We start from the raw sequence: 139,706 nt of genomic DNA on the forward strand, positions 1-139,706 counted from the left end.
AGCATCTCCTCTTAATCTGCTCAGAGGCAATGGGACTGTGCTGTGTGCCTTTCCTGAAGAGACAATCAGGAATCCCAAACTGGTTTGGGGTGGAAGAGACCTTAAAGCCCATCCAGTCCCACCCCTGCCATGGGCAGAGACACTTCCCACTACCCCAAGTTGTTCCAAGCCCTGTCCAACCTGGTCTGGGACACTTCTAGGGATGGGGAATCCACAAGACACGGGTAACCCATGGTGCTCTGATGGTCACTGCTCTCTCTAATTGCTGTTTCCTCACTGGGAAGGGTGACAGTGGAGGCTCTGCCAGCCCTACAGGAGATGCTCTGTACAGGATATTTCTGGAGGGATCAGGAAGCATCCCTGTGCCTCAAAGGGATCCCTCTCCTGAATTAACCCTGGATGTCTTCCTAACCAACCCGATGGCAGTAGGGGAAGAAGTCAGGCTGTTTCTGCAGGTTTAGAGTGTTTAAGATGGGTGAAAATCTGAACTGAAATAAAACAAGAGCTTCTCTCTCTCCCACCTTTCCCCTGCTGCTCTCCTCCTGCTGCTCTGCTCCTGGTTTATGGAGCAGCTCTTATACAAATCATGCTGTGGTCAGAGCTGCCTCAGTTTCAGCCACAGTTTAGCAGTGGCACAGGGACAAGATGAGCTGTTTCCAGCAAGCTTGGCCCTGCCCAAGGATGGGCACAGGAACAAGTGGTTGTGCACGGAGACTGTTCTGTGCTCTGCATCCCTGGTGAGCCACGAGGGGCTGTGCCTGCTGCTGCTCACGTGGGGTTTGTCACACAGCCTCTGCCTGCCCTAGAAATGTTCTGTGCTTCCAGCCACAGCATCCTGAGTTCACAGAGCCATGCCTCAGAGCCCAGGAATTGCTGCAGGCTGCTCCTTTTGCATGTTCAGACATTCCATGGGCAAGGGGCAGAGAGGGAGGTTTAGAAAAGAGATCACTGTGGTCACTGTGCTGCAGAGAGAGAGAAAGGACAGCAACACACACGGAGCTCTTTGGGGAAAAAAGGCCAATTTATTGTACAGACAGCCCGGATTTAAAGTGTGTTAGTGCAGCCAGGACAGGACAGGAGCTCATTGGACAATTGGGAAAAACATCCCTGGGACAGCACCTCAGGATGTGTCCCACGGGAAAGACACCAGGGGTTAATCTTTATTATAAATTCCACTGTCTCTCACCATGTTCTCACCCTGGGAGACTCCTCCCTAACTGAAGCTGCAGTCAGCTTGTCAGCCTGGGAATGGAGCTGAGAGTCAGGAGAAATCCAGGCCTGACAAGAATTTCCAAGCTGTAATTCCCCAGCTCTCTAAATGTGTGTGTCCACAATCAGCCAAAGAAGATTGTTACCCAAAATGATGGGTGCAAAATGCCAAACTCATCAAGTCCTGTGGAGAGGCAGAGACACAGTTCTTGTAAGACTCTGGGTGTTGATAATACTCTGATATTCTGGCAAAGCAGCAGTGCTGAGCTGAGTGCTGGATCATGTGCTGGCTGTGAGGACGCTGTGGAAGGGTTGGGTGTTTTTGTGCAGTGGGCAGTGAGCAGGAACAGCCATGAGCTCGGGTCAGTGCTGGTTTAACACCCCGTGCACTGTCCTCTCCCGGCTGGGAAAGGCAATTTTCCAGGAATGTGGAGTTCTGAGTGCATCTGCCTGGAAAAGAGAAGACAAAGGAGCTGCAGGGTGGCAAAGGCAGCAGCAAAGACCAGGCTGGGGATGTTGCTGCTGCTCAGGCTCCAACACCATGCTCACACTCTCAGGGTGCTTATCCTCTGGGATGTGAGCAGAGAAGGGGTGAGAAATACCCTGGCAGGAGGAGAAACCTTTCTTGGGTCTCAAATTGGAAAAAGATTTGCTAATGTGCCAGTCTGCCTTTTTGTTGGGTTCCTAACTGGAGTTTTCCAGGGACAAGCTCATCTCTGCCTGCTGTAGAGATGGTGTCAGGGACAGCAGCACCCCAGCTGGGCCTGGGGAAGAGGGGCTGCAGCATTCCCACTGGAAAGTGCTGTGGTTTGTGTGTCTGCCCTATATGCTGTGCTAATCCCAGAAATCTGCCCTCAGGATTGCCCCAAAATAGCCCAAACCTTCCTTGTTGCAATCCTCTTACCATCTGGGAAGCCAGATAATTTTTCCCAGCCTGATTTAGTTTCTTTAGTTCCACAGGCAGCCTCAGCCTTGTGGGTTTTCTGTGTGCATATGTTACCCTTTTGCCTGAAATAACTGTCTAAGCACGTGTTTGGATTTGAATATCCAGCCAAAGGCAGACCCTAGTGCTGGCAGACTGAAATTTGTGATGGAGAACGGTGTTAAATTTTAAAAGAAAGTCATTAACTCCCAGGCCAACCAGCTGAATGGGCAGTTTTCTGGAGACTCCAACAAAACTGCAGGTTAAGGTCAGTCCCAGGCTGGAATGTGAGGAGGGAAGTTAGAAGGAGTTGATATTTTGCTGCTGGGAGCCAGGAGAGAACGGGGCTATTGCAGCACCACCATCTCCTCCCAGCTTACAATTTAATTTGTACCTTCCCAGACTGGATCTCTGCTCCCTTGGCACATTTATAAACTGGTTTGGGTTCTTCCCACTCTTTGCAGTAGTACCACGATCAAAAGCTCGTGGCAGTGAAATCCCAGCTTGGACATTGCTGGAGAGGATCCTGACCCTGCATGGGAGCCATGGAGCAGCTGGGAGAGCCAGGGCTCACACGTGAGTGCTTGGGGGATTCCTCATTGCCTGGGCAGCACTGCTCATCCCCCTGGGGATGGGTGGATGATGGATGGATGATGGATGGATGATGGTTCTGGGCTGGTCATGGGAGCCAGATCCTGGTGGCTGGAGGAGGTGAGGGTCTGTATCTCCCCCGTGCCTGTTGTGAGGGGCTGGAGATGCCCAGATCCACGTGGGATCATGTTTGATCTCTGTGCTGCAGGATGGAGAGGATTTGAATCTCCTGGGTTTGTGTGTTAGGAGTGATTTCTGCAGCCAGTGAGCCTCAAACCCTCTTCGAGATGGGTGGGGGGAATTTCATGGCCTGGGAGTCCTACAGAGACTCTTTACTGTAATTTATTTATTATCCTTTTGAAAGCCCTGTCTCCTGGGACTCTCACCCAAAGCTGTGCCTGCTTTAGCTGGAGACACAGAGCATTTATTACTGTCCTGTTTGCCTCTTAAAAGCCTTTTGCAAGGAAGGCATGGAGAGAGGAGATTTTGTGAGAGCCTGGGGAGCTCCTGGGAGACAGGGGGGAGTGTAAACACCTCTGTGTGCTGCTGAGAGGAGCCACACAAATCATGGTGCTGTGCTGTGACAGGGACCAGGACACAGCAAGGCCGGGTAGGTACAAACTCTGCTCCCATTCCAGAGGTTCAGGACACCTGGGATTGTGGAGGGAATTCTTTGCTGTCTGTTCAAGAGGCTGCTTGGTGTTGTCTGTCCTGTGGGCTGAGCTGTGCAGTGAAAAAGGCAATCCCAGATTGGTTTGGTTTTTCCCAGGGGCAAATAAATTTGCTGGGAAAAAGCTTTAATTTTGATGGGTGGCAGATGGAGATCACTGGGAGTGTCAGCAAATGGATTCAGCTGAACAAATAAAGAACAGTTTTTGATTATCCTGAAAGCAGGAACATTTAGAAGTGCCTTAGAAATGACCCTGGGTCCCTGAGCAGGGCCACCCCAGCTGTGTGCTGTTCCTGCTTGTCCAGGACAGAGCTTTGGCATCATTTACCTGTGTCTGTGGGGCTCTGGTATCAGCAGAGCTTCTGGGGCACATGGCCAGGGACAGAGGGGACCATGGCAGGGCAATTCTTCAACCCTCCTGTCCAGGAGGTGACAGCAGCACTGGCTGTGACCCCAGGCAGTCCAGGGCCTCTCCACCTGCATTATAAACACTTCCATGAGAGAGGGGGTTTGAGCCATTGTGAGATTTCTCTGCAGACCCCAGGGCTGGGATGATGAGGGGTCTCCAGAGCCTCCCTGTGGGCAGGATGGGAGAGCTCTTGGAATATTCTGTATCATAAATACACTTCAGTTCCTCTCCCAGTGCTGCCTGTGGAGGATGGGATGAAAATGAGGGTGGGATTAAAGGGTTCATCCCCACCCCAGCTCTATATCCTGGGCTCTCTTGCCTTTCAGCACGATGAGGTAGATGATATGACATCTCCAGTGTCACTGTGTCGCATTTTGGAGGAGCTCTGATGTTGGAGAGCTGTGCTGGAGCTCAGGGCTTTGCTTTGGGAAGAGCCAGAGCTGCTCCCGTGGCTGTGGCCCTGTCTGCAGGGACAGCTTGGAGCAGGCATGGGGATGAGGTTTGGAATGCCAGGATGCAAATATCGACTTGAGCAGCTGGGACAGGCCACTGTGGGATGCTGTGGCATTGGCCACTGTGTGCCTGGCCAGGTTGGCTCCTGGCTGGAGAGCCTGTCTGGGGTGCAGGGATTGCTCCTGCCTGCTGGCAAAGGACCCCTTCCCTCTCTGTGTTCCCCTCCTTGTGCTTCTGGGTTTTGGTGACTGCATTAATCCCTTCCTCAAGGACCTGCAGAGCAGCTGTGCCAGATGTGGGAAGCCAGGTTCTTGTCCTGGGCAGAGCTGCTGGAGCAGCCTTTCCCCTCCTGTGCCCACCACATTCCAGCAGACCTCGCCCTGGGCTTGCTGCTTCAAGTCCCTGGTGGAGAGGCAGGAGCCAACAGCTGTGGCTTCCTTGTGGGTTAACAGCTCCTGAAGGATTCCAGAGGCTGCAGGGCAACCCTGGGAGTTTGGGGGCCACCAGGCAGGCAGGAGAATTTAGGTGGTGACCCAGACTTGCAGGAATCAGTGTCACCAGGCTGCACCTTCTCTCCTCCCACACCTCTGGCACTGCCAGCTGGGGAATGGGGATCCAGCTTCCCCCTGGATCAAACCCAGCAGTGGTGGGAGAAAGGCAGAGGTGTTGGAGCTGCTGAGGAGCTCCTGCTGCTGTCTCACAGATGTTTCTGCTTGCTGCCATGTCCTGCCCTGCTTGTGTATCCCCTGCATTTTGATGAGGGCAGCAAAGGCCACTGCTGTGCTGGACAAACATGCAGCAATCACAGAATAAATCACATCTTTGTTCAGGGCTTCCTTCTCACCCACCCTGAACTCTGGATCCCAGTGGCTGGAGGTGATGGGGAGCTGGAGGAATGCTGAGCACCCACCTCTGCCCACGGATGTGCCTGGTGCCTCTTTCCTTGGGCTGTGGCTGCAGGGGCTCCAGCAGCACAGCATCCATGGGGATGGATCTGGGTGCTTCCCAGAGCTGGGAAGGGGCTCTCACAGCCTGAGTGCACTCAGCTCTGGGCCTTTTCTGCCCCACTGGTCACTGAGCTGCACATTGCCCTGCTCCCATCCTGGCTTGTGCCTTACTGCTGTGCTGTGGGAAGGAGGGAAAAGGAGGCCCCTGGCCCCTTTCCACCAGGAAAGCAGGAGCTTTGCATGGGAGCTGGCAGCAGAAACCCTGCCCTGAACATCCCCTGAGGCACCAGACCCTGGGCAGGGCTGGCTGGCTCTGGCTGGGTGCCTCCCCAGCCCCTGCAGGGTGCCAAGGTCAGGCTGACACTGCAGGCACAGGCAGCCCCAGCAGAGCTGGGCTCTTTGTCCAGAGGCTGCTGGGGTGGTTTTTGTCTCTACCAGTGCCCAAAGGGGCAGATTTATGGCAGTGGTACAATAGGTGTCTGTGGCAGTGATGGACTGGGCTGTGCAGAGCATTCCTCCTTCCTTCCCTCCCTTCTTTGCTCTCCTGTTGCTTTTCCTTCAGTTTCAGGCAGTTTTGCTGATGGAAGTTCAGCTAAATCAAACCAGTGCCCCTGCCAAACTCTGGGGGGAAAGGCAGCTTTTCTAGTGAGCAAACAGCCTTTCCAAGCTGCTGCCTCTGTCTAGGGGCTGTGAAGATGGCCCTGGAGATATTTTGGGGTACCTGGAGGCTCTGGGCAGCGTATGGTAGGTGCTGGCCATCTGTCCATCCTGGTACACACTGGCTTGGGCTGAGGGGCACAGCCTGGCACCAAAATCCCAGGTCAGGCGCTTTTGTTTTTACAGCTGCTGTGAGTGTGGGTCCATCAGGGGTGAGGGACAGAGCTCTGCCCCGCTGCCCTTCCAGGGAGCTCATCTGGGCCTCCAGGCTGGCTCTGTGTTAGGGGAGTGTAAAACACCTCTGCTGCACTAATCCTGCCCTGCTCATCTCTGTGGAAGAGCTGGGCAGATGTTTCTGATCCTACAGAGTTACTGGGCTGTGCTGGCTCCTCTGCTCTCTGCTGTGGCTGGGAGATCTCTCCACCAAGGCTCCCTGTTCTGGGTCTGTGCACTTTTGTCTGTCTCAGAATCAGGTCCTGTGGCAGGTTTGGATGACTGTGAGTGAGGAGGGCCAGGCTGGAGCTGCTGTGGCTTTGTCAGGGTGCTGGACATGAGGAAAGCATCCAATTCCCACTTTTGTGGAATGAGATGGAGCTTCCTCTGAGCCCAAACACATCAGCAGGGGTGGGCTGGAGCTGGCCTGAGCCAGCAGGAGTGTCCAGCTCTGGGACCACCCACAGAAGGATGAGGAGCTGTTAAATGAGTCCAGAGGCCACGGAGCTGCTCCAAGGGCTGGAGCCCCTCTGCTCTGGAGCCAGGCTGGGAGAGCTGGGGGTGCTCACCTGGAGAGGAGAAGGATCCAGGGAGAGCTCAGAGCCCCTGCCAGGGCCTGAAGGGGCTCCAGGAGAGCTGGAGAGGGACTGGGGACAAGGGATGGAGGGACAGGACACAGAGAATGGCTCCCACTGCCAGAGGGCAGGGCTGGATGGGATACTGGGCAGGAATTGTTCCCTGGCAGGGTGGGCAGGCCCTGGCACAGGGTGCCCAGAGCAGCTGTGGCTGCCCCTGGATCCCTGGCAGTGCCCAAGGCCAGGTTGGACATTGGGGCTTGGAGCAGCCTGGGACAGTTGAAGCAGGCATGGAACTGAATGGCCTTTAAGGTCTCTTCCCACCCAGACCATTCTGTGATTCTAAGCCTGTCCTGAACACCCAGTTCAGGGCAGCATCCCCTGGACAGCTGCTTACAGATTAATGAAGCCCTGGCAGGACTGGTCATCTGTTTTAAATAAAATAAAGCTGTGCTGAGCAGGGCCTGTGGTGTGAGGGATGGGAAGGGCCATGGCCAAGGCTGCAGCTGGGGCTCCTGCCGGGGCTCACTCCCTCAAACCTGGCTCTGTCTCCTGCTGTGACACCGAATGGAGTGAATTGCCATCATTTGTCTCCTCTGTGCTCACAGGGAAGGCTTCGGTGTAAGAGCCAAAAGGAGGGATGTGGGGCTCTAGGTGGCTTTTAAAAATGCTGTTTATTGTATTTAAATGATACAGCAATTCACGGGTCATGGGTGGCAAGAGCCAAGCCCACAGCCTTTTCAGCATCAGCTGTAGGTGTTACAATGCATTAGATACTTTTCATTGCAAAGCATTTTAAAACATGACAACCAATCAATACTTTTACTATTACCTATGGCTTATTAGAACTACTAACATTACCATATTTATGTTACTATTTTTGAATCACAAAAAGTTAGCATGTTACAGTTTAATCTAGAAGTAATTTTTCAGTTTTCTTCTAGTGAAAAATTTTGAGACCTTTCTTTTTACTTGCAACATTAGGTTTCTTGTTTGCTTGTAAAAATCTTTTTTGCTTAATAAAAACATCTTTTGTTTGAGGTGGATTTATCTTTTGCTCTAAAGTTGTAAAAACCTCTTCCAACTCATTTTACCCTTTGGCTTCTCAGTTATGCACCAAGACTAGCTCAGCAATTCTTTTCTTTTATATCAAAACCTGCTATCATTTCTATTCCTTCTTCAAATTCTACATCCAAAGATCTTTCTGTTATACATACATATCTATGAGACCTTTCTGTCAAATCTTTATATTTTCCAGCACTGGGGCAAGGTGGAGACAAACCCCTTTGGAGGTAAAGCTGAGGGTACAGCAGAGCCTGTGATGTCCCTGCTGTCCCTGCTCTCATCTCCTCTTTCCCCTGGCAGGGACAGGGCAGAGTGCCCCGCTGCTGGAGCATCTGCCAGCCGGGAGCAGGGCTGGACAATCCCGGCTGCGGGGAGCCTCGGGGAGCAGGAGGAGGATCAGCCACGCCCGGGTGAAAGGGAAAGGTGAGTGAGGGGTGCGGGAGGGGCTGTGGGGCAGCCGGGGCTCAGCCTGGCCAGGGCTGAGTGCAGGGGCAGCAGAGGGTGTGTGTGCCCACGGGACATCTTTTTCTTTGTCACCCCGGAGAGTCCTGGGACAGCCCAGCCTTTGGGGAGGGCTTTCCCCCCAAGAAATCATCTCCATCATCCCTCCACACCCTCCGGAGCTGGTGCTCAGCCCTGGTGCCTCCCGGTGCCACCCAGAGTCGGGGGCTGCATTTCCAGCTCTTGGGGGATGGAATGGGCTGCTCTGGGGCCTTGCAGGGTGGCCCCATAAGCCTGGGGGGGCTGCGTGCCTCTGTCCTTGTCACATGAGAGCCAAGCAGGTCACTCGTGCCTTGCCATCGCCCCTTCCCGGCTCAGGCTGACAGGGCACTTCTGCCTGCAGTGATGTCCCCAGGGTGCTGTGAGCGCTGCAGCGACGCGACAGCTCCTGAAACAGCAGAGACCGGGCCAGCACACCCGCACGGTGTGCCAGGGATCGCTGGCAGCGCGGAGCGCTGTCCCTTCCCCAGCAGCTCATTCCTGGGGCACCACCGGCAGGGTGGCTGCGGCTCGGGGGTCCGCGGGGCGGGCAGGACACTTTCCCCATGCCGGCACTGTCCCCAGTCTGCACTGTCCCCATCCCAGCACTGTCCCCGCCCTGGCACTGTCCCTACCCTCGCACTGTCCCCATCCTTCACTGTCCCCACCTGGCACTGTCCCCATCCCAACACTGTCCCCACCCTGGCACTGTCCTCATCCCGGCTCTGTCCCCACCTGGCACTGTCCGCATCCCAGCACTGTCCCCATCCTGGCACTGTCCCTATCCCGGCACTGTCCCCATCCTGGCACTGTCCTCAACCTGGCACTGTCCCCATCGTGGCACTGTCCCTGCCCTGGCACTGTCCCCATCGTGGCACTGTCCCCATCCCGGCACTGTCCCCACCTGGCACTGTCCCCGCCCTGGCACGTGGTCACAGGTGCGGTCCCCGTTCCAACCCGCGGGGCCGATGGGAGCCGCTCCATTCAAACTGCGGCGGTTGTTCCGTGTCCCATGGAAACCCTGCTCCCTGCGGGCTCGGCTCCAATTACTGCAGCTCCTAATTAGCGGTGTGGTGCCATGGAGCCTGGCAATGTGCGCAGGGTCTCGTTCTGCTCCCGCCGGGCCGGTCCCCTCCTGGGAGCCTCCTTCTGCCTCAGCACGTTCGGTAAGCGCCGAGCCCCGGATCGGGGAGCCCCGGCTCGGTGTGCCCGGCTCGGTGTGCCCGGCTCGGTGTGCCCAGGCTCGGGGTGTCCCGGTTCGGTGTGCCCGGCTCGGTGTGCCCAGCTCGGTGTGCCCAGGCTCGGTGTGCCCCGGCTCGGTGTGCCCCGGCTCGGGGTGTCCCGGTTCGGTGTGCCCAGGCTCGGTGTGCCCAGGCTCGGTGTGTCCCGGCTCGGTGTGCCCGGCTCGGTGTGCCCAGGCTCGGTGTGCCCAGGCTCGGTGTGTCCCGGCTCGGGGTGCCCAGGCTCGGGGTGCCCAGGCTCGGGGAGCCGTGGGAAGCCTCTGGGGTGCTGCTCCTCGAAGGAATCAGGGCCGGGCAGCAGCTCCTGCCTTGCTGAGCCCCGGTGCAGCCGCTGCGCTGTGGGAAGCGCTCCCCAGGGGTCCCATGCCAAGCTCGTTCTGCCCCTGGATGGACACGAGCTGGGGTAGGGCTGCCTGGAGCTGTGCCCCCGTTAGGGCAGAGCCCCAGTTTCCTTTTTGCTCCTTTCTGTGGCTGATCAGGGGTGCAGCCTGGGTTTGAGCGGCCCCTGGCAGCGGTGGCTCTGCGGGTGGAGCTGGCCCGGCCATGGTTCAGCTACGAGCCCCGAGGGAATTTGGATGCCTTGTGTGCTGGCTGGGCAGCAGTGTCACACCCAGGGCAGCTGGGTGCCCTTTCTGGGTGCTGCTTTTTAAGCAGTTGTTTTGTTTTCTTTCAAAGCTTCTCCTGTTCTCGTGAGCAGAGCAGGGGTCGTGCATCCCTTCCTAGGGATGCTGCCCCTTCCCAGGGGTGCTGCTCCTTCCCCTTTTGCACTTCTGAGTGCCAAACGGCTGAGGACAGCCTGAAAGCTGAAATCCTTCTGGTTTTATCTGTAGGATATAGGCCAAATAATGTAGGTTCAGTGGTGGCTCCTGGCTCTGTAACCAAACAACATCTCTGCAGGCACAGCTCCCCTCATGGGCTGAGCATCACTGGTGAGATGGGGAGTTGTGTTCTGAGCTGCAGAGCCTGGCAGGACAGGGCCAGCACTACCTTCTCAATGAGGGTGACCAGGAGAGAGTCTTGCAAAGGGCTGGTGCCAGGGCACAGATTGTAGATGGTGATTTTGGGGTGCCTTGTGCCCATGGGGACCTCCTGCCCAGGCAGGATCTGACACTATGACCTCTGGCAGGAATCTCCTCTGGCATTTGCACAGATGGTTCTTGGCTGTCCCAGCCAGGGCAAACAGTTTTTCCTACAGAAAAGCAGAACAGCATTTAAGAAGAACCCCAAATTTTCCATTTGTCAGACACCATCAGTAAGGAACAGGTTTCCCTGCTAAGTCTGCTCCCATAGGAGGTTGCCCTGTCCCCTCCCTTAGCCTGGCACACTTCTCTCCTGGGTGGGAACCTGTTTGATTACCATCTTGTGCTTGTTCATGCCCATTTTCCCCTGCTCTCCTTGTGCCAGCTTTGTTTCTTGGCATGAATTGCCTCTCCTCCTGTGGGTCCAGAGGAATGGGGCTGGGAGCTCTCTGTGTTGCATCCCTGCAAGCCTGGCTGAGTCCTGCTCTGTGATGAGGTGTTCACCCAGGAGCTGCATGTGGGTTCTCCCTCTGCCCTTCTTCTGCACTTATTTGAATTTATATTAACCTTTATTTAATGGAGAGGACCTGGACAAGATGTGTCAGGACCTCTCTGCTGGAGCTTGTTTCCCTCAGATCTTGTTAGGGATCTATCAGGAGATGAATCCAGGGGAAAAGGTTTCTCTGACCCTATGCACTTGGACTGAGGTGGGAATGCAGCCCATGAACCTGCCTTGACAGGGACTGTGTTCCTGCCACCCAGGTCTGGCACCAGGTCACTGCTCTGCTCATCTGACAAAGTGCCCCAGCTCTGTGTGAGCACAGACCTTGGCACAGCAAATCCCTCCCACCAGCTCCAGCTGGATCATTCCTCCAGGAGCTTCCCTCTCTGATCCTGGCCCTACACAAGCCAGTGAGTGTCTCCCAGGCCTGAGCAGGGGTCAGACAGGGGCTGGGGGTTGTGATTTGTCCCTTCATGTGCTTGGGAGACACTCAGGAGCAAATGGCATTAAGAGGGAAGCATCCTCTGTTCCTCACAGAGAGGAGAGCACCTGAACTCCCAAACCCTGCTATGGCCAGTCTGTTTCTCCCCAAAAAGGCAGAGCTGCCCCTCTTCTCCCTGTTCCCCTGTCCTTGGTGCTGGGGCAGCCTGAGCCAGGGGCCCTGTCCCCACAGCAGTGACACACACAGAGCACGGGGTGTCCCCATCCCTCACTGCTCAAAGCCTTGGCCCTGAGCTCCCCAGGAGCAGCCCCAGCATCCCTAGGGCAGGACAGTCCCCAAACTGGCATCCCCCAAATTACCCGGCACTAAAACTTCCCTTCTCCTTCCCCTGTCCCTTCATTCCCTGACTGCTGCTCATGCCTGGCTGCACTGGGGCAGTTTCCTTCTGTGTGTGCTCTCAGTGGAACAGGCAGAGGATTCCCAGAGCCTCACAGATCTGCAGACAGCACAGGGGCTCCAGCCTTGTGCCCAAAGCCTGGAGGGGGAGGATGGCACTGGAGGACAGAGTTCTCTGTGTTTCAAACCAGTGTTAGAGCTGTCCTGCCTCATCCCACTCCTGTCTCTACTCTCTCACCTTGCACTTGTACAAATGCACACAGACACGGTTTCCACATGTCCCTGCACACGTGAGTTGCCCAGAGGTTGGACCTTTTCTTTTTTTAATGAGTGAAAAATGTGTTCTCTGAATTGTTTCAGGTTAAACAATTCCATCAGATATCCCCTCCCAAGCAAGCCCCAGCCCTTGGGTGTGTCTTTTGCAAAATGAAATGTTGAGTTTTAACTTGCAAGATGTCTGTGTGTCTGTACATTATGTTTACTTGCCTGTAAATGATGTTTACTCACTTGTTTGTTGTGTTTTGTAAACTGGGGAAGAAGTGAAAATGGGATCATTTGCTTTGAACTAAGGGAAACATTGTAGCAGTGATGGTTTCGGTCTTCGGATTCTCCAGGGCTGTTGAGAAATGTTTAGTTTTGGGTTGATCCAGACTGTGACATGATTAGAGATCCTTCATTGCTATTAAAATGTGCACATCCTATCGAGGCTGGCAGGCCCAGCTCCCAGGGAACCTTTAGGGAGGAAATCCAGAGGGGAGACAGCTCACCCTGCACCCCTCAACCATCACACTCAAACCCTGACAAACACCACGGGCTGGGTCTTTGTGTCAGTCTGAGCCTCGTGGGGGGATTTTTGGGCTGATGCAGAGTTTCCAGTGCATGGAAAAGCGAGGGAATGGGGTGAGCAGGCTGGCAGAGCAGTGGTGATGCCCTGGGTGCTGTGCCCTCACTGAGCAGGGCACACCTTGGCTCTCCCAGCACTGAGCTCCTGCACAGGGGCTGGGACCTGGGGGGTTCGGGGCTGGGACCTGGGGGGTTCAGGGCTGGGATCTGGGGGGTTCGGGGCTGGGATCTGGGGGGTTCGGGGCTGGCAGGCAGTGCTGATCTCCAGCCTGACCTCTCTGAGCTGGGATGTTCTCCCTCAGCTCCCTGCCTGGGCTGGGATGGCAGGATGTGCCTGGTGTGTGTGAGCCTTGCAGCTGTGGGGTGGGTGTCCCTTCAGCCTGTCCTTCAACCTGTCCCTCACCTGTCCTCTCCTGTCCTTCAGCCTATCCTTCAGCCTGTCCTTCCCCTGTTCTTCAGCCTGTCCTTCCCCTGTCCTTCCCCTGTCCTTCCCCTGTCCCTCACCTGTGCTCTCCTGTCCCCAGGCCAGCTGAAGCTGTCCATCGAGGTGCAGGGCCGGACGCTGGTGCTGCATGGTGAGTGTGACCCTGGCACATCCCAAACTGTCCCCAGAGCCACAGGGGCTGGAGGCGGGGGGACAGCACTTCCTGCTCCTCCTTGAAGCTGTTTGGAGCTTTGTGGCAGCTGTTGGGAACGACTTTGGAGCTGGGAACTACTCTGTGGTGCAGTGGCACAATTGGGAGCTCTTTGATTAAGAGACCAAACTGAAATTTCCAGACACCTTCATTTCAGGGTGAACGCTGTGTTTGCACCCATGTGTATAAATTGCTTTTCTTTTATTCCATATGCAGAGAAAAAAGGCAAATGCAATTTGGAAAGGAAAGCCTGAAATGCTTTGTCTCTGCCAAAGCCAATTTGCCACATTGGCCAGAATTTCCAAACTTTTCTGTTACCTCCAAATGCTGCAGGTTTTAACTCCAGCAATATTTCTTTAATGAGTGTTTTGATGGTGGGAGTGTCAGAATTATCTCTTTATTTGGGGAAACACCTGTCTGAGAGTCTGACACAGGCTTTACCCCAAATCCCTCCATCTGGAGCAGCCCCAGCGTGAGCTGGGTGTGAGTGACGGTCCCTGGCACATCCCTGGCACATCCCTGGCATATCCCTGGCATATCCCTGGCACATCCCTGGCACATCCCTGGCACATCCCTGGCACATCCCTGGCACATCCCTGGCACATGCCTGGCCCCAGGGCCAAGCAGGGTCCCTGCAGCAGGGCCGAGCAGCACTGGGGCAGTGTCAGGATGTCATTGATATTTCACTGATGTCAGGATGCCATTAATATTTCACTGGATGATCCGTTTGTCTTCAGAGAATGCAGAGCGGGGCTGGGGGAAGTCAGGCACAGGGAATGCAATTTGCCATGGGATGCTGAGCTGCCTGTGCCACCCACCTCACCCCCAGGCTGTATTTATAGCACGGGTGTGTTAAAGGGAAAGTACAACAAACCCTTGCCCCTGTCTGAGCGGGTTCTGCCCCACAAGGAGGGATCACCCTGTTTAGCAGAGCAGTGTGGGGTTGAAAGATGCCTTCCCTGCTGCTCTGGGATGTGACCACTTCATTTCCTTTCCAGTCATGGAAGCAAAAGGTCTGATGGGAACAGAGCACCATGTGTGCAACTCCTACGTGAAGGTGGGTTCTTCTAGGGCTTTGCTCAAGGAGCTTTGTGCTTTTTTGGGAGAATTTTGTGGTTGGCTCCTCCAAGCTTGCTCTGCACTGTTTGTATCTTCCCTTTCCTTCTCCATCCTGCCCTGGAAGAGCATCCCCAGCACGCAGGGAGCTGGCTGGGCTCTGACCCAGCACTGGGCAGCTCATGGGTTTTGTTGGCAGTGTCTGCATGAAGTAGAAAAGGGGAGGACAGGACCTTGCTGAGGGCTGTGCCAACCATTAATTGCAAGAATTAATGTCCCAGTGGGTGCCCAAAGCCTGGTGGGATGTTTGCTGGCACAGGGTGAGGTCCTGCTGGGATGTGCACAGTGCAGGGAGCAACTTCCCTGAGAGGGGCTGTGAGTCAGACCCCAGCCAGCTACACTTATGTACATAATTCCTTGATTCTTCTGCTCTTTTCCCTCCCGCCCCTGCCCCGAGCAGTTGTGTAATGCAATTACCGACAGGCAGAAGGGTGAAGTGATCCCAGCCAGCCGTGAGCACACGGGCTCTGCAGGATCTTTGTGCTCAGCCATCCCTACAGTGCCTGTGCCAGGCTCCTGCCGTGGCAGCTGGGGCTGGTGTGTGCTCTGGGAATGTTAAACACTGCTTGTTTTCCTCCCAAAGATGTCCATTGTGCCCGATGCGGACTGCAAGTGCAGGCAAAAGACGAAGACTGTGCCAGACAGCAAAAATCCTGTGTTCCACGAGCACTTTGTGTTGTGAGTATGGCAGGGCAGAGGCAGCTCTGGGCCAGCCCTCAGCACCGTGTCACACAGAGCAGTGGGGACCCTGTGCCTGCTGTCCCTCCCCACGCCAAGATTCTGTGGTTGGTTTTGCTTTGTGTTCTCTAATAAACACTCAGCACGCCTGAGCAGCTCTGCTGCTGAGATGAGGAGTGACAGACATTATTCTGCTGGTTTTTGTAGCTGAAGTGCCTTGAACTTTTGGGCAGAGCTCTGCAGAGCTGTCAGCACACACAGCATGGTAGCACTGCTGCTGCATACTCTGACTTTCTTGCTGGGCAGAAGTTGGACAAACACATTTCATTTCTTAGACCTGGCACCTGCAATAGTGTGAATGAGGAAGGTAAAAGGGTTTCCTACAGCTCCAGCATGTCTCTGCATGGGAAAGGAGCTGCCTGACTTAGAGTTTGAGTAGAGCTTGTCACTGCTGTGGAGGCTGTGCCAGCCCTCTGACCCATGCAGAGGTTGATTTGGCACAGGGTGGTGCATTCAGAGCATGAACTGTGGCTTGTTCCTTGCATTTACCCTATGATGCTGGCTGTGTGGAGTCCTGGTTTCCCCCTGAAACTGCATGAGTGGTGTCCCCACACCTGCCCAGGAGAGGTCACATTCCCTTGCAGGTGTCTGTCAGGAATGAGCAGGTTGCTCTTTGGGGAGTGCTCTGTGCAGAGACTGGAGGCTGTGAGGAGGTTGAGGAGTCTGTGGCTGTGAGGGCAGCCCTTGCTGAGCACTGCTGGGGAGGCTGATGGGCTGTGCCCTCTCCTTGTTACAGCCCAGTGCAAGAGGAGGATGAGCAGAAGCGTCTCCTGGTCACAGTCTGGAACAGAGAGAGGAATTCCAGGTAAGGGGCTGCCAGCTGTCATAGGATCCTTTTCAGATGGGGCTGTTGGGACCCTGCCTCCTGCTCTGGTGACCCCATGTGAGCTCCCCCATGGCCCTGGGCCCCGAGGGCTGGCCCTGACCTCAGGGCTGCTCTGCTCAAGGGCTTGGGCCAGGGATGTCCCAGCTGGGCTCACACTCGTGGGCAGCCAGTGCTGGTGAGCACCATGGGTAGGAAACCCTGCCCTTGGCACTCTGTTGCCATCGCTGCTGCTTGGTAGCCATCAGCTGGGCCAGCATTTAAACCCCTGCAGTGTTGGCCAAAGCTGGGTGGGGCTGCAGTGGGCTGGGATGCAGGGACACCAAGTGGTGTCCCCTGCCTCCTTGGCCAAGCTCCTGGCAGCACCAGGCGGGCTGGAGGTGAGCAGGGTGCTCCAGCCCAGCTCCTCCTTGCCCTGCTGCAGCTGAGCCCTGTGCTCACCCCGTGCCTGCTCAAACCACGGGGCAGGGGCACGTCCTGGGCACTGCCTGGCACCCAGCATGGGCAGGGATGGTCGGGGGCTCCCTGAAAAGGGGTGCAAGGGGGGATCTGGTGCTTCAACAGGCGTGTGCTGACAGTCCCTGGGCTCTGGCTGTCCTGCAGGCAGAGTGAACTCATCGGCTGCATGAGCTTTGGTGTGAAGTCCCTCCTGTCCCTGGACAAGGTACCAGTGTCCCAGTGCAGGGTGTGGGGCTGGGGTGTGGCCCTCTGGGGTCTCTGGGATTGGTGGGGGGATGAAAACAGGCTTTTCCCACCATGGGAGAAGGGACCTGGGGAGCTCCCTGCTCCCATTCCCAGTATGCATGGCCAGTGTGAGACTGGAGTCCGTGTGGTGGCTGGAGATGGAGGCTGTCAGAGAGGGCACAGGGGATGTCACTGCCTTGGGCACAGAGTGGCAGCCATTGGGGGTGCACAGGGATGTCCCCAGCACATGCTGGCTGCCCAGTTTGCAGGGGGGGGACACAGGACATGGGGCCAGCCTGGCATGGGTCACATCTGACACGTGTGATAGTGGGACACATTCAGGAGCCTGCCTGATCCCAGCCGTGTGCTATGGGCAGAGGGCACACACAGAGGTTTTCTGGCAGTTCCTGCAGGAATTCCGTGCCAGAATCGCTGTCCCTGTTGCCGTGGGTTTGGTCACAGTGCTGCTGCCCCAGCCTGGCTGCTGCTGTTAGTACAGCTGGCTCTGCCTTCCTCTGCACGGCATTCCATGGGAATGCTTCATCCCAGTGCCCACCGGGGAGGGATTCTGTCCCTGGGCACCAGAATGTCTCACCAAGCTGGAGGGGTTTCATGGAGGTGTTAATACATCCCCTGAGCTCACAGAATTACAGAATATCCTGAGCTGGAAAGGACTCACAGGAAGCATTAAGTCCAACTCCTGCACAGACAATCCCACCTGGTGCCTGAGAGCATTGTCCAGATGCTCCTTGATATTTTTAATTTCCACACCTGAGGTGTGGACATTTTCTTCATAGCAGCAGACTAAAAAGGAGCTGTTGGTGGCAGTGGCCTGAGAGGTGGGTGAGAGGTGGCTTAAGCATGGCCTCCTCTGAAATTTGGACAGGTGAGGTGCAGCTTTTTTAAAACAGTGTGGTGCTCGTGGGACCTCAGCAAGGCTGAGATGAGATTCTGTCCCCTGGCTGCTGCATGACACTGCTGGATATCCCTCTAAAAACCTGGAATCTTGTTGCTTCAGTGTTTCTCATCCCCCCCTTTCAGGGAGGATGGAATTTTAGCTGTTGCTGGGAGAAGTACTCTGTGTGTGTGTGAGCAGGTGTGGGCACCTCTGGGTGCTGTAACTGGGGCAGCTCCAGCCCTGGCTGGGTGAAATGGGGCTGAGCATCTCCCCCTGCATGCACGGCTGCTTCCCTCCCCACAGGACATCAGTGGCTGGTATTACCTCCTCGGGGAGGACCTGGGCAGGACCAAGCACCTGAAGGTGGCCATGAGGAGGCTGAAGCAGAGCACAGGTGTGTCCCACCACGGGAATATCCCGGGGGGTGTTGGCAAGGCTTGGGAGAGGAGTCACTGCTGTGTCTGAGCCTGTGTGTGGAGCAGCCCCAGCCCCACTGCAGCCTGTGCCCCACGGGCACTGCTCAGTCCTGTGGTGCTCAGTGGGCACTGGGATCCCAAAATCCTGTGGGGTGGAGATCCTGACCGGTTCAGCAGTCCCTGCTCTCCCCTTCAGCCTCACTTCTGGGGCTCTGTGGGGACCCCGACCCTGCAGCCACATCTGTCCCTCTTGCTTGGCTTGTCCTCATGCTGCCTTCTGCCTCTCAGACATTGCTGTGGCCACACTCTCTTTGCCCCTGGGGTCTGTGCTGGATGGTTGGGAGCTTTTTCTCCTGCCAAGGTGGCTGCAGAGTGTGGAGGAGCAGGGGCTGGCACGGGGCAGGTGGGGCAGCAGTGTCACCTTGTCTCAGGTGTGCAGCCACCCTCACTGCTGCCTGCAGGGGATGTGCCCATGACTTGTAAAGGCCTCATGTGCAGTGTGGGGTTGTCAGATGTGCTGTCACACTCATGGGGCCTTTTCCTTTCTAAAAATTCTTTTTGAAATAATTTCAGAAGTCAAGCCAGGAAGCCCAAGTGCAGCCCAGGAGAGGCAGGACGCTGGGACCCTGCAGCAGCTGAAGGTGGGTGTGACAGGGTGTGACAGGGTGTGACCTGTGGGGTCGGGTGCCTGCCTGAGGGGTCTGCAGATGAGCCAAGGGACAGTGTTTTAGTGAGGTGATGCTGAGGTGAGGAGCTGTCACCTCCCTGTCACACCATGGCTGTCTCAATTTGTTACCCCAGTCAGGCCCCAGTTGGTAGAGGGGGGTGATTTGGGTGCTAACCCCCATTTCCTCAGGGACCTCCTGTTTTTCCAGTGTATTCCCACTCCAGACAAAGCAGCAGCACTGGGATGGCAGGGCTGGGGCTGGCAGGCTCCTGTCCCACATCAGAGCATCAGCCCCTGCCCTGCTCTGTGGCTCCTTGGCCACGTCTGCTCCTCTCCTCCTTCCAGGACCGTGTGCTCTGGGAAGAGAAAGGCCCATGGTGGAGCCTGGGTGATTTATAGGAGAGGCAAGGATGGGAAATGGGAACACAAACACATGGTTTGCATCGGAAACGGGGCTCGGGTGGCCCCGTGATTTATCTGTGCCGAATTCCGCCCTCTGCTTCCCTCAGCTGCATTTGCAGTTATTTGTTTTACAGCGCAGGGCTGAGCAAGACAAACAAAGCCAGCGCCCCTCTCCTCCCTTCCTCTCCGGCAGTCGCCACTGACTTGAAAGGTGGTGGCTGGGAAGGAAGGCTGCTCCTCCTCCAGCCCCAGCCCCATCTCCAGCCCCATCTCCAGCCTGGCTGCTCAGGACAGTGCTCTGGTGGCTCTGCCGCCGAGGTTCCCCTGGGAATGCTGAGGCTCCTCAGCTCCCTCCCTGGCCTCCCTGGCCCTGCCACCCCAGCTACTGTGTAAGAGAACCTGGATTTTGGGTTCCCCCCAGCCTTCCCTCCTTTGTCATTATCCTGTAGGAGTGTGGAAGGTGTTTTCCTCTCACTTGGAACCCCCTCTCCAAGGAGTTGTGTCCAACTCTGGCAGTGGGGCAGCTGAGCCTTGCTGGCTGTGGTCAGAGTTCCTCTTGGCCTTTAATTCCCAAATTCCACCATGGATGCAGCTCAGTTGACCTCGATGCTCCCCCCTTGGTGACTTCAGAGCATAAAGCACCAGGACGTGCATATCCTCTGTGTCTGTGCTTTCAAAAACAAACTCTGCTTTTTGTTTCTAATTTTTTTTTTTTGCTTCTATAAACCCAAACCTCTGATTTTTTTTTTATGAGCGTGGAGTTGTGTCTTTCATGGGGCAAGGCTCTCACAGCCAGTGCCTGTGAAACGCCGCTCAAACATCCTCCAAGTGTTTGTGAGAACGTCGCAATAACAAAGCGCTCCGTGCGCCTGAAGAATGCCACGGGAACAAAAGCCACATCAACAGAGCTGGGACTAGGGAATACTAAAGAGTTGACAGGAATTTTAATATCAAACTCTCTCCCTTCCTCGTCAGAGAGGGTTTTCAGGAAGCCTCTGGCTTATCGTGGAGCGGCATACAGCGCTCGCAGGGGCCGGGGAGGTGAAAGGTGGCTTCCTGCCATTCTTCTCTGGAGCTGGGTTCCCATGGGCGGTCATGCCACTTTGACTGGGGCTCCTTCCAGCGCGGCTCGTGCGCCGCGAGGAGCCCGGGATCGCTGCGGGAGCTGCGGGGTTTTCATGGGGTGCCAGCCATGAACCGCTTCAATGGACTCTGCAAGGTGTGCTCGGAGCGGAGGTACAGGCAGGTGTGTATCTGCCCTGGCACGAGCCTGGGCCAGGCTGCAAACCTCGCGTGCATTTCTGGCTCTCTGGGAGTTCTCTTGCCGTGCCTGGGCTCCGTGGGTGCTGCTTGTGAGGCATCGACTCGGTATCGTTGCAATTTTTAAATTATAGTGAGGATGGAAGGAAAGCAGCTTCACATCGGTGCCTGTGGCTGCAGTGGAGAAATGGGCAGAGAGGGGTGCTTTTAAAATATATATAAATTATTAAGATATATAAATAGATGTAAATATAAAAAATATATTTACTGTACAACTTGCAGGTAGCATGCTGATGGTAACAGTGTTAAGCTGCAAGGCGTTGTCTTAATTTCCCTCTTATTAGAGAAGAAGCAGGCACAGCAGGCTGCTACTGTCTCTTTTAAAATGCTTTTAGTGTTTTTGGGAGCTGATAGTGCTTGTTTCCTGAGGAGTAGTTCGCTGTGCTGGTTCCAGTTCTCCCAGTGCACAATGCCAGGTGCTGCTTTTCCATGTGCAGGTCCCAGTCTTCTGCATTTCATAGAAATATTCACTCTGGATTGGGACTCCCAGCTCAGAGTCAGCTTCTCCCTGTGCTCCTAAGCTCATTGTTCAGGTTATTCCAAAGCTGCTGTGGGGGACAGCAAATATTGGGAATTACAAAAGCAGCAGAATTCCAAACCAAACTGCCCCCTTCTTGCCAGGGCTGTGGTGATCATCTCGTGCAGGAAAGTTGCTCTGCCTTGGCTGAATAACAACTGACTCTGCTTTGTCTCTTAGACCTCCTCAAGTCTTTATTTTAAAAATTTCCTCTGTGTTTTTTGGCAAACTTTGGGTACAGCAAGCCTCCCCATCCACCTCCCAGCTCATGGCAGATGCTCATAGCTCTCTAGTTCTGTGCATGGCAGCAAAAATGGGCAAAAAATGACAAAAAATGGGCAATCACTGCATGTGATGGCCATGGTGGTGGGAGCTGAGGAGTTTCAGCAGGGAGGAGCTGCAGTGGCACAAGGGCAGCCAGCTCAGGGAAAAGGAGACCTCGCACAAGGGAAAACCTTGGGCTGGGAAGTGCCTCTGGAGTCTCCGTGGTGGGAGAGATGCTGAGCTGGCTCCTGAGGTGTGCTTGGTGCTGGAGATGAAATGGATAGGATTTCCTAGGATATGGAATATCTTGGGCTGGAAGGGACCATGGACTCCAACTCTGAGGTTCATTCAAAGATGCAGAGCCACCTCTTTGAGGAACCAGCAAACTCCAGAGAGAAAACTAGTCAGTGTAGTGGGACTGGAACTGTGTTTTGATCCTGCCAGGGCAAGCCAGTTTCTCTTTTGAAGCCTGATTTTATGCTGAGCAATCACGCAGGGACAAGGTGCAGGGAAATGAAATCTCGCTGCCGTTGCCCTCCCATGGTAAAGGAGTGAGGAACCATATCACCTCCTTCTGCTGAATTCATCTTCCTTCTGCCTGTTTGTTCTCAAAATAATACAGGTCAGATGCTGGATTTTTAATTTTCTTCTCTCTGTCAGTAAAACAAGCATCTTGACTAATGTCTTGGGGGCTAATCAGGTATTTACAGGATCTGTCACACTGAGCTGCTGCTGGAAGCCAACATCAAAAAATAAGCATCATTTTATTAATAAGCTCAATGCCCCTCGAATCAGGAGGAGAAATGAGCCTAAATGAACCCAGCATCCGTCCTCTCCAAACTCAGCAGGGGAAAACACACTCAGCCCAGGGAAGGGGGTGATGCACACAGATGTCTGGAGGACAGCAGCGTGCTGAGCTCGCAGCTCCCTCCAGAGCAGGGGAGTGCTGCTATTTCTGTATTCTCCAACAGGAAATGAAATGTTTAAGTGATTTGCCTAGAGAAGTCAGTGTCAGGGCCAGACTGCCAGGTTTTTCTTTCCAATGGCTTCTCAGACCTTTCCTTACACTTGGAAGAATTGAGAGCAGAGTGTGTGTTATAAATAAACGTTCCTTTTGTGGCATTCCAGAGACCCTTGGCTGGAACTGGCACTGCCCTTTAGCACCCTTTATCCATGGGGGTCACAGTGACAGCCCTTCCCCATCTCTAAAACATTTCCAGAGGTGTGGGGCAGTGTGGGAGTGAGGGCCATGGTCACACACAGAGGCTGCTGTCCCAGCTGACAGGCTCCTGTGTGTCCCTGCAGATCACCATCCCTCGGGGCACTGATGGCTTTGGCTTCACAATCTGCTGCGACTCCCCAGTCCGTGTGCAGGCAGTGGACTCTGGTAAGAGAATGCATCCTTTTTATTCCTCTAGATTTGAAGGAATTATTGCTCCTTTTTTACTTCCCAGAGCTGGTTGTGATTCTGGAGCTCCCACACCTTGCAGGACTCTGGGTACCTCCAAGAAGCTTCATTAAATGAATTCTCTTTTGCCTCTAATGAGGTCAGAGGCCTCTGGGTTAGCACTGTATCACTATTTTGCAGTAATTGGCAGAGATTTTGTTCCTTTCTCTGTCCAGCCTGAGAACTGCCTGTCTGGTTGGGTCACCTTTGGAAATCATTTGGGGGGAAAACAGGTCAGAGGGGAGCAGGATTGTGGGAATCCTCAGTTCCCTGAGCAGATCCTCTTGCTGTGGACCTGTGGTGTCTCCAGTGTGTCCTGTTGCTCCCCACTGCACCCCAGGAAACACGGGAAGTTCATGCAGCAGCTCTGAGAGAGCCCTGATGGCTCCATCCTGGTGCTGTGTGTGAATGTGCTGCAAGGCAAAGCTCCAGACTGGCTGACCCCACTTCATTTTTTGGGTGTGGGTGTCTGATGGGGTTTGGGGGAGGGAGTGGTGCAAGCTGTGGAGCTCTCTGGGTATCTCCAAGCTCCAGGGCTTCTCCTCCCCCTCCCACTCCTCCTCCTGCCTGGCAGGTGACTGGAATTTGTCCCTCTCAGGTGGCCCAGCAGAGAAGGCAGGTCTGCAGCAACTGGACACGGTGCTGCAGCTGAACGAGCAGCCTGTGGAGCACTGGAAATGTGTGGAGCTGGCACACGAGATCCGGTGAGTGTTCCCCAAAAACCCCGGGGCTGGGAGAGGTGGTTTGAGGGAGCCCAGGGCAGGGCAGTGGGAACATTGAGTGACTGTGGGAAAGGGAAAGCTCTGAGGGATGCAGGACACTGGGAAAGGATTCCCTGGAGGAGAAGGAAGGATGGAGAGCCTGGGGAGCACAGAGAGGGGCAGATGCTTTGGAGGGAGGAAAGGCTGCAGGGCTCATCCCTGGGCACGGATGCTCCAGCCCTGATTTTCCCCACCCCATCCATCCCATCTGCTTTCCCATGCCAGGAACTGTCCCACGGAGATCATCCTCCTGGTGTGGAGGCTGGTGCCTCAGGTGAAGCCAGCACACGAGGGCATGGCCCGCAGGTCGTCCTGCAAATCCTCCTGGGAGCTGCAGTGCCCCCCGCAGAAGCGGGAGAAGAGCGGAGCGGAGCAGCGCCGCAGCTGCCACGTCCTGTACGACGGCACCGAGGGGCTGGGGCTGCACACCTGGGACAGGTACACCGAGCTGGGCAAGCGGGGCCAGAACACCCTGCCAGCCCTGTCCCGGGTGCCCTCTGCTGCAGACCAGAACTACATCATCCTGGCTCCTCTGAACCCTGGCAGCCAGGTAGGGCTCTGTGCTGCAGCCTCTCCTGGCCCCTGCTTCAGTCTTACCCAGCATCATCTCTAAATATTTGCCGGCTTTACAAGGCGCACCTCTGTCCCTTGGTGGAGCTTTCACTCTTTTCCTAAAACATTTCCCTGCTGCATCCCCTCGGGGCTCACTCCAGGGATATGGGGAGGACGTGGGGAGTGTTCCCACTGCACAAGACCACTCTGCAAGTCACTGCTCTCATTTTCTGCTGCAAAAATGGTGTTTTCCCCTCTGAAGTGCTTTGGCTTGGCTGGGTTTGGCACCTTAACTCTTGTAGCTGTCCCTGTACCTGAGGCCTGCTGCAGGTGACCGTGTCCCTCTGTCCCTTACAGCTGCTGAGGCCGGTGTATCAGGAGGACAGCACTGCTGTGGGTAAGTTGTGCCTGTGCTGGGAATGCTGCTCAGAGCACCCAGCTCTAAGCTGCTCGTCCTGGCACCTTCAAATCCTTGTCCTGAGCTCATGGTTTGAGGGCAGGAGCAGCCCAGGGATTTTTGGGAGGGATTATCTTCCCACTGTGACTCAAACCCAGAAGCAGAGTGTGCCATGGGGTGAGCCTCATGGGAGAAGGGCTGTGGAGCTCACAGAGGCTGCTGGGGACTTCCCACCAGGCCAGGGTGAGAAGATGAAGTGTGAGAGCTCTGAGCATCGTGGTTCCCCACATGTCCATGATGTGTGCTCCTCCTCATCCAGAGGCCTTGCTGGGAGAGCCGAGCCCCTGCTCTGAGGCTCCCTTTGGTGCCACAGGATGGAGGGTGCCTGTGCCTCACATCAGTGCCAGCAGAATTGCAGCTGCTCGAGCCAGCTTTGGGGAATATTCAAGCCCTGGGCTGCCTCAAAGTCTCTGGGCCAGCTCTTCTCAAAAAACCTTTGAAACTTAAACTCACAGTACAAACCACACCTGTGGCAGGTGTGTGTGGGATGCCTGGAGCTCCCTGGGGATGGTTGGACTTGTGGGAAGAGTGGGCTGAGGTGGTGGCAGGGCTGGGCACTGCAGGAATCCAGGTCCATGTGGAAATAGCCCTTGTCTGCTCGTGGATTTGGGAGCTCTGGGAGGCTGTACTTGCACCCTGGCCTGTGTGGATGCCCTCAGGATGAGCTGTGTATCCCGAGGAGAGCTGAGCTCTTGGAGGAGAATGAATCCCTCAGCATTCCCTGGCTGGTGAGGGCACAGCTGGAAAACTCGGTGCTGTCCCTGACGTGGGGCAGTGTCCAGAGAAAGCCAAGAGTGGGGCTGGCAGAGCCATGGGGGAGTGCTGGGGAGCAGGAGGGGGCAGCTGTGGGTGCCAGGCCCCCCTGCCTTGGGTGCTCCCAGCCCTGGAGCTCTGCAGCCAGGAGAATTTTCCACTCTCAACTGCAGGGGATGTTTTGTTCTGTGGATAATTGCAGCTCTTTCCTGCTGTTTGTGGAGCCTGTGAAAAGATGAGCTGCACCAGGGGACTTGTTCGTACAGTGGGGTGGGATTTGAAAGGCTTGGGCTTCTTCCCATAACAAATTTTGGATTTTTATGGATTTGTTTTTAATTATTTAATGCTAAGTTCAGAGGGAGGAAGGTATCAGTTAACCTGAGCAGGGATGAAGTGTGGCAGCACAGAGCTGCCCACCCAGTGACAGGAGCTGACATTTGGGTGTGTTTCTGTGCCAGGACCTGTGCAGGTGATTATTTCCTGTGATAAAATGAGGTGATTTAGGGATAAGAGCAAAAGCAAATCCTGAACAGCTCAGACAGATCTTATCTGTCCTGTGCTGAGCTGTGTCTTGTGCTTCGATGTTATCTGGCAGTGCAACCAGGGAAAAGGGAAAAGGGAAAATGTCAGGATTAATGCACTTAGAGGTGGAAACAACCTCTTGGGTCACGAGGGTCCCCCCAGCAGAGGCAGCTGCTCCTGCCAGCAGTAAACAGCCGAGCTGGTTTCCCAGCCCGGCACTGGCTGCCTCTGCTGCCTTTATCTGGGAGTAAATGTGCTATTTCCTAATACTTAATGCAATGTGTAATGCTGGGCAGGTTTGTGTATTTGCTTTGGACGAGACCTTATCTGCCCCTGGCCATGGTCGGGAGTGTTTTGGCTCGTTCCTGCCTGGGAAGGTTCTGGGCATCCACTACAGTGCGACAGTAAAAAGCTGCTCTGGGGGGAGCAGAGGCTCCAGGGTGGCTGCAGGGAGGGAAGGAGGGAGCTGGGGGTCCCCAGGGAGCTGCAGGAGGGATGCTGGGGGTCCCCAGGGAGCTGCAGGAGGGATGCTGGGGGTCCCCAAGGAGCTGCAGGAGGGATGCTGGGGGTCCCCAGGGAGCTGCAGGAGGGATGCTGGGGGTCCCCAGGGAGCTGCAGGAGGGATGCCCATTCCTGTTCCTGAGACATTCCTGTGAGGGACAAGGAGCTCCAGCTCCTCACCAGGATGTGTTCAGTCGCAGTGGAGAGCTCTGTCTGCAGCCCTGAGCTGGCTCAGTTCATCACCTACAGGAGGAGGGAGGAAGGAAATACATTGATTTTTCAGTGGGGTTTCTTTTGAAGATGTGAAATTTTGGTTAGAAAGCCGTTCAGTTCCTGTTGGATGTGTTGCCTGGAGTTTTGGGGCAGAGCACAGGTCGCTGGTGTCCAGCAGGACGTGGCCTGGGCTCTGCTCGAGCAGCTGAGGAGGGAATGTGCAGGAGAAAGCCTCCTGTAATCCCTCCTTTGAGTGAGGATAACTCTCCTCAGGGAAGAGGGACAGACTGAAAACCAGTCAGGCTGCTCGGACCTTTTCCAGCCCCAGAATGTAATGCTGAAAACCAGAGGATGATGTGATGCCAGCCTCATGAACAATGAGATCATCCTTTATAAATACACCCAGTGTCTGAATAATCATTGCTGGCAGCAGCAGGGATTGATCCCAGCCATGAATGGGTTTGTAACTTCTGCCTCTTTCTCTGACACCTCCAGTCTCAGTGTCTTCTGAGAACTGTGATTAACCCACTGCCCCATGTCATGACATTCCTGCACTTTGCTGACTTCCATGCCCAGAATCTGGAGCAGGCAGGACTTGTGTGGATAAAAATGTTGAAGTCCCTCTCCAGCTGGCAGGGGCTCTGAGCTCTCCCTGGATCCTTCTCCTCTCCAGGTGAGCACCCCCAGCTCTCCCAGCCTGGCTCCAGAGCAGAGGGGCTCCAGCCCTGGGAGCATCTTGGTGTCTCCCCGGACTCTCCAGCAGCTCCAGGTCCTTCCTTTGCTGGGACCCCAGAGTGGGACAGAGCTCTGCAGGTGGAGACTCAGGAGGGCAGATCAGAGGGCAGAGCACCTGGTGGGATGTGTTGGCCTGAAGCAGAGCTTGCTGTGGCCTCCTTGGGGTTCTGTTTGTACCTTCCCAGCCGTGTCTGTGCTGCTGTGGCACCCACTGAAGTCCTCGGGCCACCAAGCAAGGGGCTTTGGAGCAAAGACACCCAGGGTCATCTTGTTTCCCATTAGAAAAAATGGAATCAGTGCTGTTATTTCATGAATCCCTGGGACACCTGGATAGCTGAGTGATGCCTGTCCCTGCAGCACTTGGCTCCAGCAGTTTCCCAGGATTTCCATCCTGGAAAAGCAGGACTGGGCTGGAGTGGGCAGAGCTGGAGCTCCCTCCTCATTCTGTGTTTCCTTCTGCCTCCTCTGTCCATCCAGGGAATGGCTGTAAAGGGAAATCCCACACAGGCTCTGGCAGGAAATCCAGGCTGATGAAGACTGTGCAGACCATGAAGAGCTATGGGAACTACCAGAACTGCACCATAGTGAGGCCTCACATCCCCCATTCCTACGGCACCTACGTGACCCTGGCTCCCAAAGTGCTGGTGTTCCCCATCTTTGTGCAGGTCAGTGCAGCTGGAGGGGCCTGGCATGTGATCAGTGCCCAGGCTGGGGCCAGCCAAGGATCTCCTCCCCAGCAGGATCCTGTCACCCTCAGCTCTCCTCTGGAGCTGGCTGTACTTGCCACAGTGCTGGGGGCTGTCTCAAAGGGAGCTGTGTCCTGCCCAAGCAATTCTAGGTTGCATTTTTTTCTCCTTTTCAGCTTTCAAATCTGGCCCTTCATACTTGCTTGGGTCAGGAGGAGGTGTCCCAGCTTTTGGGCTTCAGAGCTACCTTTGGAATTCCAGAGCAGTGTGGTTCTTCTTGAGGGTTCTTTGTGCTATCAGTGTGTGCAAAAAACAAAGGGGCTTTAGTTTAGCTGGTGGTCACACTAAAATTTGGGCAACTTCTGCCAGGGCCTCACTATCCTTACAGGGAAGGATTTCTTCCCAATATCCCATCCAGCCCTGCCCTCTGGCAGTGGGAGCCATTCCCTGTGTCCTGTCCCTCCATCCCTTGTCCCCAGTCCCTCTCCAGCTCTCCTGGAGCCCCTTCAGGCCCTGCCAGGGGCTCTGAGCTCTCCCTGGATCCTTCTCCTCTCCAGGTGAGCACCCCCAGCTCTCCCAGCCTGGCTCCAGAGCAGAGGACAAAGATCCAGAGCAGGAATGGTTTGGCAGGGAATGTTCTGCCTCTGCAGTTCCACGAGCTGTTTTAAGAAAACAGCCCTGAATTTGGTGGTAGTAGTTCTAACTCTCTGTGTCCTTCATTTTGTCCCTTCATATGGCCAGAACCCCCAAAAATCTCATCTGCTCCATATATTTTAGTAGGTTGCTGATGAATCCCTTCCTTTCTGAGCCTGTGGGGAGCCCTTTGTCCTCCAGTGGCAGTGGCATTGTCACCTCAGCTCAGCCTGGTGACTTCCTCTGGAGTGGAACCATTTTCCACATCCCCTGCCACTCCAGCCCGAGCCATGGGCTGCCTGAGGCCAGTGTGGGCTGGGCTAGAGCTGGGGGCAGGTGCTTGATCCCCTCTCTCCTCCCTGATGGCACCTGGGCGACCCCAGCTTGTGTTCACCTGGGCTCTGCATGGTTGGCCTTTGGCAGGAACACCACTGGCACCTTCTGCCTCCTTACTCCCAAAACTCATCTTGGATTGTGCCTGGGAATCTGCCACTGCAGGAGCTGGTTTCTCTCTTTGCACTGTCTTATCTGCAGGGCCCTGTGCAGATCCCCTGCTGCTCCCAAGGGTGGTCCCAGGCTGGTGGTGCAGGGTTTGTTCTGCACTCAGGACACCTGAACCTGTCCCAGTCTCCAGCACAGCCTGGGCAGCTGGGTGTGGCACGGGAAGGGAAAGGAATTCTGAGAAGTTGCTTTAGGTGTGATGTGCACCATCAGGTTCAAATAGTGGTGCCTGAGGGACGTGGGAACCTGACGTGCCAGCACTGTGGTTGTGCTTCCTGCTGACAAACACCCATAACACCCCGTGCACAGAGCCCCTGTCAGAGGCAAGGGTTTGTCATTTCACAGCTGGGGCTGACGTAGGTGTGAGTGCAAGGCTTTGTTTTCTCCTCTGGCTGGACTGCAGACTTTGTGTCCTTCTGGGCACAGTGCAGGGTGGCTTCTCCCCAGTGAGTTACACCTCAAAGTGAAGACAAAGTGGGTTTGGTGGGTGGAAAGTGTATCTCACAAACCACACTGCTGCTGGAAGGTTTGACTGTTCCTTCTTTTTTTTTTTTTTTTTTCCATCCAAACATAGCCCCTGGATCTTTGTAACCCAGCCCGGACTCTGCTGCTGTCGGAGGAGCTGCTCCTTCTCGAGAGCAGGAACAGAACTACACAGGTAAACTCTTCCACATTGTCTGAGCTCTCCAAACCTGCTCTTCTGCTGTCTTACAGCAGAGGATTGAATCATAGAATCACCATGCTTTGGGTTGGGAAGGACCTTAAAGCCCATCCAGTGCCACCCCTGCCATGGCAGGGACACCTCCCACTGTCCCAGGCTGCTCCAAGCCCCAATGTCCAACCTGGCCTTGGGCACTGCCAGGGATCCAGGGGCAGCCACAGCTGCTCTGGGCACCCTGTGCCAGGGCCTGCCCACCCTGCCAGGGAACAATTCCTGCCCAATATCCCATCCAGCCCTGCCCTCTGGCAGTGGGAGCCATTCCCTGTGTCCTGTCCCTCCATCCCTTGTCCCCAGTCCCTCTCCAGCTCTCCTGGAGCCCCTTTAGGCCCTGGAGGTGACTTTGAGAAGGGACTGGAAGGGACACCTCATTACATTGAGAAGGGAGATGTTTCATTATGCAGTAATTATATTGATATGATACCTGGAAAGACTTCTGGTCAGTTTATTGTGGGATAAACTAAATATCAAAACTCTGCTGTGATAGAAATGAACTGTTGCTCCTGTTGCCTTTGGGCTCATGGAGAGGAAACTGTGGGTGGCAAATGCACATCAGTGACAGCCCAGCAGACCCAGGAGGAGGGGGTTGAGGGATATTTTGTGCCAGGTTAGAGAAGCACAGAATGACAGAATGGTTCAGGCTGAAAGGCACCACTGGAGGTCATGCAGTCCCATCCCCTTGTTCAGGGATCCTCTGAAATTACTCAGGATTGTGTCCACATGGCTTTGCAGAGTCTCTAGGGAAGGAGAATCCACAACCTAGAACTAGAACCAGACAGAGAACTTGCTACAGATGTTCTCAGAATTTCAGTTCTTGAAACAGCTCACATGTCCTGTCCAAATTCCTCTCGTTCTTCTTACTTCAACTTTTCTGCCATGTTATTGGAGAGCTGTTGGAAATCTGGGGACACAACAGGACTTTGGCACCCTGTGGATGAGACAACTTTGAAACTGGCAGAGTTTGGATGTGTTGATCACATTTGCTGCTGGCTTCACTTTGCATCCAAGTGCAAAGTCTGCAAAGCCTTGGAATTTGGGAGTGAGGCAGAGCCCACTCATGCACTGCTAGCCAGTGCCATTTCTTCTGGGGTAGTTTCAGAGGCTCTCACAGAACAATTTGGGGTTGAATTCAGTTGGTGTGAACAATGGTGTGAAAAAATCTTCACAGATTTGCAGAGGAAGTTCTACTTCATTTGTTTTAGTTTCTGGGTGGGCAATAGCAGAAGCCCAGAGCCACTTCCCATCACTGGCCAGTACAAACCAGTAAAGGGTTGTGCCAAGTGACTCCTCTCTCTTTCCTTGTCCCTGAGCAAACTTTCTCCCATCTCCTGAAGGAGTCAACCTCTCTCTCTGGAGGCTTGCCAGGGTCTGTCCTTTCCCTGACCTTACCTCTGGGGCAATCCTTATTGAGGCCTTAATCACATCCTGTCTAGACTTTGCTGCAATTCCCACTTTTCTGGTCTCCTGAAATCCCTCCAGCCAGTGGAGTGCCAGAGGAGCCAGTGGGGGACAGCACACGAGGTGTCACACGTGGGCTCTGGCCTTGTCCATCCATCTCCAATGGACCTGCAGGCCTCCCAAAGCCCTCAGGTGTCTGCTCAGTGGGGGCCACTCTCCTGCCCTTCTCAACCCTCCTTTCTGTCCCTCTGGCAGCTCAGGATGGACCTTCTGGAGTGCTGCAACCTCATGGATGGGCTTGGCTGGGTTTATGCTCTTCTCTGTAGAGCAGGAGGCTTTCTCCTCTTTCTCTCTTCAAAGCTGCATTTCTGGGCACCTTTTCATAGTGATTTTGTGGCCACGTTTTTCTTTACAAGGTGTGATGTTGGCTCCCTCCTGCCCAGGGCAGGGTTATCCCCTCTTGGGCAGCACACTGGCCCATTGCTCCTACCTTCCCTTTTGGCTTTCACTTTCTCCTGATTTCCCTCAGGAAACTCTTGAACATGGCCCTGTCTGCTGTGCCAGTGCTTTGCCAGTTGTGTCCTGTAGCTGCTCTGGTCCCTCAGCAGGAGAGGCTTTGCTGTTTGCCATGGTGCAGAGCAGTGTGGAGACATCAGGCTCAGCCTGTGTGAACATTTCCCACCCTGTAAAATCTGTTCACACCCCCCCTAAAAGGTCCGTGTGACCTTGGCCATGTGGCTCCATCACTCCAGCAATAACCCAGGGTGCCCACCTCTGTCTTCAGACAGTCCTTCTGTCCTGTCAGCTCTTGTATTTCTGATTTTGGGGTAGGAAATTACTTCTGGTAAATACCCAAAGCTCCTTTGACCCTCCAAGGAGCAACTCTGGTGAATTCTGTGACTTGCCTGGGTGAGCCCAGTTGTGTTTGTTGTTTGTTTGCTCCTGGCTTTTACGAGCCCTGTGGTTTTTCAGGGTAGATCTGTGGTTTTTCAGGGTAGATCTGTTTGCCAAGGGCTGTTACAGACAGGTCACAGCCCACCCGTGTGAGATGGCAGCCCAGGCCAGAGCTCCAAGTTACTCCTCCAGTCTCCCCTTATCCCTGCTGCCCTGGGGCCATCCCTGAGCCCCCTCCTCAGCTCTCAGGTGGGGGATGTGTCCCGTGCTGCTGGGCTGCCTCTGCCTCTGTCCCTGCCCTCTCCCTGTCCCCTCCTCTGTCCCTGTCCCTGCAGGTGGAAGGACACTTTTGTTTTTCCTCCAGCCTGGAGGAGCAGAGAGACCTCTACCAACTGCTCCCAGATCAGGTGTCCTCCTGGAAGCAGCATCTGACAGAGATGCTCTTACAGAACCCACACTGGATGTGCTTTTACCTTCTACATCCCAAATACAATCTGTCCCATCTTCCTGTAAAGGCTCAATGTCACCTGTAAATATTTGGTCATGTAATTCCATTTCCAAGATTCCCTATTGAAACTTGCTTGTTTTTGAAGTGATTTTCCTGCTGCTCCCAATCCTTTTTCTACCCTTTAAACTTCCACAGGTATTAGGTTTTTAGTTTCTTTCCTCCATTTCTGCTGATCTGTTAGTTGATCATGCTTTTATCTCCTTCACTTTGAGTTGCAACTCCCAAAATCCCTTCAGTATCTCTTCTTTGGGGTTGAGAGAAGTGAGATGGCACCAGACATATCCCAGAAAAGTTACCTTTTGGCACAAGGTGGGCATGGGATGAAGATTACAGTGCAATTTCTACCTGGTTATTCCTTGAATTACCAACAAGATAAGAAAGAATGAAGAGAGTGGCTGTGGGCACTAGGCCAGCAGAGTGCTGAGAGCAGAGGAAGGGATTTTCCAAATAGCACAGAGAGCAGCCCCTCCCTGGTTTCATTGTCAATTAAAGCTCCACCAGCAGCTTTGTACTTACTGAGAATCCCACAGAAATGAATTTGCACTGCAGGGAGAAATCTTGTGGCAAGGCCTTGGTTTTGGATTTGGAGCCAGATGCTCTTCCCTGATGTGAGACTCCCCAGCAAGTGATAACAAACTCTTACCCAGCTTGTTCTCCTCAGGACATGTCCACCAGGCACGGACACAAACTGTGCTGTCAGCTGGGACTTGGTCCCTGTGGGTGCAGAGTCACCTCTCTGTGCTGCCTCCCACCCCTCTGGGACTCTGGGTGTTGTTTCCTTTTGCAAAAGCATTGCTGAAAGGCCACAAACCCTTCCTTGCTGTGCCTCAGAGTTGCAAAACTTTCCCTTTGCTGTGGGAGGTTTTGGGGGGCACCCCAGGGCCCTCAGCCTGGGCAGGTTTGGCACCCACTGTGCCCCTGCCACATTGCAGCCGCTCCCTGGCATCTCTGGTGACCAGGGCAGGCTCAGGCTGGAGCTCAGGGCAAGGTTCTTCCCCCAGAGGGTGCTGGGCACTGCCCAGGCTCCCCAGGGAATGGGCACGGCCCCGAGGCTGCCAGAGCTCCAGGAGCGTTTGGACAGCGCTGCCAGGGATGGACAGGCTGGGATTGTTGGGGGGTCTGGGCAGGGACAGGGGCTGCCCTGGGGGATCCTGGTGGGTCCCTCCAGCTCAGGAGATTCTGTGATTCCATGATTCTGTGATCTTTGAGGCTTTCTGCGTGCCCCAGCTCCTGGAGGGCAGGACAGGCTCAGACCTCAGCTGTGGCACCAAGCTTCTCATCCCTGGGAGGCTTCTGGGTCCAGGATCTCCAGTCTAGTGGAGAAACTCTTTCTTATTTTAAAGGTCCCATTAATCTGAACTAACTGGGGACCTCAGGCAAGACTTTTCCCACTGGTCTGGAGCAGCTCCAGCCCCTGGGACACACTGCTTGAGCACAGCTCTGGGCACACACTCGGGCCAGTGTTTCCTTTCCACCCCTGCTGTGGTGTGAGGTGTCAGGTTTGTCCCCTGCAGCTGCTCTCTGTGGGTCCTGCTCTTGTAAAAACCAAACGTTCCTTTCTCACTGAGAACAGCAAGAAGCTCCTCCGTGAGAGTGATCAGAGCGATCAGATTTGCTTTCAGGCTGCAACTTCTGCCCTGTACTGGGATTAGTCAGCAACTTACTCCCTCCTCCTGCTCTGATTTGTAACTGGTGTAAGTGGGAAGTGACAGCAGGGAGCAGACAGGGTGTGTTTGTGTGGTGTGGAATTGTCGGGCAGGTTTGTCCCTCCTGGCACAGGACTCCACGAGTCTCAGGAAGCAGCTGCCAAGTGAGGGGAGCCTCATCTGAAGGTGCAGCAGCCATCAGCCCCTTGGGAAGGGCTTCTGGGCTCCCTGCTGCCTCTCCCCAGGGCAGGGGACATTTCCAGGGCTGTCCCAGTGCCAAGAAATGAACTCCCTAGAGCTTCTCCTGTGCTGCTCCTGTGCTTGCAGGTGACTCTCTTTGTCTACTCCGACCTGCTGCTCTTCACCAAGGAGGATGAGCCTGGGTGCTGCAACGTGCTGAGGAACCCTCTGTACCTGCAGAGTGTCAAGCTCCAGGAGGGTGAGTGTCTGCAGCAGCAATTGGAGGCATTTTGGGGGTTTTCTGGCTGCTACCTGCAAAAGTTTCTTCTGGCCAGCGGCAGGAGATCACCCCACTGTCCTGTTGCTTCCAGTGCCTCCAAACGGAGCTTCCAGCTCATCCTTCCCGGGGTGCAGGGCCAGCCTCACCCCTGCCCTCCCTGCATTAACCTGGCAGCTCCATCTCCTGGGGCACCTCAGGAGCACTCAGGCCCTTTCCAGCCTTTTTGGGTGCATGTCTCAGGATTTGGGCTGCCATTCCCCAGGCTCCGTTTCCCAGGCTGGTGTCACACTGTGACAGCAGGGACTGGCCAAGGCTGGGAAGGGGAACTGAAGGCTTGAGGTTTCCCTCGTGGTGCCTCGAGGGAGTTCAGAGATTGGTCCAAGGGTGGCTGGCCAAGCTCTGATGACCTTTACTTTGCTGCTTTACTTTGCTACTTCTCTCTTCAGCCGCCCACGGTTTCCCTGTTTCTCACATCCATCCCCCTGCTCACCCCTCTGGGGAGGAAAGAGCAGGGCCAGGCACCTTGGCTGACACATTTTGTGTCCAGCTGAGGGCTCAGAGAGGGCTTCCAGGGCAGGGGTGACTGGAAATGGGTTATTTCAGGCTGTACAAAAGACTCCCTTTAGCTCCTTAGGGTCTAAAGAGGAATGAGGGAATTGCTCTATCACATCCTATTTGCTACGGTGGAGCCACTTCTTGGCCCTGGGCCCAGTGTCACCTTGTTCCTTGTTGGTGTGGTTGCTTTTTGGGTATGGGCTTGTTTTATGTACAGTTAGCTGACTGTGCCACAGCTCCTCCTCCAGCCCAGGCACTGCCCTGGGAGCCCACGGGGGAAATAGGGATGAGACAAAAAGAAAAACTTTCCTGTCATGAGGTTGGTCAGAAGTTGAACTGCCCAGAGAGGTGTTGGATCTCCAGGCCTGCAGGCATTCAGGACTCGTGAGTGCCCAGGTCTGGGTGCTTTGGTCAGGGGATTGGACTCCAGAGACCACCAGAGAGGCCCCTTCCAACCTGAATTACCCTGGAAGTGATGAGCCAATGTCTTTATGCAGTCCTGTGGCCCTGACCAAAAGGAGTGAATCCAGATCTGGACTGCTTCTCCAAAGGGATCCTTTTCTGGGTGAATTTTGCTGCTTCCCATGACTTCTCCCATCTGAGCCATGAGCTCTGTGGATGGACTGTGTCTCTCCACATGCCCCACGTTGTTCTGAGCCTCAGTGCTGGACACCATAGGCTGCCTGTCAGTTGTTATTTCTCATTTCCAGCAACGTTTCTGTTTCCAGATGAATTCCATGACCTATTTGGTGGCAGCAGAAACACAAGGGAGGGAGATGGGGCACCACAGCCACGAGCCATTGAGAAAAGCCATTGAAGTCTCCCTAGGCTTTGTCGAGTGTGTTCTCAGCACTGCTAAATTTCTAAAAAAGGGACGAAAGAAATTGTTCCTTGTTAAAGTGCTTTTGGTCAGCTCCTGCACCATGTGTGTGTGCTGCCCCTGACTGCTCCCAAAGGCTGGGGAATAGCTCTGCTCTTTTCACCTGCTTAGAGAAGTAAATCAGCTTCCCTGGTGCTGCTCCTGGCTCTGCACACCGAGCTCTGTTTGCAGCAGCACGGGATTGTGCCCCCTCCACCTCAGGCACGGTGGATTTGTGAGCAGTTTTCTGCCACTTATCTCCTTGTTGCCGTAATAACTTGGCTGGATCATGTGTGGAATAGCTTCCCAAGGCTCTCCAAAGGAGATGGAGTCCCTACAGCACTGGCCACCCTTTCCCCATGCACTGGGAATCCAGCACAGCTGGTGTTGGGGCAGCTCCAGCCCTCCTGCTTCGGGCAGGGCTGCTTCAAAGGCGGGTGGAGAGAGCAAGAAGATGTCTGTGCCTTTTGGCTGCTGCTCTGCTGAATGACTGAATGGCACATGAATAGGAACAGGCGTGTGGCTGCCTCCAACAATTGGGACATCTCCGGTGCGCTCAGGGCCATTGTGCTGTTTCCTGTTCCTGCCGCTCGCTGCTCTGTGCGAAAGCAAATCAGTCTGATCTGTTCACAATGCTCTCTCTTCCTGCCTTACAAGCCCAGCAGCAGCTGATGAGCAGCTCGCCAGAAGGTTCCCAGTGACACAGGCTGCCTTCCTCGCCTGACACGGGGGGAATTTCCACGCGCCGGGATCCCGGTTCCCCCCCGGTGGGTTCTCAGCTTTGGGACAGACAGGAACCTCCATCCTTCCTCCATCCCAGCTGGGATCCTGCAAACGAGGGTGTAAGGGCTGAAATGAGGGATTCGGGGCTTTAGGAGGCTCTTTAAAATGCTGTTTATTGTATTTAAATGATGCAGCAATTCATGGGTCATGGGTGACAAGAGCCAAGCCCACAGCCTTTTCAGCATCAGCTCTGGGTTTGTCTGAAGGTAACTTTAGTTCTGGTTACAATGCATTAGATACTTTTCATTGCAGAACATCTTAAAATATAACAACCAATCAATACCTTTACTATTACCTATAGCCTATCATAACTACTAACATTACCATATTCATGGTATTATTTTCCAATCACAAAAAGTTAGTATGTTACAGTTTAAGCTAGAAGTTATTTTTCAGTTTTCTTACAGCGGAAAATTTTGAGATCTTTCTTTCTACTTGCAATATGGCATTTCTGTTTGCCTGTGAAAATCTTTTCATTTGGTAAAAACATCTTTTGATGAGATGGATTTATCCTTTGCTCTGAGTCAAAAAAACCCCTTTCAACTCATTTTACTCTTTGGCTTCTTAGTTATGCAGTAAGACTGGCTCAGCAATTCTTTTCTTCTATATCAAAACTTGCTATCATTTCTGTTCTTTCTTCAGATTCTACATCCAAAGATCTTTCTGTTATACATACATATCTGTGACACCTTCCTGTCAAATCTTTATCTTTCCCAACACAAGGGCTTCTCATGTGCTGCTTCACTGGCCTTGCCATCCCAACCTACTGTGGTGTGCAGCTCCAAGATGCTCCAGGGCCAAGAGTGGGAATTATGGGCCTTCTGTCCTTCCTTGGGATGCTGGGGAGTACCCAGGGCTTGCACCCTGCCACACTCCCCCAGGGACATGTGTCCCAGTGGGACAAGCTTGTCCCCTCCTGGCAGCCAGGTTTGGATGTGCTCACCTTGTGCTGGGTGCAGTGCCAGCCCCGCTGGGCAGGAGTGAGGATTTGGGATCAGGGTGCCTGCCCTCACCAGGGCATTGCCACAGCCCTTGGGCTGTGCAGAGGAGCAGGAGCACCTTCCCTTTTTTCCCATCTTTCTGACCCTGCTCCAGGCATGCACCCCCAAATCCTGAGAGCAGAGGGTGCTGCTCAGGGCGGTGGATGGGGCAGAGCAGTGCTGGGAGCTGCTGCTGTGCTGGGTAAGGCAGTGTGTGCAGGACAGGGCTTAGCTGCAGAGGAGATGAGTCCCCACAGAGCTCCCACTCTGCTTCGTGCCCAGCCTGGCACAAGGATGGTTCGTGCCACTCTGGAAGCCAAGGCAGTCCTCACCACAGCACATCAGGAAGAGAAGGAAATATCTTCAAGTGAGTTTTTTTCCTCTTCTCCTGCTTATTTTCTTTTAGCTTTTCCCTGATTTTGGCTGAGAGAAAGTGCTGTGCTCTTGTCACAAGAGATGTGGGGAGCAGAGCTAGGGAACATCCCGGGCATCTGCCACTTCTCCAGTGCTAGGTTGTGTCTCTCCCATGTTTTTCTGGGTTCTGTGGCACATCAGGCTCTGCTGCTCCACCCTGACCCTCCAGAGACTTGAAAACATGGAAGGAATCCTGGCAAACCTGGTTTGTGGTGAAATCTGCACCCAGGTCTGCCCTGCCTGGCTCTGCCATTGCCCTCCAGCCTCCCCCTGTGCCTTGCCAGGGATCAGCGCTGCCTCCAGCCCAGCTGCTGGGATGGGCAGCCAGTTTATTACTGAAGTTCTCCCTAAAGGCTGATAGAAAATGGGATTTAAGCCATTCCCTAGCCCAGAGTGGCTCCCTGCTCTGTATGCCCTGTAGGCACTGAGCTGCTGGGCAAGTGAGTACTGGAGGGACAGGGAGCAGGAGCTGCTGGCTCTGGAGGTTGCTGGTGCCAGGATTCACAGCTCAGTGGAAAGGAATTTGGAAGGGAACTTAATTCTGGTGGGTTTGGACCTTGTCAGATCACTTGTTATTGCAGAAGGAATGCACAGAGGCCCAAGAGGAGCAGGGTCATTCCCTGGTCTGTTACACTCCAACATTACCTTTCTTTCCTGAGGATCCTCACATCAGCAGGGAAAACCTGGTTAAAGCTCCTGAGGAAACATGGCTGGGATGTGTTGGACCTCTGTGACCTGCTCTGCCAGTCAGCCTGGAGAGCTCCTGGTGCAGGGAAGAGCAGGGTCCAGCTCAGGAGCAGCAGGAGGTGGTGGTGGACTCCAGCAGCAGGCACAGATCCTGCTTCCAAACTCTGCCTTTTCCCAGGAGAAAAGCACTGGGTGAAGCTCCAATGGGCTTCACAAGGAAAATGCCCCCAATGGTCCTGCTGGGATTTGTGGAGGAGGGGTTGGGAGCACTGGGACACTGCCATGGGGAGCAGGGGATGTTTCTCTGTGTGCAGGGATGAGGGATGGGCTCCCAGCCAGCCCCACTCTGCACCTGCTGCCAGGATCCAGCGTCCTTTCCCTTCTGGGAATGATGATTTGGAGGGGCAGCCCTGGAGCCAGGCTTCCCTCACCTCACCTGGGGGGAGCACAGGGAAGGTTTTGGGAACACAGGGGCTCCTCACCTGAGAGGGTCACAGCAGCACTCCCAGTGGTACTGAGCTCCAGCAGCCACTGTGACACAGTGTCCTGGTGTCCCTGCAGGGATTTTCCAGCCCATATCCTGTGAAATGCATTAATACTGAAGCTGGCAGTAGAGGCAGAGCTGTGACCCCACAAAGGGCAGCTGGAATGGACACCCAGCAAAGGGCTCCAGGCCACTTCTTCATGGGTTTCACAGGCAGTGACTCAAGAGGCACCTGAGTCCCTCAGTGGGTCACAGCTCTTATCTGGACATTTGGGCTGCTGCCTGCAGCAGGAGAATTGTTTTTCTCTGGGGAACAGGGTGTTTCCAGCCCTGTGCAGAGCCTGTTCCCATCGAGCAGCTCAGGCTGCTGAAATGAAGCAGAGCTTGTGCTGACACCACTTCCAGTGGGATCTGCAGCCATGCCCAGGCTTCAGCCCTGAGCTCCTGGCACAGATAATGTCATTAGGAGAGTTAGGGATGCAGCAGCCCCACGGTGCTGCCAAGGGCAAAGCTGCTGTGAAGGAGCCAGCCAGCTCCTGGGGATGGATGTCCTGCTCTGGAGATGGGATGTGCTGCTCCAGAGCTGAGGTGACCCTGTCCTGGGGCAGTTTCATGTCCTCCTGTGAGGCTGGTGTATGCCCAGAGCTGGCTTCCCTCGAGGCTGGGGACACACCAGGGCCAGGGCGAATCTTCAGGCATCCATTTTGGTGCAGGGAAGGCTGGACCTGCAGGGACCAGCCTGGTGGAGCAGCTGGGGTCTGACACATCCCCTGGGATATCTGGCAGCAAGCTGAGGAGCTGTTCTGGCTGCTCCATGATTTAGGAAGATGTGGATGGCAGAGTTGGTCATTATGTTGTCCCTAGCACCATCTCCTTTCACAAAACTATGGAAGTGCAAGTTCCTTGGCTGGGTCTCCCCAGTGTCCTGGTGCTGGGACATCCCAGTCTGCTGTCAGCTCAAAAGAGCAGGGTGAACTCTTCCCCCTGCCCCATGCCTGCTGTTTCCCATTGCTCTGGGACTTGGCTCCATCCCCTTGGAGAGGCACTGCCCCAGCTACTGGCACTGGTGGAGGCTGGGACAGACAGCAGGACCACCAGGACTTGGGGCAAGAAGCTGGGAATGAGGTGTAGGAACTGGAGCTTCTCTGTCAGTCCTCCTGGGAGCAGAGTGCCTACGGGGATAAGATGGAGACACCCATCCCTGATTCTTCTGAGGGGCTTAATTGGCTGTGAGAGCTGTTTTCCCTGGGAAGCTCCCACAGGCTGCATGTGCCAAGGCAGGTTGGACAGCAGAGCCTGCACGTGGCCTCTGACTGGAACAAACCAGAGGAGGAACCCACAGGAGAATCTCTGCCAGGGCAGCGAGTCCCTGCAGGGTCCCGCCCGTGCCCGGCCCCGGCAGATGCCATATACGTCACCCAGGTCACAGCCTGGCACTGGGGGACAACAGCAAACATTCATTCAGTGCTGTCTCTCAGCCAGTTCCTCTGCCACTGGCTCCACTTGCAGAAATGCAGCTGCAGCTTCGCTCTGATCCTGGTTTTTCTTCTCTGCAGGTTCAGAAGATCGCAAGTTCTGCATCCTTTACCTGGCAGAGGTGAGTGGTGCTGATTTCCACTTCAACTTTCCAGTGAGAGCGACAGCTCTGATCCTTTCTTCTGGGGAAAGGAGCACTAAAAAACCTGATTTTAACTTCCCTTTAAAAGAATTTGCCAGAAGTCCGGAAAAGAAACATAATGGCTGTAGAATATATGAATAAGAAGCTGCTCAAAGGAGCTTGGGCAGCCCTAGGACAGGTTTTTTTCCCCTTCTCCCTGTAGATCTTCCTTGAAGGATCTCACTTTTGTTTTCTCTTAAGAACTCTTTCCCCTGGAGGCAGATTTCTTTCCCAAATGTTTTGTCATTATTTTTAGGCACTTTGCTTTTCTTGTCTTCAAACATGCAGGTTTGGAGCCCTCAAATAAAATAAGGAAGCCCAGTCTGAAAGACAGAATCATAGCTCTAAACCCACATGTAGCTAAGTGCTCTAACCAAATTTGGGGTGACCCAGATATTGGCACAGTCCCTTTTGTCAAGTCAAGGACTCTGCAAAATTGGTTCACACTGGACCTCCCTAATCATTGAAGGCTGTGAGTTTTTTTCCTTTTCCAGTGACTTTACTGTGTTCCTGCTTTCAAGGCCTTGCATTTTCTGAGGTGGAGAGGTGGGTCTGGGAAAGCTCCCCAGGGCACAGAGGAGAAAGGCAAACATTGCTCAGCAGCACGGTGGAATAATGAGCCATTGTGAAAGCTGGGTGCGAATGCTCAGCATGGAAGTTGTTCACCTTGAGTGGCTGGAGCTGGGCCAGGGCACGACTCACTGCAGAATCCTCCACTCCTCTCTTGTTCCTTCCCCGCCGTCCCTTCCTTGTCTCCTCTGTTCTTTCCGGGGTGGCTGGGCAGGAGCTGAGGGTTTGCTCAGTGTCCCAGGGCAATGTCACCCTGGGCTGGTGACAGCTGATCCTGGGCTGTGACTCAGCCAGGCTGTGCTGGGTGTTTGGATGAGGCTCTCCAGCGTTTTCTCAGGCACTTGGAAAAATGCACTCAGAGCCTGGTATTTGATTTAGAAGCTTAGTGCCCTTAAGTAGAAGTGACCAAAAGAGATGTGGCTGTGTTTCATGAGATCTTGAGAGGTGAAGAGGTGTCTTTGTCAGGCTGTAATGAAGTGCTGGCTTTCTTCTGAAGAGCTCTGGTGATCCCTGGCATCTGTTGTGGCTGGAGTGGAGTAGTTGGATAGAAAATGTGAGACTTTTACTTTCCTACTCCCTGTTCCCCCACAGACTTGGGACTTTCTCTGCTAGAAACTATTCACCAAATAGCTGAAACTCTTTTAACGGAGGTAGAAACAACACTGGCTGAACATCATTTTTGTGCTAAGGACTGACATATTCCTTCCAGACTCTTCCTTCACGGTGAAAACATTGACTGTTTTTGTAGCTCTGACTTGATCACAGGCTCATAGATCGATATTGTCCCCCAGAGAGCACAACTCTTTTCTTTTAAGGGTCCTTACTACATGATGTAAAACCACCTTTTTGGCAGTTTGGTATTGTAGTAATGTACTACAGTGCTAAACTACTGGAGTACTTTTAGCACTTCAGAATATACATTTACACTGCATTTCAAGCTTGCATGTAACTAAGTCCTGTCAAGGAAAGTCTTTACATAATGCATCAACATATGCTGGGGCTTTGTCTCTTTTTTTAGTACAGTATGGATTGGAGTGGCTTTTCTAAGTTATTAAATATAGCCCTAGGCAAGGCTGGCTTTTAAAATAAATGGCAAGATCTCAAAAAACATCTGGGAAAGAGAGAGAAAAAACCCCGTAGTTCTGAACTGGCCACACTGTGGGATTCTGCAAACCCTTGTGCCTCCTGTCCTCCTGGGCTATTTTGGGGCAGGTCTCAAGTGGTGTGGGACTTCCCAGTCCTTGGTGACCAGCAGCTCTGCCACATCAGGACCCAAGAGTGGGTGTTCATCCCCTGCACTGGCCAGCCCAAGGTGACCTCACCACTCTGAGGTGACCTTGGGGCAGCCCCTGGCTCAGGGACAGCACCTTGGCAAGCAGGACGTGCCCCCTGCCACCCCTTCCCCCCCAGCCCCAGGGCTGCTGGTCTGTCCTGAGCCAGAGGCACCACCTGGCTCCAAGGGGAAGGGACAGGAACCTTCCAGCTGTAGGTGCCACCGGGCTCTCCAGCAGTGGGAAATTGGGTTTGAAAGGGGAACAGAGTGGGGATGTGTCTGTGAGTCAGCAGTGAGCCAGGGCAGCATGGGGCTCTGCCACCAGACTTGTCTTCTGGGGAACAGTGGCCTGCAGGTCACCTCCCCAGGAGCCACGTGGAGGCTGCAGGGGCTGGAGATGGGGCAGGAGAGCAGGAACCCCCCAGATGTGCAGCACAGGGCTCGTATGGCTCAGAGAATTGCCCTTGGCCCCAAGGGGAGAGATGGGCTCCTCTGAAAGAATGGGATGTTGTGGGAGCCAGCCTGGGAGCATTCCAGCATCTGATTCCTGCAGAGAAGCCAAGAAGAGCATTTCCTTCAGGTTGTCTCTCTTTTCTTCTTTGCATGCACATTTTGGGAGCAAATCTTTGTTTACAGGGTTGTGGGGGTGTCACCAGGGGGCTGGGAGGGGATGGTCCCCTCAAAGGTGTCCCTGCAGGCCGGCTGCTCACAGAAACATTGCAGGAGGAGAGGGGAGGGTTTGGTGCCTCTCTGGCCTGGTGGGAGGGGATTTGTGTGATAAGGTGATTTTTACAGGGCCTGCTCTCAGATGAAGGCTGGGGCAGGACCCAGGGAAGTGGCACTTGCAGCACACACGGGGCTGGGCAGGATCCCTGGGCCATCCCAGTACAGCTCTCCCCATCACCCGAGAGATCTGGTGTCCAGTGGGTGCCACACTCTGCTTGTGGCAACTTCTTTTGCCCTGGTGAAAAGCTCAACCTCCTTCCTGAGTGTAGGAACAGCCCACTGCAAGGATGGATTGCCCTGGAGAGGAATGGCTGTGCCCTGGGGACAGGGAGAGGGGCTGGCTGTGCCCTGGGGACATGGAGAGGGGCTGGCTGTGCCCTGGGGACAGGGAGAGGGGCTGGCTGTGCCCTGGGGACATGTTCAGGCTGCTGTTCAGGAATTGGGGTGAAGGTGATCAGGACTGTCTGGCTGCCCAACCCGTGACTGCTGGTGGCACTGGAAAGGATGGGGATGGATAGGGGCAGGGTGTGTGAGCTGTCATGGCTTTTTGGCCCCATGTCACCCTGAGGGGTGTCTCCCCACCCTGCCCTGCTCCATCCCTGGCCCTGTGTGTGCCCAGAGCCCTGTCCTGGCCCAGCCCTCACTGCTGCTCCCCCCAGGCATTGCTGCTGGCTCAGGAGGGTTTGTGGCCACTCTCAGCTGGGCTCTGTCGCCTGGGCTGGGCAGACACATCCATTGTGCTGCTCTGAGGGGCTGGGAGGTCGGAGGAAGCTCTTGAGCTGCTGTTTCTTGCCCACAAATCATCTGCAATGAACACTAATGTGTTTAGTGCTGCTGAGAGCTAAAAGGAGCCCACGGGGCCGGGCTGACACTGCCTTTGCTGCAGGAAAAGCTCTCTGCTGAAGCCTTGAGCTGCAGTCTCCTGCGATTGCTCATCTTGAGCGTTTCTGAGTAATGTTCTGACCCATAAGGTCACAAATTTGCATTTGGATCTGACACGCTACAAAACGAAAGTATGTTCTGATACCTGTGAGTTGCTTAATTTATTATAAACAAGAGAGAAAATTCCAACCTTCAGGAAGTGTCACCAAAAAGCTGCTGCTGGTCTTCCTGTCTAATTGTGTGTAATAAATCACTGCACAGAGTTTAAACCCTGAGCAGTTTGGTTATTTGCAGGCAGAGCTAGCAGGAGCTGCAGAGCCTGGTGTGGGTTCCAGCACAAAGGGTGTTTGTTTTACAGGCTCTCCAGGGTGTGAATTGCAGGGTTTGGAGACGCTGAGTGCAGATGAACCCAGTTCTGGAGGGGCACTTGGCATCCTGGAAAGGCTAAATGTAGAATGGGATTGGAAAGAATGGGAAAGCAGAGGGAGGTTCTGCACTGAGCTGCCCCCTTTGGGGGTTTTGTTCCTTCTGGTGGCTGAGGGACAGCTGTGATAGCCCCAGCACAGACGCGAGCCAGGGTTTTGGAAGGGAAGGTGGTACCTTTTGATCTCGGGAATGCTGTGTGTACCTGGAATCACAGAATCCCAGAGCAGCTGGGGCTGCCAAGGCAGGGTCACCCGGAGCAGGTGACACAGGAACGTGTCCAGGTGGGTTGGGGATGTCTCCAGAGAGGGACACTCCACACCTTCCCTGGACACCTGATCCAGAGCTTTGCCACCCTCGTCGAGAAAAGTTCTTCCTCATATTGGGTGGAACTCCTTGTATTTTAGTTTATGGCCATTAGAGCTCCTCTAATTTTTCTCTTTGCCAGCTGCTATGTTAAAAAGTCCTGGCCTGGGCATCTTTCCTTTCAGGATTTTAAGTCCAAAGAGCACAGTTTGAAGTTGAACAGCCCCTGCCTGTGACAGCTTCTGGCTGATTTGAGCACTGCAGTTGGTGGAACTGGCACAGGGTGCCCAGAGCAGCTGTGGCTGCCCCTGGATCCCTGGCAGTGCCCAAGGCCAGGTTGGAGGGGGCTTGGAGCAGCCTGGGACAGTGGGAGGTGTCCCTGAGATGAGCTTTCAGGTCCCTTCCAACCCAAACCAGTCTGGGATTCCAGGACTCAGTGTGGACCCACATTCCTGCACCCCACAGTTTTTGGGGTGTGGGAGTTTGTCTGCATTTTCCCCATCCCCCCCATTCCCTGCAGGACACACAAGCCTCATGGGATGTGTACAAGCTGTCAGAAGGAAATGTTTGCTGCCTGGTGGGAATGGGCAGCCTCACAGGGAGCCACGTGGAGCTGTGAGTGTGCTCCAGGGCTGTATTCACACCCTTCCCTGCTCCGGAAATATCCTGCTGGGAGGAAACTGCAGGTCAGGGGTTTAATGCATTGTTACAAGTGTTTGATTTGAACCCAACATATTCAGACCAAATCGACTCAAAACCAAACAGCTCAGTAAGTTTTTCCTTTGAAAAGCGCTGGCAAATTTGATCTTTTTTTTCCTCTGGAAGTTTTCATTTATAGGCACTGGGAGTTTGTCTTGGGAAACTTCTCCAACAGAAAATCCTTCCAGTATCAACTCCTTGTGCTGCTGTGGTGAGCACTCATCCAGAGCTGACCAAATTGATGCTATGAGTGTGTGCCCGAGCTGGCTTTGGCTTGGACATGCCCATCCTGACTGCACAGAGAAATGCCACTGTCCCCCACCTTGCCCCATCATAGACTCCCAGACTGGTTTGGGTTGGAAGGGACTTCAAAGATCATCTTGTCCCACCCCTGCCGTGGCCAGGATGGCACTCACTGGACCAGGGCTTTGGACACGTGCAGGGATGGGGCAGCCACAGCTGCTCTGGGCAGCCTGGCTCTGTGGGGACACATCCCTGCACCAGAGGGTCCCCGTGGCTCCTGTTCCCACCCTCAGCTGCTGCCGAGGGAATGCTTTGAACAAAGGAATCACAGCAGTGCTGCAGCCTGTGTGATGTGCTTCACTCCTTCCGTGGCCCAGCTAATGCCACAGCAGCATTCACTTCCCAAAGTGTTCTCTGCTCCTGCTGGGAGCCAGCACTGCTCACTGACTGCCCTTTGGGATGTGGCACTGTCCCAAAGGGAGCAGTCAGGGAGAGCCCAGATTCTGTCTCCAAACAGCAAATGTGAATGCTGGGAAAAGCAATTTACTGATGGCACAGAGGACAAGTCTCAGGGACACTCTGGCAGATTTTATGCACTTGTTTATTTTTGAGTTGGCTGTTCAGGACACGTCACCAGGAGAGCTTGCAAGGAGCATTTTGGGCACTTGGGCAGATGGTTTGGTGATAGGAAAGAGGGCAAAAGGGCTGGGCAGGGGGTGACATCAAACTTACATGACCAAGTGAAGAGCTGAGGGGAATTTGCTGAGTGAGAAGGGAGTGGAGATGAGCCTTTGTCTGGGAAATGGGCTGTGTCCTCTGTTGAATTGTATCTCGATTTCCTCTCGTCCTCAATAGGACAAGAGATGGTGCTTGTCAGGTCTGTGGCTGCAATTTGTCTGATGGGCTTGTCCTGCATAGGGGGAAGGATCCCCGGGGCTGTGGGGGAGAAGGCTCTGCAGGCAGGGCTGCAAGGGCTGGGATCAATCACAGCACTGAGCTAGAGACAGTCTGGAGACTCCTTGTTCTCACCAGTTCGGTGACATGAATATTCTCAGGGAGCAGAATTGTTTACCTCTGCCTTCCTTGCTCTGTTCCCAGTCCTGTTCAGTGGAAGGGGGGACTCCCTTTGCTCCTGGTGGCCAGGAGATGTTACCAGACAAAAAATCCTTTCCTGCTCTCTGACATTTCCATTGTTTCCTCCATGGCTCATTTCTGGGATGCCTGAGAGGTTCCCCAAGGCTTGAGTCACCCAGCCCACGTGAGAGCTGGACACTGAGTCCCTCTGCCATGTCACACTCACAGCAGTTTAACTCTTTCCTGAACGGAGCTTTCCATTTTCCTCCCTCCAAAGGCCACCAGGTCCCAGCCCCAGCACTTCTCTGGGTGGTGCTGAGCAGTCCAAGCTGCAGGTGCAGTGAGACAAGGTTAGAGCAGTGGGAAAGCTCCTTGGGAAAAGCCCCTCGGGAGGATGCTGTGCACCCATGTGCAGATGGCCCCAGATGCTGAGGCATTCCTGAACTGCCCAACCCAGCATCCCGTGGCAGCCCCAGATTGCAGTGGGAATGTCCCCCTGGGCCAGGCTGTCTCCTGGGATGTCCCTGGAGCTGGAGCACCCCTGGCAGTGGCTCTGGAGTTGGTGGCCACGCTGCTGCTCTGTGCAGACAGACCCTGGGCTTCACCTTCTGTGCCCAGGGGCTTTCCCTGGGTCAGGTGTTGAGTGACACCAGCAGCAGAAGCCCCAGGATGGCATGACCAGAGCCTGGGCAAAGGGCAGCTCCTGGGCACTGCCAGCTCCCAGTTCAGGGCTCTGCAGCAGAGCAGGGAGTGCTGGTGTCCCAGCTGGAGGAACAGATAAACAGGGACACTCTGCTCTCCTGGTTTTGTGCATCTTTACACAGCTCTGCCTGAACCTGAGTGTTGAGATGAGATAAAAAAATGTGGGTTTTTCCCCTCAACTTTAATTTTGGGGTCACATTTCCTAGATTTTGACAAAAAGTAGAGTTGATATGGTGCAGTTACAGTGCTGGAGAGATTTAAAAAAGGCCCAGGCAGCACAGGGTGATGATTTCAGAGGGCCCTGGGGCTGTTTGCACAGGCTGGAGCTCTCTGTCCATGGGGCTGCGCCAGGGAAGAGCCATGGAAAGTTCTGGGGCTGTGCTGGCACTGGCTGGGTAAGCTTGGTGTTGCTGGGGCCACTGAGCTCTGAGCTGTTTTCCTCTTCCCTGAGAGGAGGGGATGTTTGCTGAGCAGGAAGGTGCTGGCCCTGCTCTGTTTGCCAGAGTGGTGTTTGCAGCAGGAGCTCCGTGCCTGGCTCCTCTCAGGGATTCCTGTGAAGGCTTTTACCTGATGAGCCACTTAAGGACAACTGCCTGGCCTGGGAAAACAGCCCTGTGTCCTCACTGGCTGCTCCACAGTGGTGGAAAAGGTTCTTCAGGCTGATTTTCCTCATGGAGGTTTGACAGAGAACCACAGAATAACAGAATGGGTTGGGTTGGAAGGAACCTTAAATCTCCTCTTGTTCCACCCCTGCCATGGCCAGGATGCCACTCCCTAGATCAGGTTGTTCAGGGTCCAATGTCCATCCCTGTTCCAGGGATGTGGCATCCACCCCTCTGGGCATCCCCCGGGCAGTGTCATCATCACTGCTCCCAAACACGAGACCCACAGCAGAGCCACACAGAGGTTACTGTCAGTGTTATCTCTATGCACATCCTCTCCTGCAGCACCCCTGGCACCTTTTGGGCATCCCAGCTCTAGCAGAGGCCCTGCTGTTACTGCCAGTTTGTTTTATGGGCATCACCAGTGTGCCCAGCACTCCAAAACCCACAGGAAGAGCCGTGGTCCCCCCCACTCCCCCAGCATGGGAGCAAACAGAACTTTCTCACCAGCCCTTGGTTGGTGGTGCATGAAGTCAGCAGGCACAGTGGCCTGTGTTTTGTGCACAGGATATTCCCAGGGCTGGCTGTTTCTCCTGGGGAAGGTTTGCTCTGTGATTTGGAGCTATTGTAGTCTGGAGCAGTTTCCGAGGTACTTCCCCTCTGGGATCTCTGCTGGCTTTGGCCACAGCCCAACACCCGGAGTGCTGGAGGCCAGGGGCTGGCAGGGCTGGGCTGGGAGCCCTGTCCCCAAAGCACCCTGCCACCAACCCTGTGCAGAGAGGAGCCCGGGAAGGAGCAGAAATGCATCCCTGCATCTGTGGGAGGAGATTGCCCAGAGCAGCTGTGGCTGCCCCTGGATCCCTGGCAGTGCCCAAGGCCAGGTTGGACATTGGGGCTTGGAGCAGCCTGGGACAGTGGGAGGGGTCCCTGCCATGGCAGGGGTGGCACTGGATGAACTTTCAGGTCCTTTCCACCTCAAACCAGTCTGGGATTCTGTGACATGACCCCTCCCTCCCGCCCTGGGATTGTGTCCCTCTCACAGCCAGGGGAGACAGTGGTGAGAGAACAGCCCTGGGCTCTGCTGGGCACTGAGCTCAGGGCACCAGAGGTGTCAGACTGAGTCTGGCTCCTTATTCCTGTGGTTTCTCAGCTTTGCAGTGTCACACAGAGCCCTGCAGTCAGGGACTCGGTGTGTAGGGTCTGGGGGCTCCTCCTGTGATGCTGGCATTCCCTGGGTGCTCCTCTCAGGATTTAGGGGCTACAGAGCCCACAGACCCTCCTTGTGTGGTGTCTGCATGGCCAGACCTCACCTGGCTGCCGTGGGGTTGGGTCTCAGCCTGGGGCAGCTGAAGGAACTTTTTCTGCAGATAACCCTTGGTTGCAGCAGGACCTGTTTGGGGCTGGTGTTGGCTAGCTTGGCTCATTCTCTGCAATACCTGCTGAGTGTTCCTGCTCTCCCTTGGGCAGTGTGGGGGGCTCGTGCTGGTACTGCCCTGGGAAGGGCTCACCAGTGGCTCCAGAGCCCAGCACACAGCACCTGCAATAACATGTTTGTCACTGGGGGAAGGCAGGCACAAAGCCATGGCAGCCACTTCAGTCACTGCCTTTATCTGGTGGCAAACGCCCCCTTCACGCCATCTGCATCCTCCTTTCCCAGCACTGTGAGATTAAACCCTGTTTTCTCTCTGTAAATATTGGCAGGCCCACAGCAGCTTCCCTGCAGGAAAACAATAACGGGGAGCTGTTCCCAGCTCGAGGGGCAGCGTGGGCAGGCACAGCTCCCTGTGCCCCCTCCCCAGCCTCCCCTGTGTGGGCAGCTCAGTGCCCAGCGTGGACCAGGCTCCAGGGACACGAGTTTTATCCTAGATAACACCCAGCCCTTCATCTGGCTGCATCCCAAAGGACTTTACCTGGGTTTGGAGACAGCTGAGGGTGCTCAGCCCCCGTGGGTTGTGCTTTCCCCAATCCAGGTGGAAGTTTTTGGGAGTGCAGGTTAATGGAAGAGAGAAAACCAGAGCTCTTTCCTTGGGAAATGTACATTGGAGAGGTTAAATGTCACTGTGGAGGAACAAAGTGATAATAAAATGTGTACATGTTGGATAAATGCAATTCTGGCTGTCCATGTCCCCCGTCGACCTTGCCCACAATACCTGGGACACACATTGGGGTGGTTGCCTTCCCTGAGTTCTGGAGCAGAGGGAGATTTGCTCTCCTGGCTGTGACATTCCTGGTGGCAGAGGTCAGGGAGCCTGCAGCAGCTGAGGGGGAGCAGGAGGGAGCAGAGGGCACTTAGCTCTCAGCAGCCAGCAGGAGCTGAGCATCGCTGTGTGCTAAATTCAATCAAAGAGATGGGCTGTAATTGAATCAGGGAGGGGCTCAGGGCAGGGCTAGGTGAGCTCTGTGTCTGTCACAGCGAGGGGACAGATATGTCCTTGGAAATGCTTTAAGGGTCCCTCCAGGGGGATCACAGGAGCCTGGCAGGGCTGGGAGTGTGCAGCACTTACAGCACTGGGGTGGGCTCCACTGCTTCCCCCATGGCTTTGGGGCTCTGCTGAGTTCTGGCTTCTTTCTCTTCTTCATACACTTCCAGAGCAAGTGTGGGGCAGGGAAATGCCAGCCTGGATTCCATCCCAGCAAATGGGTGCTCATCCTCTCCTTTGAAAGTGTTTCCCCACTTTTTGGAGTGGGTGTCACAGTGGTCCAGCCTGGTGACCTGCTGGTGTGGGACTGGGAGAGACTGGGACGTCCAGGATGGGAAAAACTCACTGTGACACTCCAGGGATGCTCAGAGCATCACTGCCACCCAGGATCTGAGAGCAAGGGGGAACCCCACCACTTCCTGTCCCTGAATCCCAAACCTCTGTTCATTCTGATTGTGCTCAGAGAGCCTGAGAAGGAATTTTTAGTTTTAAGCCTGTAAGAATAAGTGTGGGGATGTCCAGGCATAAGAAAGCTCAAACTTTGTCTTCCATGGAAGTTTCTTCATAGGGGCAAAGGACTGAACCAGAGCCCTCTTTCCCAGGAGGTGATGTGGGAGCTTGGTTTATTTACCACTTCAGGGGATTTTGGATGGAACATGAATGAATTCCCATCCAATGCAAACAGTGATTTAAATGGTGTGACTAAAGAGCATTTCCCCTTCTGGCCGTGTTATGTCTCTGAGGTCACAAAGCTGCAGGTTCTCTATGACCTTTCTGGGAAAAAGCAGCTATTGGGGACCTGCCCTACTGGAAGGAAATTCTAGGGGGAAAGAAAAGATCTTTTTATGGCCCTTAGTTAATGGCTCTTTTTCCTTTCCTTGCAGTCTGTCCTAAAGTTGTGCTTTTTTTTTTTTTTTTCCCATCTGGCCACTTAAGGAGATGATCCAACCTTGGGCATTTCTGGACCCTTCATAAAGTGAAACGTGCAAAATCCCAGCAGGCAGCAGATGTTATAATGCTTAATTTTGAGCATGAGAGATAAGCAGCTGAAGGGCTGGGAGACAGCTGCTGAGAGAACTTGGTCAGAAAGTTCCTTAAGTGAGGGAGATTTGGCCCGAAGAAAACCTGTCCAAGAGGACCAAAAGATGTGTGCAAGGAAGGGCACAAGAGGAGGTGGGCTCAGCTGGAATAACTTCCCATCATTTCTCTTAATTCATTCCTTGATGGATGTTGCTGACAGACAGTGTGTGACCAGAGCTGGAGCTTCATCCCCAAATTCATCCTGGTGTTAAGTGAGGAACAGGACGGGGAGGCTGCTCTGGAGTTTTATCCCCAAATTCATCCTGATGTTAAGGGAGGAACAGGATGGAGAGGCTGCTCTGGAGTTTTACCCCCAAATTCATCCTGGTGTTAGGTGAGGAGCAGGATGGGGAGGCTGCTCTGGAGTGTCCCTGAGCTCTTCCTCCCAGTTCCACTCAGCCCAAAGGCTCTTGTTCTCACCAGTTCATGCTCTGGTGCCTCATTAATGTTTGCATACGGCAAAGAGCAATTTCCACCCTCGCTCTCCCCTGCAGTGGCACAGGGTGCAGGACTGCCTGTGCTCTGCCCGTGCTGTCCATGCCTACTCACGGAAGCACAGTCAGCTCCCCTGCAGCACTCTCCCTGTCTCTGGAGGGAGCTGATTCCCAGTCTCTTTCACTCTGCTGTGCCCAGGGTGCAGGACAGGGGTGGGAGCTCTCCCCTCCTCTGCTGTGCTGTGTGGGGAGCAAGGAGTTTGCAGACCCAGGCAGGGCCTGCGACACACGGCTAATGACCTTCTCCCTGCCTGTGTTTCCTTTACGTCAGAAGTCGGAGTGCTTATTAAGTTTGGAGGCTTACTCCCAGGAGCAGAAGAAGAGGATCTGCTGGTGTCTGGCTGAGAACATCACCAAGCAGCAACATCCGGCAGCAGCTCCTACGGACAGCAAGGTAAGAGACCCACGCGGGAGCTGGAGATTCCTGCCTGGAGCATGGCAGTGATGCTCAGTGATGCTCCTGCCAGGAGGGCTGTGCAGGAGGCTCTTTGTTTGCCAGGTGAGGAGTGAGTTTGTATTCAGGCACTGCTGTCTGCAGCTTCCTGCCCTGCCTGGGGAGCAGTGGCTGCATTTGCATCTGCCGGCTGGAGCTGAGGCAGCCTGGGCTGACACCTCCCAGCATCAGTATTTGAATATTTGCACAGCTGAGGCTCTACAACCCCGTGGCCAGCCTGCTGTGAGAGCTCGCCTCTGGGGCAGGACTGGGAGCAGCGGGAGAGGCTCAAGCTGTGATCTCTGGGTGCTGATGAAAAGGCTGAGGTCATGGGAGTAGTGGGGCAGAGATTTGCCCCTTCTGTGCACTTGGGTGGGCTCAGGTGTTTGATCCTGACCCCACACAGATGTCCTCAAAGCACATTTGGGGAGTGCTGTTTTTCATGCCCAAAGGTAGCCCCAGCACGTTTCCCACACTGAAGAGCTCCAGCCTGGCCCGGGAGCGCTGGCTCAGCAGCTCTGGGAGAGAAATGTGTGTGTGGAGGGCTCGGAGGCTGCCACACACCCTGCCCTGCCTGGGTGTAGGGAACACCCTCATCCACCTCCTCTGGGGCTGGGGCTGCCCCACGGAGCTGTTTGGGACAGTGGCAGTCTCTGCTGGGTCAGGTTTGGGTTGTTGGTGAGTGACACTGCCCCGGGAGGAGAGAAACCCCTGTGCTGAGTGTTTAAAGAGCTGTAAGTGCTGCAGACAGGGATTTTGGGGTAAAACCCCCAGCTCCCTCCCTTGGCTGGCGCAGGGTGGTGGAGCAGCTCCTGCCCCACGTCACTGTCCCCGTGTGGGTGCCTGGCAGGGCTGGCTCCAGGGCACGGGCTCGTCCTTGGAGCCGCAGCACGGCCGGAGCCGGCGCTCACTGCCCGGTCCTGGCGCTGGGAGATGCGGCCGTGGCTCTGCAGCCTCCCAAACTGGGTCAGCACAAACATCTCCACAGGAGACAGAGCCTCCAGATTCCTTTTCCTGCACGTTTCAGGCAGACTAAAATAGCAACAGCAGCACAAAGCCTGAGAAGCTCGTTACCAACCAAAGCTCCCACTCTGCGAGGGGCCCCGGGCAGCTGAATCACGGAGGTGACAGCGCTTGGCCACGCTCCTGCTGGCCTGTGTGCATCCTGCTGGCACAGCCCCGTGCCCAGGCACGGGGGCCCAGCTGGAATCCACGGCATGGGGCTGCTGCCAGGGCCTTGGCATGGCTCCGTGCTCGGCTGGGTGTGATCCCACCTTGGGCTGGGGATGATCCAGGGTGAGGCTGTGCAGGGACATTTCCAATCTGAGTACCTCAGAGTCTTAAAAAGAGGCATCGTGACAGGAGCTCTGGGCTGTTTGGGCTTTTGGGGCATGGTGCTGTTTGCCCAGACTGTTCATGGCAGGCTGTGGGGCTGTGCTCAGAGCAAGGAGTGTCTGCTCCCTGAGTTGTGGAAGGAGCCTGGCCACTGGACAGGTGAAAATGCACTCCAGAAGACACCACATCTCTTTCAAAGGCTTTTCTGTGCCTCAGTAGCCAAGAGAGTGTTCTTTGGGTGCTGTGGAGAGACATCATAGGCCCTCCAAAGTCGTGACAAATGAAGTTTGTGTTGGCTTACCAAAGCTGATGGAAATCCCGCTGGTGGGGTGTGGGGCCAGGAGGGAGAAAAGGAGAGTGACAGCAACTACCACGCACTTTAAATTGAGTTTATAGCACCTTCCCACCCCAGCAAGGTGTAAAGTGCACAGGATGTAATTTTAAAGCAAACCTGGTGTGAAAGGCAAGAAGGAGCAGCGTGGGGAAGAAGATCCTGAGGGGACAGGGGAGGGTGCTTGGGGCAGGGTGGGCACACAGGGCTGGGCAGGAGCCTGACCTGGGAGAGCTGCAGCTCTCTGGGACTGTGTCCAGGCTGTTTTGTCAGGACAGACCTCTCCGGGGATGCCAGAGCAGTGGCAGGCAGGAGCTGGGAAAATCAGCTGCTTCTTGCAAGGGAGAACTGATCCATTAGCTTGGCTTACCAGTCATTTGATACTAGGGCTATTTAGGGAAAAAACCCAGTGTCTGTGCTCTGTGAACAGACCAATTAAGCTGGAAATATCAGCCTGGCCAGGAATCTGATTTGCAAAGCCTTCAAAACTGCTCCAGCTCAGCAAGAGGCAGCTCGTTTTGCTGTGGCCACAGTCTGGCCAAGGGGATGTGGGCTTTGCTGGGGGGTGGGCAGGAAGGGCCAGCAGAGCTGAGCCATGTGCCAGCTGTGTGCTGGAGCCAGGAAAAGGGACACTGTCCAAGCACAGAGCAGCTCCTCAGGAGCCTCCATGGCTGCCACCAGTGGCAAACTTCAAGCTGTGCAGACGTCAGGCAGATTTTGGGGTGGTACCTCCTGTTTTTCAAGGCCCCCCCTGAGCTCTGCCTGGGTAGGGCAGCACTAAGGGCAGGAAGGTCCCTGTGGCTCATGGACACGGCTCTGCAGAGCTGTCACTGCCTCTGGCAGTGCCTCTGGCAGTGTCCCCAGGGAGGATGGTGTCAGGCCAGCAGGATGAGCCCTGCAGGGGCTTTCAGACCTGGTTTTGGAGCAGAGCTGTTGATTTCTGGGGGACTTGAGCAAATGCAGCATCTGCTTCTGGAGATAGAGGAAGAGAAATCCATGAGGATGCAGCTGTGATAGTCCAGCCCTGCTCCCAGTGGGCTTTTCGTGCCAGAGGAGCTCTGGGGATAGCCTGGCTGTTGTGGTCCAGCTCTGTCCCCAGTGTCTGGGAGACATGGTGCAAATGGGGCTCTGTGCCACTGTAAGACTTGGCTGAAGTTCCCTGACCTGCAAACGCACCCTGCCAGCTGCAGCAGCTCCCAGGAATTTCTCTGTGGGTATTTCCTCCCTCTGCAGAGCCTTCTCCCTCTTGTCCTTGTGTCCAGGTCTGCACTGGGATGCTGTGCCCTGCCCTGTGCCTGTGCTGAGCAAGCCCCTGTAGAACACATCCCCAGGGTGAGCCAGCTTGGAGCAAACCTTCCCCAGTGGGGCTGTGTGGAGCCTGGAGGTTGGCTGGGGCTGCCAGGAGCCACAGCCATGGCTGGCAGTGTGGTTACAGCAGAGCAGCTTGGTGCATGAACTGAGTTAACCTGCCTTGGCTGCTGACCATCAGTGCTGGGCTACCCTCAAACTGCTGCCCCAGCTTGGGGCAATCCAGCCTGACTGAGGAGAGGGCAAACTGCAGAGCAGGGCAGGGCAAGGCACAGGGAGCTGCTCCAGCTGGTTTGGCTGCCAGGGAAAAGATCCACAGCCCAAGCCCTGTGTGTAAAGGACCTGCTGCCACCGTCTGATTCTCACTGCTTGTTTCTTTGTGTCTTCCACACTCAGAACGGCTGATTACTCTTCCCTTCTGGCTCCGTGACCTGAGATTACCTCGGAGATGATGGCTGGCTGTATCTGAAAGATGCAGATTATCCTTAAGCTAAATAATTACGGACACTCTGTGGCGTGGACTTTGGGAGTCCAGGACGGGTGCTCCCCTTGTTTCCCGAGGGAGGTGGTGGATGCTCAGCACTGTCCCGGCCCTGGCTGAGAGCAGGCGTGGATGACCCCGGCCCTTCCTGGCAGCGCTGGCTCCGGTGCTGGGAATGAGCGTTCGGGGGGGACTGGCCGGCCCCTTCCTGGCCTCCCTCTGCTCAGGAAGGGCAGGGCTGTTTCTCTCACTTATTTACAACGTGCTTGACAAGTGCGAGTAAATGAGCTGTCAGCAAAAGCAAACAGTGTGTGATGGAGGGCTGATTGAAACCAGGGCCGGTGGGGCGGGAGGGACAGCCCAGCTCCCCCTGCACCTGCAGCTGGGGACGGCTCGGTGTGGGCCACCCCTCTCCTGTCCCATCCCCTGCCTCCTCTTCCTCATCCCGAGCACCCTAGGCACCCACCCTGCTGTCTCTCCACAATCCCTGCTCCTTGGCACGCCCCTGCCCCAGAAACTCCCTCCTCCTTGCACTGGGACATCTCCCGAGCCTGCCTTGCACAGTCCAGCACCAGGCACTGGGGTGGCTGTGACCAGCACTTGGGGACAAGGCTGTGGACAGCCCCAGTCCTCCCTGTGTCTCTCAGCAGGTGCTTCACTCACAGCAGTTTAGTCAGAGTGTGATCAGCACTGCAACGGAGAAGGAGGGGAGGATTTTGTGCCTTTTTATTTTGTTTTTGGCCAAAGTCTTTCCATTTTGGGCTGGGAACTTGCTGCCCCAGCTGTGCCAGCTGTGCCCTAGGGGGTTCTGCTCATCTGCTGATGTGGGGCAGGGCATGGCCAAGGGTGCAGGAAACCTGGATCTTCACCACAGCCTTTCCTTCCACAATACCAACCTGAGCACATCACAGCAGTGCCTGGAGGGCCAACCTGAACCTGGCCATACCCTCCAAGCACCTAATTGTGCTGTCAGGGGGCTCAAATAGGGGAGAAACCTTGAGGGTGATTCTGTCCCACTGAGAGGTAAAGCATCAGCTGGCAGGATGTGCAGCCAGGTCACAAAACCAAAAGAAAATCTTGTTCCACTGTTCCATGCCAGCTCTGGGCTGGGAAAGCTCATTACTGAGGACAGCCAAAGGCTCCATGGATTTGTGAGGCCGTGGGACCAGAGATGCTCTTCCTCTCTGAGTCAGGCTCCAGTTCAGCTCTGTCTGCTTAAAAATCTGGAGGAAGCTGTCCTTCCTTGTACAGAGCCATGGAACCACATACTGGTTTGGGTTGGAAAGAATCTTTAAGATCATCCAGTTCTACCTCTCTGCCATGGGCAGGGACATCTTCCACTATCCCAGGTTGCTTCAACCTGACCTTGGACACTTCCAGAGATTCAGGGGCAGCCACAGCTTCTCTGGGCACCCTGTGCCAGGGCCTCACTTCCTTTATAGTAAAGATTTTTTCCTAATATCTGAGCTAACCCTGCCTTCCTTCAGCTTAAGGCCATTCCCCTTTGTCCCATCACTTCAGGCCCTTGTCCAAAGTCCCTCTCCAGCTCACCTAGAACCCCTTTAAACACTGGAAGGGGCTCTAAGTTCTCCCCAGAACCTTCTCTCCTCCAGGCTGAGCAGTTGCACATCAGTTGGCTTTGCACTTTCATGGCAAGGACACGTCCCAAGGCCCCGGGGATGTGCCTGTAGGGCTGGGCTGGGCTGGGGTACTGACTTGTCCCTCACCTCTCCTGAACCCTGGGTCACTGAACCCTGGCTCCCCTGGCCTCACTGCCCAGCCCTGAGGCTCGTGGTGCCATTCCTGGTGGCTCCAGGGGCTCCCAGCTGGCTCCCAGTGCCTGAGGCACAGGAAGGAGGTGTGGAGCAGATGGGCCACAGCTCCCCTGGGTTTGTTCGTTTGTTAGCTGGGCTCTGAAGCCATTAGGAGAGCAGAGCTGTCCCCTCCAACAAACAGGGCTCCATTTCTCTGGGAGATGTTCTCCCAGTGGCCCCAGTGAGCCCAAATCCCCTCACCCCTGCTCCAGCAGGAAGGCTCGGGGCTGGAGCGGGGCATGAGCAGCTGCCAGCACTTCCATCACGGCCAGAGGCAGTTTTAACCCCTGGAAGGGCTGTCCTGGCCAATCCCCAGAAGGGCTGGTGAGAGGGAGAGTGCGGGCAGGAGCGGCGCCGGCAGCCGGGGGGGCTGAGCTGAGCGCTGTGACATCATTTGCTCACGGTGGTCAGAGGCACAGACTGAGTGCTCGGAGCCAGCGCTGCTGGCATTTAATGAAGGTGCTGGAAGAGGTTTCTTGCAGCCTGCCAGGCTGGAGCCCTGCTCTCCTGTGCCTCCTGCTCGGGTGGCTGCTCCTTCTCTTCTCTCCAAGCATGGCTGGAGTGTGAGCGTGTGGCTGGGCAGCCTCTGAAGTCAAGTTCAAGTAACTCCTTGCAAAAGTTTCCCAAACCCTGATATCTCTGCAGAATCAAGGGATCTATTCAAAATTCCAGGGGGCTTTGGGTGCTGATGCCCAGAGTGGTGTGGGACTGGTAGTCACAGCTTCATCCTGCCCCCATGGCACCCTGGCCCTCTACAAGCCGTGCTGTCCTGCCCTGGAACGAGCACATTCCTGATGCAGCAGCAGGGCAAGGCGTGCCAGCACCCTGCAGGAGGGCTGTGTGTGGCTTTGGAGCCACCAGTGTTGGGTTTGGGACCGTTTGGGATTCCTCCCTCCTGTGTGTGGCTCTGGCCATGGCCCTGTTGGAGGCCAGCACAGCAGAGCTGCTCTGCCAGGTCCTCTCCTCTCAGTGGATGTTTCCTTCCAGTGATCTCTGCTGGCAGCAGGAACAACTTCCAGCACCAACCTGTGTAAGACCTGTGGTCCTGTGTAAGTGGTGTTGGGATGAGTCCTTCCCAGTGGATCTGCAGTGCCTGAATGTATCAGGCTCTGGTTGTCACCTCCCTCATCCTGCCCAAGGGACAGAGCTCTGTCCCTGCCCATAATGCTGCAGATTCCCCTGCTGAGCAGCACTGAAGGGAAAGGGTGCTGAGGGCTGTGGGCTGAATGGCAGTGACAGGGTCTGCTCCTTCCTCTCCCTTTCCTACCACTCTGGATTTTTACTGCCAGGGATATTTATGGCCCAGACATCATCTCACAGCTCTGGGTCCCCCGGCACCGGCCCATGATGAGTTTGCAGGCAGCAGCTGGAGCCTGGCTCAGGAGCTGTGTCCCCATCACAGGGCACCGAGCAGTGGGGTGGGCAGGATGGGATGGTGACTGGGTCATTCCTCACTAAGAGGGGCCAGGAACCCTCAGGCTGGGGGTGATCTAAGTCTCAGGGACATCCAGGTACCCCCAGTTTGGTGACATCCCACAGACCTGCAGCCACCCAGGTGCCTCAGAGAGGGAGCAGGCACAAACCCCACCAGGCCCAGCTCCCTCCAGCAGTGCAGGCAGGATGGGAGCTGAGCACAGCCCTGGGGGTGGCTGTGCCATGTCACTGCTGTCCGTGGTGACAATGTGTAGCTGAGCTCAGCTCTGTCTCCAGTGGGACCAGGGAGCTTCCTGTGCCACTTCCAGTGCCACATTTCCTGTGCCACTGCAAAGCTACCTGTGAGGCAGAGGAGGCAGCATGGGTTTTCTGCTCCATCCCAGGAGCATTCACGTGGCCCAAAGTCCGTGCTGGAGGAGAGCTGAGCACAGACTGTCACTGTGGCAGCGAGGACCCATCAGTGAACGATGGCTGTGGGGCACATAAAACCAGCACATGTCTGAGAGAGGCTGTGCACACACCCCTCACTGTGCTCTCTCTCTGGAACCATCAGGACAGCTGTCTTGGTCAGTGAAGTGTAATCCCTGGAGGAGAAATGCCCAGCCGAGGCAGTCAGGTCCCCAGCCCGATGTGCATGGGGTGTCACGAGAGGGCCCTGGCCTTGCAGGAGAAGAGGAGGGGCAGATGGTCATGCGTGGGCTGTCCCCTGGATGGGCACCATCCACTATCCTGCCTGTTTATTCTCCCTGTGCCTGCCCATTAGGGTCGAGCTGCTCACAGAGGTTGAGATGCAAAGGGCAGAGCGCCCCATTGCAGAGCATCCCCCACCTCAGAGCCGTGACTGTGCCACAGAAAACACTTTGGGGGAGAAAACCCCACGAACAGCGAGCTTGCAGCAGAATTTCCTTAAGCGGGAAGCACGGGGATCTCTGCTCTCGGTGTCGTTCGGGGGCAGGACAGGGCAGAAAGGGAGCGGCTCGCAGGGTGATGCTCGGCCCTTCCTCAGGGCACAGCGGCCGTGCGCTGCTGTCAGCAGGTAACAGCAGCTCCGGGGAGAGCCGGCAGAGCCAGAAATAGCACGAGGGGCACGAGGGAGCCGTGTCTGGGAGAGGCTGGGGCGGTTTCAGCAGCCGCTTGACACGGACATTAATAACAGCAGGGGCAGAGCCGGAGCGCTGCGCCAGCCGCAGCCGAGCGCTGCCGCGGGCACATGGCGGGGCCGGGGCTGCCGGAGGAGACGCCGCTCGCTCGGCCCGGGGAATGCAGCTGAGAGCCCGCATTTGGTAGGTTCTACAAGCCAAGATTGCAGCCTGAGGGCCGCACCCTCGGCTGGGCAGGACGCGGCTCGGGCTGAGGAAGCGGCACAGGAGCGCGGATGTCCTTGGGGATCCGAGGAACCTGCTCCGCTCCCTGCCCTGCTCTCTCCTGGGGAACCTGTGGCTCCCGCACAGCTCATTTGCCACCAGGCTGGGCTTGAGGGTTGGTAAGGTGCATCCAGGAGGAGCCAAGGGGCATTTGTAGCACGGGGGTGTTTTGAGGTTCCCTCAAATTTGGGCTGTGCACGGCTGTGCCATCGGCGCCAGCTGGCTCTTGCTGTGGGATCAGCATTGCAATGCGCCCACAATGTGGACTTTCTGCTCCGGGACTTTTGGATACGGTCTCTGGACTGGCACTGGGGACCAACCAGCATGTTCAGCCTGGAATTGCAGCCGTGGCATGCTCGGAGTGTCGCTGGGGATGGAGGGCACCGGCCGGGGGATGGGTTGGGGTGCGGAGCTGGCACTGCCGGGGCAGCTGCGGGTCGGGGCTGGCACCCGGAGCAGCGGCAGTGCCGAGTCCCTGGTGACGGCGTGGGGAGGGCTGGTCCCGGGTCGGTCCCGGGTTGGTGGCTGCCACCTTCAGCAGGTGGTGACACCGAGATGCGGGGTGCAAGCTGAGCCTGCAGCCGGGCTCCTGTCCCCGGGCTCCTCCCTGCTGCCCTCGGCCGAGCGTCGGCTCCGCTTGCCGCTGGGTTTGGGGAGCGGCGCAGGGCTGGGGCTGGGCAGAGCCCTGTGCGACCCGCGGGGATGGGGAATGGGATTTGTGCAGGGACCGACCATGGGATCCTCCCGTGCTTCCTCCCGCCGGGAGGGCTCCTCCTGCCAGGGCTGAGGCAGCCCACGGCCAGGTTTTGAGGGCGGTACAAACATTATTCCCCCAGTCTGTACCTCCACCCTCACTGCCCTGCCCCAGGCACTGCTGGCGCTGCTGTTCGGGCTGATACACCCGCGCTGCTTTGGCTGTTACACTAATTGCTCGGGATCAATTATTCATTGTGCAGTAATGAAGCAGAGAGAGGGTAGAAAACCCGGCTGTGCAACGAGCCTTGGGCTCTGGCCGGCCTCGCAGAGGGTGAGGAGCAGAGCTCAGGGGATGCTCCTTGTGAGCACTTTCACAACGACTCCCATGAAGATTTTCTCAAGTTTTGGTAGTTGTGCTTTGCATTTCTGGCTTTGCTTTCTTCTCCTCAGCCCCATGCTGTGCAATAGATGCTGTTCCTTGTAGTCATGAGGTTCCTTGGTTCTCAGTTGTCACTTTTTAAATCCTGAGGTGCTCAACAGTGTTTCACAGTGAGAAGTTTCTGATCTGGTGGATCTGGGAACAGTTTGCCCTATGCTAAGAACCGAAATTATAAAATATTTTCCTTCTGCTTTAGGAAAGATCTACTTTGGAGAGGTTGCTGTTTCCCTGGATGATGCAGGTGCTCTTTTCCCAGCTGATGTGGGGTGGGATGTTCCTCCAGCATAGGGAACCCACTACTGTCTGCATCTCTCCCAAAAGAACCCTGGTGAGAGAGCTGGTTTCATTCCCATGGAGTCAAATGCTTTTGGGGAGGCATCTCTGTCCTTTGAAGGGCAGCAGGAGCCAGAGAGGTTCCCCGTGGGACACACGGAGGATGGAGCTGCCATGGTTGGGGACAGCCACAAGATTGGCTCTTCCTGTGGTATCCCAGCAGCTCTGTTCACTCCTGGGTGAGAGCACAGCTGGAGCAGCACATCCCTTGCTCTCCTGCTCACATCGATGTCCAACAGCCAGGGACTCCCCTGCTTTTCCCAATCTCTGGCTTTGGCTGAGGAGGCCCCTGGGTGCAGAGCAGCTCTCTGAGCTGTGTTTTGCCTCCTCTTCCTCAGCATCACCACAAAAGAAAGAAAACCTGAGCATCCCCATCAGGAGCCAGGAAAGGCTCAATTAAATGTCTTTGTGCGAGGCATTCCTTGAGCCACAGTGACTCCATGACTGAGAGGAGCAGAGGATTTGAAATGAGAAGCTGAGATCTTAAAAAAAAATCCCTGACCTTCCCTTGCTGGGGAATTCCAGGGAATGCCACACCTGCCAGCACTTCTGGCAGCAGGAGAGCTGGCAGCACCAGGGCAAGGGCAGGGCAGGCTTCAGCTCTCAGCTGTGCTGTCTCCCTGGCTGGGGATTTCCCACCTCGAAGTCCCAGCTGTGGGCCACCAGCAAGGCCACATTATTTAAAGAAATGCTGGAGAAGTCGAGGTTGTGCTGATGCTCGTTGAAATTTTCTCTGCTGTTGAACTGGAACAGTCCTGGATGTGAGCAGCAACTGAGAAAAACCTGCTCGACGTACAGACCAAGGAGCAGAGGGTTTGCAGTTCTTCTGCCCTGTCTTGATTTCAATAAAACTTTAAAAACTTGATTTTTGAGATAGTGAGTGATCCTTGAAGGCAAAGAGAACCCAGGGAATGGGTAACAGGTGCAAGGTTTGAGGATGTTGGAGCAGGCAGGACAGTGCTGGTTTATTTTTGAGTGTGTTGATATTTGTTCAGTGAGGAGATCATTCTCAGGAACTCTCTTGCTGTTGCTCTGGTTTCAGACCTATCATCCTCCTTCCCTAAAATGACCCCAGAGAGCCATCCTGGGCTTTGGAGGCAGCTCTTGCTTCTGCTCTCTCTTCCCTTTCTCAGGAAATGCTGCTTGGCCTCTCAGTCTGAGACAGAAACTGCAAGAGTGAAGTGTGAGATCCTTCAGGGAGGATGGAATAAATCTCCTCAGCCCCTCGACCTGCCCGGATGCAGACAGGGAAACCCAGGTGCTGGGAATGGCAAAACCAATTTGTTGAGTGCAGGGGAAGATGCAGAGGCTGAAAAAAGGGAAATCTGCACATGGAGGTCAGGGACAACCAGATGCTGAGAGCAATGAGACCAAGGCATTGAGAATGGAGAAATCCAGCTGTTGGCTGCTGCAGTGGGAGCATGGAATGTTTTGGGTGAGTCTGTGAGGTGGAAGGGCAGCACCTCCCTCAGACATCACCAGCACTGCCTCCACTGCTGCCTCCTCCAGCAGCCCCTTGGCCACACGAAGTGGTGAGAAGGTGTCAGCCCCCCCTGGCTACTGGAAAAGCTGCTCAAAAGCTCCAGGGAGAGCTCAGAGCCCCTGCCAGGGCCTAAAGGGGCTCCAGGAGAGCTGGAGAGGGAATTTGGATCAGGCTTACAGTGACAGGACAAGGGGAATGGCTCCCACTGCCAGAGGGCAGGGCTGGATGGGATATTGGGCAGGAATTGTTCCCTGGCAGGGTGGGCAGGCCCTGGCACAGGGTGCCCAGAGCAGCTGTGGCTGCCCCTGGATCCCTGGCAGTGCCCAAGGCCAGGTTGGACATTGGGGCTTGGAGCAGCCTGGGACAGTGGATCCCATGGAAGGGGGTGGGATAAGATGGACTTTAGGTCCCTTCCAACCCAAACCATCCTGTGAGTTTATGAAACCTGGTGACATTCCCATCCCTGAGGTCCCAAGTCAGCTTTGGGCAGCCAGGTGGCTTTGTGCTGATGAAGTCCCTGGTGCCTCCAGACAGGAGCAGGTCTGTGGGCTGGCAGTGGTGGCATTGCTGCCTCTCCTCCCCCGTGTCCCCCCAGCCCAGGTGATGCTGAGCAGAGCTCAGCCCTGTGCAGACAGGGTTTCACAGCCCTGCTGATGCTCTCAGCCCGAGATGGAACCAACCCTCGCTCATGGTGAGGCTGCTGCTCATCCCCTCCATGCCAGAGAAGAGCAGCAGAGGCTCTGATTGAATTAGTGCAAGGATTTAATTTAATCCTCAAATGTCTCTCATTTTAAAGGAGCCTGCTCATTTCCTTCTAGGACCTTATCAGATGCAGGCACCCAGCAATGTGAGCAGCAGGACTGGGCAGATAGGCAGTGCTGGGGGGAGGGCTTTGTGGGGAGTGACTTGAGGGCTGTGTGGGTTTTTCCTCTAATTATTTCATGAGATAATGATGACAGTGATTGCAAGACAAATAAAACATCAGCAGCATCAGTGAGGCACACGCTGGTGCAAATGGCAGCCTGGCATGGCAGGGCTGGGAACATTCTCTTCTTACAAGGAATTACTGTGTGGGGGAAGTGGAACAGCCCCAAGGATGGGGTGAAAGGAGCATTTGCTTTGTCTGACACCAAATCCAGCTGTTTCATGGATGGGGCAGTGCCATGAAGGGACCAAGCACATCGTGGTCTCTGAATTTTTGTCTTCAGACTCACTGGGGGGGGGGTTCAGGTGATGCTTAATTGCAGCTGGGGTGAGCCAGGCTGGGTGGGACAGAGCTGGTGCTCTCTGTGCTGCAGGTGTCACAGGGACCCTTTGGTGTCATAAACCAGGACAAGGCACAGCTGGACACTGGGGGCTCCTGCCCAGCTGGCTGTGGCACTGAGCTCCAGCACCTTCCTGCAAACCTGCCCAGCTCTTTGCCCCCTGAGCTCAGGCAGGTGCTGCTGGGTGGGGTCTGTGCTGTCCCCTCTGTGCACCCCCGGGAGGTGACAGCAGCTTTTCCAGCCCAGCATCTGCACACAGCTGCCTGGGGATGTCCAGGGGTGGTTATCACCTCTGTGCTCTGGGGGATGAGGGGTGTCCAGCAGCAGGGTGGCTCTCCCAGGAGTGCTGTCACAGGCTGGGACCTCCACAGGGATACAACCTCTGTCCACTCCATGGGTGCCTCCTCCCAGTGGGATGTGTTGATTCCTGGGGCTGCTGCCCTTTTTGAAGCTGAAGTAAATGCGTACAGAGGGGGTGTCTTTGTTAACTCCAGCTTTCTGGTTGTCACTGGGTTTGTGGAAATGTTTGGATCTCAGCTGGGTATACAGTGACTTCTTTTCTGGGTGACTTGTTAGCAGGGGGTGGACCTGTGGAATAGCCCCTGCCCCAGGATCTGCGTAGGAGGGAATTTCTTCCTAAAGAGAGGATTTTTCTCTCCTTTGGTCTGTTTTTCCCTGCTGGGTTGATTTTGCCTCTTTGGCTTAGACAGAAAAATCACACAGGACCCCGCTCTGGCAGGGGAGGGCTCATCGCAGGCTCCCCCTGCTCACAAAAAAACACCCTTGGAGGTTTTCCCCTTGGGCTTTTCCCTTTGAAAGGACAGAGCTTGCTCAGGCTTCCCCAGCTGCAAAGAAACCTGGAAAAACCAGCCCAAAGGCTTAAAACCCCGACAGGGGCTGGCAGGAGTGGCTGTGGTTTTGTAGGGCTTGCCCAGAGCCACGGGCTGAGCTGGGGCACTCCAGGGATGGGCAGAGCCCGGCGAATCCCTTTGGCATTTGATAACGCGGTGCAGGAGGGGCCAGAGCTGCTGGACGAGGTGCCGGGTTTCTCTGCAGCCCCTGGGGGAAATCCCTGCAGGGCAGCAGCTCCCGGGGTGAGGATGCTGTTACGGCTCTGCCTCTGCGGCTGGAGCCAAGCCGGCACCCTGGGATTCTTCAAAATCCCTGGGATTCCGGGGCTGCCGGGTGCTGAGGGGACAGCTGAGTGCCAGCACCCACTCCTGCCAGCTGGGGAAAGCAATGGGTGACTTGGCACCACCTGGGGACGTGGGGACAATGCCATCCCACCCCAGCAGAGCACTGTTAGCGTTGTACAAATGGGTGCCAGCCTTGTAGGTGGGGTGTGAGGAGGTGAAAGGCTCCCCAGGAAGGTGGCCAGAGAGATCTGGGGTGCTTCTGCTTTCATCCTTCTTTATCTTCTCCTCTGGCAGATGCTGGAGACGGACGCCGAGAAGCCGGGGCAGATGCACTCGGAGGATGGGAAGGCAGCAGTGGGTGCCCCTCCAGCTGCCAAGGCAGCGGCTCTGGCCGAGCCCTGGGATGCTCTGGGGGCCACCCAGACTCCTCTCCTGGTGGAAAAGCAGCCGGTGGCCACCGCAAAGAGAGAGGAGCAGCCCAGCTCCCTGCCAGCCTTTGTCATCCCCGAGCTGCGGCTCGACAGCACCTTCAGCCAGAGCGCGGCGGGCACGGCGGGCAGCGCCACGGACGGCGAGGACGAGGAGGAGGATGAGGAGGAAGATGAGGAGGAGGAGGACGAGGAGGAGGAGGACAGCGACGAGCAGTACCTGGACAGGAACGAGCTGAAGCGCAGCAGCATGATCGAGACGTCGGGCGGGCAGCCCGGCTACACCCTGAGCGTGCAGGGCTCCCTGCGGCGCCGCACCCACAGCGAGGGCAGCCTCCTGCAGGAGGCCAAGGGCCACTGCTTCACCTCCGACACCACCCTCAACTGCTCCGACAGCCAGGACACCGCCGGGCACTGGGCACTGCCCTCCCCCAGAACCCTCAAGAAAGAGCTCGTCAAAAACGGCGGCTCCATCCACCAGCTCACGCTGCTCTTCTCGGGCCACAGGAAGGTACGTGAGCCATGGCTGGCCCTGGTGTGGGAGAGCTCCTGGGGTGGAGGTGTCCTGGCAGGTGACCCCTGTCTATATGACCATGGCAAATCTGCCTTATGAGCGGTCGGGAGGGTCCCTGTCCCTGGCAGCCAGCTCTGGGAGGTGCTTAGCACCGGGACGTGTCACCTCAGCAGCGCTGGGACCATGGGTGGCCACTGCCAGCGCTGCATCCACACCCTGTGGGTCCCGTGATCGGCAGCCACTGTCTGCTGGGACTGGGCAGAGGTGCACCTGGGGATCTGTGCTTGCACGGGACTGCTGCCAGCAGCAGAGGGGAGAATCCCTGGTGACAGTCCCCAGTGCGCAGGGGGTGCCAGGAGCAGTGTGACCCTCTGCCCCCACCGGCCTTCTGCAGGGCTTTGACCACTGTGGGGGTCCAGCTCATGAAAAAGCTGTGGTCAGCAGTGGTGTGTGACCCCAGCATGCAGGAGGAGCAGCAGAGGCTGTGCCGAGGGAGCTCTGCCCAGGACTGACCTGTGCAACCCCAGGGGTCTGGGGTCTGAGCCCCCAGAGCAGAGCTGACCCTGGCTGCACTGGGTCAGGAAACGAGGTGCCAGAGATGGGAAGTGCTGCTGTTCCCATTCTCCCCAGGTGACACTGGCAGGGTGCTGAGATTGGCCCCTGGGCCCACACTCTGCTCTGTCCTACAGAGCCCCCACCAGCTCCATCCCTGCCTCAGCTCTGGGTGCTGCTCGGGGGCTCTGGGTGCTGCTTGGAGCTTTGGGTGCTCCGTTGCTCAGGGTCCTGTTCCCAGCTCAGGACGTCATTTCACAGCTCAGGACCATGTCCTGCTGCTTGGGACCTTGCAGAGCCACATTCTGCTCCAGAGCAGTGGGATCCTTGGCAGGAGGGGTTGCTGCAGACCCTGGGGTTAAACCCATGCTGGGGTTAAACCCGTGCTGGGTTAACCCTCTTCCTGTCACGCTGATGCTGTTTCCTGAAGGAATTTTTGGGCTCAGAGTCTCTGACCAGCTGTGAGAGCCCCTCCCGGGGTTACAGACTGCTGGGATGGGGCTGCTGTCCACGAGGGAGTACAAACTCTCCTGGAGACTGTTGCCAACGACTGTGTGCGGGAGGAGATGGGGGGGCTCAGACCCGCCCTATCCCGAACAAAGATGAGCCACCCTTGTGTCAGGGACACGGTCGCTGCCTGTCGCACCTGCGAGGTGACAGCGTCAGCGCCAGATGCGCTGAAGGAGAGCTTACAGTGCCGCTGTGTGTGCAGCCCCGAGCCTGCAGCCCCGCAGCCCCGCAGCCCCGCAGCCCCGCAGCCCCGCAGCCCCGCAGCCCCGCAGCCGGGCGGGCTGTGTGTTCCTGCAGGGCACCCCGGATCCTGCTCCACCCTGCCCCGGGGAGCCGCCCCCTGCGCATCCTGCTCTCGTCTGGGTGGATGTTTCCCCGCAGAGGTGAACGGAGCTCCTCCTGCGTTCAACTGTTCTGCTGAACATTAGACTGGGATTTTTGGGGCAGCGATTGGGCAGCCTGTGCCGGTGGGGTGGGCAACGTGGTGGCTGCAGCTCCTGCAGCTCCCAATTCCAAGCCTGCAGCAGCTTGGAGCTAAGGCTGCCTGGAGTCTAAATCCCTGCCCTTGTGTTCTCTTGGGCACCCCTGCCTGTTCCTACTGCCTTGTTCCCTGCTCACATCACCCTACTCCCACTGCCCCATTCCCACTGCCCTGCTCCCACTGCCCTGTTCCCATTCACCTGTCCCCACTGCCCTGCTGCCACCACCCCATTCCCACTGCCGTGTTCTGATTCCCCCGTCCCCATTGCCCTGTTACCCTGTTACCTTGCCCCATTCCCACCGTGTTCCCATTGTCCTGCTCCCCTTGCCCTGCCTCCCCAGCTGCCTCTGGAGGGTGTGCAGCAGTCAGGGAAGTCAGACACGGGGCTGAGCCACTGTGGGATTGGGCTACACTGTGGAAACATTTTTATCGGTCTGTGCCTTTGAATAGCTCAATGAAGCCTCTGAGCTTTTTGGAGCAGGACGCTCCAAAAATGCACAATTCCCAAATGGAATTCCCCCACCAAGCTGTCAAGCACTGGCAGCACCTGCACCCAGCGGCCTCGGCTGCAGGGCCATCACATCCGTCAAGGTTCTTGGTTCTTTTCCCATCTAGGAGTGTTTCAGAGGGGCTCATTCCACAGCCCTTTTTAACTCCATCGTGCCCGGTGTGCCTCCCCGTTCCCCCCTTCCCGCGGTGAGGCTGGAGCTGGTTGTTTTATTGGGCATTGTGGGGAGCGCTGGGACTCCTCGGGAGAGCTCTGCTGCTGCCTTTTGTCCCCGAGCACGGAGCCTCTCCGGACAATGGCAGGAAGCCCCGGCCAGCCCGTCTGCCGGGGCCAGAGCGGCCCGGGGAAGGTGCTCGGCGAGGGCCGCATTGTTCGGGGCCGATAAACTCCGGAAACCCGGGCGCAGAATGGAAGGAAGTGTCCGAAAGCTCGGGCCCGGGGCTGCGGGGCTGAGCGCAGGGTTCCCACGGCCCGGCCGCGGGGTGATGATCCTGGAAAGCGCCTGGCAGCCCCGGGAGCACGGGATGGGCTGGATGGGCGGGATGGGCTGGATGGGCGGGATGCGCGGGATGCGCGGGATGCGCGGGATGCGGGGCTGGGTGTGGGGCGGGATCCGGGGCGGGATGCAGGGCTGGTTGTGAGCGTCTGCAGCGTTCAGGAATGGATGGAATACTGAAGGCCCCGAGTTGTGGTCATCCCGCGGGTCTCCCTGCCTGGTGCCAGGCTTTGTGGCACAGAGGCTGTGCTAGTGCTGCCCTGAGCTCATGGCACATCCCAGATCCCCTTGGTCTGTCCAGGCTGCCCTGGAGCAGTGCTCAGAGAGCAGCCTTGTAAACTGCAATGATATGATTCAATTATAGGTGAACTGTTCTGATTTCTCCTGCATGGGAGACTGCTGGGAACTCCTGATTGATTTTGGGTGCCCAGTCTGGTTCTTTGGATGGTGGCAGGACCCCTGTGCCCACTCAGCAGTAGGAGTAGGAACATCAGGAGTGGGGATGTGAATGTTCTCCCTGTAGGAGGTGCCCTGTCAGCATCTTGAACCTGGAGGCTACCGGGGCCACCGGCCATGGGGTCTCCTTGGATGCTCCAGGAACACCACGGGCTGAAGGTGGCAGAGGATGAGTGAGGGGAGGGAGGTTCCTGTGGCAGAAGCTTGTCCCATGTCGTTGCCATCATGAGGAAGGGGCCCTGTGGGTGCTGTGGGTCTGGGCTGTGGTGTGGGCACCGTGGGGATGCTGGCCCTGGTGACACAGAGTGACACCGTGGGCATGTCCTGATGTGATGACAGACACTGTTCTGTTCTCCCGCAGCTGAGTGGAGCAGACCCTGAGTGCAGCTGTGATGAAGGAGACGAGACCTCCCGCAAGAAACGCAGCAGGAGCCTGTAAGTGTCACATCGGGGGTGGCCTCGGGCTGCTTGTGGGCTCAGACACCTCGGCCAAGCCCCGCTGGTACCAGGAGCCCTCAGGATCCCCGTCTTTCCCCCCTGACTTTTTCCAGCAGCAAAGCCATGAAGTGGGGTCTCATTTCACATGGAATTGTTTCCAGGGAGGGCAGTGGGGTGTGCTGGGGGCACTGCCCAGCCCAGCTGGGAGCACCCCCTTCCCACCGTGCCCGGACAGGATGAAGACATCGGCTCTTGGGAAAAGCAGCTTGCCCGGGTTCAGGGAGAGGACATGGAAGTAGTGAAATCTGAGCTGGGGGCCTCTTTCCCGCTGGCCCCATGCCGGGAGGAGGAATGGGGAGGTGGAATGGGGAGGTTTCCCACCGCGGGGCAGGCTCAGCCCTCTCCGCACATCTGTGGCAGTGTGGTGGGAGCAGGGACCGCGGGGACCCTCGAGGGACACCGGCAGCCACTCTGCTGCTCCCGGTAAGGCTTCGGGGTGCCAAAAAGTGGGTGCAAACAAGGACGAGGCAGCCGTGGCCTTTGCTGTCCTCAAGCACAGCTGCAGCTGAGGAGGGGGGCAGGCGCACGAGTGAGGATGTTCGGGAACGAACTCCTCCAGAACGCGGATCCCGCCGGGTGCCAGGGCCGCGGGGGTGCCCGTGGCTGTGTGCCCCGTGCCCTGCGCCACGTGTGCCGGGCAGGTGGAGGAGCCACACGTGGTTCGAGCGGCTCAGGGTGCGAGGGGGCTGCGCACGCAGCTGCCCGGCCTCGCCGCCTGTGCCAGCGAGCGGCACTGTCGGCCCGCGCTGCCTCATCGCTGCCGCCTATTTTTAGCTCTTTTTATTCTCTCCCCCCACCAGCGCTCGAAATGAAAACGAAGCCCTTGCGGCAGGGACGTCCCCTCGGCCGCGTGGCAGCGCCGGGGGAGCGGGGCTGGCGGGGGAGGCTCGGCCCCCCCGGCGCGGCGGGGTCAGGGGCGGTTGCGGAGCGGGCTCTGCGCTCACCTTGAGCCGGCAGGGGATGCTCCGGGGAGCGCTTGGCAGCGCCATTGGCTGTCCCGGCCGGCTCCGGGACTATTTATGGTGCGCGGGCCGCGGGTCGGCACTCGCTCCTCTCCCGGCACACGCTGCCGGCCCCGATGTGCCACGCCATGGTGGACTTCTCCGAGAAATACCTGGAAAGGTAGGACACCCGGCATCCTGCGACGAGGGGGGATGTGCTGCCCAGGAGATGGTTTAGAAGCAGGACGGAGTGATGGTGCTGGGCCTCGTGGTCATGCCGGGGTTCCGGGACAGATCACTTTATAGAGGCAGCTCCGGAGAGAAACCAGCAATTTTTAAATGGAATTATTTTTCCTGTGGCATTTATTGTGCAGCTGGGGGCTGTGCCTGCCCGTGGCTGTCGCAGCCTGGGTTGGTGCCACTCCTTCTTTGCAAGGGTGTGCAAGAGGAGCAGCACGTGGAAGTTGGGGAACTTCCTTAGGAGGTGTTTGCCTGGTGTGTTCCAGCTGGAAAATGCACCCAGGAGCCAGGATCACCTGCCTGGTGTGGGCCAGCTGGTCTTGTGCCGAGGGCTGTGCTGTGCAGGTGACCCACGTGTGTCACGCAAGGGGTGCTCAGTGCTCTGCCAGCCCCGCCGGGCGCTGCCCTGCTGAACTGGGAACACTGCTGAAATTGTTGCTCGAGGCTGTGTGGGATGGCTGGTCCTGTGTGCTGGCGAGTCCCCAGCTGCCGACGGCATTGGCAGCGCGGTGATGGGAGGCAGATGGTGTTTGGAGCGTGAGGCTCCTTGTTTGGAGCGTGAGGCTCCGTGTTTGGATCTGCTCTTCCCACATTAGCGGGTGCCTGGCAGCAGCGGGACGTGCGCCCTGCTGGGATCACAGCCCAGGGGGTGTGAGGCAGTGAAACTGTCCGAGTCTGTGAGGGTATGGATGGCACCAGGGACTAGGGGGAGCAATTGCCCTCTACAATCATCCTGTGGCTCATTGGACTGAGCCATGGGGTTGTTGCACATCTTTTATTTTTCCCAATATTTCTGTGTTTTACCCTCCTGCGACTAGGGAGAGTGGTGGGTCTGAAGAACATCACCTGGGTTGGGGTGGTGCATCTGTGCCCTGAATCCCTCTTGTCCCCCTCATGTCCCTGGGCATGGCTTGACCAGGTAGAGGTGGCTTCTCTGAGCATCCTTGCTATGCTACCTGTGAGAGGTCCTGTAACATTGAATTTACAGAATCAGAAAGAGCAAGAAGTGAAAACTGAAGCCGCTTGCCTGATGAGATGTTGTCAGATAAGGAGCTTCAGATTTAGAGGGCAGAGTCCATGTATGTTGAGAAAAGACTGATGCTCTTAAGTTTTGATAAATACATTATATCCACAGGCAGTGAAACACTGTCTGTGTGCACTTTATGATGAGATCGAAGAGTGGTATTTTGAATGTCAGAAATTAAAAACACATCTGGAAGTGGTAATTCTTTCCAGTTATGCGGGTTCCAGCTGCATGTAATTAAGATAGCATTATACTTGCTTTTTAATGAGCGACAGATCACTGTAAATGGGAGAATACTGCCAGAAAAGGGTGTGAGAAGCAAGGCCCAAGCGGTGTAAATTGTCACTGCTGCACTGTTTTTGTGTTTTGGAAGGTTTTTGGTGCCGTCCCCCCGGCCGCTCCATCCCCGTGTCCCTGTCGGGGTGCAGTGACCGCGCAGCGCCGCGCGGGGGCAGCACCGCCCGCCCCATCCCATCCCCGATCCCTGCCCGTGCCGGGGGGGGGGGGGGAGGGGGGCTCCTTTTCCCACGGCGCTTCCCAAAAATCTGTAAAACTTTGTGTTCCTGGTGGCTCCCTGGGGCAGCCGCGAGCCCCATGCCCGCGTGTCCGTCAGCCTGTCTGTCCAGGGATTCTGAAGCGCGGGGACCCGTGCGCGGGTGACAGCGTGAGGTGTCTTTGCCCCAGTGCCCTGCGCTGCCAATCCCGGCCACCCCCTTATGGAAATGTCCCCACGGCCATGCCCCACACGGGCTGGCACCGCAGACGTGTGAACACGCGTGGGGTGTGCGTGTGTGGGTGCCCAGGCAGGGGGGACACAGGGCAGCGCTGTGCCCGCTCTGCTCATCCCGCTCCGCCCCGCCGCCGGCCCCGCTGCCTTCCCGGGATGCCTGCACTCTATAAATAGCCCTCGTAAATCCTCGCCGTGATTATTTTTCCCCGCCGTCTCTTGAAAGGCCCCACTATCCGCCTCGGCGCTGATTTTTCCACCTTTCCTCAAGTTTCCCCAGCAACGGCAGAGCCGTCCCAAACAGCGGCGGGGCTGACACAGCCTTTACTCACTCGCACGCTCCCGGCCGCCCCACGCCGCATTTAAAGCTCTCGGCGCTGAGCCCTCCCACTTCCCGTTCCGCGCTGGCCACTGCGGGCAGGAGCGCGGCTCGGGGCGGGCGGCAGAGCGCCCGAGCGTCCCCGCTGTCCCCGCGGCACGGGCTGTCCCCGCTGTCCCCGCACCTCGGGCTGTCCCCGCAGCTATGCCTTTCTTCCGCGACCTGTCCAAGCCGCAGCCGCTGGAATTCCACGCGGAGATGCTGCTGGCGGTGCAGAGGCCGCACTCGGGCAGCCTGCAGCGCCGGCACACCATGAAGGAGTAGGTGATGGGCGCGGGGCACGGGCGGGATGCGCTGCCGGAGGGTCCCCGCGGGGCCGGGGGTCCCCTCGCCCACCCGCTCACACTCGCTCTTCTCTCCAGAGCCAAGGACATGAAGAACCGGCTGGGGATTTTTCGGCGGCGGAACGAGTCCCCCGGAGCAAACCCCTCCGGCAAGCTGGACAAAGTGCTCAAATCCCTCAAGTAGGTGCTGCCAGCGGGTGGCGTGGGGATGGCGACCGTGGGGGATAGGGACAGTGAGGATAGGGACCGTGGGGATAGGGGACCGTGAGGATAGGGACCGTGGGGATAGGGACCGTGGGGATAGGGGCCGTGGGGGCATGGGGACAAGCTGTGGTCTGGAACTCCTCACCTCCAGGGAGGCTGTGGACAACGTTTTTGTATCTGGAGGAGCATTTAAAGTATTTTTTGGCTGAAAATCTCCTGCTGGAGGGTGAGAGATCCTGCCTGCACGGCGGCACCGCGGCAGCTTGGGCTGGAAATTTACCTGACAGCAGCGTTCTCGCAGTGCCTGTCTATGGAACTTTAACTGGCTAGAGGATGTTTGAAAAGCTGGTGGTTTGAAAAGCCACTTTTCTCTGGAGATGCTTTAGCAGCTGGAGAACAAGCCCTCCCTGCTCTTGCGCCTGGCAGCTTCTCTGGCTGCTTGAATGGGGCAGTTGAAATCCCACTTCTCTGCAGCTCCACATCACCCGGAGTTTCTCCAGTTCTTCTTCAGACACCCCAAGTGCCACAGCTGCCTGCACAGACCTCCTGGGGTTGGATTTTCTTCCTGCCAGCCTAAAGGCAGCGGTTTCCTTTTGGCAGAGCTGCTGTGGTGCTGCCTGGTGCAGAGCCTGGCTCTGCCTTCAGCTGCTGTGCCAGTGCCAGTACCAAGGTGGGAGCCAGGGCCAGCCCTTTGGGCACACAGCGTGGCTTTATCCTCTGGAAACGTTTAGCAGGAGGCAGATTTGGGAGCTGGGAGCAGCCGTGTTGGGCTCACAGCCTGGCTTTTAATCCGCTGGAAATGTTTAGCAGGCAGCAAAAGCAGCTTTTGCTGCTGAGCTTTGCCAACGTGCCGTCCTTTTTCCACAGGCCCCCTCCCGAGGAAGCCCTCAAGTGGGGGGACTCCCTGGAGAAGCTGCTGCTGCACAAATGTAAGTGTGTGTCCATCTCTTCCATTCGTATTTGCTGCCAGGGGAATATCCAGACACGTGCCTGGATAGAGCTGGGATTTCCTCTGTTAATCCCTTCCAGTGTTTGGGGATGCACAAAGCGAAATTAGCCTCTCCCTTGTCTGCACCCCTCCTGCTCCTGCCTGGCCCGGGGGGGATCTTGGTGACAGGGGCTGGGGAGAGCTTCAGGTCGGGGCTGCAGCCCCTGCGGGAGGAGGAGGCTGTGATCCATGTCTGTGCCCAGTTTGGGGCTGTGCAGAGGGTCCATGGAGCTGGAGCTGCTTTAGAACACCCCAAAGATGGGAGGACAGCCCTTCTCAGGCATCCCATCCTACACCCAGCCCAGGGGGATGACCATGGGATCCTGTCCCCACGCCAGCCCAGCCTCCCTTCTGGCTCTGGGTGGTGCTGCCAGGCTGGGGGTGTGGATTCAGCTCCTGGATGGGCTGTGTTGCTGTGCTGGCCTGGCAGTGCCATCGCTGCCTGTTTGCACACAGGGGTTTTTCGGGCAGTGCAGGGAGGTGGTTTGGGCTCTGCCGGAGCTGAGGGTCTCGGGGGGCTGTTCCCTGTCTGTGAGCAGGAGCAGAGCTGTGTCCCTGTCCCCCACAGATGGGCTCGCTGCCTTCAGGGCCTTCCTGCGCACCGAGTTCAGCGAGGAGAACCTGGAGTTCTGGCTGGCCTGTGAGGAGTTCAAGAAGATTAAATCCCAGTCCAAGATGGTCTCCAAGGCCAAGAAGATCTTCGCTGAGTACATTGCCATCCAGTCCTGCAAGGAGGTGAGGGCTGGCTCCCACGCTGGCATGCAGCTCCTGGCACTGTGGCTGCCTGGGGAGCTGCTCACCAGCCCTGGTTCCTCTGCCCACAGGTGAACCTGGACTCCTACACACGGGAGCACACCAAGGAGAACCTGCAGAACATCACCCGCAGCTGCTTCGACCTGGCACAGAAGAGGATCTATGGGCTCATGGAGAAGGACTCGTACCCCCGCTTCCTCCGCTCCGACCTGTACTTGGACATAATCAACCAGAAGAAAGGCAGCTCCCCGCTGTAGGCCCAAGGACTGTCTCGGGGCAGGCTGGGAGCTGTGTGTTTACATGGAATTGGGCAGTGGAGGCCTTCCTGGGAGCTGGTGGGAGCTCGCAGCCCTGCTCGTGCCCCCAGGCCGTACGGACATGGGGCAGCTGAAGGCGCCGAGCTCGGGGCAGTCTGGTACTGCTGCAGCTCCCGTCCCACCATCGCTGGTACGATGCCTTTGGGGTGGCCCCAACATGGATTTAGCCAGGAGGGAAGCTCCCACAAGACTACTGTGAAGCACCTGCCCCAGCCACGGGCGTTGCTGGAAGGCGCAGAGTGAGCCCAGCTCGGCGAGGAGGAGGGGTTCTCGTGCAGGGCGCTGGCAAAGGGACAGCAGCACCGACACAAACGTTATCCTGGATTAAAGCCTTGTGAACTGGAGCAGCCTCAGGATGCTGCTGTGCTTCCCTGTGCCGTGGGGCCTCCCGGAGCAGCTCTGGCAGGAGCCCGACACTTCCTTGGCTCGTAGTGGGTCCCCCGGGAGCAGCGAGAGCCGGGTCCTTGCCCTGTGCTGGAGGTGTGCAAAGCACCCCCTCCTGCCCTCCCCCCCGGTTTATTTATTGCCCTCCTGTAGCTGGACACGTTGCTGTGTGATAGGAACCCCTGTGTCCTCCCATTCCCAAGTTACAAGTGCAATATTTGTGTGTGTCGCGGCCGAGTTCTCCGGCGGAGTGGATGCCTTTTTCTTTTTCCAAGTGTGTAGATTTGGTAAGGTAGCAGGTTTGGTGTGCCAGACCCGTTCCCTGGCAGCAGGCCGCTGGGGGAGCCTGGTGTAAATATCAATGTATCGATGCCCTGACGACGGAGGGGTTGGTGATGGAGAAAAGCAAACTCTGTGCAGCAGCCGCTCTCCTGACTCTGGATAACAATGCTGTGTTTGGGAAGCGGGGGTTCCTGCTGGCCCTGGCAGGGCAGGATGCACTGCCTGCCTCCCAGTTTACAGTGCAAAGCATCTCTGCAGCTAGAAAAAAAACCTACATTGTCATGGTCATTGGTAAATAAAAGGAGAATATCATTTCTTGTAGCTGGGTTTTGTTCGTGCCGTGTTTGTCAGCACTGGTGGAGCCACGGCCCTTGCCTTGCTGAGGAGTGTAAAATCCTATTACTGTGCGGCTAAAGAAGGGAAAATGTGGTTCCATGAATTTCTGAGCTGTTTTTTACGGTGGAGCAGCTGCCAGATGTTCCTGAGGCCAGGTCTGGGTGTAGGAGCAGAGTTTTGCCCAAAGTGAGACTGTTGCCAAGGACAGCGGTCACTGTTAAACACAGCAGGGCATGAACCAGGGAAATGGTTTCTCTGACCATGAAAATGCCCAAAAACACCAGTGACCTCCTGCAGCTCTGAGTCCCTCTGGGGACACACCAAAAGCAGCAACAAAAAGCTATTCCAGGTCCATGCACAGCTTGGCAGGGCTGCTCCTCCCCAGCAAGGGCAGTGCTGTGGTGTGGGATGCAAATATTTTGTAAAGGCTGTTCAGGGTGTGTTTGGTACCTGAAGTGTCACCTGGTTGTGATCAGCCTTGGATGGCTCAGGGATGTGACTGTGGTGTCACAGGGGTGTGGTGTGGCTGCCCAGAGTGCTGCTGATGCCCAGGGATGTGTGGCTGCCCCACCTGAGCAGAGCGAGCTGATACCCAGCAGGTACCATCTCCTCTGGGGAGCTGCCTGTTTTCCCTCTTCAAACAACCAGAGGTGATGCCAGGTGGGGACACTGAGGCAGAGCTGAGGGCTCTGCCCAGGGCTTGGCTGGAGACAGTAGGGTTGGTGATGTGGCTCTCCTGGTGGCTCTCCTGGAGATGCTGTTGGCACCCCAGGGTCAAGGTCCATGGATGGTGTCCCAGTGGTGGCCCAGTCACTGACCCTGGAGCTGCTGGGACCCGTGGGTGGGTGCACCCTCCCAGCTGTCTCCTCCAAGCCAGACCCTTCTCTTTCTCCTGGCCTTGGCCAGAGCTTTCATCTCCTCTCCTTCCCAGCTGGGATTTCCCTTTGTGTCTGGACTCAACACAGATTTTCTTGCACCTCCCCCTGCTCTCCATCTGCGCTCTCCTGAGCTCCTCACTCCATCCCAAACCAGTGGTAGGAAACTTAGAGCAGGATCCCTTCATTGCCTGTCCCCATGCCCATTTTTCCATGTCTCCAGGCTCACTGGGACACCCCCAGAGGGTCTGGGCTCAGGGCTCTGTGTGCACTGGGCAGCTCAGTCCCTGCTGTCACCTTGTCTCTGCCCTGAGCACAGCCCCAGCAGCCCTGGTGCATCCCTGGTGCTGGTGATGCCCAGGAGCATCCCAACCCCATAACCATGCTGGGTTTTGAGCCTACAACCTGCCTTCCCTCCAGGAATTATCCCAGCCCAGTGAGCCAGGCAGGCAGGGAGGGCTGGAGCTGCCCTGGGATGTGTAGGGTGGGAATCTGGTGTTTGGCTTTGATCCCTGCAGGGACAAAGGCACCGTGGGGGTGGAGAAATGGGGACCTGGGGTGACTCCCTGGAAAGATGGCAATAGCTCTGGGTGAGTGGCAGTTATTGCTGTAAGAGAATTTATTGCTGGGTTCCAGGCTGGCCTGAGTCACTTGGCAAACACCATCCCCACATGCTTGGAGACACTTGATTCCCTGGAGAGACAGGCCTGGGGGGAAGCTGGAAGTGCCACGTGCTTTTTCCATGTTTTCCTGGGATGGCCAGTGCCCCCTGCACAGGACAGGTCTCAAAATGAACTCAGGTCTCCTTGTGGGCTCCGTGGTGACACTGAAGCCACGGCTTTGTCCTCTCTGTGCTGTGGGAGAGGGGCTGTGGCAGCTCCTCCAAGACTTTGTGCTGCAGAGCAAAAGGTGTGAGGAGCTTGGAGCATCTGCTGGGAACTGGAGGAGGGAAGGCAGCTCATGGACAAACCATGGGGTTTGTTCTTTGGGGACATTGGTTGGGATGGAGATCAGCCCCACTGCCCTGAGGGGACACAGGGAGCTCTTACAGGGACCCTGAGCTTACAGCACAGAAGGGGAAGAGAAATGTCCTTCTTTAGCACAAAATCACATATCCAGGACAAAATCCAGTCATGCCAAGAGAAGAAATTCCTGACTTATGGATGCCAGTGCCACAAGCCTGTGTGATGGGAATGGGAATTAGGTATATTCCTAATTCCTACTTTGAACCACAGCCTCAACCCAAGTGGCACTGCTGGAGGAATTTCCATGGCAGCAGTGCTGGGATGATGGGGGCTCACCTGGCTGGGGATGGCCCTGGGGGGCAGAGGGGACATTACCTGCACTGAAGCCACCCATGAAGGGTGACAGAGGATCAGGGATGTGGGGAAGAGCTGCCTGTGGACATTGCTGGTCTAACCAAAGGGAATTTCCCAATGTGGAAACTGGTGCCTTCCAAAATAGAGAGGACCTTATCTCAGCAGATAATGAGGATTTATCTCTGGGCTAAAAATTAGTGGTTGCTGAGTTGCAAATAGTCACAACTCAACCGTGTTTGTTGTGTGCAAACAGGGCAAAGTCCACGAGGTGCTCCTGGTTCATCCATGGGACAAAGCTCACCCAGCTGAAGGCAAAGCTCCCCAGGGAAGGGATTTACGTGGGAAAATGGGAGTTAGCACCAGAAAGAGCTGAGAGGTTCAAAAACTGATGTGATTCTGGGTTTGAAAAAGGTAAAATGTCCTAAGGTCCTGGGTTGAATATGATGGTTCCCTCACACTCTCAGGGATGAGGAGGTTGGGATGAACAAAATGTACTTGGAGAGGTGGAAAAATGTCTCACCTGTCCCAGGATTTGGCCTCGACCCTTCAGGTGTCCCTCAGCTCAGTATTTCATCAGCTGCCTGGTGTGGCTGGCAGCCAGGGATGGCTGCTGGGGTCACCTGTGATTTACAAAAGCAAAGGAAGCTCTGAACGTGGCAGCTGAAAATGCAGCTCAAGCTGCTGAGCACCTCTGGAATGAAGAGTGTGGTCATCCCAGGTGAGCACCTGCAGCACTTGGGCTACCAGGAGCCTCATTCCAGAGCTGGCTGGAAGCCAGGAGTGTAAAGCTTTTCCCGTATTTCTACAGAAATAGAAGTTTGCCTTTTCTGCAGGTGTGTCCTGTGCCCCAGGACACTCCAGCACTGCCCAGCCTTCATGGGGCTTTTCCAAGGCACCCATCCTAGAGGACAAACTAACCCAAATAAACATAACTTTCTACTGAGCAAAATCATTCCTTCGACCCCTGATTAGACAAATATTCTCAGAATAGAAGCAAGGCTGCTTTCCAGCCACAGACTAAACACAGCTCAGCAGTTTGATACTGAAACCACTGACACAAGAATTCCCTGCCTGGAGTAAACAGCTGAGCTGCTGTGACAGTCCCTTCGTCCTGCTCAGGGCTTCTGAGGCTTATCAGGAGCACCCTGAGCTCTAATTTGGGTGGCTGAGACGCCCAGGAGCTGTCTGGACACCCACCATGGGAGCACCCAGCTGTCTGCACAGTGGGGATGGAGGTCAGGCTTGGTCTGGGTTTGTTTGGGGACTTTGGCATCCTCTGGGTGTGATAAGGGTGAGAGGGTGCAGAGTGTGTCCGGGGGCTCTTGTCCTTCCTGGTGGTGACCCCGGGGCTGGGCTGGGGGGCTGAGGGGGTACCCAGCTCATTGTCCTGCCCAGGGTGCCACAGATGCCATCCAAAGCATCCTTGGATTGAGGCTGGCAGGAACTGTACCACCAACCTCTGCAGGTGGCATTAATGATATCACCCCTAAACAATCCAAGGGAGCAAATACAGAGAAAGTAAAAGGCTTCTGAGGTAAAAATAAAACCAGACTCAGAGGTTTCTGTCAAGGACACAAACTCAGCTCGGCTGGGCTGGTGCCAGGGCAGGAAATGCAGCAGTGGTGAAGTCCCCTGGGTGCCTCCAGCTCATTGGGGAAGCATTGTTGTGTCCCTCTCATTGCTCATTTTCTGATTCTTCCGTGCATGAGGTCATTTTTACTCAGCCCATCCAGCTCACACATTCCCTGGAGCTGGGGAGGAAAGCAGATAATGCTGAGTGCAGCCAGCCCCGAGGCCTGGGGAGGATGGAGGAAAGGATGGTGAAAAATGCTTTTACTTGTGGCTGAGCAGGGCTGGGACACAGGGAGGGGATGAGGGGGTCCTGCTGCTCAGAGTGACCCAGTGCCAGCACCCCCAGCCCCTCTGTGCACAGGGCACAGGCAGGGATGGAGCTGAGAACAGGATTGTCACCTTGGGAACATCTGGGATCCCCCATTTCCCTGCCTTCCTCCCTTGGCAGAGGGAGAGGGAGAAGAGCCAAGCAGGAGCAGGTGGGGGCTGTGGATGGAGTGTTTGCACAGGAGCCATTTGCAAGTAATTTCTTGTCCCTTCCTGAACTAATGGGACAATTATTTGGGGCCACATGTGTTTCTCATGGAAAGTTCCAGCCCGGCCATACGTCAGCTCCTCGGGGGAGCAGCCCTGCTGTCCCTAACGTGATTTTCTAGACAAAGACAAGCAGGTGAAACTGCTGCTCCTGGGCCTGGGGACAGCTGTGATGGGTCACAGAGCACCAAACAAAGCTCCCAGGGCAGAACGGGCTCACGTGCTGAAAGCTGATCCCCAGAGCCAAACAAGCTCTGCTCTGCTCTTGGATGGAGCTCCCGTGCTTTGACGGGGGGTTTGGGATGTGTCCCTCTGCTTTTTGCCCTGTTCTCTCCAGCCAGCTCCGGACGGGTGTGGAGAAATCAGAGGGAATCCTGCAGAGGCTGCTGAGGTGGGGGGATGGAGAGGGATGGGATGTCACAGCATCCACAGCTTTGGGAAGGACAGCAGGAAAGGTGATGGAGCCAAACTTTTCCTGGTAGCACCAGGTGACAAAATAAGGGACAACAGCCACAGTGTGTGACAGCTCACAGACCCTCAGCTGGGACAGCAGGACACAGGTTCTCATGGCAAAGCTGGCACAGCAGAAAAACAGTCCCACAGGAGGAGGGGTCTCAGTGCTGGAAGGGGTCCAGACCTGACCCCAGACCCAGCTGCCCTGTCCAGGTGCTGGGGACATTCCTGGCCTGTGGGAGGGCTGGGGCAGAGACCCCAGGGATGCACCCCTGGCACACAGAGGAGCTGTGCAGCTGGACATGGACAATGTCCCCAAGAGATGCAGGACAGAGCTGCAGGAGGTCAAAGCCTCATGTGAAGATGAATGCTGTGTTTTTCTACAAGGAAAATATTAAATTCCAGAGCTTGAGGATGGGTCCATTGTGTTAATGCTGGAGCTGAGGGAAGAGTCCTTCGCTTTGCCCTCTGACTACTTAGAATCTGTTTGGTTGTGGGTAAAAGATGGGAGCTGAGAGCCAAACTTTGGCCTGGGTTGGGCAGTGGGATGGCCCCATGGAGTGACATCAGGGTGACATCTCTGCTGTGCTCAGCTGCCCTGTCCTCTAGCACAAAATCTCATCTCCCTGCCTGGTGATTTTGATCTCCACGTTGCTGTGTTTTCTAGAGATAATTCCTAAAATCTCATTTTAGGCCACTCCAGGCCTGAGCAGCCCCAATAGCTGTGCAGGGCTCGGTGTGGGATGGGGATCCCGGATGGCTCCTGCAGCTATTGCCCTACGGATTTTATTGAATTTGTCATTTGTACGCAAACAATCGAGTTAATTAACTAGATGATCTTTCAGGGAGCACAAGTGTTGCCAGAGGTAGGAAGTCTGATAAGTTGATCCAGCCAATCTTTCCTTTCCTAAAATAAATAGAGAGGAAGGAAGTAGGATGGGAGCTCCTGAAAATCACATTTTAAATAGTGTCAGCTTTTATGGCTGAGCCATAAAACTGTAGTTCCTGAAGCACTGGCATGGCATTAATGAGATGATAATTATGGACACACTCATTACTGCAGCTCCATCACAGCTCAGGAATTGACTCTGGCAAGCAGCAGGGTGGGCTCTGCCTGCTCTCCTCTGCTGTTCTGTGCCAGGGAAGTGGTGGACAATAATAATAACTTGCCAGGGAAGTTATTCCCAGGAGAGCTCCCACTGCTGTGCCTGCTCTTCCCACAGCTCAGGGTCCAGCCAGGTTGGTCTCAGCACACAGGGCAATGCTCTGGCTCCCTGCAGGCAGCTCTGGGGCTCTGCAAAATTTGGAGTCCCCAGCCCCTTTGGGGAGTTTGCTGGGGTCCCCAGCAGAGGACTCTGGGCATGAGTGACCTCCCGAGGGACAATCCCTTCCCTGTCCCTGCTCTCCTGCACAGAGAGGAGCCTCGGGAGCAGCTGCAGGGCCACCACTGGGCACCCAGAGGGGTCTCAGCTTGGACCTCCTGCTCCATCCTTGTGTCTGAAAGGGCTTTAAGGGCACTGCCCCCTCTACACAGGGGTGTTTTGGAGGGATGGAAGTTTGCTAGGAAATGTGTCAGCACATGCCAGAATGTGTCCAGGCACATTCCATATCCAGAGCACGCTGGGTCCCAGCTGAGCTGTCAGCCAGAGCCTTCTGTGACCTGCAGAGACACAGAGCCCACGAGGGGTTATTTACTGCACCTGAGGGAAGAGGAGACTCCTGATGTGCCACTTTTGTCCCCACAGACCAGGACAAGAACTTGATTTCTGGAGAGGCAAAGCCTCCTGAGGAAGGTGGGAAGAGGATTTCCTGCTTGTGTTTGTGGCTGTACAGGTTTGTGGGGTCAGGAGTGACACCACCAGCCAGCCTGAGCTCTGAGAAGGGGGAGGGATCAGATGCTGGAGGTGTTTTGCAGGCTCTGGTTTTAAAGACCACTCGTGCTTGGGTGTTCTGGTTCCATCCTCCTGTTCTGCTCATCTCCCCTGTTTCTGGGAGTGCCTGAAGCTCCTGCTTGCTGGATAAAGACAGGCTTGGGGAATTCAGATGGTTTTTTTAGCCCTGAGGGTCCTATCTCCTCAAATGCTCCATTTCTTGGGTGGGATTTTCAAACCCATCAAATGTGGGTCCTACTCCTTGGCCTTCCATCCTCTCTGTTCTGTGCTGTGTTTCTCTGGCTGAGGATGTTTGAATGAGCATCCTCACACCTGGGCTCACCTCAAACTGGGTTCAGCTGAAGTTGGGCTCAGCTGAAGCTGGGCACCGCTTAAACGGGGCTCAGATGAAGTTGAGCTTAGCTGGAACTGGGCTCAGCCTGGGCAGTGAGGAGAGGCACCACCCAGATCTCACTGCAGTGTCCCACTGGCAGTGATGCTGCAGGAGCAGTGGGACCCAACAGGGGGGGTCCCATGGTTTTTCTGCTCCTCTTCCTCCTCCTGGTCCTCCCCACCCTGTCCAGCACACCCTCCTGGCTCTGCCCACCCCCTCCTGCACCTCAGATGAAAGTAAGAGCTGGTGAATCCCGGTCTTGTGAGAGATGGGGGAATTCTCACCCTGGCAATGCTGCAGGGTCCCCCTGTGGGGCTTTGCACCTGGCAGACACAGCTGGGCTGGCTGGGGACACTGCCATAGGTTTGTCCTCAGAGCACCGTGGCCAGATTTCAGGTGAGACTCAGGAAAAACAACGAGCACCTGGGTCCTGCTCCCCAGGGAGGGACAGGACAAGGGGAAATGGTTTCAAACTGAAAGAGATTTAGGATATTGGGCAGGAATTGTTTCCTGGCAGGGTGGGCAGGCCCTGGCACAGGGTGCCCAGAGCAGCTGTGGCTGCCCCTGGATCCCTGGCAGTGCCCAAGGCCAGGTTGGACATTGGGGCTTGGAGCAGCCTGGGACAGTGGGAGGGGTCCCTGACCAAGGAAAGGACCCTTCCAACCTGACCCAGTCTGGGATTCCATGATTCCACCCCCAGTACTTCCCCCAGGCCCCACAAATTCAAAGTCCTCTGCTGTTGAACACCCCATTTTCCCAGCTCTGAGACCATCCTGCTCCTGTTCCCCACTTTTCCATGGCTGCAGGGAATCAGCAGGAAATGCCAGGCTCCTCCAAGATGAGGAGACAGGGATGGAAAGCCCCGGGCTGGAGCAGGAATTGTGTGGAGCCCCACTGACTGCCCTGTGCTCTCCTGTGGTGCTGTGCTTGGTTATTTCCAGCTGTGGCTTCTGGAAACCTTCAGTGCTTTTGCCACTTTTAGCCCTGGTGGCTCAGTAACTGCTCCTGCCAGGGCTGGGGCTGCTCCTCATTTTCTGGAAAAACCTTAAAATGCTGCAGAGTGTGAGAGGAACGCCAACTAAGGAAAAAAATAACAACCAGAAAAACAAAACCTGGTCTTTTTCCAATCAAGCTACAGTGTTGCTGTAGTTTTCTTAAAGAAAAACACATCTCCTTTTTTCCTGGATCCAACTGGCCCCTGCAAACACACTCTCCATTGTGCCAAGTTCCCAAAATAACTGCAGCTGTCGATGGAAATAAAGCCCTGGGAGAATCTCCCATTCCTGTCTCACCCTCCTGAGCTCCTGACGTGCCACACACTCTCTGCTGGTGACAGATCTTTGCTGTGGCAGTTCCTGAGTGTTTGAATCCCAGTGTTGCTCTGCCCAGATGTGGCTCTTCCAAGGCTGGCAGCTCTGGTTTGTTGGTGGATCCCTGCAGGGTTTAACTCCTTTGGCTGTGGGGTTGGCATTGCCCAAATCTTGGCCAGAGCAGAGGTTTGGGATATTCCTGGGCTCCACTCCATCCCAGCACATCCATCCTTAATCCATCCAGCGATTCCCAGATTAATTGTTTTGGACATGGGAGTGCTGAAGATCTGCATGTTCCAGGTCAGGACAATGAACAGTCACAGCACTCCTTCCTCTGGATGAAATCCCTCTAATTGCTGTTCGGTTTTTTGAAAAATTTCTGTTCACAAATGTTTTCCTGGCCTCCTGCTGCCTCCCCTAAGAGGGGGCCTGGAAGCCTGGGGGACTCTCCTTGGTGGGGCTGCTCTTCCACAGGCACAGGTCTATTTACAGGGACCACCTGAGGCTCCTTTTTCCATAAACTACAGAAATACCCTCGAAAAGCAGGGTCAGCCCCAGCCTCTGCCCAGCTCCCTGGTGAGGAGAGGATTGGATTGGAGCCTCAGGGCTCTGGTGCTCTGGTTTCCTATGGAAGGACTGAGATTTGCCAGGGGTTTTGGGAGCAGGAGCTGGGGCTGGTCCAGGCTGACATCATCCACAGGGTGATGGTGCTGTGCTTTCACCACGTTGTTCCTCCTGCCCTCACCCTGCCTTCCTTGCTTTCCTCCTGCCTTTGTTGTGCACACTCCCATCTCTGCAGCCCAGGAAAGCTTCTGCTCCTCGGGGTTGCACCTCGAGCTGGTGCAGAGGAAAAGAGCAGGGATGGGGCAGCAGGGATGGAGCAGCAGGGGGAGTGTGCAGGGTAAAGGGCTGGAGCTGGTGGGTGCCTCTCACACTGACCCCAGGTGAGGAGGCTCCTCCTGGACACCATGGAGGTGACACCACTCTAAATGTGACAGCCCTTCCTGTCCTCTGACTTCGGCTGGCTGTCCTGCACCAGGGCTCCTCCAAAGATGGGACAGCCCAGGTGAGAACAGGTGAGGTGGAGCTGTTATCAGCCAGGGCTGGGAAGGGAAGGGAGTGCCAGCCTGGCCAGCCCCTGCCTGGTGGCACCAGGGATGAGTCACAAGAGACGTGGCAGCCCCAGGGTCAGGGGTGATGCAGCTGCAGGAGTCACCACGGCCACATGGGCTGGCACAGGGCACAGTGTCCCCAGTCCTGCACATCCTCAGCAAAGCCATGGCCAGAGCACGGTGGGGCTGCAGGGGGGCACTGGCAGCTCCCAAGGGAATCCAGAGCCAACTCTCTTGAACAGAAAGCATGGATTGGGTGCTGCTTCTCCCTAAAACAAGGGCTATAAACTGGGGAGGTGACATTGGTGGCAGTGAGGGAGTGCAGGGGCTGAGGCCAAGGCCAGTGCTCCTGTGTGATGCCCAGCTCCTGAAGTTGCAGGTAGCCCATAAGGACAGAGTGTCCTGGTGGGCTCATCCTGGACCAGGATTTCTGGAACCAGGGCATGTGGTGGGGTTTGGCAGAGCAGGCCCTGGACTGAGTGAGGAGGTGGAAGAAAAGGGGCTGGGGCTTTGTCCTGAAACCACTGAGCACCTGAGGCAGCCCCGTGGTTGGAGCAGGGATGGGAGAATTCTGGTCCCTGCTCCAAGGACTTCCAGCACCTCATGGGCAGCTCCATGGGAAGTGCTGTGCAGCGTGCTGGCCCAGACCATGCCAGGGGATGTCCCCTGTGTCCCCTCCATGGCCCTGTGCTCCAGGAGGAGCTGCTGGAAGGGGCCACTCCAAACAGGGATGGCCGAGCCCTTGGACCCCGTGGTGGGGTGGGAGCAGCGCTGGGGCTGCAGGAGATCCCTGGTGTTGGACTGCACTGATCTGATGGGTCTGGAACTGCAGCTGCTCTGGGGGTGACCCCAGACTGTCAGAGCTGCTGGTCCCGACGGCCGGGACTGAGAGATCTCTAAAGGCAGGTGTTGGAACTTATGGTTTATTGCACGGGGCGTGGGGGAAAGGGCCCTGCTTGGAGCTCAGAGCAGGCCTGTGAGAGCAGGAGGGCAAGAGTAAAAGGAGTAAAGAGAGGGCAAGGGGTGAGAGGTAGGAGCATAAGACAGGTAAGAGCAGTAAGAGAAGTAAGAGCATAAGAGAGCAAGGTTCCCATTACAATACAATCAATCTTCTTCTGTGTTGAATATTCTGATTTTCACTCACCAATCTAAGATACAAATCCTATAGCATTTACATACAGCCTATAAAGGTCACTACATTACCATACTGTGTTACACTTTAAACCCTAGAAACTACTCTTTGGACCCTCTTTACCAAGCTGGTAGGGTCTTTTCTGACCCTTGGACCTGTCTGCAGGCAGAGGGGATTGCTCAGTCAAGAGGGGATTATTTTCAGCTGGCCATACTATTGTTTTCTAGTTGTTCAGTAACTAAGGTTTGGTATCTCAAAGGTGGCTTTCATTTCAATCTCGCTTATAGTTTCCATATTCTCAAAATCTTTTGCCAGGCAATCATATTTATAAGGTTTTCCATTTTCATCTTCCCCAACACCAGAGAGCATTCCCTGTAATTGCAGCAGGACATGGCAGTGCTGGAGGCTGGGCAGCTCCAGAGCAATTCCCACTTAGACCCAGAGCCCCCAGTGGGCCCAGAGCCCATCTCTGGTGACCACCTGCTCCTTCCACCCCCCTCTGCTCTCCCCTCCACCTCCCACTCACTGCTGGGGATGCTGCTGCCTCTGTCCTCTCTCCTCTCTCTGCTGCACTCCATGGATTTGTCCCAGGGCTGCTCCCACTGCCTGTTCCCAGCCCCCTCAGTTTCTTGGCATTTTTTTCCCTGCAAATCCGGGCCAGGCTGGTGCTTCCAGGGAGTTTGTGCAGGGTGGAGATTTCATCACTTTGTTGTGTCCTGTTGTGCTGATGGCAAGGCTCGAAGCCTTAGGAGGTGAGGTTTGTGTTTGGGTGTTACCAGAGCAACCCTGGCAGGCTGGGAGCCTTTGCCTGTCTGCAGCACATCTGTCCAACAGCTGTTTCCAGTCTGTACCTGTGGCCTCGGGGCCTCACAGGGGGGCTCTGCTCTGCTGGGACCCTTCAGGGGATGGGACCTGGTGGGAAGCCAAAACTGGCCCATGGATGTGATTCCCTGTCTGCCCCAAGGGTTGGACCAGGCTCTGGAAAGTGAATTTACAGTAAAAGGCTGAACTCAGTGTAACAACCCCAGGTACAGGTGGGGGAGTGGGACAGGGTTGGCCACATGGTCTGAGGGGGTAAATCCCATGAGGAGAGGCTGAGGGAGCTGGGAAGGGGCTCAGCCTGGAGAAAAGGAGGCTCAGGGGGGCCCTTGTGGCTCTGCACAACTCCCTGACAGGAGAGGCAGCCAGGGGGGTCGGAGGAGACAGGAGGGACAGGAGGAGAGGGAACGACCTCAGGGTGGGCAGGGGAGGGCAGGGTGGGCACCAGCAGGAATTTCTCCATGGAAAGGGTCGGCAGGGATTGGAAATGCCCAGGGAGGTTTGGAGTGCCCATCCCTGGATGTGTTCAAGGAAGAGCTGGAGGTGACACTCAGGGCTCTGGGCTGGGGACAAGGTGAGGGTTGGGCACAGCATGGACTCCATGGGCTTGGAGGGATTTTCCAACCCAAATGATTGTGGGATTCTGTGTGGCCAAGTTCAGACACTGCCCATGCCAGAACATAAAGGACCTGCCATCCACTCTGTGACTCTCAGCAGGCTCTTGGGTTTCCTTTGCAATCTTTTGGGATCTTGAAGCTCCCTCTGCAGCACTTTGCAAAAGAACCTCCAGCTCTGCAGCCAGGCTCAGCTGGGCATGGAATCAGTCAGGCTTGGGCAAGAGGCCAGGACAAAGCTCCCCAGCATCCTCTGATGCTCACCCAGCACATGCAGGAGAGAGGGCTGGAAACAGCCCTGGAGTTTGGGTGTCTGTGGCTGGGACCTTGTGGGAAAATTCCCTGTGGTTGCTTGACTGCCAGCAGTTTTCCAAAGGAGTTTGCAAGCAGCACATGCCTTTGTGCACATGCAGGGACCAAATAAAGCCTGGCCTGTGTCTGCAGGGGAGGAGCAGCCCCATTGCAGCCACTGTGGCAGATCCCAGCAGCACGGGAGTGATGGAGAGCTCATGTCCCAGCTGTGGGAGAGGGGCTGGCAGTGTCCCCATGGTGCCCCTGTGAGGGACAGGGACCCCTGTGCCCCATGACCTTGCTCTGGGCTGGATCTCCCTGTGCTCCCTGAGAGCAGGAGCAGGAGGGAACCATCCTGCCTGCCCTGTCCCACCTGGCTGGGATTGCTCCAGGGAAATGTGCAGCTGGGTCAGGTTGGTTCCCTGGGATAAGGTGACCAATTGAAAATGCAACATTTTGGTGGCAAACTGATCTTGGCCATGTCAGCGTGCCCTGGGCTCGAAATGGGATTTGCTGTGAGGGGGGAGAGGGTGGCCCTTGCTCCTCTCAGGTGAGACCCCACCTGCAGAGTTGCCTCCAGTTCTGGGGACCCAAACAGCACAAGGACCTGGAGCTACTGGAGAGAGTCCAGAGGAGCCCACGGAGCTGCTCCAAGGCTGGAGCCCCTCTGCTCTGGACCTGGCTGGGAGAGCTGGGGGTGCTCACCTGGAGAGGAGAAGGATCCAGGGAGAGCTCAGAGCCCCTGGCAGGGCCTGAAGGGGCTCCAGGAGAGCTGGAGAGGGACTGGGGACAAGGGATGGAGGGACAGGACACAGGGAATGGCTCCCAGTGCCAGAGGGCAGGGCTGGATGGGATATTGGGCAGGAATTGTTCCCTGGCAGGGTGGGCAGGCCCTGGCACAGGGTGCCCAGAGCAGCTGTGGCTGCCCCTGGATCCCTGGCAGTGTCCAAGGCCAGGTTGGACATTGTCCCAGGGTGCTCCAAGCCCCAGTGTGAGCTGTCCCTGCCATGGCAGGGGTGGAATGGGATGAGCTTTAAGGTCTCTTCCAATGCAAGCCAGTCTGGGATTCTGGGATTCTATCAAATAAATTTTATGGGAGTCATCGGGAGGAATGGACACGTTCAGGAATGTTGTTCACAGTCACTTTCAGAGGAGGATCCCTCAGATTTCTTTCACCTTCCTTTCCAAGGTGCAAAATTTTTAATAATTATATTTCAAAGAGCTGCTTGTGTTCGTTGTGACCCTGCATTTGAACTGGAGCAGAACAACTGCAAAGGAACAACGAGACCTTTTGAACATCAGAAACTCAGAGGATGGAAAAATAAAGTACCCTCGATTTCTTTGGGCTCCATCCCAGCCCCAGGACAATTAATTCTGTGTTTCCCTCGAACACACACTGGATGTTCCCTTTACTGCAGAAGATAAGAGCCATGACCTGGCACCAACTCTGGGTGCTGAGGAATTTCTAAGCTCATTTTCTGATAAGAGCCTTCCCAGCATGGTTGGAAACAGTTTGTTTTCATGGGTACTCTGCAAGGTCAAGTTGTTTAGCAAGGACCACCCCCCAGTAATGCTGAACAGACTGAAATTAGGGTGGGAAACAAGGCTGTGGCACTGCAGACCCTGCAGCTCATAAGGCAGGTCCTGCTCACCCAGGAAAAGCAGAGGAAGGAAGGGAGTTCAAGCTGAAAAACTGCTGAATGAAACATTGCCATTGTCCTTCTGCAAGGGGAAGGGGTTTCTGCTCCAGGGCTTGGGGTCACCCACCCTGGCCAGCAAAGGGTGGCTTGGGTGAGTCTGAAGTGGAGCAACATTAGCAGCCTTTGTGCTGGATGAGAACCTGAGAACTGCAGAGTAACACCTTCTCCCCATGGAATTTTGTGACCAAATCCAACCTTTGCATGTCCAGGAGGGGAACAATCCTGCTGCTCTGAGCAGGGGAGGAGTGGGGAGCCCCTGGTTCCCCAGCATGTGCTGCAGAGCCATAACTCCATTTGCAGCTCCAGCCCCCCACTGGTGCTGGCTCAGTCCAGGACTCAATTCCTTGGTACTTAGAGCAGCATCCTCAGGGGTGCCCTGCCTGCACCCAGCTGTGCTGTGGAGCTGAGCTGCCCCTCTCTGCTCTCTCTAACAGATTCCATGGAGCAGACAGCTCGTGCTGGGCAGGGCATTGACCCCATGGCTGGACACTCAGGGGCTGAGAGGCCAGAGCTGCCTGGGCTGGATGGCTGTGAGGAGCAGAAGGGAGAAGCCAGAAGCCAGCAGGATGCACCAGGGAACCTCCTGCATTGCCCGCGGTGCTGTGGTACCATTGAGAGGTGTTGGAAAAATCCACTGGCTGAGAAGTGTCCATCAGCTGGGCCTGCTGCACCCTGCACAGGGCAGGATCCCCCCATTCCTGCCTGCCCTTCCAGCTGCAAAAGGACTTTGCATTTCCAGAGGAGTGTCCATTTGCTGGGAGTCCATGCAGGAGAGGACAGGGCATCACCTCACTTCCCAAGCCCTTATTCAAGGGGCAAAAAGAAGAACAGATGTGCCTTGGCCTGTGAACAAACAGCCCCCAGAGGCTGCAGAGCCCGGGGTCACCCTGCTGGGGGCTGGCTGGTGGGAGCTGCAAGGGAAGAGAACACCTGGGACCCCAGGAGCAGCCCTGCAAGGGGGCCCTGGCACTGCCAAAGCTGCACACAGGCTGCTTGTCTGGGAGCTGATCCAGGCAAACCCTGAGCACAGAGGTGTCATTGACTTCAGAGGGACTGGGCACCTCCTTGAAGGAGGTACTTGTGAGTTTGAGGCTCTGGAGCAGGGTGAGTTTGCTGGATGGGGGCTCAGGGTGTAACTGCAGGATACTGAAATGCTTCAGGGCTGAGATCACTCTTGGCCCCGTGGAAAGACTGCGGAAGATTTATTGACGTTTATCTTCATTGCTGCAGAAAAATGAGTGGTGTGTTTGAGCCAGAAAGCCAAAATCAGGCTCTTGGAAAAGCAGCAGGGAGAGTTTCCAAAGCTGCCGGGTGTTTCAGCAAAGGTTCCTCCACCCCGAGCCTCGAAATGCTCCTGCAGTGAAATCCCAGCTGTGGAGGGAGCAGGAGCAGGAGCAGGGAGCTGTGTCTGGAGTCAGGGATGGCCAGAGGGGCAGGGCTGGCTCTGATGTGCTGCTCCCAGGAGGGAATGGACACTTTCCCTGCCAGAATTCCCCACGGGACTCTGGGAAGGTGGGGGATCACTCCTGTTGTCCCAGATTGCTCTGAACAGTTCATGTCTTGCCCTTCTGAGAAGTGGACCTGGCCAGAGCATCACCAGCACGGTGTCCTGGGCAAGCTCTGCCCTCCAGGGCTCACAGCAGCCCAGAGGCTTTTGGCCTTAAATAAATCAGTTAAATAATGTCAGGGAACAGCTGGGAAAATGGGGAGGGTGGTTCACAGGGAGTTGGTGGGACGTCACTGCTGTGTGCAGTGTTTGTAGGATTTTGTTTGTGCAGTGAGTGCACTGTCACTGCTGTGTGCAGTGTTGGTAGGATTTTGTTTGTGCAGTGAGTGCACTGTCACTGCTGTGTGCAGTGTTTGTGGGATTTTGTGCAGTGAGTGCACTGTCACTGCTGTGTGCAGTGTTTGTAGGATTTTGTTTGTGCAGTGAGTGCACTGTCACTGCTGTGTGCAGTGTTTGTGGGATGCTCCCTGGGCTTGGAGAGGGGGTGAAGGCACCTCTGGGACCTGCTTGGATCTGCTGCTCACCTGGTTCCCTGTTGTCCCAGCTGCCAGGATGGAGCAGGGCTGTGGAGCAGGGCTGGCACACAGCTCCCCCCCCACTGGTGCCAGGAGGGCTGAGGGCTGGGGCTGGGGTTGGGCTGGTGGTCAGGAAACGCTGGACTTCATGCCAGGAGAACTCTCTGGGAAGCAAAAAGATTCCCTGGGCTGGGTGGATGGAAGAGGTGGCACAAGGAAGGCTCTGTGTGTGTCCTCCGAGTGCCCACCCTGCTTCCCAGCAGCAGGAAAAGCCTCTGGGTTCTTAGGAAGACACAAACGTTTTGTCCGAGGGCTCTGGGACAGCCAAGCAAACCTGTGGCTGATGCAGCCTGCTTGGCCGGGTGCTCCTGCCATGGGGCTTGGATTCCTTGGGCTGTGCTGTCCGTCTGCAGGGAGCCCCGAACAACCCCCAGAGACCAGAGCCGGGCTCTGGGGAGACCCTGTGCTGATCCCAGCCCCTTTTGGAGTATCCCTGCCTGTGGATTCCTGCCCTCTTCTCCCTTCCCTCTGCAGTTTTCCCAAAGGAAATCTCCAGAGAGCGCTCTCGGGGGGGGCTGGAATGTGCTGTGCATCCCCCAGAGCCAAGGGATGGACACGCCAGCAGCATCCTGGCACCCTCACAAACATCTGGAGCCCGTGTCCGGCGTGGCCGCTGGCCCTGCGTGTCTGAGAGCTTCGCTAATGCCCTTTGCAGCCCCGCTGACGTCTCCTGCTCCTCGCTCCAAGGTATTTTTAGCAGGAGCTGCATCTGCTCCGGCTGCGGCTCTGCCCGCGACTCCTCCGGAGCAGATAAGGCAGCAGCGAGGAAACAATCGCAGCCTCAGTTATTTTTGGCTCTGAGGAGCTCCTCACCACCAGCATGACTTTTTAATAAACAAAACCCCCCTTCACTGAGGGCGCGGGGGAACAATCGCCCCATTGATCCCCCGCACTAACGAGGCTGCAGAAAAGGAGTTAATGAGGAATGGGCTGGCGGAGCGGACACGGGGCTGCAGAACAACGGGGCTATTCTGGGAAGGGCAGGAAAGGCTCCCGGGACAGGCTGAGGTTCCTCTCTGTCCCCGGCTCTGTTCCTACCACTGGCAGCTGGGAGAGGACAGAGCCTGTGCGTCGGAGCCCACCAAGGGATTTGGCTCTGAGCTTTGGGGGATGCACCCAAATGGGATCTGGAGAGGTTTGGGCTCTGCAGGAAGAGGAGTCAGAGGAGGCTGGGTGGCTGCTGTGGGTGGCACAGGGACAGTGACCAGGAGAGGGCTGATGGAGGCCAGGACCTCCTGCCCCTCTGCCCCTCCTGCCCCATTGCCCCTGCTGCCCCTCTGCACCTCCTACCCCATTGCCCCTCCTGCCCCACTGCCCCTCCTGCCCCTCCTGCCCCTCTGTCCCATTGCCCCTCCTGCCCCATTGCCCCTCCTGCCCCTCCTGCCCCTCTGCCCCATTGCCCCTCCTGCCCCTCCTGCCCCTCCTGCCCCTCTGCCCCATTGCCCCTCCTGCCCCTCCTGCCCCTCTGCCCCTCTGCCCCATTGCTCCCACCGGGGCTGCTCTGCTCCCACATTTCATTATCCTGAGTTGGAAGGGACCCACAAGGATCATCGGGTCCAACTCCTGAGCAAGTGGCCCATACAGGGATCAGCCCCCAGCTTGGTGTCACCAGCAACGTCCTAAGCACTGGGACAGCTAAAGAGGATTTTGGGACACTTCTGTTGAAGCAGACTGAGTTTTGGGAAATGAGAGCAGCTGTGCTCAGGGCAGGTAAAACCTCAGTTTCTGTGCTGGCCTGCCTGGGCTGTCTGGAGATTTTGGGATACGCTGTGGGTTCCTCTCCCGTGCCTCACAAGGGAGGTTTGCTCACTGAGAATGGCTCAGGCAGCAACATAAGATGAAGACATCTGATAAAAGGGTTTAGTGGTGAGGAACACCAGTTCTGGGGCCTTGTTAAAGTCCTCTGGAGATGCCAGTTTTGTCAGCCCTGTGTCTGGCATCAAGATGTCTCAGGGACTTGGCTCTTTGCCATAGGAGGCAGAGCAGCAGGAGAGGGGTCTCTGCTCCCAGCATCAGTCTCAGATCTCTGCTGAGTTCCTCAGCTCTTCCCCGTGCACTTGGCCAACGTTAAAAGGCAAATAAAGTCTCCTCTGGGGAGATGTGGGGCTTATTTATAAACAATTTCAAGTGTTCTGAGCTCTGCAGATGAAAGGGGCTGTTAAAGTGTAAACCAAAGTCTTCTCATCAATCCTTAACTGTGTGATAACAGCTCCATTTACCCTGCCACAGGAGCTTCCCAGCTCCTTTTGATAGCTCTGACAGCTGATTGCTGCTGTTGGAGGGATGCTCAAATATCTGCAGCAGGGACAACTTTCTGCAGCACCCAGCCTCCTCCTCAGCTCTCTGCTGCTGTCCAGAGCTGCCTGCCTGGGTGTTTCCTGGGAAAGAATGCACCTTGGAACAAGCAAGGCAACGAGACAGGATGATAAAATCAGGTTTCTCATTTATTTACATGCCAAAAATGTGGTTTTTTGGGCTGCAGAGGATCATGGTCAAGTTTTCTGATTTGACATGGGCTTGGCACCCACCTGGAGGAACAGGCAGACCCCAGACTCACTGCTGAGACTCAAGACCAGCTCTCAGGGCAGTCCCCATCTGTGCCATCCAACTTCTCCGGGCATTTTCCATGTGCTGGTAAAGCTGCTCCTGGGCTGTTTGGGTCAGTTCCACACCATGTCTGTGTGAAAACTCCAGGGAAAGCTGGGCAGGCTCCCGTGGCTGGAGGAACAGGAGAGAGCCCCAAGGATTCAAGACTTGTTATCTGCTGGCATCTGCTCAGCCCTGTGCTCTCCTGGGAGCCTCAGATGTGGTTCAGGAGGAGGTGGGGAGGGCTGGCAGGCAGACCAGCATGACTGGGGCTCTGGGGCTGTGATTTCCAATCAGGTGATGCCCCACAAGCTGGGTAAGCACCCTTTGATGGGGCACACAAAGAGCTGCTGTCACTGGGCTGAACTGGATGCACAGGTCCCAGCACCAGCACGCTGCTGCTCCACTTCCAGCCCAACCCAAATCCAGCCTCCAGAACAACCACAGGAATGACCCTGCTGGACTCAGAGCTGCCAGCTTGGCTTCAGAGGGAGGTGAAGTTCTTGTTTTCCTCCCAAAGGGACAATGACTTTCAGAAAAGTGGCTGGAGGTGTGAGAGGGAGGGCTGAGCCCAAGGGGTGAGAACTCAGCCCCATCACAATTCCTGTGGCCACTCCTCCCTGGATGAGCTGTTTCCATCAGAGAGCTGGGATGGTGCCTCAGGTGCTCCAGTGCTACTCCAGGGCCCTTTTCTTCCCCCAGTCCCGGCTCCAGTGTCCCCTGTCCAAAGCCTGTCAGGGGGCTGTGTGGAAGTGGGGAAAGCCTGACCCGTCCCCCTCTCTGGAGCTCTGATTTTGGATCTCTGAGCCCTTGCCTGAGGTTCCTGTGTCAGTTCTGGTGGTCATCCTGCCCCAAGCCCCCTCCTGGCTGGTGTAGGGTGACCCATGGCCCTGAGGACAAGGACAATGTGCATTTCCTGTGCTGCCTTCAGCCAGGATGTTGGTGCTGAACGTGCCCTTGTGCCAGACTCTCACCCTGAGATGTTTCTGTTCTCTCAGCTCCACTGTCTTGGCTGACCTTCATCCCCAGCTGAGGAGGAAGCTGTGCAGAGAAATGCCAAATACCAGGTGGGAAATAAGACCAGGATAGGAAAATTAGCACTGCTGAGTCCTTGGGGGAAGCAGAGTAACAAATCCTTGCACCAAGAGCCTGGCACAAGGCCACCTCTGCAGACAGGAAAATGCTTCCATGTCCAGGGACAGGGCTGGGGGGATGACATGGACACCAAACATCCTGCAGGGAGGGCTGAGAGCTTGGGCAACACTGCAGGGAGCACCCAGACTGGGCAGGATCTTGCCTGGGATCCAAACAACCCCCTCCTGAGTTTCCAGGCTTGAGGATTTCCAGTGGCCGGGCTGGTGGCCCCAGTGCTGGGCTCAGGCACAGAGACATTGCCCCCAGTGCCTGCAGACATGGCCTGTGTGGTCCTACCCAGCTTCCTCCTTCTGCCCAGCTCTGCAGGAGCTCTGAGACGTGTCCTGGCTGCTTTAGCTGCCCTGATGTGTCTGAAACAGCAATGGGGGCCATGGCCAAGCCCCTGCCCCACCCCCCAGGCTGCTGCTCCAGGTGTTCTCCAGGTAAAGAGGCTGTGGTTTGACACAGGGAAAGCTGGGGACGTTCTAACCCAGGTGGGCCAGTCTGTAGGGTACCAGCAACATTGCTTGGTCCCCCTGGTTCAGACAGGAGAGGAAGGGAATAATTGGGCAAAAAAATTCAGACAAAGTAGGGAAATTTTTTTCGCTCAGCACAGGCACAGCCTGAGGAATTCACACAGAGGGGGATGGTGCTGGATGCTCCTCTGGATTGGAAAGGAGGCTGGAGCTTTTCACACTGCACTCGTGGCCCCACACACTCCCAGAGGGATGAAGTGTCCCCTGGCCAGGACACTGTCCCTGGCAGCTCCACAGCACTCAGTGATGGGGTGGGAGTGGTGGGACACCTCAGCTGTGTCACTGCAGCTCTCCCAGGGCGGATCAAAGGCCAGAGGCTCTGCCCTGGTGTCCCCAGGGAGGGGTTGATGGCTGTCACAGCAGTCTAGGAGCCATCTGGGTCAGCCTTGCAGGAGCTCACTGAGTGTGGCTGCTGAGTTAAGGAGGTTTCTAAGGAAGGAGGGGAAGGGTCTGTGGTGGAGCAGCAGGAATGTGGTGGGTCAGGAGGAGAGGGACATTTCCAGAGTGTCTGTCCAGTGATGGAGTCCACAGCCAGATGAGTGGGGATAGGGAGCAGTGCTAGGAACATCTGCTCATTAATGCAGGAAATGTGGTACCCCTTGGAGAAGTGGGTAAATATTCCTGGGTGTTCCTTCAGACCCATCTCCAAGGGAAGTTATGCAAAGGCAAGGGAGAGATCTGAGCCCCAGGTCCTACCCTGTGGCTGTGAGCTTGAGAGCAGAGGGCCTGCACAGGACACTTGGCCAGGGGATAGAGGAGAATGAGAGAAGCTTTTGGCTCATCTTGGCAGGCCCACGTCTGGTTTGCTTTTGTTTCTCTGTCTCTTTATAGCATTTGTGAATGTGTTGCTCCTGTTTGACTCTTGGGAATAGATATTTGCTTGCACCATCAGCCTGGCTTATGTTCATGGGAAGTTCCCAGCTGGCTGCCAGACTGTGACTCACCCCAACCCATCCCTCTGGGCACAGCAATCCCGAAACCCAGGGATGGGGCCTCTCCTGCAGCCCTGGCAGGCCCTGGCTGCCTGTCCTGGAGAGGGGACAGGGCTGTGCCCAGCTGGGAGCCCAAGGGCAGGGCTGGGACAGCACCTTAGGAGCAGCTGAGCAGCAGGGCCAGGGAGCTTTGGTCTCACTCAGGAGCTTGGATTCCCTCTGTGAAAGCCTTCTGGAAGAATTTTAGCTCAGCTGTGAGCCCGTGGGTGCCAGGGCCAAAGCAGGCTGGGCTGGGGCTGCATCCCTGCAGGATACAGAATGTGCTGCCTTGCTGACCCTGCCTGGCACCAGGAACAGCCCCAGGGGCTGCCCAGACGTGCAGGAATGAGGAGAAACAAAGCTCAGCACTTCCTAGAGGAGCTGTGGGGAAACTGAGGCAGAGCTGAGCCTGGGGGGGCTCTGGGGGCACAGGAGGGTGTGGGTGAGGAGGGGCAGTGCCCCGGGTGTGTCACACCCTGTCACCACTTCCAGCTGAGGCAATGCAGGGATCAGGGATAACCAGGGAGCCTGGGGGTGTCCTGGCACCGTGGCCACAGGGCTGGGGGGAGCAGCAGCAGCAGGAGGAGGTGACTGGAAGGAGGAGGAGGTGGCTGAAGAAGGAGGATGTGACTGGAAGCAGTGGGTGTGGAGAGGAGCCCCAGGACATGGACAGAGCCGTGCCTGGGGGTATAAATGTTTGGTGCCACTCCAGCATGAGCACAGGGAAAGAGAAAATGCGAACTTTCCAACGCTTTCAGTATTTTACACCTCTATTTTGGGAGCAAGGAGACAATTCCAGCAGTGATATACTTCTGTCCACTGATGTTTTCTTTATGGATTCAGAGCTATGAGGAAAGGTTTTTCTGTCTGTGCTACCACAAACCAAATAACCCCACTCTGCTGAGAGACCCAGCTGTGAGTGCCGTGCACTGGCCTGCCCTCACTCTGGTGCAGTAAATCAATGAATGCCAAGGAGTCCCCCAGATACTTTAATATCCATAAAACATCAGCACTGTAATCCCCAGGAAAGGGTGTGAATGTTGGGTATCACAAGACACCAATTGTGAGTGTTGTAATGACAAACAGCCCTTTTTTTCCTGGGGTTTCTAGAGGCAATAATGCACAATTAAAGAAACATAAAAATAAAAGTATCCCAGCCATGCTGCAGCAGAGGAGCAGAGCCAGGGCTGAGCTCAGAGGAAGGGATTTCACTGGGTCTCTGTGCTGGGCCAGAGCTTTGGGAAAGGTTCTGAAGATGAAACCCATGTTTCCCACAGAGCACAGGGCAGGGCTCAGGGATGACTCTTCCTTCTGTCAGCTGCTTTGTCAGTGCCAGGATTTTGGGCTGCCTTAGAATGGAATGATAGAACAGAATCCCAGACTTGTGTTGGAAGGGACCTTAAAGCTCCTCTTGTCCCACCCCTGCCATGGCAGGGACCCCTCCCACTGCCCCAGGCTGCTCCAAGCCCCAATGTCCAACCTGGCCTTGGGCACTGCCAGGGATCCAGGGGCAGCCACAGCTGCTCTGGGCACCCTGTGCCAGGGCCTGCCCACCCTGCCAGGGAACAATTCCTGCCCAATATCCCATCCAGCCCTGCCCTCTGGCACTGGGAGCCATTCCCTGTGTCCTGTCCCTCCATCCCTTGTCCCCAGTCCCTCTCCAGCTCTCCTGGAGCCCCTTCAGGCCCTGGCAGGGGCTCTGAGCTCTCCCTGGATCCTTCTCCTCTCCAGGTGAGCACCCCTTGCTCTCCCTATGGTCCATAGGACAGAAACCCTCCTTCCCTGTCAGGGTACTTTGAATCCAGGTTTTCTCAGTCCCAAATGTCTCTGGACAATGCTCTGAGCTGAGTTTCCAGGAATACAACTTTTAATACACAGCAAAACCACGTTTGTATATCTCCTTTAATTTCCTGCTGCTCTACCAATTAAACCAACATGAAAGCCATAATGCCATAAAATATGGGAAATATCTAGAGGAGGAATTATGAAATAATTTCCTCTTGATGTAAGTAAGTACTCCATCCTTCTCAGTGAAACTACTTGTGAATTTTTGTCTAATTACACAGCTTTTCATGGTGCTAATGAGTGATCCACAGTGAATATCCTACCAGGGCTCTGACTTGTTATTGCTTTTGATGTGGGAAAAGATTCCCACATCTTTTCTCTCTATTGAAAATGAGTAAATGTAATTCCACCCTTGGGTTGATGCACAGATTCTAAATGTTTATGTATTTCAACAGCAGTACTTTGTGTGTCCTCAACTTTACATCATTGCCAATATGAACAAGGCCAGGTTGGACATTGGGGCTTGGAGCAGCCTGGGACAGTGGGAGGTGTCCCTGCCATGGCAGGGGGTGGGACTGGATGGGCTTTAAGGTCCCTTCCAACCCAAACATCATTCTGTGATTCTATGATCTCCCTCACACACAGCCCCTGACTGTGATTTTACACACACATGGGCACTTCTGGCTGATTCCTTCCCTGGCCCAGAGCTGGTTTTGTCTAGAGTGGAGAGAACCAGGGAGGTTCAGACTGGATATGAAGGAACATTTCTTTAGTGAGGTGATCAAACACTGGAACAGGGTCCCCAGAGAGGTGCTTGATGCCTCAGGTCTGACACTGCTCAATAAACATTTGGACAATGCCCTTAACAACAAGCTTTAAATTTGGGTCAGTCCTGCTCAGGCTGATGATTCTGTTATTGGACTATTCTATTCTATTCTATTCTATTCTATTCTATTCTATTCTATTCTATTCTATTCTATTCTATTCTATTCTATCCTATCCTATCCCTGAAATTCTAAATCTAAAGGAAACCCCCAAATGATGGCATTTACCCCAGGACAGATGATAACAGATTTCCACTCAGTAACACCACGTTATTTTGTTCTGTTAACGTCCAAACATAAACATTAATGCAATCCTAAGTTTATTTAACCTCCACCCAGAGCATCACATTTAATTTGCTGCACTGCTGTGGAGTTAGGACATTATTATTACTATCAAACCATTCATTTAAAGCACTGAAATGCACAATCCATAAGCTCAAAATGAAGCTGCTCTGCCACAAAGGAGAATTTAGCAATCAGTCATTCACTTTTGGCCTGCTCTTAAGAAAAGTTTTGGTTCCAGTGTGACCACACTCTCTGACAGGAAACTTTCTCCCAGCACAACTCAGCTGTTCGGTGGTGAGGATTTATCCTGAAATCCACTTTCCCACACACTCCCTTTCTCACACTGTGGCTCCACCTGAACCTTGAGAAGTCTCAGGAGGGGTTGTTTCACTCTCTGGTCCTGCAGACCAGCTGGTCAGACCAGGGCTGGTTTCACTGCACTTTGTGCATCTCCAAACTTGGCTGAACACCCCAAACCCCCCTGCAGGGCTGAGATGGCCCCAGGGCATCACCAAGGCTGTGGTCACCTGTCACTGCCCTTGCTTTGCCAGGGTACAACTGAAAAATGGATTTTTTCCATGAGGCTGTGGCCTGTGGAGAAACAACCTTTGCAGTAAATCAGTCACCAGGCCTGTCAGGCACTCTGCTTGCACGAGGGGTTTATTTTTATTCCTATGTAGGAAGCAGCCTTTTCTTCTGGCAGCCCAGGACTATTCCCCCATGCTTTCAGCACCATCCCACCACTTTGGGGCCAGGGTGTGGCAGCCGAGCAGCGTGGCCTGGAGAAGGAGCATTGCTGCTTACAGGGTAAGCACCTACAGAGACATGGGGTGAGCACACTGGGCAGTGAGAGGCTGGAGAGCAGAGCTGTGGGAAGGGACCTGGGGGTCGATGGCTACAGGGACAACAGTCAGCAGTGCCCTGGAGCCAGGAGGGACATCCCTGTCCTGGGGGCACCAGCATTGCTGGCCAGGCCAGGGAGGGATTGTCCAGCTCTGCTCTGGGGCAGCCTCACCTTGAGCCATGGGAGCAGTTTTGGGCACCACGATAGAAGAAAGGTATTAAGGCATGAGAGAATGTCCAAAAGAGGGGCACAGGGATGGGGAAGGGCCTGGAGGGGCCCATGGGGAGCAGACTGGGGGCACTGGGATGGTTCAGCTGGAGCAGACTGGGGGCACTGGGATGGCTCAGATGGAGCAGACTGGGGGCACTGGGATGGTTCAGCTGGAGCAGACTGGGGGCACTGGGATGGATCAGATGGAGCAGACTGGGGGCACTGGGATGGTTCAGCTGGAGCAGACTGGGGGCACTGGGATGGCTCAGATGGAGCAGACTGGGGGCACTGGGATGGTTCAGACTGAGGGCAGAGCTCCCCGGGGCTGCAGCTTCTCCCGAGGGGCAGCTCCAGGCTCTGCTCTGGGACAGGGACAGGAGCCAGGGAACGGCTGGAGCTGGGCCAGGGCAGGCTCAGGCTGGAGCTCAGGGCAAGGTTCTTCCCCCAGAGGGTGCTGGGCACTGCCCAGGCTCCCCAGGGAATGGGCACGGCCCCGAGGCTGCCAGAGCTCCAGGAGCGTTTGGACAGCGCTGCCAGGGATGGACAGGCTGGGATTGTTGGGGGGTCTGGGCAGGGACAGGGGCTGCCCTGGGGGATCCTGGTGGGTCCCTCCAGCTCAGGAGATTCTGTGATTCCGAGTTCACCACGGAGCAGACCAAGCAAGTGTGGTCACTCTGCTCTGCAAGGGTGGATGAAGGCCGAGTCCCAGCCAAGACAGGGCTTGAAGAAGCTGCTTTTGTAGCAGTGCTGGTCCTGGGGAGGCAGATCCTGGTCTCAGCACTCGCCTTTGGCACTGGCACCCAGCAGCTGCTCTGCCAGAGGGCTTGGCTGGTTTGCTGTAAATAACTCCTGGAGCCTGTGTGCTGTGCCCAGGCTGTGACGGCAGGAGCTGGGAACTGAATCCCCAGCACATGATCCCACTGGCTCCTGTCCAGGGATAAAATACCTCAGGAGGGATGAAGAACTGCCCTGTAGTCAGGACAGTTACAATCTCTTACAAGAGCAGCCAGGCATTATCTGCCCACAAAACACTGCTGCTGGGGGATGTCTGGAGCCCAGCAGATCCCACAAGACCGGGGAAATTGAGGACTGAGCCTGGAAGTCTGGCTGCTGCCTCAGCCCTGAGGAGCAGCCCAAGGACATGGCTTTGAGAGCCTCATGCCATGCAGACAGGTCTGACCAAGGCTTGCCTTCCCTGCCCTCTCTGCTTCCAGATCTCTTCCATTTTTTGTTGGTCCTTCCTGCCAGGACGCTCCTAATTCCTGCCCTCTCCCGTGGGGCTCTGACAGCCATGGCAGCAGCACTCCTGACTCTGCTCCGTGGGGACTGGGGACACAGGAGCTTCTCTGCCCACTGCTCGTGCTGCTCCTGCCCTCCCTGATCATTCCCATTCTTTGCTGACCAGAGGATGCTCTCTGGAATGAGATGCTGGACTGGCTGGACAGCCACTGCCAACTCACTTTGGGAAAGCTGTGCCCCTTTCCTAAGTAAAGGGGCAAAAAAGACTAGAGGAAGGACTTTTGTCCTGAATTAACCTCATCTCATCTCATCTCATCTCATCTCATCTCATCTCATCTCATCTCATCTCATCTCAATCTCAGCATGTCCTCATGGACTGATGGGAGGTTCCTTCCTCTTTTGTCAGTCTAGAGAGCAGCAGTTCTTGGGCAGGATAAGGGCTGCACTGTGGAAGTGCAGTCAGATGGGGAGGATCAGGAGAAATGTCCTGTTCTCCACTGCTCTTGGGCTGCTGAACTTCACAAATCCTAACAAAGTCCACTTGACTACAAGAAGAGTTTTAAAAAGTCTCTGGAAGGTCAACACATCAGAGATAATGTGCTGGGGGTCTGGAGAAGGAGGACTGATGTGCTCTGATGGAGAAGAGGCTGCAGGGGAGGAAGGCAGGATAAAAATGTGAGATGGTGCCCAGGGCAGGGTTAAAAGCTGCTGAGGACTGAGGGAAGAGGGAATTTCCATGGCTCAGTCTTGCTCTGCACATTGCCTGCCCCCAGCCTGTGAGATTAATCACTGCCTTTCACCAACACCAGAACAAAAAGATCCCTCCCCCCATGATATAATGATCTGAAAATTCCACAGCTCCAGTTTAACCAGAGCCAAAAACCTCCTTCTGGAAATCCTGCTCCATTTTTCAAAGTCCCTATGCCTTTGAAGCCAGCTCCTGATTTCAGTGGGATGACGATCCAGCACAGTCTCCAAACCCTATGAATCACTCTGGCCTCGGGGAATTGCCACAAGTCACTTGAATGGCTAAAAATATCTCCGAGGAAGCAGCACAAAAATACCCATATCCGCTGACGCTGGGCTGGGAGGGCACACTCCAAATTAACCTGGTCCCGTTTCTGCCTCCTTGTTCCCCGCAGGGTTATTCCTTAGTGGGAGCAGATCCCAGCAAACACAGAGGTTTGTAGGACACTTGGTTGCTGTTTAGGGGGAGAGGAGAAAATGGAAAAAACATTTGTGTGGTTTAAAGGTGGCCTTCAGCTCTGATTTCCAGGGGATTCTGAAGTCCAGGGGGTTCTTCCAGAGCCAGGAGTGCTAAGCAAGGGGGCTGATGGTACTTTTAGAATCATGGAATTAAGTTTGGAAAAGGCCTCTGAGATCATGAGTCCGACCATTCCCCCTGGAATGCACTGCCAAGGCCACCACTAATGATGTCCCCAAGTGCCACATTTACACATCTTTTAAATCCTTCCAAGGACGGTGGCCCCATCACTGCTCTGAGCAGTTCCTGTTCCTTACCACCTTTTCCAGTGGGAATTTTTCCCTAATTTCCAAACTAAACCTACCCTGGAGCAACCTGAGGCTGTTTCATCTTGTCGTTCTCCAGGGCTGGGTGTGCTCCACCTCCCCTGGAGCTGCTTCCAGCAGCGTCTGTGTGTTTATCTGAACCAGTCCTGCTGGGAAGATTTCATCCTAACAACTTCTCAGTGAGAAGCTGCAGGTGACAGAGGGACAGCAGGGCCATGCACAGCCTGGGTGTGGTGCCAGCTGGGCCATGGGCCCTGCAAGGAGCTCCTCCCTGAGCTGCTTCAGCACACAGGAGCAGTGGTGGCTCCCCAGGCTGCCCCATGCACTGTGGCCAGGAAGGGAGTTCAATGTGTTACACACCTCCACAGGTCCCATCCAGGCGGGAATAAATCAGTCCATCTCAAAAATACTCTCCTCTTTTCCTGTGATAATAAATGCTCTTCCCCAGCCTGGACTCCAGCAGATCCAGCACCATCCAGTGCTGGAGCAGGAGCTCCTTGGAGCTGGGAGCACTTGTGGAGTTTTAGGAGCATCACACTCATCACAGAGGGGATTATCCCACCCAGTGCCTCTGGCTGAGGGCAGATTTCTGCTGCAGTCACTTCTAGTTCATCTCAGACCTTGAGTTTACAGCACAGTGCTGGTTTGCTGTCCACTGCTTTCAAAAGATGATGAACAGATGGGGATGTCCCCATGGGGCTGTCCCACACCCTCAAGGGCATCAAAACTGTCCAAAGACAATTCCTTGTCACTCCCTTGTCAGCCCTGGGAGGCTTCCAGGACAGTGAAATTGAGCCCATTGAGTCCAACTGTCCCAGCTGGAGGAGAAATGTCACCTAAGCAGTGAGAGGCCACCCAGACTCCAGGGTCTGATATCCTGTGTTTCCAGGGGAGGATGGACATGGATGTCTGTGGCAGTGGCCATGATGCCAAAGACGACACAAGCTCTCCATGCTGGTCCTTTATGTTAAATACACACTTTGACTTTATGGCAACCTGGAATGATGTCATGTCCCAAATGGAAATTGGTTCCTGTGAAGGAGTTTGGCTGTTCCCCAAATTCTGGAGCAAGAGATACTGAAATGAAAGGGGAAGACACTTGGGTTGGGAAAAGTGTATATATCTAAAAAAATTGAGTTTGACTGCAAACAAAGCAAAGAATGAAAAAAAAAAATTGGAAAGAGTCAAGTAAACATCCTCCATGATGATATTTCCAGACAGTAGAAATATGGTGCAAAGCTGGCCTGGATTTGTTTATGCTGGAGACAGTCATATCCGAGTGGAAGATTATTGCATTCACTTCCAGAAATAGCTGGAGAATACAACCAGCAAACATCACCCTTGGACAAAGGTTACATCTGCTGGACACACAGCACAGATCCCCAGGCAGCCAAAGCCCAGGGACTGATGTCATGGACAGCAGCAGGAATATTTCTCTGAGTGCAGGGTACCTGATATTTCCTTAACTTACAGGAATTTAGGCAAATGATTAAAACCAAGCTTATTTCCCTGTGGTTTGCATCGATTCCTCCCTCTACGTCACTGAAGTTATTTCTGTTCCCCAGCTCTGTGCAGGTGAGGTCTGAGCACAGGGCACCTGCTGCATCCTCGCTTCGTCCACTGAAAGAAAATCCACAAAACACCACAATAGAAAGCAAAGTAAAACAACAGAAAAACAAACCATTTAAGCCCTTTTTCACCCACTAACATTTGCTTTATTCAGGTGGCCTTGTTCCCCCTCCCCAAAGGCAGGAGACAGGGCCCAGAGCCGCAGGTCCCGAGGGTGAGCTGGGGGCCAGCTGCTGCCCTCTGGCACAAGGCCAAGGAGCCCAAAGCTGAAATGCAGCTCCAATCTGTTTGGCCCACGCTGGCCCACGGCTGGGAAGGGTTTTTCCTGGGGAAGGGCTCTCTGGGATCAAGACACACGTTAATAACCGAGCGGAGCCTGTCTCGCTCCCGGAGCCGCCTGGCTCCCTGCCAGCCCGGGCTGCGATTGAATTACTGAGCAGAGGGGAGGAGAGAGCCCCTCACGGAGCTCTCCGAGGGGTTTGGCTCTGGTTTGTGCCAACCAGAGCCAGACAGGCTGTGCCCATCCCTGCTCAGTGCCCAGCACCCTCTGGGGGAGGAACCTTTGATGCCTCATTTAAAATGCTCATGGCAGGATGGCAATGGGGCTTCTATTCCTCTTGTATTTTTATGTTTTTGTCAAGCCATAAAACACTTTCTGTGGACAAACGGTGTTGAGACTTGTCCTTTGGCAGATTCAGGGCTTATCAGGAGGTTGCAGCCTGTCCAGATCTCCTTCTACCTGACCCACACTGCAGGAGATCCAGGAGGTTTGGAGCAGCACAGAGAGCTGGGATTCACTGCTTCAGAATCAGAGCCTTCCATAACTCAGCCTCCCTAAAACATGTGCGTGCTCAATCTGACACGCAACAAGCCTGCTCTAAAAATTCACCACTTCTCTGATGTTTATGATGAGAAGTCAAGAGTGGATTTCAGAGAAAATGATTGATTCAGGTTGAGTGTCACGTGCTGAGATCCCAGTGAAGTCAGGTGTCTGCAAGGCAGCACACCCAGGCAAACAAAACCCTTTTCTGCTGATTCTGCTCTGCACTGTTGTGGTTTTTCTGTCAGAGAAGGTCGGTGTTTATGGCCAAGGAATTTGTTGCCAGTCCTTAGCTGTACTTTACACTTCAGTGGATGCATGTTATAAATTTTGGCATGCAGAGATTAATGCAGGCTCATTTTTAAAGTATTCTTATGCGTTTTAAAATGAACACTGAAAGCCTTCAGCACTTGCATACCAAGCACTTTCCATCTCTCTTGCCATCTGTATTGTATTAAAGAATATAAAAACTTCAGCTGGGCTGTTCCTGCTGAATTCCCTGGGATAACTCTCAGGAAGAGAGGGCCATTTTATGATGGGCTGCCTCAACATTTCTTTGTATTTAATAGGAAAAAGATCCCAAATCCTCTGCAATTCTTCAGCCCTTTGCTAGGAGAAGGAATTCATAAAAACTCCTGTTGCTCAACACAAGGCATTTACACCATGCTTTGCTGTTGAACACATGTGGGTTGAGAACTTGGGAGTAAACATTCAGTCTTCCTCCCCCCTTTAATTTCTGACTTTGAAAATTAAAATTTTAGTGGCAAGTGATGAATCATCATTAGAATTCAAACCATACGGTGGGAGCACTTCTCACATTTTCAACTCTTCCCAGTGCTGCTTCTTCCTTGAAAATAACTTGACAATAGAATATTTCCCTCTTAGCTGAGCTGTAATGAGCCACATGAAATGCTTTGAAATCCTCATGGTTTTGGACTTCAGAAACCACAAATAAAAGTATGAATATTTTAGCCAAGTCTTCCATTATTCTCTCCAAAGAATAGTTAATACATTATTGGTGATACATGGAGCTTTTGTCCCACAAAAGGATCGTTTTAGACATGGAAAACAACTGTATCTAGCTGGCTGTCATGAGTGTGTCCATGGATGATGAACTGTGCTCCACATCTGTGTCTTCTGCACTGCTCCTTTGCTTATTCTCATGTTTTGCTATTTCTTAGCAACAAAAGGAACTTTGAAGAGCTTTTTTTCCCCCCTAGAAATTGCACAAAGACACAAGTGTCTTTATGGTCCACTTTTACACTTGACAGTGCACCACGAGCATTTCAGGCATTTCCTTTGCTCATCCTGCTCAGCCTTTGGAGTGTTACCAGTGTCTGTGCTCAATTCTGTATCCATGGCCATGGAAAAGGCAACAGCAGTTCCAGCACCTTCATTTGTAAATTGAGAATCGCTCTTGGAACCAGTCACAGGCTAAATCATGACATAAATAGAGGATTATCATTGGCCAGGCACAGGGTTCAGTGCAGCTTTGGTCCTGCCCTGCACGAGGGGCTGCTCACCCCCTCCTCTGCCTGGAGCAGAATTTTGTAAAAACGAGGATCACTTTCCTGCTGGATTTTAAAAGGTTTAATAAAAGACAATAAGAGACAAACAAGAAATCAAAAGGTTATATGGCCGGGTGCTTGGCCTTCAAGAGCACACTTCAAGAGCACATTCAGAAAACACTTCTTTAAATGCATCAACCTGTTGCATATTCATAGATCTTCGTGCCTTATTCAAAATCATTCCCACCCAACCTGTAAACCAACATTTTTCCTTCCCTGGGGTTCTGGTGTCCGATAATCCAAGAATGTGAAGAATTTCCTGATTATCTTTTTTACCATTCTCTGAGTTTGTTACATGAACAAAAGCTCTTAACATCATCATGTTATAGTCCAAGAAAAATAGATATATTTATCACATGACTATTTTTAAGTTTTGTTAATAGCAGAAATAAAAGAAACTCTATTCATACAGCAAAGTTTTCCAACATTATACATATAACATTCATTTTGGTATTTGTGAAAAACCAATAATATAATATGTACTTATAACAATCTGGTTCAAAGCTGTGAGAGCTTCAGGTTCTGTTCTGCTCAGACTTGGGGTGTTCTGGAACCCAGAGAAACTGCTCTGGACCAGGCTGGGAGAGCTGGGGGTGCTCACCTGGAGAGGAGAAGGATCCAGGGAGAGCTCAGAGCCCCTGCCAGGGCCTGAAGGGGCTCCAGGAGAGCTGGAGAGGGACTGGGGACAAGGGATGGAGGGACAGGACACAGGGAATGGCTCCCACTGCCAGAGGGCAGGGCTGGATGGGATATTGGGCAGGAATTGTTCCCTGGCAGGGTGGGCAGGGCTGGCACAGGGTGCCCAGAGCAGCTGTGGCTGCCCCTGGATCCCTGGCAGTGCCCAAGGCCAGGTTGGACACTGGGGCTTGGAGCAGCCTGGGGCAGTGGGAGGGGTCCCTGCCATGGCAGGGGTGGCACTGGGTAATTCATGTCCCTTCCAACCAAATCTTTCTATAACTCTGTGATTCAATAATCTCTGTTGGGGCCCTGAGTACCCAAGTGCATTTGCTTTGTTTCCACTTCCCTGAGGTTTGACTCAGTATAAGAAATATTTAGAAACTTTTTTTTTTTTCTGTGCCAAACTCCCTAAATTTTGATTCAGAAATTAAATTTTGATTTGCTGTCCTTGGGCTGTGCCCTGGCTCAGAGCCTGGAGAGGACAGTGAGATGAGGGGTCCCTCCATCTTCTCCCTGTGTTCTGATGGGCTTTGCTCTTGACCTGATCCTCTGTTCAAATAAAAACATTTGCACTTTGGGGGTGGTTGGTTTTTAAACCAGGCCTTTTTCAAGGTAATGGCAGAATGGAAAAAAAAGGTTTTTCTGGGTAAAGGAGCCATTCTGAGAGTTTCCCTGCCTCCTGTCTCCTCTCAGCACATGCCTGTTGTCTCCCCAGAAATGTGGAGAAGCTGCTCTGGGGGTTCCATGCCTGGCTGGGAAAGCTTTTGCTCTGTAAATCCCCTGTTCTGGCTCAGGATGGTCACACGAGGCTGTCCCCAGGGACACCCATCCTGCACAGACCTCAGTGCCCATCCCATGGCCCTCAGCCCCATGGCCTGACCCAGGGTCCCCAGGGGTGGCTCCTGCTCAGAGATTTGGGGGCAGAGGGGTTCAGCTCCATCCCTGTCAGCCCCTCCTGACTCCTCCCTTCCTGCCTTTCCAGGCTGAGTGTTCCCAAAATATCCCCCCTGTTCCTAATCACAGACCTTGCTCCTGATCTGTTTTGTAGACAGTGGCTGCTCCTCCCCATGGCCTCAAAAAGTCTCTATCAGCAGCTGCTAAAATCAAAGAAATACCAGGATGAGGATTGTACTCATTTATTGTGTTATAATTTAATTCTTTTTCTTTTCCTTAAGAGGAGTGTTGACTCCTCTCAGCTCTGTTGGGTTGATTTAAAGGTTTCTTGTATTAGAATTTTTTTTCCTCTAAGAGGAGTGTTGAGATATCCTCTGCTGGGTTGATTTAAATATTTCTTGTATTAGAATTTGTTTTTCATCTAAGAGAAGGATTGAGATTTCCTCTGCTGGGTTTGCATGTAGTGGAAGAAAGATCCTGACCATGCCTTGCTTTCCACTGGACTCAACCCCAGAGTGCACAAAGAGCTGCTGTAAATCAGCCTGGCAGCAGCAACAAAACCTGGCAGCACCAAAAGAGCCCCTGGCTGGCTCTGCACACTGGAAAGGTCTGGCCCCCTGGCAGGGTTTGTGTTTAGAAATGCTCCTTGCTAATTTGTCCACAGGCTGGTTGATATATTTATTTCTGTATTCTGAGCAGAGCTGCTTGCTTTGGCCCCCCCAGGGGCTCTCTCTGTGTTTGGTTTCCAAAGCACAGCCATGGAAGGGAAGGGACAGGCTGCTGCAGCAGGCAGAGGCTCTCAGCTCTCAGCACAGCCTCCAGGATTATTCTTCCAGGTGGATTTTATACAAGAGGCACAAGGCAGGAGAGGCTTCTGTGCAACCAAGTCAGGATCCCTTCAGGGGAGATCCTCCCCAAGCTGAGAGCAGCACAGCTGCAGCAGCCAGGTTCAAAATGCACCTCTGGATTGTTCCCTGGCAGGGAGGGATGCTCCGAGGGCTGCAGGAGGTTTTGGGGCTGGTCCCTGCTGGCTCTCATGGATCTGATAGTTGGATGTGGAATAGTCAGGACTGCAGCACCTTTGGGACATTCCCCAGGTCTCTGGGGGACAGTGGTTGGGACAGGGGGCCTGGAGCCTGTGCAGGGAGCAGAGCTGTCCTGGGGAAGCTTCTGGGGCAGTTCAGAGCCCTTGGGAAACTGGAACCAAAAACTTGGAGCAGAATTCATGAGCTGGGGGGAGTCTCATGTAAAAGGAATGGGAATGTTGCTGTGGCTTTCACTGGAGCCAGCATTTCAGGATTTCAGGATTTCAGGATTTCAGGCTCTCCCTGTGGAGTGGCCTGAGCAGGGTCTGGCACCAGCCACCCAAGGGTCTCTCTGCAGACCCCAGCTGGTGACTGCTGGTTCTGAACTGGTGGCAACTGGGGCATTCAGCTGCCTAACACAGGTGATGGTGCTCCAGGGAACCTGCAGGGCTGGAAGATCCAGCACAGACCCCCAGGATCTCCTTTAGGATACCCCAAATACCAAACCAGGCTTGTGTGAGCAGCTGTCCCTTCCTGGGTGTCACTGGGCAAAGCTCTCCCCCTACCCTGGGGATGTTCCCCAGTGCCCAGCACAGACCCCCAGCTCTGCCCTGAGCCCCACCAGCATCACCCAGAACTGAGCTTAGGCCAAAGCAGAAGCTGAAATTCCATGGATTTGTCTTGTGTTCTTCCTTTGGCTTTCCCTTCATCCTTATCCTCCCTTCCCTCCACTGGGAAGAAGCAGAGAGTGAAAAATCCTCCCTTGACTTTTCAAACCTGTTTATCTTTATTCAGCCTCACGTTCAGCCCCCTGAAGGGGCTCAGGGCCTGTCCAGCTCTTGGCACACTGGGGGACAAGCAGAGGGGCTGACCAAGGTGGAGCTGTGCGAGATTAAATGGAATATTGCCAAAATCCATGGATCCACAAGGCTGGTGCCCAATCCTGTCCTTGTCACCAGGCTCCAGGACCGACATTACCCAAACCAGGGCACTTTGCTGGGTTTCATGATTTTAGACATGAGAGGGAGGGAGGCACTGCAAGGATGAGGAGTCCTTGAGACAAATCCAGCACTGATAATTCCTACCAGACAAACAGAAACCACTTTTTATATACACTGACAAAAATAATGGGAATAACAAACACAATGGGTAGAACATTTTGACTTTTGGTGAAGCACTGGGGACTGGAATTTTTTCAGCATCCTTTGGTTGCCCACTGGCTTGGACAGCCCCAAAGTCCTGGTGAATGTTGAGCACCCACAGGTCTAGGTGGGCTGTGCAAGATTTACCTTCCTAAAAGGCACCAGCCCCAGGAGAGCCAAGCCCTGTCTCCAAGTGGCACGAGGTAAATGAATCCAGATTTGTTTTGAGTAGAGCAAGTGTCCCTGAGAGCTGCTTTGTTTCTTTTCTAAACCTCCCAAATGAGGGATGTCCTTTACCTCCACAGCCCCTGTGTCACCTGTGTGCTTTGGTGTCCCCACACAGCTCTGGGAAATGTGGGAATAGCAGCCAGGACAGCTCCTGCCTGGCCCAGGTGCTCACAGGGCACAGAGAAGCTTGCAGGCAGTGCCTGGGCTGGCCAGGGCTGGGACTGTCCCCTCCCAGGGCAGGAAAGAGGGAGGAGAGGCCAGAGAACCCAGCCCACAGGAATTTCTGCCCCACTGCCTCCATGGCCAGGGTGGGACACGCTCATGGCTCAGGGATGGAGCTGGGACAGGCTCCTATGGCAGGGACAGGGAGGGGTGGGCAGGGATTGGCAGGGACAGGGATGGACAGAGATGGGCAGGGACAGGGCAGGGATGGGCAGGGACAGGGCAGGGATGGGCAGGGAAGGGCAGGGATGGGCAGGGACAGGGCAGGGACGGGCAGGGACAGGGCAGGGATGGGCAGGGATGGGCAGGGATGGGCAGGGACGGGCAGGGATGGGCAGGGACAGGGCAGGGACGGGCAGGGACAGGGCAGGGATGGGCAGGGACAGGGCAGGGACAGGGCAGGGAAGGGCAGGGATGGGCAGGGACGGGCAGGGATGGGCAGGGACAGGGCAGGGATGGGCAGGGATGGGCAGGGATGGGCAGGGACGGGCAGGGATGGGCAGGGACAGGGCAGGGATGGGCAGGGATGGGCAGGGATGGGCAGGGATAGGCAGAGAAGGGCAGGGAAGGGCAGGGATGGGCAGAGAAGGGCAGGGATGGGCAGAGAAGGGCAGGGACAGGGCAGGGATGGGCAGGGATGGGCAGAGAAGGGCAGGGACAGGGCAGGGATGGGCAGGGATGCTCCTCCAGGGCACTTTGCCTGAGGGCAGCTCCTGCCCTGAGCCTCCAGAGGCACTGGGTGGGCTCTCTCCACACTCCTGCTCTGGCCAATTCCTCCACTCTCCTTCTGGACCTCAGATGTGCCTCAGTGTGGCCAAGGACCTGCCCTGCAGGAGATTTCACTCAGCACACCCACTCTGTACAGTCAGCCCAGAGTCCTTGACAGGCCAGCAGAATCTCTCCTTTCCCAGTGATCCAACATGGATTTTCCAAAGGAGCTCAGTTTCTCCTCTGCAGATGGTCTCTGCTGAGGGCACAAATCCCTCTCTGATGCTATTCTGGGGTTTCCTGCTGCTCTATACATTACCGGGGGATACTTGCATAATTTTAAACTCAGTCCTATGTAGGCCATTTCTTATTTTTAAAAAGGAAGTTCAAAGTCAAATCCTCCCCAAAACTCCTTGAGAAGTCTATTAAGGTGTGTCCTACTTTCTTACAAGTCCTTCAACCAGAACATTCCCCCATAAACCTCCTGCTCCAGCCATCCCTCCTCAGCAGCACCACGGGTACCACATCAGCTGTGTCCCCATCCCTGTGGGGACCTTCTCCACCCCTCCCACTCCCACCAGGTGTAACTGTGGTGTACAACAATGGTAACTGTGCTGTGAGCAGGGGAGAGCTGCAGGGGATCCTGTGATGGCCACCCAAAACTGGCTGCCAGAGGAGCTGTGTGTGCCATGGCCTAGCTGGTGTTGAGTTTGGGGATGTTTGAGAAGGAGTGAGATCAGCTGGATCTCAGATAAAATTCCCCTCTCTGTCTGAACAGCCTCGCCCTGAGCTCTGCTGTGCTTGTGGAGCATCGTTGTTGGATCCCTGCTGAGGAACTTCATCCACCTGAGCCTCCAAGAGGGAAAAGCCCTTGGGAATTGGAGCTTGCATTCCCAAGTCACCCCTCTGGTTGTACTTCCACTCAGGATGACCCCTCTGGCTGCAGCTCCAGTGAAGGAAAGCACAGGGAGCTGGCACCGAGGGTTACCTGCAGCCCTGGAGTTGTTATTTGGATCCAGATCCCTGCTTCATTTACAGGTGCTGCAGGCTGGGGGTGGCTGTGCCTGCATTCCCAATCCTCCTCTCCCTGTGATGCTCACCAGGTGGCTGCCAGATCTCTGCAGAGCAGCAAATGAGAGCTCAGCACAGCTCAGGCAGGAGGAGGAGAAGGGGAAGGAGAAGAACATGTGTGAGGTGAAACCCTGGGCCCTCCTCAAAGGAGATCATTGGCTTCCAAGGATCTGGGTTTCACTCAACCTTGACAAATCAAAGGAAAAGACTTCCTAGAGGATGGGAATTAACACCTAAAACCATTATTAAAACCATTATCATCATCCAAGTTTATTAAAATAACTCCAGCTGCATAGATGTGTTAATGATGACAACACAAACCACAGTGCTTGGGCTGACTCATAGGAAACCAAGCATTTTCCTTCTCCCCAGTCATGGGCCTGGCTCCAGAGAGCCACTTGCTGCAAGCCAGGATCCCAAAATCGGAGTGAAAACTGTTCATGAGAGCTGGGAGAGCCAGAGTGTGAGTCTGGGAGAGCCAGAGTGTGAGTCATGGTGTCTTTGGACACCTACAAGATTTTCCTGAATGACAGTGGGTGCTAGAAATAGAAAATACAGTTAGGAGTGACTGAAATGGACATAAATCACCCCAAACCCTGATTCATCATATTTTTGGCTATGAACTATGTGGGAAAGAAGTCCTTGGCCTGCACATGAGCAGCCCTGTGTCCTTAGCAATGAGGCAGCCGAGGAGAAAGGTTCCAGCCAGCACAGAAACACTGGGCTGGGCCAGGCTGGAGCTGTCTCCATGGCACTGGGCATTTTTAGAAGTGGCAGGAATATTATCTGGACACTTCAGAAAGCTCTCCTGCTGCTTGTCCTGCCTGGTGCAGCTGCAGAAGCACTTGGAGAAACCTCGTGGACACCTCAGTGGGAAAAGGAAAGTTTTGTAGTGAGAGTTTGCTTGTATAACAGCCAGGAAGCTTCCCAATAGAGCAGGTTCCCAATAAGGAAAATCAGACTTTCCAGCATGCTTTCCTGGAAAACACCATGGAAACTCCTTTTCCCTGTCCCTGGGGTCCCTATATTTCTGGTGAGAGGTGCTTCAAGAGAGTTTCAGCCTCTCCTTTCCTCCCTTGAAAGCAGTTTATTTTTGTTTGATCATTAAATCAGCCCAATCCTTATTGGATATAGAGCAGCAATTTTTCATAGAATCGTGGAATCAGAGACTGGATTGGGTTGGAAAGGAACTTAAGGACCAATTTATTCCAGCACCTCCCACTGTCCCAGGCTGCTCCAAGCCCCAATGTCCAACCTGGCCTTGGGCACTGCCAGGGATCCAGGGGCAGCCACAGCTGCTCTGGGCACCCTGTGCCAGGGCCTGCCCACCCTGCCAGGGAACAATTCCTGCCCAATATCCCATCCAGCCCTGCCCTCTGGCACTGGGAACCATTCCCTGTGTCCTGTCACTCCATGCCTTGTCCCCAGTCCCTCTCCAGCTCTCCTGGAGCCCCTTCAGGCCCTGGCAGGGGCTCTGAGCTCTCCCTGGATCCTTCTCCTCTCCAGGTGAGCACCCCCAGCTCTCCCAGCCTGGCTCCAGGGGCAGCTCTGCAGGTGAGGTCTCACCTGAGCAGGGCAGAGGGGCAGAATCCCCTCCCCTGCTGCCCACGCTGGGGGCTCAGCCCAGGCTCGGGGGGTTCTGGATCCCAGCTCACTCTGGGAGCCCATCCTGGCAGCTCCTGAGCACAGCCCAGTGATGTCACAGTTATTTATCAATTTATTAACCTGCATCCCTGTCCTGGAGGCCCTGGGGCAGGATCCCGAGGGATTCTCAGGAACACCCAGCTGCAGGTCCTGCAGTGGCAGCAATCTGCTCTTGTTGAGGGCCCAACCTCTGCCTTTATTATTAGCTTGATAATTACCTTGTTGCAAAAACTCGTCACCCTTGGAAGTAATTAATTTCTTGGAACCAAGCACAGCAGATGGGCTTCTAATTTATTTGAAATCACGTAGGAGCAGGGGAGTGTCTCGCTCAGTTTGATAAACACGGCATTTTAACCTGGCAGTTTATTCCCTTTCAGACTGCCTAGGAAATCTCCCTTTGGCTCCTCCCTTTGGATGCTGATTCACTGCAGGGCTGAAAGGCTCAGGATGGGATCAATTGATGAAGTGTGGCCTTGCTTTAATCCTTTCTGGGCACATTTCCTGTGGGCAGGATGTGCAAATAGCCCGGGAGGAGCCACCCTGCTGCGCTGGCAGTCGGTGGCTGCTGAGTTTGTGACAGATTTATTGGGCTGGCCAGGTGCAGAGGTTCCCTGCAAACAGCTGGAGCTCTGCTCATGCCTCCCTGACAAGGAGGATTTTTCCCATATGCCAGCCTTGCTGCAGGGTAATTCACTGCCCTGCAGGGCTCTGGGGTGGGATTTCAGCTCCTCAATGGCAAAGGTTTCCATTCATGCTCCAGTCTGCCCATCTGTTCTCGCAGAGTCCCACATTCTCCTTCCTGCAGCTTGGAAAGACAGCTGAACTGGGAATACTGGGCTGGGAATAACCTGGCAGCTGACAGAGAGAGAGAGCAAAGCTCCCAGCAAGGAAATGAGGGTGCAACAAGAGCAGGAGAGTTTGGGCTGCACTGGAGCACAGTGGAGGCACTTTGGGCTCCTCAGTTTTGGCCAAAATCTGTGTGGGAATGAGCCAGTGAGGGAATAAGGCCAATGCCTGGGGAAAGGAGGCCTGGAATGCAGGGATCTCCTGTCTTGATGGGGATGAAACTCCTCTCTCTGCCCTGGTTTGGGTTGGAAAGGTTCTTAATGATCAGCTCATCCCACCCCTGCCATGGCAGGGACACCTCCCACTGTCCCAGGCTGCTCCAAGCCCCAATGTCCAACCTGGCCTTGGGCACTGCCAGGGATCCAGGGGCAGCCACAGCTGCTCTGGGCACCCTGTGCCAGGGCCAATTTTTGCTCCCCAAGGGCCACTGAGCTGCAGAAACTGTGACCCCATAACCCACAGGGCCTGGAAATGTTTTTTTGAAAAATTCCAGCAATAGCTGTAGAAATTTCTAAAGGAAATTACAGTGAAAATACCTACATTTTTTTCCCCTTTGCTCAGAAGAAAAATAACTTCCCCTCCCAATTTTTCAACATTTCTGCAGAAACCAGAGCTTTTCCTGGAACTAGGTTTTTAAAATTTTGTGGAAATCCTTGGCAAACGCTTTGTGTGGGAAGCTTCTGGACAGTTGGTGTCTGTCAGCCTAAATCCTGGAGGGAGTGCTGGGGGCAGATGACAGCCAGAGGCTACTGAGAGTGTGCACTTAATGTGCAGTAATCAAATGTGGGGCCATTGATGGAGGGATGAAGGCTCCCAAGGGCCCCCAAAAGTTTCCTCACAGCAGGAATAGGCAGAGCTGCTCCTCTCAGACATGCTGGCTTGTGCCACTTCCCGTGGATGTGTCTCCTCCTGGAGGAACCATTCCAGCCCCAAAGCCCCTCTGTGACCCCAGGGATGGTGTTGGGGGGCTCTCATGTCCCCCAGTTCAATTCCTGAGAGCTTGGTCCTCATTTGCTCACAACAGGAGAGGAAACCAAGACCCAGAGCACTCAAATCCCTAACATTTTCCCCCTGTTCTTGCAGGGAATGACCTAATCCATGCTATTGTTTCCTACTCCACTTGAATTTCCACTTAGCCACATTTCCATTCTTTCTGCAGTTCCTAAAATATTTTTCGACCTTTTTACCAGGAAAGAGCAGAGACCTGACCATGCTTTTCTTGTTCAGTTTGGGGAAAGGTCATTTCTCCACAACATATTTTTGTTCCGTTTATACAGAACTTAGCAAAGAGAAGAAAAATGCAGAGTTTATTCCTGCTGAGGAAGGAGCAGATTTGCATTTTCCAGCCCTGGCCCGAGCAGTTTTTAGCCTTCACTGTTGGCTGGGCTGCTCTGCCCTCTCTGGTGCCTTTAATCTGAGAGATTAGGAACGATATAGATCTGCCCACTCTGCTTGTGAATTTATTCTTAAAATAGTAAACAGATGCAGCCTTGAAAAAAGGAACAAATCACAGCTGTATCATCACCTCCTTGACATCTTTGCTGAGTTTTCTCCTGTTTTCAACTGCAAAAATCAAAAGATTCTCTCTTTTCTGGGGGGTCTTGTTTAAATCCTTTTATACACCCCACTGCTGGGAACTCTTCCTTCGGTGCAGCTCAGCCTTTGACCCAATCCATCCCAATTTATGGAGCTGTTTTTTATTAGGAGCTCAGAAGCCTTGAAGAACACGTCCAAGATCAACATTTCCAGGTGGCCTGAAGTTCTCTCCATGTCCCTCTCCTTCCAGCAACCAAACAGGGTGTGAGGGACCCACTTCAAGGACTTCATGGAGCTTCTTAGGTCTGAGGGAGACAATTGGGTTTGTAGGAGTGATTCCTCTCCTCTCCTCTCCTCTCCTCTCCTCTCCTCTCCTCTCCTCTCCTCTCCTCTCCTCTCCTCTCCTCTCCTCTCCTCTCCTCTCCTCTCCTCTCCTCTCCTCTCCTCTCCTCTCCTCTCCTCTCCTCTCCTCTCCTCTCCTCTCCTCTCCTCTCCTCTCCTCTCCTCTCCTCTCCTCTCCTCTCCTCTCCTCTCCTCTCCTCTCCTCTCCTCTCCTCTCCTCTCCTCTCCTCTCCTCTCCTCTCCTCTCCTCTCCTCTCCTCTCCTCTCCTCTCCTCTCCTCCTTTGTTCCTCCACATCTGATGGTGCAGAGTGATCAGAAACCCCACACAGAAACATTAGGGAAAATCCTTGTGGAATTGTGCACCTCATTTTTCTTGCTCTCAGTTCCTGTAGCGGCTTCCAAACCTCCTCATCCTTTGGTGTGCTGGAGCTGAAGCATTTGGCAGAAAAGGAATCACAGCATGGATACAGTATAAACCCAGACACGGTTTATAAAAAGCCTGCTTCTAAATTTAAACCTCTGTTAACAGCTAATTTAAGCAGCTAATTATACTAAAAATGCGTGAGCCCCGAATTTGCCAATTAAAAGTTAATTAAATGAAAACTCAGTGAGCTTCAATTTGTCAGTTAAATCCATCTGCTTCCTGAAGCTTCCTGCGATCCCACAGCTTCAAAGCTGTGCCTGCAGTGGGAACCATTCTCGGAGCCATCACAAGCAGACAGATGTCCAAAATCCCGGAAAAAGCCCCGAGCTCTATAAAACCCAGGAGCAATTAGCAGCCGCAGCCCTTGGGAGCGTGCCCAGACATCCCAGCTCGGTGTGGCCCGTCCAGGAAGGCTCTGGAGCTGTCCCTGACTCCCTGCAGGTGCGGACAGGGACACGGAGCCGGGGACAATGGGGCAGCGCAATTAACGCCGCCACTCATTAACACCGCAGACAGCGGAACATCCCCTGGACACGATTCCCTGTGTGCCCCAGCCCTGCTCCCTCCGAGCATCCATCCGGGGGATGCCGAGATCGGATCCCGCAGGGATGCGGCGCGGGATGGAGGCGCTGGGATCAGCCCCAGCACGGGACAATGTTCTGGAGCTTTCGGGCTGTCCCTGGCAGCTGATGCCGCTTTTCATCGGCCACATCTGCCTTCTTACTGTGCTCGTTGGATAGAGCAGCACTCGAAACACAGCAGCGGATCTCGGAGTCTCGGCCACGGCCGGGACACGGGGGCTGCTGGGCTCCTGTCCTGCCTGGTGGCTGCTGAACACAAAGGAAACACAGCGGGACACGCGGGTGCCTCGCTGCTGGTTCAGGGGGTTATCCTGACTCACAGGTTTGGCACGCTCAGCTGCACATCAAAGGAATTCGCTTCCAAAATAAATAAAAAACCCTATCAACTTTTCTGTCCCTCTCTCTCCAACTCATGCTGCCCACACGCTTCAGAGCAGAAGAAAGATTTTCACTGAACTGGAATTTCAATTTCCAGTGGATGCAACTTCACATTTCACAGCCCAGATTCTGCTTTGGTACCCGGGTGTTACCCCAGCAGTGAAGCCACCACCTCCAGCATCCAACACGAGCATCCAACCTAACACTGGTGCCAAGCTGAGGAGAGACAGCAGCTCTGCAATTTTGGGCAGCTCAGTAACTCCAGAGCACATCTGGGGGCAGGCAGGGCTCCCCTCGCTGCAGCCACCCCAGTGACTGGGCTGGGACTTGGCTCCCTGATTTTCAGCACCTGCATTTCTGCCCCCCCAGCACCAGCAGCACACCCAGGGCTTTGCTTTTATCTCCCTGCCTCAGCTCTCTCAGCTGCCCATGTGTTCTCCAGCTGGGAATCTCCAGCTTTCCTTGTGACTTTTTCCCTGCTCACTTTCCCCTTTCTCGCTGTGTGAGGATTTTTATCCCACTCCCAGCTGCGTTTATCTGTAATGGCACCAATTTTGTCCTTTGTTTTCAAACAACGCAGGCTCGTTGTCTCCGCGGGGCTGTGGGATGTGCTGTGGTGCTGGTGGCAAGGAAGCAGCTCCTGGGCATGGATGGATGCTGCAGGAACGAGCAACAAGTGCTGGCAGAGATTCCTCTGAGTGTCACAGCAAACCTGCCCTGCCAGGCAGAGCCAGGGCTCTGCTCCCGGTGGATTTTGTAAGGTTTTAGTCACTGGACCCCCAGAACCTCCGTGCAGCACTGCCCATGGAGGGTCCCAGTGCCCCTGTGCTCGTCACAGCCTCGGAGCAGGAGCCCAGGGCCAAGTTCTGCACTGGGAGCACAATGGCGATGTTTGTGCCCATCTTTGCTCCAGCCTGTGGAGGGCTGGGGCTGGGAATAACACCTGGGGAACACCAGAAACCCTTCGGGACTCCTCCATGGCTCTTCTGTGCCTGCAGGAGAGGGATCACACACATCCATCCACCTGCACCTCCACAGGACAGCATCAGGGCAGAGCCAAAATGCAATGGGATGGGGATTTCTCCTGGGTTTTTCCTGCCCTGGCTGCAGCCAAGCTGGAGATCCCAAAGAGCAGGGGGGCAGCAATCCCTCTGCTCAGAGTCCTCTGGAGGGGGGGACTGAAGGTCTGGCCCAAATATAATTTTGAAATAGTGTTTGAAAGCACTGGGGTGCTGGGTAGGGGAGAGGAAGAGAGAAAATAATCATAAAAATGGAAAAGAGCTGGGAGTAGGTGTGGTGTGGTGTGGTGTGGTGTGGTGTGGTGTGGTGTGGTGTGGTGTGGTGTGGTGTGGTGTGGTGTGGTGTGGTGGCTTCAGTGGTGACCCAGTCACGAGGCCTTGGGCCAAGCAGGTCCCTGGATCCAGAGTCAAGTGCAGAGCCTGGGAAGGGTCCAGCCAGAAACCACAGGCTGGGACAGGAAACAGCTCCAGCTTCACACTGAGAGGGAAGAATTCATCCCACTGCCTTTGTCCCTTCCCTAAAGGAGCATCCATGAGCAGCAGAGTATTCCATTTTCCCTGTTTTTTTGGTGCAGTTGAAGTTCTAATTCCCCAAATTTGACTGCACCCCGGGTTTTTGGTACTCAAGAGTGCACAGAGCTCTTCTCTTTGTAATCCAGAGAGCCCTGGATGCCTCTCCTAGAGCCATCCCCACTCCCAAGGGAGCAAATCAAGTCCTTAGTGAAGCTCTCCAGTCCTCTGGCACTGGCAGCAGTCCAGCTCCTGTCTCTGTGTGCTGCTTTCTGTGCTCTGCTCCTCACAAGAATGGATTAAATATCCCAATAACGCAGTTGGAGGCTGCAGCCTCTGCTCGAGCCTGTAACAAATCTCCTTAAAATAATTATTTGACACAGCCAGGGCTGGTTTGGTTTACAAGGCTTCAGCACAGGGTTTATAAATGAGGTTTGGAATCAAATTGCTCCTGGCTCCTGAACGATCTATTGGAAAACCAGCTGCCCTTTGTTTAGGTAAGGAATCCTCTGGCCCACGGAGGTGTCTTGGAGACAGAGTTGATGCTGAATTTGGGGTTTTTGCAGCAGCATATCAAGCAGACAGTGCTGGGCTGAGGACAGCTCTCAGAGGGTGTTTGTGTGTGCACTGGGACACCTGTGCTGGCACCTGCACCAGTGCCTCAGCCCCACTGGGGCCCAGTGCTGCTGCACCTGCTGGGAACAGGGATTAAACATTCACCATCCCAGGAGCATCTCTGCATTGCAGAGCTGTCTCCAAGCAGCCCTTCTGTATGGGATTGGGAGCTCAGACCCCCAGGATTTGGGCCAATGCCTCTGAAGGTGTTGGCACAGATCTGGATATTGATGCAGCATTTTTCAGACATCCCCTTGATGCTGTCTCTTTAGGCACCTCATGTCTGGAAGCCGTTGAACCCAAAACTGAGGATCCACCAGGGCAGAAGTGTAAACTGGTCTGCACAGGGGCTGCTTCAGTCCTCTCCCAAAGCCAAAGACACCCTGGGTGAGGTGGTCAGGAATGGAGGGATGGGAGGAGTGGGAACAGCTCCTGGGTCGATGTGACAGCCAGTGACACTCACATGGCACAAGGGAAGGGACAGTGCACAGCTGGATCAGGTCCTCAGGATGGGGCAGGGCAAACCAGGGCTGACCTTTCCTGGAGCCCCGAGCAGGAGCTGGGAACATCCAGGAGCTCCTCCTGGACAGCATTGCTGGGGCAGCTCCTGGATATCAAAGAGAGAGGGAGAAGGGAGATGAAACCATCAGATCACAGCCTGGGCAGCACAGGGCACAGGAGACACCAGCCTGAGCCAGAGCGGGGTCCTGGGGAGGGTGATGCCCTCACAAGGGGACAAAGGACACTTTTACCTTTCTCAGCTGCAGCCTGGCAAAGGCTGGGAAGGTCCAGAGGAACATTCCTCATTTCACAACTTCCAGCAGTGACAAAGCTGCTGGAGTTTTGCTCACCTGTGTTTGAAGCTCTGTGTGTTTTTTGGAGTCTCCTCTGCTTTGCCAACCCAGATGCTGAAGGCAGTCCAGATGTTGCTGCATGGGCTCTTCTGTCTCCTGCTCCTGTGGACACCTGTCTGGGAAAAGAATCTCTGTTGTTCCAGCAGCCTTCTGCTCCAATGAACATCAGGCTTTATTGACAGAATCAGTAAATATTGACCAGTGGAAAGTTAAAGCAAATATTTACTCTGAGTTTCCCTAAATCCAAGTGTCTACAGAAAGTGAAATTCGAAGTGCTGACCCACAGATTCCCATTTGTGACACTGCCTGGCCCCAGCCAGGCCAGGGATTCTCCAAACTGTTTGTTCCCTGGTTCCCAGACATTTCCAAAGAAGGTGCTGTCTGTGGGTCAGGCCTTGAGCAAGGTGCTGAGACATACATTAAACAAACTTCTTCCCAGAGGAAATTACAGGTGCAGAAAACAGGGGATTTGGTAATCTCCAGTGTCACAGTCAGGAATTCGATCAATACATGAGATAATTTCTTGGCAAATAAACTTATGAGGGAGAACAAATAGAAATTCATTCCCCGTGCATGGTTGGAAAGGAAATGTTGAAATCTTGGTGAATCACAGGAAAGTTTGGGTTGGAATTTAAAGGCTATCGAGTCCAACCCCCCTGCAGTGAGCAGGGACATCTTTAACTGGATCAGGTTGCTCAGAGCCTTCATCCAAGGCCTTAAATATTTCCATCAGAGGCCTCAATCCAGCTCTGGGACTCATCTCACCAAGTGTCAGGAAAGACAACGAGGTCACAGCTTCCTTCCAGCTCCAACTAAAATATTTTATCTGCTCTAATTCTACCTGACCCTCTAGATGTGGCACCTCCACCCTTTGAAAGTGCCTAACCTTAACCCACCTTGATCCTTCACATGGAAAAAGTGAAAACTTCCTTAATTTCCTTAATTAATCCTTCCTCTAAAAATTCCTTTATGCCTTTAGGCTCCCAATGTTTTCGTCCCAACCCCACCAGTCTCCCAAGCTTCCCCTCCTGCTGCTGTTTACCATGCTTGGATTTCCACGTGGCAGATGTTCTTTTTAAGAGATATTTACAGTCCAAAGGAGTGGGAGTCCAGCTGTGCTGATGGGCACAAACAGAGCCACATTATCACTGCTGCAGCCAGGCATGAAATGTAACCAAGCCCGCAGAGGAATAAATGTTTTGAAGGCAAGGCAAGGCAGCCTGTTCAGTGCTGAGCTCAGGATTTATTATGAGGACAAACACATTTAGAGCCCCCATTCAGGTTTTTTTTGGGAGTATGAAAATAGCAAACTATCAGCAAAATGGTTTAGGGTGAGAATATTGCTCTGGGGGGAGAAAATTCTCCCTTGGTAATTTAATTACCCACTTTTCTAGTGGGTAATTACAATTTAACTAAACTACAATTTCTAAAGCAGGGAGTAAGAAAATACTTGGAGTTCTAGATCCAGCTAACCTGGAGTAACCAGGACCTTACACCCCCCTTTGGGATCAGAGCCAGGCTCCAGCCCTGTTTGTCAGAGGTGCTGGAAAGTTGGGTCACAGGGAGAATTTTAATCCATGTTTTATTTCCCTCCTTGGCCAATTTTTTTGCCATTCGAGGGCTCAGCCACAAAGTGAATTCAGTGACTTTGGGCAGATGGCACAAAGCCCTCTGGGGGCTCAGTGTGCTCTTGCCTGGTTCCTGCACCCCTCTGGAGAGCACCAGGAGCACTGGATACCCCAGAGCCTGGGAAGTGCTCTCAGCTCTGGGCTGGGGGTGTAAAAGTGTAAAAGGGACCCCTCCCAGCTGAGCTGTCAGCAGCTACTGGTGCTTAATGGTGGGAGAGCTTTCCCAGAGCCTGGCAGAGGAGCAGGAGCTGGGCCAGGGCTCGAGGCCACCAGGGACCCACTGGGTGCTGACAGGAGGGGATGAGGGACACCAGGGCCCCAAATCCCCAGGCTGAGGCTTTTGAGAGCAGCTGAGGAGCAGCTCTGTGTCTGCACCCTCAAACCTGGCACTGAGGAGCTCCCTGGGGTCTGCTGGGGGGCCAGGGCAGCCTCAGCTGCTTTATTCAGGTCTGGGTCTTTATGACACATGCAGGGAGTTCCCACCTGCAGGTACTGAGATGCTTTCCAATGCTCCTTCCCAGTCCCTGCTCTCAAAGCAGGGCTGAGCCTTTCACTGCATGGTGGAAAATCCCCTGACAGACTGGAGTCACATAAAACCAGACAGTTCCTTTTCCAGAACTGCTGCTGCCCAGAATGGCCAATGACCTTAGGAAAGGCTTAGGAAACAAGAAAAAGAAAAAAAAAATAAAATCAAGGTCAGAGTGAATCTTTTTTGGTTCTCCCTGTTTCTGGCCAAAGTAAATCAGGAACATCCTGACTTGGAAGTTGAAATTAAAAAACATTCTCTTTATTCAGCTTGTCCTGACCCTGGAGGCCTCACACCATTACCCCTTCCTTCCTCCCACTCCCCTGCCAGGCTTCTCCCACCCTGGCAGAATTCCTGCCAGCATCCCTGCTGCTCTTGGCCCTCCAGAAGTGACAGGAGACATCTCCATGCTGCTCAGGATTTCAGACAGGGCTCCCACTGCCAGGTGCAGAATGTAAGGTTAGATGGGATATTGGGCAGGAATTGTTCCCTGGCAGGGTGGGCAGGCCCTGGCACAGGGTGCCCAGAGCAGCTGTGGCTGCCCCTGGATCCCTGGCAGTGCCCAAGGCCAGGTTGGACATTGGGGCTTGGAGCAGCCTGGGACAGTGGGAGGTGTGGCAGGGGTGGCACTGGGTGGACTTTAAGGTCCCTTCCAACCCAAACCACTCTGGGTTTCTGGAATTACTGGACTCTGGGATTCTCTGTGCTAGGGAGGTGACACCCATGGGTTTTCTGCTTTCTCTTGCCTTCCTGGGCCAGGTTCCCACATGAGGAATGAGCAGCAAGACCTGTGGCAGGTCTACAAGGACACTACAAGGTTATTGCAGTAAAGGGTCACTCTGGATTTTCCTGCTCTTGGCATTTTTATCCATGAGTCCTCACAACTGGCCAGTGCATTTCTGATCCTGGCAGAGCTCCCTGGAGATCAGTGCTGGACAAATCCAGCCCTTGTCTCCTACTCTGGGAATACCAGGAGCCCCACACTAATTTCCCACCCAGGTCACCTCTATTTCAGGAGTGGCCTGCTTCCCCTTCAGGGAAGCCTGGGGAAAAGTGTCCTCTAAAAATTTCCAGGAGCCCTCTGAGACCGGTGAGAAGAAAATCTGTCAGAAGAGAGGGGGGAGGACACAGAGTTTGGGCACAGCTCTCCTGGGATGAGGAGCCCTGGCTGGTGGAAATAGGGCCAAAGAGCCCATTCTCCCATCTCCAGGTTATTTTCACCCACACTAAACTCTGCACAAGTCCTTGTTGGACCAGAAAGGCAGAGAAGCCCTCAAATTTGTGTAAAAACATTCAGATGACTGTATAAAAAACCAGTTTTCTCTCCAAAGAGCTCCTGGGTAGTGATGTATAAGTGACTTCTCAAAAAATAAAGGGGCTTGGAGAAAGAAAAGAGGGCTGGGGATTCCCTTGTGCTCCTGGGGAGGTGGCTCATCCCTGAAAAATGAAAAATGATGGGCTTCCACTCTGGATCTGGACTCTGTGACAGAACTGACACCAGGATCAGGGCCACAGGGTAAAATCCACCTCACTGTGTCCCTCTCTCTGTCCTGCACATCTCTGCCCCATGAAGGCACTGGATCAAATGCTAAACAGTACCAAGAAAAAATGTCAGAAATGACCCTGTCCTGTTCCAGTGGGCTGTTTTTGTGAAGTAAAAAAAGATTGCTTTTTGCATAAAATAAACATGATCTTGCCTTTCCTCCCCCCTCAGGAACGGATTCCACTCGGAGTAAAGAACAGAAATAGAAGCAGGAAAAACTTTGTGTGGCAACAAACCAGCCTGATGTTAATGATGCTCCCCCTGGGGCTGCTCTGAAAATTCTCCCCCGGCTGCATCACCGAGTTAAGAAAAAGTTGCATTAACTCAGTATTTTTCTTTTGGAAAACTATTTCTGGAATGTCTCTTGTTCCAACAGATTACGTCAAGTGACTCCAGTGGTCTTGTGGAGTCTCAAAGGCTCAGCTGGAAAAGACCCTTTTGATCATTCAGGCCACAGTGAAACTCCTCCCAAAGGGCTTTAGGGCAGACTCAGCTCTGCCCACCTTTGTTTTCTGCTTGCTTCAGTTCTACCCAGCCCATTTCCTGCCTTTCCCAGTATTTCTGATTTTTTCTGCTTTTTATCCATTCCTTACCAGAAGTTTCTGGCCTATCCCATCCCATCCCATCCCATCCCATCCCATCCCATCCCATCCCATCCCATCCCATCCCATCCCATCCCATCCCATCCCATCCCATCCCATCCCATCCCATCCCACTTCTTGGCCATCCATGTCACTGCTCAGCTGCTGCCTTATCTTCTTTTATACATAAATAAATATATTTGTATACTTATATAAAATGTAAAATATATAAATGTAAGCACAAACAAACATATGTCTGTATTGACAGTTCTTAATCTGTAAAACCAGAAGCTGAGAAGGAAACAAACAGCAGCACAGCCATGGTGCCAGTGGCAGTTTCCTGGGGGACAGTGGAGGAATGCCACATTGGTGTTTCTGCTCAGCCCAGTAGCTTTTTGGGGTAAATCCTCAGCACCACTGGTCAAAGCTGATAAAGAAAAGTGCAGCTGTTTGTGAATTTTACTGATATTGGACATTTTCTAATGTCAAAATGGCTTTGATACAATTCACTGGAGATCTAGAGTAAAGACAAAGAATAAACCCTGGGGGTGATTTCCAGGCACTTCCCCACCCTCTGCCTCCTCCATCCCATTCGTGTGAACCATCAGGAGATGCCAAGGCAGAAATCAGGGCAAGAAATTGGGATCCTAATGGATTTTTCAGACTGGGGGTGCTGAAAATCCCAATGCAAGGACAGTCCCATAGGAGGACCAAAGTTCTACACTTGAGTACCTAAAGCAAGGGAAACGTGGATCCTTTTGGACTAAAGAGCTGATCCTGACATACAAAGTGGAGTCTGATGAAGTGCAGTGATTCTGTGTAAGATCAAAACCCACAAATGAAGAGGAGCCAGAGCAGCAGCTCCAGCTGGGTAAAACTGATCTGAATTAAAAAGAAAAAAATGCAGCCATTGTTTTGGTACAATGATCTGCCAAAATTTCCTGAAGACTATGTCAATACATCCTTAGACAATAAATATTTTTAATCTATAAAAAGCATCTGTCAGACAAGCTCCAGCTTTTAATGCAGCCCAAATATGGTCTGTGACATCAATCCCAATCTATTTCTTACAGAAAAATGTAAAATGCAGCAGTTGTTGAGGGTCTTTTACCAAATATCAAAGGGAGAATTCATGGAGATCTTGAAAACCTTAATGAAGAAGTGTTCCTTTATGTACTAAAGACAGGAAACCCCTGCAGAAGCACAAACATAATAAATATTCCCAAAATTCAATATAATGCAGAGGCGCTGTCAGCACTCAGCAAAAGTTTGGAAATCCTGCCCCAAAATCTGAATGTTGGATGAGACTTGCTATGACAAGCCCACATTCCTGGAAAAAAAAAATCACAATGTATAAAATATTTAATGGCAAAAACAGCTGAGTAGGAAAACATTGGAATCTTGGTCATGGGAACAAGAGTTGCAAAACTTCTCTGTCATGAGATTGCAGCTCCCAAGGCTTGTGGGATTGGCCTGGCTGGGACACAGAGTCAGCCACACTGCAAGGAAGGACCAGGCATTGAATTCAAGCTGTGGGAAACATTTGCATAGTTAGGGCAAACCTAAGTGTTCTTCCCACAGTCCTTGGTGTTGTTATGTTAATTGGTTCAAGTCCTGGTCCCCTCTTGGTTACTCGTTCCCCATATAGGGTCATAGTTCCAGAAAGTTCTCCCCCCAAGGGTCTATATTGGATATATTGGCACCCCAAGTATATCTATTGTCACCCTCCCCTTGTTTTGGGTCCTCAGGGTTTGTCCCCATACAGGGTTCAGTTTCTGGGCATTGCCCCTGGTTTATTTTCCATTAAGTTCTTCAGCTTTTGGCTAACTCCATTGTTCCTGCTCCTTTACTTTTTGCCACTTAAACCAAACCCAAAAGTTTTGTTGTGGCCTCCTTCACCACGACAAAGGCTCATCCTGGGCTCACATCGTGCCTGGTGTGTCCAGAGCAGGAGAGGAGGACTCAGCTTTCCCAGAGGACCCAGCTTTCCCAAGGAGGACCCAACTTTTCCAAGGAGGACCCAACTTTCCCAAGGAGAACCCAACTTTTCCAAAGAGGACCCAACTTTTCCAAAGAGGACCCAGCTTTCCCAAGGAGGACCCAGCTTTCCCAGCTGGGGCCGTGTCCCTCAGCCCCAGGTGACCCCCAGGTGTGCCCTGGGGCCAGGTAGCTGTGAGAGCCCTGTCTGTGATTCCTTCCCTTGGCCACGGCCTGGGATGAGCAGCCTGGGAGGAGATGGGAACAGAGCCAGGAGCCCCAGGGAGTGGGATGGATGTGGCAGGACGTGGTGCAGGGCTTGAACAGCCCCCACTGCAGTGCAGCTCTCCCCTCCCCTGCACGAGCCTTGTCACTCCAATGGCAGCATCGTGTGTTTTGATTTCTACTGGCTAATTGCTTCTTAACATTGTTATTCACAGAGAGTTTCTCTGCTTTGTTCTCATTTCAATGAAACCGAGACAATAAAATGTCAAGAAATACCAAAACAAAAGCAAACCTCCTGTAAATGAAGCATTTAAGTGGCATAGCTGACAGAAAAAAGATGGGGAATGTGCCATTATGGATTTAGTGTTGCTGTGAAATCACCTTCATTTCAAGTTGTAGTTTCTGTACTGTTTTCTGTTTGTTTGATTAATATTTTACAAATTCTGACAGAAAATGCATCCTGTAAAGTACAAATAACATCCCTGGTAATAAACAGCCGACTGAGGCTTCTCTTCCCTGCTTTTACTGCAACTGAATAAAACAGCACTGACTAAACATCAAGAGAGGTTTTTTTTACACAGAAAAGTTGGATTTATATATGGAGGAGAGTTATTTCTAAAAACAATCTTTGGTTTTATTCATAAAGGCTTAGGCAGAGAATGGAAAATAGATTTAAATGATCAGATCTTTCCCCTGCCTTGCTTGAATGGCTGGAAACCTGTGAAAGTGTCAACGTGCTATAAACAAAACCATGCTCTGTTTATCCTTCCTGTGCTCATAAAACAGAAATAGGGATTGCAAACAAAGCAATCTTGCAGCCAGCACAGCCCCAAGCTGCTCTTGGTGGCATCAGGGATTTGGGGTTTCCTGGGTCACAGAAATTTCTGCTTCCTCTCCTCATGGGGAGTCCCAAATCAGGGGCATCCACTGGAAATGCAGCTGCAGAGAGATCCTGATGCAAATTCTCATCTCTCCCCTGATCAGGAATCAGTGTCTATGTCAAATAACAGCCCTAATTATAATTAGATTCAAACTGAACTCCTAAATCAGCCTGAGATTCTATTTAACAGTAATCTACTATAATGCAATGGTTAATCATATCTAACCTTAATACCAGCCTAATCCTTCAAATTATTTCAAATTTAATTCCAGCCCAAAGGCAATTATCTCTTGAAATTTAAAATCTAAGTCCTTGAGTTTAATCATCCCCATAGATATAACCCTAAAACTTATCTAAACCTACAGACACAAAGAAAAACCTAATTGTATATTTTAACCTCCAAAGTAACCCATTTCTAATTAAAGCTCAGCCCTAAACTCGTCGTTATCCTCCCCAAGATTAACTCCAACTGTAATCCCCCATCCTGATCTGCAATTCTCTAAATAAAAGGAAAATAGCAAAGGAGAAATCCTTTTTTTCCCCAGCTGGATGTTGCACACAGACAAAGGAAAGATGGGGAGAGCTTCACGTTGGCTTTGGGGCCCCAAATGCTCGTGCCCACCTCGTGCCAGGGAGGGGAGGTGGAGGGGATCCCTGGGGGACCCAGTGCTGGGGCTGCAGAAATATCTTTATTGGCAGAATGGGTCTGGTTTTGGAGCTTTTCATGGCTCCTGCAGCTGTGGCTGCTGGAGGGCTCCTCAGCCCCGTGATGGTTCATGTGCCTTGGCCATGCCCGAGGGTCCCTCCTGTGCCTCCCCCCTGCCCAGCCCAGCCTCCGAGGGGGCTCCCAGTGGGATGGGAGCACAGGGAATGCACAGCCAGGGCTCCAGCCCGGGTAGGAGCACTGCAAAGCAGTGAAATTCCATTCTGGGTGTTGATTTTCTGTCAGTTTTAAAGGAGGTAAATTCCAACCAGCCTGGCTCTCACTTTCCTGAGATCCAAATGTTGGGCTCATCACCCTCAGCACCTCATTGGGGTCATACCTGGGGCCTTTCCAGTGCATGAGTGTGCCACCTTCCGATAAAATCCCATTTTCCCTCTCTCCTGCCTCCCCAGCCTGGGCGTGTGGGTGCTGGCAGGGGAGCCCCAGGAGCTGAGCTGGGTTAGGTGGGTCCTGCTGCTCCTCATCCCCTCCAGAGCTGCTGGGAATGTGACTACAAAGAGAAAAATTGGAGCTGTCATTTGCTGGTGACCTGATTTTTTTGAGAGGGGTGAAAAAAAAGATGACATTCTACAATTAGTTGAAATCATTTTTTTTAGCTGCAGGTATAATTTATTTGGCTCGCTCTCATTTCTCATAAAGAAGGGAGGATATAGAATATTCCCCTCTAGGCATTCTGGGGTTTTATTTAATAAAGTGATTATAAAATCATAGAATCACAGAGTGGTTTGGGTTAGAAGGGACTTTAAAATTCATCCAGTGCAATGGGCAGGAACATGTTCCCCTAGACCAGGCTGCTCTGAGCCCTGGGACACTTTTGAGGATACAAAAAGGAGAAGAAATGGAGCAAAAATGTGTTTGTCTCACAGACTGAACTTCCAGATTGAAGTGTGGAGCTCCCAGGGCTGCTGGTATCCACTGTGCCAACCATGACGTGGTTGAAACCCATGACACATTCACCCAGACCACAAATTTGGCTTTAACAGGGTGTTGTCTTTTCGGGGAACACACCCTGGGGTTTTCTTTCCTTTCCCATTTCCCTGTTTTCAGGTCCTTGCTTATGTTTTATTTTTCTGTGAAAGGCTCTTTCTCTCTTCTGACAATATTTTTATTTAGCAAAAATGAAGGATTTTATGTAATTGTGTGACTTCTGGAGCTAAAGGTCAAACATTGCAGGAAAACATAAGCCTTGGCAGCAGCTTTTGCTTGTTGAAGCTTTCCAGCTTCCAGCATTTCGGATACTTCCGTAACAAATGAGTCTAAATAGGAAAAGCTGGTCCAAGTCCATTTGCTCTTTTTTGTGTTTCTGTCCCTCTGGAATTGCTCAAAGCTCTTCCTTTCCCTCACAGTTCCTGGAGAGCTGTGTCCAACTCTGGGGTCCCCAGCACAGGAAGGACACGGAGCTGTTGGGACAATTCCAGAGGAGATCATGGATGATCAGAGGGATGGAGAAGCTCTTCCAGGAGGAAAGAATGAGGGCATTGGGATTGTTCAGCCTGGAGAAGAGAGGACCTGGGGAAAGCCTAAAATCCCTTCCAAGACCTGAAGGGGCTCCAGGAGAGCTGGAGAGGTACTTGGGACAGGGGAGTGGAATGGCAGGATAAGGAGGCAGGGCTGGATGGGATATTGGGCAGGAATTGTTCCCTGGCAGGGTGGGCAGGCCCTGGCACAGGGTGCCCAGAGCAGCTGTGGCTGCCCCTGGATCCCTGGCAGTGCCCAAGGCCAGGTTGGACATTGGGGCTTGGAGCAGCCTGGGACAGTGGGAGGGGTCCCTGCCATGGCAGGGGTGGCACTGGATGAGATTTAAGGGACCTTTCCAACCCAATCCAGTCTGGGATTCCATGATTCCAAAGCTGCCCTTGCAGCAGCACTGGACAAACTCACACAGTTCTTCCCTTTCAGCACTCTCTGAAGAGGCACCAAAATCCCATCTATTCTCAGAGAGGGATCTGTGCACTTGGCCAGTCTTTCTCTCCCTGTTATTCCTTTCCCACTTGAGTAGGATTTGCAGAACAGGACCTGGGGGTTCTGGTGGGGACAGACTTGAGCAGAAGCTGGCACTGTGTCACTGCCACCAAGGAGATCAGTGGCACCTTGTGCTGCATTAGCCAAAGCACTGGCAGAGGCCAAGGCAGGTGATTCTCCAGGTGGGACATGAGAAGAACGGGCAGCACACTTTCTCCTTTGAAAGCAGCACTGCACTTTACTACTAAAGCCAGCTTTGGGAGGGGAGCCCGAAGGGCTGCACACAGCACCGCTGTTCCCGCTGTCCCACGTGAAGGAGCAGGACAGGAGCTTTGTCCTTGGGCAGAGCTGGGCCTTCCATCCTCACGGCGTCTGGAAAAACAACTTATACTCATAGCCAAGGGAGGCCATATTGGACGGGTGCTGTTGGTCATGGCGACGGGACACAGCATCTCCGGATGGTAAATTCGTTCTCTTCACTAATTTCCTGCCCTGGGAACACTATTCTCAGTTCCAGATGTTATTTGGGCTCGTTGTTTTAGGGGTTTTTAACTCTGAGTTGTGTCCCATGAGCACTTGCGGTTGCACAGCCTTTAACTGGCACCGGGGAGGTGGGCGTGGATACAAAGCATAGGTACGGCAACCGAGAAGGGACAGACAACTGGGGGCATTGTGGCTGGGCATGGATACACGGTAGGTACCGGGAAAGGGAAAGGACGGACAGCTGGGAACATTTACAGTTGACAAAGACATAAAGCATTAACAAACAAACAGTTAACGTAAACTACAACAACCTGGTAGAGACAAACTTGCATCTGGGAACTTATTCCCCATAGACCACACTCGGAGCACAGGGATCTGGGCTCATCTTGTGCTGGGCCCCTGGCTGTGCCTGTGACCCACCCCAGTGCCAGCCAGGTGCCATCGGTGTGGCCCATCACATTCACCCCCTCACTGCCATGAACTTCCAGCAGAACGGAGGGAAAGGGGATATTCAGTGATTTTCATGGATGTGTTCTGCAGTTTCTTCCTCCTCCTGTCTCCTCCTCAGCATCCTACAGGGACACTTCCCACCCTTCATGCCCTGTCACAGCAGTGCAGGATGGTCACGTCCTCCTGCAAAGCCAAGTGGAATGAATCAGAGGAGAAATTCCCTCCCAGTGACATCCAGAGGGAACACAGCTACCCCAGGGTTTCCAGGGAGATGGAAGCACTGTCCCAGAGCAGCCAGGGGTGCCCAGGCATGACTGGGACACGTGGCCCTACAAGTGAGGCTGAGCTGCAGGTGGATGGACACGCTGCTCCATCTCCCCTCCTGCCTGGGATTGATGGGACAGGGAGCCCAGTGTTGCAGGGAGGGGCAGGGCTGGCCCCCAGAGCAGGGAACAAAGCTGTTTGTGTGGCTGCCCAAAACCAGCAGCTGAAATGTCACAGGACACTAATCCTGCTTGTCACTGGTCGTGTGTTTGGGCTCTCCCAGAGTCCCAGGTGTCCTCCCAGTGACCTGCCTGCAGCTGCTGGGTGCATTCCCTGGTGTCTGGATGGGGATCCCTCCAGCCATGGACATGGGGAAGGATCTGCTGGTGGAACTGGAGCAGGGCCCTGCTGCTCCTGTCAGAGCTGATGGAAAGCTGCTGCCTTCTGCAGCTTCCACAGCAGCTGCTCCCTCGGCTGCAGGGAGGGAGAGGGGAAGAAAAACGACCAAAAAAATAGAGGTGAAGGGGAGAGGAGTGGGTTCAGCCAAACCCCAGGAGCAGGAGCTGCTGAAGATGCTGTGGGATCCCAGGAGTGAGAGCTTTGGAGTTCAGGGGAGGAGGGGTGTGGAAGTGACCTGGTTCTGAAATGAAAGAGAAAATGAAATAGACATGTGGGTGGTCTGCAAGGTGATTTAGTAATAGCCCAGTGCTGTTTGAACACTGAAATCCTGGAGTGTATCCAGCACATGTGGACAGTGGGTCACTGTGACAGCAGATGCTCTGCTCCAGGGACTCGCAGCACCTCGGAAGGACCAGCTTTGGGAAGGACCTCTGCAGGGCTCCAGTCCAGCCTCGGGAATTCCAACACTGCAACCTTGCACAGACCTTTCCCTGGCCAAGCCTCAAGAGCAGCCTCCTCTCAGCTGACATCCGTGTCTTGGTCCTGCTGAGCTCCCTCCAGAGGTGCTGCACATTCTGTGGGACCACGTCTGGCCACCCATGCCCAGCTCTGGTGCTTCCTTTCTGGCCTGCAGGATACACCTGGCAAATTCTTTCCCACACATTGTTTTGCCTTTACCACTGCCCAGCAGCCTGGAAAAGGGCTGGAAGCCTCATGGCATTTTCTTGCTAAGGAGTTCTTGGCCAGTGACATCCTCCCCCCACTGCCCAGCACAATGTGGGGAAGGGAGGCAGGTGCTGCTTCAGCCTGAAGAGCTGAGCAACAGGAAACTCCCACAGGGCTTTCCAGGATGTAATGGCAGGAAATGGGGCTGCCAGGCACCTGCCTCCTGCCTCCCAGCAGCTGGATCACCCAAAGCCAGCTCTCTCACTGCCCCTGGGCTCCTGCATCCCTCTCCTGGCTCCTTGCACACCTTTTTCACTCACCTCTCACTGCCCTAATGAAGTTCCTGTGAGCTGCTCTGTGTGGCCACAAACTTCTAGGATTTCTCATTGCTTCATTCTCCCGTGCTCAGGGGAAGGGGCCAGCAATGTCCATGAGTCATTGGAAAAGATATGGGGCTGCTTTTCCCTGCTCCCACTGTGCCCTGCACAGCCTCGGGCAGGATCTTCACTTGGATGCCTCTCACAGCCACCTGCAGATTAGGTGGATCTTTCCCTGAAGACAACTGAGCTTCTTGGAGCATCCCACTGTTGTCATGGCAGGAATTAAGGATTTCTGAGAGGCTGAATTCTGACTTCAGCATGGTCACTTGTGCTGCACATTCTGTGTTTTGTGGCTGCCTCAGGTACCCACACCCCTCCTGCTCATCACTGAGAAAGTTGTGGGTTTGTTCAGTGAAACACTTTTGGTTTTGGTTTTCTTGCTCCACATTGCTGAGTTATGCTCGGCCCACCCTGTGTAGTGAAACCCCAGCTCCTGCTGTGTTTGCTTTCCCTGTGATCTCCTCACCCCCAGCATCCCAGCACTGCCCAGGGAGCAGTGGGGAAGTGCAGGTGCACAGCCCCCTCCTTCCAGCCTGGAAACCCTGGGCCTTTTCAGCTCAGCCTTAGCTCTGATCCAGGAATGTGGGGCAGGAGGTGAACGGCAGGAGAGGTGATGAAATCCCAAATCCCCGAGCTCCCTGTGGTCTGCAGAGAAAAGTGAGACCTTTCCAGCTGAACTGGATCTGTGAGGACTCTGCTCAGGAGTCACAGACCATGAAAATGAAGAGGAAAAACCCTGCAGGTGTTGCAGGGCTCTTTGGCTGTTTTCTTATGCAGTGCTCGTAAATCTTTTCCCTTCTCCAGTTGATGCTCAAGCTGAGTCAGCCCCAAAGCTGCACGTGCTTTTGGTGCAGATTCACACCCCCACACGTGCTGTGGGGGGTCTTGGGCATAACCCAGCGGCCCCTGCAGGATTTTACAGCCTCAGTCATTTTACAAGCCTCTGAATCAGAGCCTCGATTTCTAAATGCTCTGGGAGCTCAAATCTTGGTGTTGCCTCAATTCCCCTCAAAGCCCAGCTCTCAGGGGGTCAGAAATGTGCCCACGGTGCTCCTGGCTGGCAATGCTCTGTCCCAGCTGCTGATGTCTGTCCTTGCTCCTCACCTGGACCATTCTCTGCCTTACTTTCCCTGGATCATTCTCTGCTTTTCCCTTCCTGTTCCTCTCTGGATCACTCCCTGCCTCACCTTCCCCAAGCTCAGGGTCTTTGCTGCCAAACTGCCCAATCTGGGTGTGTCCAAGTGAGAAATACCTGCTGTCCTCCTGGCCTAAATCTCCAGCCCATGGAGCAGGGGTGGCTGCCAGCTCAGTGCCATTTGCCCCTCCATCACCTTGTGCACCCAAATCTGGCCCTTGCCTTTTATTTCCAGACATTGGGATAAGTATTTCTGCCTGAAGTTTAATGTAGTACATGCTCTGATCATTGCATTCAACATCAATGCCTTCCCCTGTGAAACCTCAAGGAGATCCTGTTTGTACTCCAGGTGGGGAATGTGTAAAAGCAGCACTTTCTAGTAGGAGTGACTACCTCGGTGTTTGATTAATTCTCTATTTCTGAAGCTCTGATGACACTGAGAGTTGAAAGCCCCAGGGGAGAGCTGTGGTACAGGAATAGAAACTACAGAACAGAGTGTAACTTAAATTAGTGGGATCAGAAGGAAAGGAGTAAAAACCAGGGCTTGTCATCAGAATATATCAATGCTCTCTCACCTTGCAGGAAGGACATGGCCTTGTCCCAAAGTGAAAAGGAAAAAGGGAGTGTCCAGTAAGACAGGAGGAATTGTGCCTGAACCCCCCCAGCAACATTTCCATGGGAACAGAGGCCCAAATCCAGCAGTGCATGGCACAGCTGGGCCTGTGGACCATGACAGTGTCCAGCAGGGAAAAGTGTTACTGGAATCAGGAATGGCTCCAGTGCAGAAGAGATTCTGGATAATATCCAGGGGCTGGATGAGGTTCAGATTGGACCCAGGGCTATAATGAGGATAAAATTCACCTTGGGCACAGGCTCAGGATGCACAGTATGTGCACTCAGCAGAGCTGTGCACTCACCCAGCCCAGGGAAAGGGCTGCAGCCTCTCAGGCTGTGCTGAGCCTCTGCCCAGGGCTCCAAAGGGCTGAAATGGAGCCAAGGCTCCATTTTGGCATCTGCTGCCTGGGGCCAGGGGGCTGAATTTGCCATTAATGTTCCATGAAATATAAAACAAGAGTCTAGGTCGTCTCTGGACTTCATTAACACTTTGAAAAGCCAAGGGGAATATCACATTTGACTGCGGGGCCAGCACAAGTCAGCAGAGAATCTAACATTTCAATTCCCACTCTGAAAAGCCCAACAGCTTTGTTTCAGTTCTGACTGCCCATTCCAAAATCAACGGAGACAAGCAGTTACTGTGAAAAAAAAAGGGCATTGCCAATGAAACCAGCTGAAAAGGTTCATTCTGTTCTTTTTGGGGATATTGACCCTCTTTTGTTTATGCTCAGTCTATGAATTTCATGGCAGAAAAGGAACACTTGAAACTGATCCTTTAAATTCTCAATGCTCCACATTCACACGTGGTCTCAGCCTTGGGAAGGACATGGGATGGATCCTGAGCTGATGTGGCCACATGAGTGTTAATAACAAAATAATTCCATTGCCTTCCCCCAGCAGCTGCACAGTCACAGCCGATTGTGTCTGAATCAGGAAGTTCCTGAATGGTTCCCAGGAAAATTCCCCCTGCAAACACAACCAGACCCAGTCCTAGAGCGTGCTTTT

The 139,706-nt window shown here is 54.5% G+C and overlaps 1 protein-coding gene across 4 annotated transcripts; it reads left to right on the forward strand.

The window, feature by feature from the left end:
* The first annotated feature begins 14,254 nt into the window (after window positions 1-14,254).
* RGS3 (regulator of G protein signaling 3) lies at window positions 14,255-77,551 on the forward strand. 4 transcript variants are annotated; one of them, XM_088177459.1, is made up of 21 exons: window positions 14,255-14,326; window positions 14,969-15,063; window positions 15,860-15,928; window positions 16,550-16,610; window positions 17,832-17,922; window positions 18,518-18,585; window positions 22,420-22,501; window positions 23,160-23,265; window positions 23,548-23,872; window positions 24,232-24,271; window positions 27,533-27,720; window positions 29,450-29,533; window positions 34,367-34,478; window positions 40,818-40,858; window positions 52,684-52,806; window positions 66,559-67,203; window positions 70,571-70,644; window positions 74,381-74,482; window positions 75,374-75,435; window positions 76,063-76,229; window positions 76,319-77,551. In XM_088177459.1, the coding sequence occupies exons 1-21, from the start codon at window positions 14,270-14,272 to the stop codon at window positions 76,502-76,504; spliced, it is 2,778 nt and encodes a 925-aa protein (XP_088033585.1). In that variant the 5' UTR covers window positions 14,255-14,269; the 3' UTR covers window positions 76,505-77,551. The 4 variants fall into 4 exon arrangements, with proteins under 4 accessions (XP_088033585.1, XP_014736538.2, XP_088033587.1 ...); XM_014881052.2 differs by lacking the exons at window positions 14,255-14,326; window positions 14,969-15,063; window positions 15,860-15,928; ... (1 more) ...; window positions 17,832-17,922; window positions 18,518-18,585 and adding an exon at window positions 20,113-20,259; XM_088177461.1 differs by lacking the exons at window positions 14,255-14,326; window positions 14,969-15,063; window positions 15,860-15,928; ... (12 more) ...; window positions 66,559-67,203; window positions 70,571-70,644 and adding an exon at window positions 71,586-71,829.
* Window positions 77,552-139,706: the final 62,155 nt, after the last annotated feature.

The sequence above is a fragment of the Sturnus vulgaris genome, chromosome 22 (genome assembly GCF_052056855.1).
Source record: "Sturnus vulgaris isolate bStuVul1 chromosome 22, bStuVul1.hap1, whole genome shotgun sequence".
Lineage (NCBI taxonomy): Eukaryota > Metazoa > Chordata > Aves > Passeriformes > Sturnidae > Sturnus > Sturnus vulgaris.

Coding starts and splice junctions, on each gene's coding strand:
- RGS3 (XM_088177459.1), top strand. CDS start 14,270: ATGGAAGCAAAAGGTCTGATGGGAACAGAGCACCATGTGTGCAACTCC. Junction 23,873..24,231: donor CTCTGAACCCTGGCAGCCAG/GTAGGGCTCTGT, acceptor TGTCCCTTACAG/CTGCTGAGGCCGGTGTATCA. Junction 75,436..76,062: donor GAAGCTGCTGCTGCACAAAT/GTAAGTGTGTGT, acceptor TGTCCCCCACAG/ATGGGCTCGCTGCCTTCAGG.